We start from the raw sequence: 122,256 nt of genomic DNA on the forward strand, positions 1-122,256 counted from the left end.
ATTATCAAACAGTTATAAAGCTCCTCTGCAGGCATTATGAACATGTTCAAGATACAAAACCAGGAGAGAGGAATAGAAATTGCTGTGCCCCAAAAGACTGTTCCACTCCATCAGTCTAATTTCATCCAATCTAATTCCATCCATCAAAGGTGTGAATGCAGCAGCAGAGGGACAGACTGGATCTTTTTATATTCTGTTCGCTGCCATGTTATGAGTCAGTGTCTGCTAACCAGACAGAAGAGGACTGAACCAGTTGCAGTTGGAACATTTGCATAAAGCCCTTCTACCAGGATAGAGTTCAGCTCACATCTTGTGAGCGTGGGCAACAATCTTGCTTTAGTCAGCCACAACACAAGCAACATTTGGAGGGAACTGCAAATCACTCTGGCATTTCAGCATATATAAGGGGGGGCATATAGGAGTGATAAATAGAAAAAAGAATACAGCATATAATGATTTGCTTCCATTAGAAGGCTCTTTATTAGAATGCATCTTTCCTCCCACGTATAGAGAGTGTACTCAGCATTGGTGTGTGTGTGTATGTATAGGCATTTATGCCTTTATTCATAGGAAGCAAAGCATGAGGAACAGTGTCCAAAGTGAGGTGTAGACCACAGATCTTGAGGGCAAACAGGGAGGTGAGAGGTGAAAGTGGCAGGGAGGCAGAGGTCGCTGTGTGTGTGTGTGTGTGTGTGTGTGTGTGTGTGTGTGTGCGGGTGAGTGTATGTGGATACAGAGACAGAGGGCAGACGTTGGCCTGGTATGTCTCCGCCGATACACACTCCGTCTGGCATAATAAAGACCATGTGGAGTCAGACAAACTGTGACCGCTGTGCTCTTCGAAGGATAAAAATCCATTATGCACATAGAGGCACACACACACACACACACACACACACACATACACACACACACACACTTACACCAAACACAGATATATAGAGAGAAAAGAGACAGCGAGAGAAAGAAGCAGAGGAAGAGAGAGAGGGAGGAAGAGACATGCCTCAAAACCCGACTCATTTATAATGCATATGCCGAGCTTGGGTTTTGAACAACAAACCCAGTTCCCTCCCTCCCTCCCTCCCCCCTGCCTCCCCCTCCTCCCTCAGCAGTTAAGGGGAAAACCCACAGCCTGCCCTGACCGTCTCTTACAGGCAGGGACACGCTGGAGGAGAAGGTTTAACCATTGTGGGGTTTTGAAGTCAGCTCATATGGACCACACTGACAAGCTAATATCAGATTCTTAATTGAACGATTAGAGTGGAACACATGCAAAATCAATTTCGGTATAGTCTTTGCTGTATATAAATGCTGAAGTATGACACAGGACTAACTGTACTAGCCTAATTTAATAAATATAACGTTTGATATAAAAACAAAAATAAAGGATAATTCTGGTTTATTAACACATCATTCCACTCTGCGATATCCACATTGCACTAACCTGATAACAGTTGTAAAAAATCACTTATTTGAGTAAAGAGTATTACCAGTATTTATTGGGGTATTATGATTATCCTTTAGGATTCTATTGTGTTACTTTCATATTTTTAAAAAAAGAAAAAAAAGACAGAAAAATACTTTTTTTTTCAAGTGTATTCCAATAATTTCCCCAAGAACTCAAAACATACTTTCAACCCATTTTACTTACACAATGGACAAGTGGCACAGTAAGAGAATGAATGTGATTAATTTCTTTATAAAATTGATTTTTTGTCAAATGATTTGAAAATAAGTAAACCACACCAGTGTGAGACCTTACACAACAGAGGGCCCAGAACTGTAAGAAGAACTGTATGCGAGGGTGGTGTAGCAGGACTCTGTTTTTATTACAGTAAGAAATCATGGCTGAAAGTACAAAAGTAAGACCAAGTTGTAATAGTCAAATCCTTTAATAAGCAAATGCTAAACTAATGAGGCGGTCAATGTACCACAAAATCCTTCATCTTAGTTGTGATACAGTTAACTGTACACACAGCTGGATGTGCGACAGAAAAGTGTTTAAATGGGTGAATCACATCAAGTAAAGCTAGACTACAGAGTGGTGACAAGCAGGGAGCACAGCATGAGTAAACTATAAATATTCACTCTGCAAAGACATGTAGGAAGGTGTGTGTGTGTGTGTGTGTGTGTGTCCAAATGGAGATCCATTAAATACATAAGATGTAGGTCAAAGCGTTGAAGATGCCAGACATGCTCTGTTGTTTCTCTGCTGTTAACACAGACTGGCACACCAGACATGTTCGTCTGCAGCCAAATGCTCAGTCAAACAGAGCTTTTTAAAATATACACCATGGATGAAGAGTTATTATCAGGCCCTGTTTGAGTCTATCTAGCTGATGTCTCAAAGACCAAGCCTGTCATCGTCGCTCTACTAAAAGGAGGTAATACACACTTAAGGACAATCTACAACATTCTCAACTTCTGGGATGTTTTACCATCTGTCTCACAGAGCAGATGATAAAACATCTCTATAAGTCTGTCACTTCTCACTGACGGTGATTTTTTTTTTCTTTCTTTTGTTGGTCTTGTGAAGTGTGATGCCCACAGGCAGCCATTCAGATCGCACAAATCTTCTTTATTGTTAACTTGTGAACTACGCCTACAATGATGACCCCAGTTTCCCATTAAGCTTCAATGGAGGATATTTGTTTTGTAAGGGGCAGCTTGTAACGTATTGCCAGAATTTAAGTTTAAACTTCAAAAATGAAAAATGAGTGTGAAGAAACAACAGAGATGACATTATGTTAAAGACGTTTATGTACTGTGTTGCATCTGTCTACTGAAGTTAGCATGCTAATTAGCTAGCCCCAGCCTGTCCTCCACATAGTCTGGTATCCCCCAGTAGTTTCAGCTTGGAGATTTAAAAGCAGTGAGTTTGCTTCTAAGTCTAATAAGTCAACAAAATAAACTCACGAATTGTTTTATAATATTTTTCTTACTTAACAGAAAAATACAACCGTACACCGTCTGAATTCAAGTTTCTCTCTTTTACCAAACTAATACTTCAAGCTGAAGCTGATTGCGACTACTTCTGTCATGTCCAGGCAAACTGCACTCAGCTAAGGGCCACTAAGCTTCACAGCTAACTGAGCTAATTAATAACAGCAGCTAATCACTAAAGCCAAAGATAGCTACAGAGTACGTATAAGAGTAAAAAGAGTATAGTGAGCAGCAGTGATTTGTATGCTATGGCATTGACCTATTTATATTTATATATTTATAATACTAAAAGTATTATTAGTATTAAGTATTAAAAGTAGAGATTATATATATATATAGATCATGGGGATCTTGATTTGGTGAGCTGTTGTGTGTGATTATGCTTACACCTCCAGCCCAGCTGTGGGTCATTATGTAATTGTGGGTTGTATCGGAACACTACACTACACACTCACTTTTGTGAGTGTTATGTCTTAAGAAAGGTCTTTGTGTCTGAAACATAACCCTTTTAAATTAATATATCAATGCTGAGGTGAAAAGTGTGTGCAGGAATCTACTCTTTTTTTGCTGAAACAAATTTGCAACCTTGCCATACCTCCCATATCTCAGATTGTGATTATGTTAGAGCCCTTCAAATTTGGCACAATATCAATCAAACATTGTAATTTTAGCAGGAAATATAAAAGCATCCACATGTACTGTATTATACTTTGGAGGATGTATCAGTTGTATACCATTTTGTCTGTGCCCCGACTAAATATCATGGCTGTAAGAGTTATATATTATATTAAACCCTAAAAATGGCCTCCAACCTATGATGTTTTTTTAGGGTGCAAAAATTCCTAAATTAAAAAAACTACGCAGTTCTTAAAATACAGCAACATTTTTTTACAGAACTTTGTGTGTGTGTGAGTGTGTGTGTGTCAAATAGCACATACAAATGTGAAACCCAGGACATTCAACACATTGTTTTATGGTATTTCTCAAATGAGTTGAACTAGTAAAAACTCTGGCTGTTGTCCTTTAACTTCAATGTCAAAGAAGTAGGTGTAGATTGTTTGGCTGTTAGCTTATGCAGTTTAAGGTGTGACTGCATCAAGTGAATGGAAGGTAACAATGAGAGTCCCATGGAGTTGTTTACAGGGGTTCACATCAGAGAACTTAAGATGGCGATTGCCAGTGTTACAATTTAGGACATTGAATTTGGTGTAGTGTCAAGATGCAGTTGTATGATAGGCAGTTCTGGTGGTATGGGGGTTAAATTGTCCATAATAATGATCCATGATGCAACTAGCAATAACTGTTATCATAAATTGGCTATATACATTGAATGGTTAATTTTGGCTTGAGTCATCCATGTTTGTTGTGTTTTCAAACACTCATATATTATTTGGTGGCAGGGTGCAGCCAATATTCTAGGAATACTGAGGTCCAAGACACCACATCATTTGCTAAAGTAAGCTGCAAAATATATGAATTTTGTCTGCATTCTAGCATACAATGCAACATGTAATAATTATTTTGACCAGAGGAAGCATTGCTATGTATGTTGCTAGTTAAGGGGTTTTGGGTAAAACACTCCTTTTGAACAACAATAAATAAATTAGCTTGGTGTGGAACACCTCTACATATTGAGCTACTGCTATTTTACAATTTAAAATATAAGAACAATACACCTGCATCATGTTTCAGCTCTTCAAAAAGATAGAAGAGAGAACACCTCTGTGCAATGATAGAGCGTGAAACAAATCTATGTCATACCCCTTTCCCACTGGTCAAAAATCCCACTGAAACCCGCTAAGATCAGGCTTTTGTGTGCAATTGGAATGTGTATACTCTGCATTTACACCCGGGTCAGTTGACCCTGCAGTAGACCCGGGTTTTTATCAGCTCGGCTTGGCTCAGCTCTGCTTTGATCTAAACGTGAGACCCGGGTTAACACGCTAAATTCCACCGCGTGAAATGATGACGTGTATCAACATCTGGTGGTGGCACGTAAATAAAGAAGGAATTTGGGATGCGGTCTACTAAGGACATTTTATTACTGGACACTGTGATGGAGGTGGAGCCCCGTTCATTTCTATGAAAGCTGCTCAGTGGTGTTTTGAAGCCAACAAAGCTCCACCTCCCGGCAGTGAACATACCTGGATCGCACCTGGCTAACTTGAATGGGGAGAAAGTAATTGAATCGTGCGACTCTTCTAGACTGTCTGAATGTTATTGGGACGAATGGCTCAAATTATGACAGTGAAACGAGTCATGTCTCGGGGGTTGTGACCCCCAAAATAATTTATCCACCGTTTTGCAGACGCTTCTTTCACAATGAGTCTGTTGTTGTTTTCTCTCCTGTTGCAATATTTCCGGCACATTCGTGACGTGAAACATGCCGTCAGAGACAAATGACATAACGCTTAAGATAAAAATCACAAACGGGCTGCCTTGCCTGCAGGAAGAGGGAATGGGATCAATAGGTGATTTTTAGCAGGTTCATCCACGTTTAAAAAACCTGTGTGAACCCACTAATTTTGGTGGAAAAGCGGTATTAGTTTGTGGAATGTTGGCTCGCTGTTCTGCTGACGTGTGATTTATGCTGAGCATAAAGGTTTTAATGACTCATTAGCAAGGGTGGGAAAAAAGATGAAGATCTTCTACTAAGTTTTTTTTTAATTATTATTATTTTACATTAGATTCAGGTTGGATGCAGTTAATTCTCCCCACAGCAGTTACCTGATCTAATAATACTCCAAATCTACATAAAAACAGCAATGTGAGTCAGGTCTGTATGGATTTAATATGCATTTCCTCTCTTGGTCACGAGAAGCACAGGCCTTCTTTGAGTGAATCTTTTTTCTTTTGACCTCGGGAAACCTTATGTGAACTCCATGTGTTGTGCATTTGACTAAAAACACTTGTCAGCTCTTTTCCGCAGCGGTAAGATTGCTTCCTAATAATATGGTTTATAGGGCTAGTTTCTGCGGGCCTGTGTTGGATGTTTCCATTTTAAACTTATCATTAGAGCCGGCGCTCTCCACATTTACTACCTTGCAGCAAAGCATGTGTTTAAACGTCAGTGTTTCCAACAGGACCACATGACATGAGGCTGCACTTCAGCATAGTGAAGGAGATGGGGGAGGGGAGGAACAAGCAAAGAGCAGGAACTGTTCTGTCATGAGACAGTTCTAAGTGATGCTAGTTTTCATACTGACACATACAAACACTGTGAGTTTCTTACACATGCAGCAGATTGTAGTTATAATTAAATCAGTGTGTGTGAGACCCATATGGAGGTTTTGAAGGATTTGGTTTTCAGATACCTTTAGGCATACCTTTTACCTGCAGGTGTCAGTGCTGGGACAATGTAGTATTAAAGGGTCAATCAATATGGATTTTGAAGGCCAACGTGGACCCTATTTTCAGTCTTGTTCAGTTCCATTAGACTGCAGTTCCAAGTGTTCACTGCTTTGCTTTAGGCCTCGTCTACATTACACCATCATAGGACACAAAAACATCCCAGCCACAAGGCCAGGTCGCTGTCAGCTGACTGCCGGGTTAGGTCCGCTTTCTTTCATTCAAGAACAATTTTAAAAATTCCCCTCTTTAACTTGTGTCAAGGTGAGTCAGTGATCCATTGTTACTCTTATAGGCCTGATACTGTCAATGTTCAGTGCTGTTGCGTGAGTTATTTCTACTGTGGAATACCTGCCACAGGTTTGCTATGTCTCAGCAATGTATAACTACAAATGACACAGTTTGTCCATGAATTGGTTAGCCCATTGACAGAAAAATAATCTAAATAATACATTTTGACAGACATATTTAAGATAAAAATGCTAAACCTTCAAAACTGTGAAGATTTGCTGCCTTTTAAGGTCTTAGACTGTTATTTGGACAAAAAAAAAAGCATTGGGCTGTATAAAACTGTGGTGGACATTTTTCATAATCTGATATTGTGACACTCTACCATTTTAGTCTTTAATTATGCTTTAGGTGAGCATATTACCAAACCAATGTGTAAATAATCAAATTACCACAAAGACATTGCAATAAGAAAACCTGCGGCCTTTACCTGCTTTATAATCCAGCCTTGCCAAAATTATATTTCTACTGAAAAGCAATTTTCTTAAAGCTTTATTTAAGCTTAACAAAGTAAGACAAGTGTCTCAAATGCAGTTAAATGTTGCAAACAACAAACAACCTCAATTAAATACAGTCAAAAATAGACTAAATAAGTTTTTAAATAAGTAAATCTGATCAGAATAAGCAAGACTAGGAATCTGATGAAACACTTGCTGCCCACTTTGAGTGGGCCACAACTTACAATTATTTTCATTGCCAAAGAACCTACTGCACTTTTTCTTTCATTGATCAACTCATCCTTTAGTCTCAAACATGAAGTGACTGAAAAATCATCACAAGCTCTGCAAGCTCTTTAGTGATAGGACAGAGGAACATTTGAGGAGCTGGGACTAGAGCATGTTGGTTATTTTTACCAGCTTTTTTGTCTAATGTCATCTTTATATAGATTACTTAAACATTTAATTGATTATCTAAATTGAAATGTATACATTTTCTGCTGATCAACTAATCTATAAATTTACTAATTGCTAGCTTTACATCATCGTTTTCAATCATTTCTGACACAATGTGTGAACCAGCCATCATTACAAACCAACAGTGAATGACATCATGGTAATGAAACGCCACATTATTTCTAAATTCTCAGTATCTTGATGAATGGTTTCATTGGTCCATCACTACCCAGAAGAACCAGATTATGGTGTTTGTACCAGACCGTATAAGAATAGGTTCACACAGCGCTTCTAATTAGTGATAAGGCAGGCCAAGTCCCCCTCTGTCTGACCGCCACAGCCTACACTCAATAATTAGGCCACTGTAATAATCCTGCCGCCTCTGAGCTTCCATTAGGAAGCAGAGAGGGGTCAAATGTTCAGACAACTACTTTAACAGTCCTCACAGCCTCCCTGCTCACCTCTGTCTGCTCCAGCAGAACACACCAGGTCAAGAAGAACACGAGAAGCAGACACCTCCTGAATGTACCATTTTTATTGGACTTATATAGAAATACTTAGAAAAACATGAAGTAGCACCATTACTTAAGTTTTACTTTTTATCATGTATAACTTTTAAATGTCAGAAAAATAAAACTCTTGATACATTTTCAAATCTTGTCTCAGCAAATATAATATTAGTATTTGACCATGAGGTTAAAGGCCCTTTATCATAAAATAAAATATACTTTGTTCTTAAACTTTGCTCAATAAAGTACATTTACGCTCAAGTAACTTCACCTACATATACATAAACAAGTGGTAAACAAATGTATTAAAATAGAAATACTAAAACTATAGTGGTGCAACAGAAGCCTGTAATTCCCACTGGAATCTAATTCATACAAATTTTAGAAAGCATAAACGGTTTCTTTGTGTTCAACTTACTAAGTTTTGTACATTTCAATGTTTCATAATAATATAGAATAAAATATGCTTTATATTACTGAATAAAAAATATGCTGGGTGAAGCAGATTTAAAAGACATTTTTTGCTGAACCTATAAAAACTCCATCCCAACAGAATACTGTCAAACGCAATACACATTTTGTGGACTTGGATTTCCTCCCACAGTCATGTGATATTAAAATAATACAGTGATCAATGCCATAAGGCCATACTAAAAATAAACAATATTTCAACCCAGCTACAAAAAGTTCACTGAACTTAAATTAAAATATCTGTAAACATCTTTGCAATACGAAATATAATCTTTCAAGTCAAAAAAGAATAAAATACTTCAATCTGTATTAATGTCATTTAAAACTTTCAACTTGTGGAAATTGATTCTATACATATATATGTAGGATATGTTGTTGCTCTCCCTCACGTGGTTTCTGACCTCGCGCTGCAGTATCTTTGTAAGTCAATAGTCCTGTTTGGCTGGAAGCCCTCCATGTTTCCCAGCCATGGCCTCCCCTCATACTACATTCGATCGGCAAAACTGGAAGGCTCAGCCCGCTAACAGTCTACAGTTTGACCCACGTACCTCCGCCCTGACCCCACTGTGCCTCTTCACTTCATAAATATAGGGTACAATTTACTAGAACTATTGATTACTATGCTGTAATATTTAAAACATGCACTTAGATGTTGAAAATATTTCCCAAAGCTACAGTATATATAAACAACTACGACAGAGCCCAAAGAGGGTGTCTGTCCCTTCTTCTGGATACTGCAGCCTCTTACATACATATGTATATCTATGTACACTTTCCAAACTGATGATTGGGTGATCCCATTAAAGCAGTATGAAGAGTCTGATGTTGCTATTGTAGCCAGTCTCGCTGACGAGACAGTCAAAGAGTAACATTTCTTATGAAAATATACGTATAGCCTGAGTGACGCCGGTGTGGCAGACAGGACATTTGGGCTCGCTCCTCTCACAGATGCGATTGGCACATTCCATACAGAAGAGGTTGTGCCCACAAGGGACCAGGGCAGCAATGACCTCGCTCTCAAAGCACACGGAACAGTCGCGGCTTCCTTTTCGGCTGGTGCCCGATGAGGTTGAGGAGGAGGAAGAGGAGGAGGAAGATGAGGCGGAGGAGTCGCATGGAACCCCAGGCAAGTGAGGGCCCGGCAGGGAGGCAATAGTGCTGGAGTAACCAGGGAAACTGAGTGGGCCTCCACCTGGGTCACTACGCACCCTCCTGGCTAGCGGGTGCTCAGAGGGGCCTCCGGTGTGGCTGTGGAGGGGAGGCGACAGTCTAGGCTGTGGTGTACAACCATTAACCCTTCTCTGACTCACCACTATCCCATTGGCATTAGTGGGGGTGTTGGTGGAGAACATGGCTGAGGTGGAGGTGGGGGAGCTGCCTCTAGTGGAGGAGGGGGTCATGCGACCGTCATACTGGGACCACACGAGGCCCGGTGGGGCTGGCGTGGGGTCAAACCCCGGCGAGGAGTCATAAGTCAGATCAGTGCAGTCAGGAGAAATCACCTCACTCCCGTAAACAAACCCGTTGCCGTTGGTGTTAACATTGATGTTGTTGTTATTGTTGTTGCCGTTGTTGTTGGTGGTGGTGTAACTCAGTGCGGGGCTGGGAGGGCTATAGTCGGCCATGTGTGAGCTGTTGTTGCCAAAGTAGGAGTCTGTGGAGGCGCTGCCCAGGGAGGATGACGAGTCATTGCGGTAGTTGGAGAAGGGTTTACGCACTGATGTAGGAGTCATGCCAGCACTGGGCTTGGACCACAGGGTGGCGTGCCCATGCAGATCAAAACCCACATCAGTCCCATTTGCGTGGAAGTCATTTTCATCCTGGAGTTCAATGAGGCCCCCCGTCCTCATGGCGATGTGAGCTTCGATCTCTTCACGCGCTCTGTCCACATTCTCCGGCATACCTGTCACCTCGAACACCGGCTCTTTGTCCCGGCTGGGTGTCACGATGTAGGTGTGGGTCTGTTGCTGGATGCGCTTGATGGTGGCACCCTTGGGGCCTACAACCAGCCCCACCACGCGGTAAGGCACCCGCACCTGGATGGTGGTCTGTCCAGGCAGGTTAGGTGGTCCAGGGACTGGTGTGCCGCTCCCGTTCAGGCTGGTGTTTTTGTTCCTGGAGGCGCGAATCATGGAGAAGTGCTCAGCAGCAGAGATGATCTCCCTCCTGGCCATCGCCACATCCTCCCTCCTGCCTGTTACCACAAAAACAGGCTCCTCACCACGAACTGGGGTCTTGATGTAGGTGTTGGTCTTTGCTCGCAGCGCTTTGATCTTGCAACCTGGGACATGGAAGTAAAGGCGAAAGTGAGGGCAGGTTCCGCTATAACAACGGCTCCAACTATGTCATGTGTTAAACTATTACTTATGGACTATTCAAAGCAGCTGCTGGATGTTTATTATTGTGTCTCAACAGGCCTCAGAAAACGGGTGAAACCACCCTTTTGGAGAAGAACAAATTCAAACCACATGCTGCCCCACCATCAACATACAGCAGGACAGAAATAACTCACAAAAGAAAACTCACTACTGAACCCATAATGATCCTTGTTTCATTACCTGCTTCATTAGCTGACAACTGAATCAGCTGCTGTTACAATCTTAGTTCTTATTTTACACTAACTGCATGACGGAAAGAGGTGAGAAGCTATTTAATCACTTCATATAACTTGGCACTGGTGCTTTAAGCTGCATTCCAGCACCCTTTAGCAGATACACAGACCACTTTATGATCAAAATGGGAGCAATGGAGGAACCAGCCTCAGAAGAATGACATAATTAGCAGAGCAAAACCAGCTGAGTGGGACAGGATGATGTAATCAGAGGAGGGTAAACCCACCCAAAGTCAGTCTACACAACCAATTTCATCTTTAACATTAATTCACAGTGAGTTCACACTGATGCAGGTTAAATGGGGATAGGGTCTATTTCATAAGGTTCACTGCTTTAAAATAATAAAGAGGTCATGGTTAATCCACATTATTTAATTCCACATTTTTAACCGGACAAAGAGGGATGGGTGGAGGAGGGGGTTTCTGATGTAAATACTTCATAAATGTCCTACTGTTGCTTTAAAGTGGAGGCTGGGATTTAGTGGATCCTTACAGTTACTTGTTTTTCTGGGAACAACAGCAGCAGCAGCAGTATTGCAGGGAGGGGAAAAGATTCCGCATATGTAACCAGGCACCAGTACCGCCCTGCAGCCCTACAGCTGGAGGGCTGTGTTAGCAGGGTCTGTGCAGCTATGGGCGTCTGCTGCCTGTGTCACAGTAAGATGTGACCGTTGTCCTAATTTGATCCTGTACTGCTCATCATCATAATCATAATCGATTTGCCGGCTGTTTGTGAACAAAAAAAAGACACCCATCTGCGGTTACTGGGCGCTTACAGTCCGGTGACCTACTAATGTACCACATCATGATTCAATACCTGTTATGTCAGCAGTCACTGCTGTACTTCAGCCAAACTGTTTGGAAGTGTACTGTAATGTGAATGAAAGTCAGGGAATTCGCTTAGCCACGGTACGTGTCATTCTCCTTCCTCAAAACTAAACCCCATCTAAAATTATAAGGTTTGGATGTTCCTTTACTTGCCAAGAGAGTTATACACGCGATATAACATGACTTTGTACCTTATCAGATTTTGTTAAATGTACTCTTCAATTTGGCCTAGACAGAATCATCCCACAAGGCACTTATTTCCCTCAAATGTCAACTTCTTGAATTGGTTTGTGCCGCTCGCTGCCGCCCACCACTGTACATTTATAGAGGAGGAACAATGTGTGACTAACTGGCGAGACAGAAACTAAGTTCGTCTTTACTGTACATTACTTTGCAGATGCAGAAGTCACTTTGGGCGTCTCTATGTTTTAGACATATTTAGCCTAAAGATTAAGATATCAGATATTTCAGAGTAGTTTAAGCGCCTGTGTTCGGACAATACATGCAGTATTTGAGTGTGTACCGGCTCTCTGTTCCTTCCGCACAGAATAGTTAGGGACGAGCTCATACCTGAAGTGTTTGGCTGCATGTCCATCCCTGTTCTGCTCAGCTGCACATGAGCCGTCTATATACAATCAACACAAAGCTAAGATGTGTAAGAAACAATGAAACACACACCCTGTCTGCCCACAATCTCAGCCACATGCTCGGAGCTGGGAACCGGGACGCATTCGGTCATGTTGACGCTCTTTTTCCGGGGCTCCTGGTTGTTGTCGTACAGGGAGTTCTCGTCGTTGTCCAAGCCGAGCATGGAGAGCTGATCCAGGGCGATCTGCAGGGCTCTCTGGTCGTCCAGTGCGTCCCCCTGGACGCTGCTGTCTGCGAAGAGCGAGCTGGGCATCTTTGCGGCGGTGCGGGAATCGGATAAAAGGCAAAAGGAAGGAGGGTAAAGAAGGAGTGATGTGGGGAGAAAGAGAGGAGAGGGGAGGAGGAGGGGAGAGGCACCGGACCCGGTTCTCAAAGACAACTGGTCAGTGCAAATAAATCAGTGCGGCTGAGGGGGGAAGAAAAACAGCGCAAGGAGCTGCAAAAAAAACATCCACCCCCTCTGTTTTCCCGATAAAATGTGGATGTCCCGGTCCGAGCCGAGCCGAGCCGAGCTGTGCTGTTGCACGGAGAGACGGCGAAGAAAAAGCGTGTTTATTCCAGAGCCGGCGGTGGGGACAGTAATAATATTCCTTCCTGACAAAGGGCCCCTCCCGGCTGGCTTCCCTTAGGTCCTCTGTTGCTTCTGTCTGAGTCCTGCCCGAGCCAGACAGGGAGATGTGCGGGTGACGTCACCACCAGGGCAGGGACGATGCGGTGCTGCGAGGTCATTTGCATATCCGCTAGCCTATTGGCTGCACGGGCGACGATGGGGCGGGGCTTTACGTAAAGATACGCCCACGTCTTTGTTGTCAGTCTGTCTTTGTCTCTCGCTCGCTGTCTGTATCTGTTTGCTCTCCATTCAGATAGTGGCATCAACATACACACTGTACTGGCAAATATAGTTAGAAGTCTGAGCCGTGGATATGAGCAGCTATATGACCTCAATAAATCAACAGGCATATTTTAGTCAGGCTCATTATATTTAGATTTTAATCTTTGTGGGATTTTGGGGGGGATTTGCTAAACTACACATTTTTGGAAAGATTACTGTATAAGGTGTCAGAAAATCAATGTTTACATTTGCTCAGATGTCTATATGGCGGCCATATTGAAAATTAAAAAATGGCCGCCATAAAATTTAAAATTGTAATATCTCGACTTCTGAATGAGCTGGAATGTTGTTTTTTACTGCTAAACCCACACTGTAAGGGTCAAGGAATGAATCCAATGGTGCTAGTTACACTTTACCATATTAACCCTTCGATGCATGAGTAGGTAAAAAAGTGTGGTTGTTTTCTTGCAATATCTTTGTAATGAAAAGTTAAAAATTTTTATATCACTCACTAAAAATTTTTTTTAAAATGTATGGCCTCTGGTGTTGTGCAGATTGAACCACTGTGGCGAGCTCTAGGTAAAGAAAGAGCAAAGGCTTTACCAGCCTTCCATGCATTCACTGGGGCCGACGACACAGGAAGGTTCTCCCGCATAGGCAAGGCAACCTGGCTGCAGGTCTACCTCAAAGCAGATGAAGATATTGTCAATGCTCTGCAGATGCTTTTGGATGAAGCAGGTGTGACAGAAGGAATGCTGTCAGCCCTGGAATTCTTTATATATTTGCAGCTTACTCAACCAAGGGGATCAACATCAAGGCAATCCCTCAACTGCGATGGCATCTCTTCTGCAAACATAGGGCAGAACGTGACAAGCTCCGTCCAACACTTGGAGCTCTAAAGCAGTACATCTTGAGAGTCCATGTCCAAACAAGAGTATGGGCACAGGCAGCCATTGCTCTGCAGGATCCACAGCTGGATCCTCTGCAAAACGGATACTTCAAACACTCAGATGGCATGCTCACACCAGTGACCACAGAGGTCCTCCCAGCCCCAAAGGCCATCCTTGAGTTGGTCCAATGCAAGTGTAAATCTGACTGCTCTTCTGGGAGGTGCTCCTGCAGAGCTAAGGACTTAGCCTGTACTGACATGTGAGATATTACAAATTAAAGTTTAACGGCGGTCATTTTTATTTTCTGACTCATATAATAACCTCTCCAAAAATGTATAGTTAAGCAAATCCCCAAAAAATTCCCACAAAATTATATAGTGAACCTGGCTATTTATGGGACAGACAATCCTCCAGGATACAATCTCTCTGTCTGAGAGTGTTGTGGTGCTGGAGTACAGCATGTTCAAACATATTCTGTTTTATGTTGTTATATGTTTAAGTTTATTATACCTCCTCATTCTTTACCAAACAGGAAGTTGATATCACCTTCCAATAAGGAAGAGGTTTTTGTTGTTGTTTACTATTTACAGGCAACAATAAAACATAACATTTTGTCCACTACAGTAACTGACATGATACTTCAGCTTGGGGCTGCAGAGAAACATCATATATCAATTTGCTCTATACCTGTGATTACACAGCACCGCCAGTCCCAAACTCTAAATGCATCTATTAGGAATTGTGTTACTGAAGTTTTATTGCAGTTTGTTCATACAAGGTCTCAGAATAAGTTCAACATATCTGTGGTTTAATTTAAAGAAACAGGATGTTTGTCATTATGAATGACAACATCAAACGGGAGAAGAGAATTTGTGAGTGCGCCTTGAACCCCTCCCCTCTAAGATAGAATTAGAATTAGAATTAGATTACATAACTTTATTCATCTTCAGAGGGGAAACTAGTTTCTCTTTCCTTCTGTGACTGACAGTAAGTTGCTCAGCCCTGTGTAAAGAATGGAGTCATACCTGATATCGTATGGACAGTATTATGTCCGCATGTGTCATCACAGTATGTGGCCCACAATGACCACATACTTTAGACTAAAAAAGTCAGTACACAAAGAGCATTAGATTATACAAGCTCATCTTAAATTATATTTTATCATTAATTTGTCACATTTGAATAAAACACCATTCAACACACAGAAAAGGACAAAACAATGAAATGATATCTTATAATATGATAGAAAGAGATATGTGCTTTATAAACTTGAGCTAAATAAACCACATCAAGGAGATACAGTCTTTTCAGTACAGTTATATGTTGCTTTGGCGTCATTTAAGTTTTTTGATAGTTATTTCGAAACATTAATTTTACCATTACAATACGAAACAAAGATTAGATAAAGGTTTAAAAAATGTGCAAAAAACAAAAACAACAAAAGACAACAAACAAGAAAAATCTTGAAAAGAATTTCTCTTGATCTGCCTCTGTTCTCAGTGTAGTGTGGTATTATGAAGCCTATATGTTAAGAAAATTGCAGGGTGATGGCTTGCTGGCCTTTGTGGCTGGCCACAGAGCTAGAGAGGCAGGAGGATGGTGGAGGTGGAGGGGGGCGGGGGCCGGCACAAAGGGGATTTCAAGCCCATTCAGAACCGTTGAGACCAGAAGCACTTTGCTTTGTCACCTCACTCCTGGAGCACAATACCAATGCAAATGAGGAACCACTCAGGAATTAGAAGAGGTGATGGGATGGGACCCTCTTGTTAATATTTGACACATTGGCTCCCCATTACCACCCCCTCCCCATTCATAGCAATCCAGAACCTATTCAGTTCTAGTGTTTCCCATACCTTCTTAAATCCTGGACAACACGACCAAACACTCAACACATATTTGATAAGATTTTGGCATGCAGAATGTTTGATTATCTATTCTATGTCTAAAGTTTTATTTGTATAATTCCAAAAGAGGTCTCACGAAATTTGTTGACATAACATACTACCTGATCAATCCAATTTTAATTTCTCATGATGAGGATCTACACGTGGTTTCCAAGCCTTCTCCACAATGCTGTGAAATAAAATTCAGCAGTGTGGAGAAACCTCAATGAGTACCAATCAAAGTTAATCAAGTAAAGAAAAGTGTTGAGAGTTTGTCAGATTTCCTGATTTGAATCTGGAAACCCTTTTGTATGTGTCAAAAATTTGAAATAACACTGATGCATTAAGTAGTTGGATGTTTTTTTAAATGGAAAAAATGGTCAATTGTTTTCATGGGTTGCTTTTGGCTTATAACTCCTACAATGAAGCAATACCCTTTAACCCGTTATCAAAATACATTGCATTGTTTCATTTGTCTACCTGAAATGACCCATTCGACCAAAGAAGTAAAAATATCCATTAATCTACAAAAAAGGCAAAGAGTTGAGGAAAGTGTTCTAGATAATAAACACATTTTCTTGTAACGGTGTGTTTTTCTTTCCCAGTCATTTTTGGCCCCCCTTAGATTTATCCTGTGACCATTGATTCAGTAGATAATAGAGATATACAGTCTTTCTACATGAACATTTACGTTATAACCACAGTATTCTTCCGCACATGCTATTGTGCAGAAGGTGAAATTAAACACAGTTGACAAAATAATCTCATCTCAAGGTCCATAGCTGTTATTTCACTTTCTATCATATTACTTGATCTACATCGTCACATCAAGTCACTAAGTTGTCACAGATATGTAGATGTTCAGTTTCCATTCAACTTCAAACATTTTTTTGTCTGTTTTTGGCCTAGAGGTTGTGTTTCAAAGTGTATTCCTGACTTTGAAAAGAGCAGTTAAAAAAGCTATTTGTTTTAACAGTTTAATTCAAACTACCTCCAATTTCGCTGGCAAACCCCCCTGGAACCTACGGAAGACTATTAAAGTTCATTTGTTGTCAGAGCAGAGGCTTGCCCTAGGTTATAAATTGGGAGTTGACTAGCCTCCACAACGTACTAACCCATATCGTAATATAAGTGATAATATCTGGAATTAACCAAGGTCAGTCAGACATAAGATATAATCATTTAAATAACGTCTATTTGAATTATTTCACAAAGCCAGCAAAAGGATTTAAGATTTATCAATTGTTTCTTTTACTAGTGTGTTATTTTATTAAATCTCTTAATAATATCATTTACCGTCAGCATCACATTCGATATCCATAATCAGATGATAATGAAAGTAGCTATGATATCGAGCTAAGCTAAGCTACTTCCAGTTTGTTTGAATTAAATCCCTGTATTGCTGTTGGCTGCACGTGACCCTGATATGAAGACAATATTCCAGAAATCACACCAGTGCAGGAACATCTAGAGCTCTGCAGGACTGATTCCTTGTAGAGAAATAAACCAAGAGCAAGACTTCTTACATCTGAGTTTATCAACATCCATTTGTCTACTGTTTGTGTTCACAGTTCTGTTGGAGAGTTCTCCCTAAGCTTTGAGGGCCTGCTCAAATAAAGTGCTACTGCAATTGAATTAAGAGCCACAGGCCAAAACAGTGTGTCCCACTGCTCTTTCTTAAGCCCAGATGGACGCTCATTGCAGCATCACTGCTGATATTTGTTGTTTGGTATCAGGCGTTAGCCAGCTGCTTAGAGGCGATTACCCGTATGCCTTTTAATGAGAGGAAGAAAAGCTTAGCCTGCTCTAACCCAGAGAGCAGCGGAGACAGACAGGGCTTAGCGATTGCTCTGCCAGTCACTGTGCTGTAGCTGCAGGGCTGCAGACACAGACACTGGGTCACAGTAAACAGCAGGTCACAGGATACAGAGTAGCCTGTCTGCACACTGCTGTCACACTCTGACCTCAAATACACACTGTACATACACACATGCTACACAGGCCTCCTTCAGCATCTACAGGTAATGCAGATCACAGTACTATGTAGGTAACAGTGCCTGCTTCAATTACTGCATTCAAACAAAAGTTACTCCACAGCACTGTTAATACACTCCTTCACAGTCAGTTTCTCCTGCAGTGACTTAAAGCTGTTCTTATTAATATTTTCCTGTTAATCGATCAAATAGTTGAGCTTTATAGCCTCTTTCAGCTCATTGTATTTGTTCTGTGGTCAGTAATCTCATGTAATAGAGAGCCGAAGTCACGCCCCTTCCAGTTCCCCCATGGGACCTTCTTTCTGAAAAACTTTGTCTGGTCCTGAATGAAGAGAGATAAGTAATTTATTGATCCTGTTTGAATTGTGTCATGAATCACACATGATGCTTGTCAATTTTAAAAATATCAGACCGTGAAAATACGTCATTATAAACACGACACAATCAACAGTGTCGTTAGTGACGTTGTCTTGTAACTTAAACATTGTAGAGCTGCTCCTGTATGTTAGCAGCTCACAGAACTGACCAAATCTCCTTTCACAAAACTGCAGTTGTCAGTATGAGCAGATTTATTGATTTTCATCTTTTTTACTACCTTTTCTGTGCCGAGGCGGCAGCCATGTTGGTGTTGGTGACGTGTGTTGAGTGAGACGATGTAGTTCACTGAGTCCTTTAACAAAAAAATACATGAGATTTTACTTCAATTATGACTTAGTTGATTTGGAAAATTATCTTTTTAATTCACAAACACCACATGTGTGATTCATGGCACAATTCAAACTGGATCAAAAATGTATTTGTCTCTGTCTCCATTGACTACTGTTTAGATTTTTTCCAGAATAAAGTCGGTGGACTGGAAAGGGGCGTGACTTCAGCTCTCTATTAATTGTTTGCTGTATCTGGAGCATTTAGCAGCTAATGTGACAGATATTTGCCTCAAGAGTTGGTGGAGACCAAAACAGAGCTAAAAGGTAATAGTTTGCTAACAAATATCAACTTAACAGGGTGATCGATTCTTTTCTGGATCTCTGGTCCCCTGCCGCTACTTTAGTTGTTTAGGAGAGTGTTGCAATCCTGTAAAGTTCCAGTAAATGTTTTGTGGACTATGAAACTGCTCCTTTAAAGGTTCCATACATCTGCATTTTTTAATATAGTTTTGAGGCTATCAATACATAACAATAAAAAATAATACTTTCCTTGTATTTTTTTTCAGTGTAGAAAAGCCACAACTCTACCACAGGACAGTAAATACGCTGCATAAACCCACATAAACCAAGCTGACGAAGGTTTCTTTGTGTTACAAACTTCATCTCCTGAAGCTCTGAAGTGAAGAAAAAAAAAAGAGACCTCTGTTCTATCAGAGGTGTAGCAGACAGAGAGGAGGAACAGCAGGCAGCAGACGGAAGGATGCAGTGCACTCATGGTTTAGGGACCGGCTGGCATGTAGCCCACACATACAGTGTGCAAGCACACACACACAAACACACACACACACACACACAGAGAGAGAGAGAGAGAGAGAGAGAGAGAGAGAGAGAGAGAGAGAGAAATAAGGTGTATTTCTCTTCCTGTTGCAGGCATTTCTTCTTCTTCAAAAAGTGAGCTATTTGTTAGCAGGTTAGCAGGAGAAAACTGAACTGAGAAAGAGAAGAGAAAGAGAGAGAGAGAGTGTGTGTGTGTGTGTGTGTGTGTGTGTGTGTGTGTGTGTGTGTGTGTGTGTGTGTGTGTGTGTGTAAGCCACAGACTGTAACATGATCCAGACTCAAGGTTAGACAAAGGAAAATGGGACACATTGGATTTGGTTGTGGTGCATTTTTACTCAAAAGCTTCTTCCCTGACACTGGATGCAGTCAGCGAAGTGAAAGGTTCTTTGCTTAATCAGGGGAACCGTTTGGTGTGTAAGCATTCATTTTCCAACCACTAATCCAAACACTGCAAAAAACAAAACAAACAAAACCCTCGAAATGGTTGAGTCGAAAAGACAAACGAGTTCACTGAGGATGTCTTCAGAAGGATGAAACTGTATTTAATCAAAAACATAATTGGTGCATGTGTGTTCAACAAATACATGAAGAAGGAAGGGAAAACAGGAAGTTTCAACAAATCATTTCCTCTCTTCTTTTTGACTGCTGGAGAGGTAAAGATAAAGTTGGACAGGAGCTCATCCTGTATTTTCTTTGTGTGTGTGTGTGTTTGTGCTGAAATGAAGATTTTTATTCCACATACACTCAGAGGGGTGGTCTGCTTTGATGTGTGAGAGGGGTGCAGGCTATACGCTGGTATCTGCAGGTATGGATGAAGCACTGTCTGCCTCTCCCTCCCTTACTTCTGCCTCCTCCCATTTCCATCCCCTCCTCTCTCCCCTCTCTTCCCCATCTGCTTCTTCGATGCCTCCCCCCTTTTTCTCCTTGCTCCCTCCTCTCATCTTCCTTACATCTCTGTGTCTCCTCCCTCCCTCCCTCCCCTGTTCGCTCTGACACACTGAACTGAAGTGGCACTGCTTCCCTGCGCTGTGATTGGCTGCCTGCCAGACGCTGGGTGAGCCAAGCAGCACAGCGGCGGGGCAGCTGGAGCCGCCGGCCCACAATGCACCACAGCTCACCGCTCACCCTCCTCCTCCTCCTTCATCCCACCACCCCCCCCCTCCTCCTTTTCCTCAACAGCCAGCCACATCCAGCCACAGCCCAGCTCTTTGTCTTTGCCTCCCTCCGCCTCCTTCTCCTCTCATATTCAATAGTTGATCAGCTCATCGAGTCATGCCAAAAACCCACAATTGCAAATTTTAGCTGATTTGAGCCCTGGTGCTAACAATGACCATCGTCCCTCTGAGCAAGGGAGGAAGTAGCATGATGTTGCAACACAACACAAAGCGTCTTATATAATTTTTACATTAAAATTACCACACTTATGTAGTACTTTTAACACTGGTTAACCCGCTAAAAGTAGGCGATCAACTTCTTTCCCATTGACAGTAGAAAGGTTTGCCTTTCTATATTTATTTCTGTTGTGTCACATTGAACATCATGATTAACAATTTTCATGCCTGCGTCCTTAACTTCAATGTGCATCATAACATTGCGTGGAAAAGGTGCAAAACTTAACGTGTCCACCCAGATGTCAGGTTTCCACCAAAGCCGATCGGTGCTGGAACTGATAAACTACCAGGACTACTGCAGAGTCAATGACCTGGGAATGCATGCTGAATGAACCAATTCCTACTGAAGACAAGAGCCAGAAGTGAGTGGGTTTCTGTCCAGTATGAAAGGGACAGTAGGTCAGGCTCAATTGTTAATGGTCTTTTTAACATGATCATGACCTTAAAGGAGCACTTTGTAGTTTTAGGACAGAAATGTTAATGAGCAGAGAAAGATCTTCATTGGCTGATTTTTTTCTGCCTAAACAAACTAAATAAACAAACTGTCTTTGTTTTCATGACTAAATAAACTGAGTAAACAAACTGACCTTAAAGGACAACACAATTTATACTGTTATACTTTGTTTATATGTGGCAGACCCTGCCACCTTTCTAGCTTCAAACAGAATTCTGGAACCTTATTTTCCTCTGAGAACAGCTTGTTAATTTACTTATGAAACAAATAAATATTTCTGAGTTTGTATTATTACCTTATTAATATAGTAAATATTAAAATTTTGAGTTTGAATTTCTTCTACAAAACTACATAGTGCTCCTTTAGCTTATACCACTTTTACACCAAAACTAATGTTTATATGTGGAGTTTTTAAACACGGGTACACCCGCTAAAATAGCTGATTGACTCCTTTCCATTGCCATGCACTGAGGTTGTCTTTCTTTTTAAAATTTCTGTGTGTCACACTGGATGTCATCAATGCGCTGCAAAACAGTGAGCAGTAGAAAGCAGTAGATCATATACCTCATCTGACTAAATCCAGAAGACATAGAAACATTTTCCAAAAAGTCTTAATCAACAACATTCTGAATCAGACACATTGTTTTTCCAGAGCTGATGATGGAAGTAGCAAAGGATTGAGACAACATCTGAGTTGCTCAAAATAAACTTTAACGTGCGTCATAGCATCACGCCTGACAAGGGGGGAAAGTTAGCATGTCCATCCAGGTGTTGTATTTTCATCACGGCTGATCAGAGCTTGAGCCAATAAACACCGCACCTACTGCAGAGTCATTTGACACAGGACTGAATGCCGAGTGTACCAATTCACATTTAATCAAAAGTCAGATGTTAGTGGGTGTTGATGGGTTTTTAGTCCAGTGTGAACGTCATTTCATTTTCAAACATGAATGTGAACTTTCCCTTTGCATCAGTTATTTTTTTATCATTATTCTGATCTGTTCCTATTTTAAAAGCATGATTGTAGTATTTTTCCTTTTCTATGATTGCAACCATTTTCTAACCATAGCCTAGTATTTACTTTTGAAATAATGATTGTGATCTTTCTCTATCACAATCTTTCCTCAAAGCGATCTTTCCCTGTTTAGTCATGCTGCAATCTTTCCTTAACGTTAACGTGAAGTGTTTATTGAAGTGCATTAACTTACAATAATCACAGAGGTGGCAGGTCAGTTAATAATGTGAATCATTTTTATAATGGTCACATGGACCTTTATTAAAGACTTGACTCTGACAAACAAGCTTTTCTGTCATTTAAGTATAAGGATATAGTAGAAGCAAGACTAGAGGAACAGAGCTGTTTTTCTCAACTCCTGGAAAGTTGGAAACAAATTGATGCAGATATGAGGTTTTTCACTAAAGCAGCAGCAAAATGTTCCAGAGAGAAGCACTAATTTCCACTTTTGCAGAGCCTGATCAGTTCCCTTCCACCAGACAACCCCAACCTCACTCCCCCACCCGACACACACTGCCTGCCGGTCACTAGGCAGCCCAGCGGGAAACCCCTTCCCTTTCCTTGCCAGTTCCTCTGCCAAATGAATATACAAAGCCAGTGTATAAACAGTGACGGGTTGGGGAGCAGAAAAAGAACACTCCATCACGTCTTCTCCTTGCTCAGCAGAATTTAGTGGCATACACTTATAAATGTTTTTCTGGGCAACTAGCCCTTTGAGGTGTGTTTTCTATATGTCATTTTTCAGTTTTTCATTTTCATATCCTGGTCAGTGATGGATTAGTATTTTTATTGCTGCAGTGAGACAGATGAATGGTCTTGCATATGTATGCTGCTGATACTGGCCTCTGATTGAAAATCTGAGCTTTTGGATGGAATCTGCTATTGATATGTTGGATATATACTGCAATCTATATACTGCCAGTTTTTCTATTGAACTACTTCCAGTGAAACAGCTGGATCAGACTGCACATGTACACAAGAGCATTGCCTGCTACTTATCTTAAAGGTGCAATGAGTAAGATTTTTTTATTAAACAATTTACTAAAATGATCAACAGATTGTGAAGTAATAACAGTTTTGACATTATGTCAAAGATATCTACAGCATGTATTGTGTTACAGAGATATCGGATGTTAGCATGCTAAACAGCTAGCCCATCCTGTCTCATAACACCAGGATGTACCACTGGTAGTCTGATGGTATAGATTATTATACTATGGTATAGATTACTATCTGTAAATTCTATCCAAACTCTGAGTGTAAAATAAATGTACTATATAGTTCCGTAAAGATTCCAATGATAGAATGAAAAGTGGTGTTCATGGTATACACTGTTTTAGGCTGACAATGTGATAATTAAAGTTGCGTTGGTGTATATGTTGTGTGTACATCTGTCAGTGATGACGTAAAATATGAATAATGACGTAAAATTATGGTGATTAGTGACCATATGAAATCTCAATTTCCTGCTCACAACAAAATTAACTCTTGTGTGTCTGTTATACTGGATACTGGGAAGTGATTGATTGAGTGAGAGAGGGAGTGATTTTAGACACAGCAAATGGCTGCTTGTAGTAATTAGTCATCAGTATGTTTTTCTGGTATCTGTTCTAAGGGTACATAAAATAGCTGATAGCAAAATTGTTGCGGCCCAGATCTGGCCCACACCAGAGACGTTCATATGGCCCACATACTACATGGAATGGCACCTGGGCGGTCCACTCCTGGCCATAGCATGGTGTCAGCCAAGAGCAAAACAGATAAACCAGAGCTGTGCGGGGCTGGATCTGGCCCAGACTTGGGCTAGTTTTGGTTATTTTGTTCGCTCTTGGCTGCCATCTGGCCATGCTGTGGGCTGCTTGTGGCCTGATGAGGGTGTCTGGAAAATTTTGCTATCTGGGAAGTTTTAAAGCTACCCACTTAATTTGCCGTTGCCGAAGCCTCATATGTGGACCTTAAAGGAACTTGAGGATTGCATCCCCTCACTGGAAGTGTGGTACAACCCCCATAGGCGGCGCCAGGGTATGGCTTGGTTAGGCTATAGCCCCATCAAGAATTGTGTTAGCCCTACCATAAAACAACCAAGAAAAAAAAAACAAAAACAAAAAAAACAGAGTCCAACAGCGCCACCGCGGCGTGTCGAAACGGCATTCAGGCAGCTGCGATGACAACTGTCACTCATTGGGGTCCCTCCTGAGATCAGTGGGGTCCTGTCCATAGACATATATACATAGACGCCTCATTGAGCGCTGGACCGTATGTCGACGTCGCCGCCATATTGGAGGAGGCAGATCTGCCCTGTGAACTAATACAAGTGAATGGAGTGAACTTAAGAAAGCTCCTTCTACAAAGTGCTATAAGCTAATGTCTCTCATTTACACATTCACACACGTACAAATATATTCAGGAAACAGATAGGAACCAAAAACAACGTCTGTAACGTTCGCTGATGATTATAAACGTTAACTACTCCTTACATGTTCAGTATAAAGGTAGGCACCAAACCACCGGATGTACTTTCATAATGTTTTTATGAGTGTTTACAGCTGCCAACGTATGTAACGCTGCTACTGTGATGTTAAATGACGGTTAAATATTGAATCTGTGTCTATAATAACCAGATCCTGACATCTGTCTACCATACTGCGTTACAGTTGCTCCCATTCAAAGTCAAGAATATGCAGAAAAATAGTAATAATAACAATAACAATAATAATAATAATAATAATAATAATAATAATAATAATACCAACTATATACAGTATATAGTGCATATTTATAAAAGTAGCCTACTGCAACTTTACTTTTTTTTTTACCATGTAATGTTATTTTATACAATATCATATTTTATAATGTTCTGTCATGGAGTTTATCACTTCACTGCTAAAAGAAAAGAAAGCAGGCTCACTGCCAGTTGCAGTTTCTTATCTTGATTTGCGGACTTTTTAATTATTTGTCTCCATGATTGTTAATTTTATTACTTAGATTATCAGAAATCACTGTGTAAAAACGACGTTGGTGCTTTTTATTCCAACAGACACCACATTTACATGTCAGGATCTGGTTATTATAGACACAGATTCAATATTTAACCGTCATTTAACATCACAGTAGCAGCGTTACATACGTTGGCAGCTGTAAACACTCATAAAAACATTATAAAAGTACATCCGGTGGTTTGGTGCCTACCTGTATACTGAACATGTAAGGAGTAGTTAACGTTTATAATCATCAGAGGACGGTACAGACGTTGTTTTTGGTTCCTATCTGTTTCCTGAATATAATTGTAAGTGTGTGAATGTGTAAATGAGAGACATTAGCTTATAGCACTTTGTAGAAGGAGCTTTGTAAAGTTCACTCCATTCACTTGTATTCACGGGGCAGATCTGCCTCCTCCAATATGGCGGCGACGTCGACGTATCGCAGCAGCGGGCCAACCCGCTCAATGAGGCGTCTATGTATATATGTCTATGGTCCTGTCAGTCTATACGTCACTCATGTGAGCGCGCTTTTAGTGTATGCTCAGTAGCTACTAGTTGATTAACTAAGTTACCTGGCTCTTGTAGCGTTGGCGGCTTATAGTCACTTATAGTCACAAACTGGTCGAAATTTATCATGGACAAATTTGTTTTTAAACGCTGTTGGACGGAACAACCGATTGAGGTGGCAGGTGTGTTGGATAAAATTACGGACACACCGGACACACCTGCAGGGGAAGATGACCACTCCGGTCCCGCGTCTTCCATGTGCAAGGTTCGGCAGGATGAAGATGAGCAAGAAGAAGAGGAGATGGAGCAGCAGCAGGAGGAAGAGGATGAGGAAAGGGGCTGGCATGACCAGCCACAGCCAACCACTGTGGGCACGGACACCTGCCATTATGCTAATGCTACCACTGACATTAGCCAACTACCCGGGGATGGACTGCGGCGCCCCATCAGGAAAAGTTACCCTTCAAGGCTAATAGGTAACCAGCAGAGATATTTCAATGCTGCCTGGTTTGACACATACAGCTGGCTTGAATATTCAGTTGAGATGGACGCAACTTTCTGCTTTGCCTGCCGACATTTTTTGAGTGGTGGAGGGCACCGGTTCCATTCCGAGCCGGCCTTTTCTAATGGATATAAGAACTGGAAACACGCAACAGCAGCCTTTAAAAAACATAACGCAAGTGCGGCACACAAGTTCGCTATGGAGGCATGGGCTGAATTTAAACTGGCAACGACAGATGGCTTGAGATTAGGAAACATGATGGATGCGGGTCATTCAAAAATCGTACAGGAAAACAGAGAGTACATGAGGGCAGTGGTTTTGTCACTACGTTGTACTGCATGCCAAGGCATTGCACAGAGAGGTCACCGAGAGGATGAGCAGTCAGAAAATAAGGGCAACTTTGTGGAGCTGCTGAACATAATTGGTGAATTTAACGAGACAGTAGCAAAGAAACTGAAGGATATTCCCAGAAATGCTAAATACACACATAAAGACATTCAAAACGAGATTATTGATATTATGGCTGACATGGTCAGAAATGAAATAAGTGCAGAAATTCGAGAAGCAGAACATTTCGCCCTAATGGTTGACGAAAGCAAAGATATCAGTAAAAGTGAACAGATTTCCAGTGTTGTGTGGTATTTAAAAGGAGACAAGGTGCGTGAGGAATTCCTGCACTTCACGCATGCAGATGGCCTGGATGCCGACTCACTCCCGAGAAGCATACAACAGACTCTATCACAGTGCAATATTGACAAAAACATGTGTTGGACAGTGTTATGGTGGCGCTGCAGTTATGTCGGGCTCCAAAAGTGGCGTTCAGCAGAAATTCAAAAAGGATGTGCCACAAGCACTGTACATTCACTGTCATGCACACAGGTTAAACCTCGTTTTGGTCGATATGGTCCGCAACGTTGAAGCAGCGGCAGAGTTTTTTGAAACTGTACAAATGTTGTACAACTTTTTCTCCAACTCTGTCGCCCATGATCTGTTCATCAAGAAACAGAGAGAGATTGAATCAGCGACACAGCCCGTTGAACTAAAGAGCCTATCCGACACACGCTGGGCATGTCAATATGCGGCGTTGGTGGCAATCCGAAAATCACTGCCTGCAATACGGGCGACACTTCTGGATATCGTGTCTCAGCCTAATACGCGGAGGAAAACTGAGGCCAGGGCTGTGAATGGACTTATTGGTGAACAGTTTGTCCTGCTTCTCACGCTTTTCGAGGAGCTATTCCGGGTCACAAAATTCATGTCTGACCAGCTCCAATCTCCCACTCTTGAGCTTTCATCCACAATAGATTTATCAGAGTCAGTCATAGCGACATTGTCAGACAAACGCGCAGAAGAGTCGTGGGTTGACATTCGGGACGGAGCAGCAGACCTGTGCACCAAAGCAGGTGTGAGCCAGGACGGGACAAGCGAAAAAAGACAGACACAGCCTCCTCGAATCCTTCAGGAGTATGTTGTCGAGGCCCCAGTTGAGCGCACACCTGTTACAACTCCAGATGCTCTGCGCACACATTGTTATTACCCAGTAATTGACAGACTTGTGGGTGAAATGAGAAGACGTTTCTCAACCGAGGCCAGAGGTGTTTTAACTGGAGTCTCGGCACTCAGCCCCAAACATGCGTCTTTCCTAGACAAGAAATGTCTGCAGCCTATGGCACAGTTCTATGGAGTGACTGAGGAAAACCTGACAGCAGAGCTACACCAAGTTCAGCGCCTGCTGGAAAGAAAGAGAGCACAGGGACATGTAGTGAATGACACTGTGGGATTTCTCGCTTTAATGCGGCCTTACCGGGATGCTTTTGTGGATTTATACAAACTCATCTGTATTTCACTGACCCTGCCCGTGACCTCTGCTTCTTGTGAACGGAGTTTCTCCTGTCTCCGTCGGATTAAGAACTATCTACGGAACAGCAGCGGTGATACCCGAAACAGCAACTTGGCCCTGTTGTCCATCAACAAACAAAGGACAAAGACTTTGGATGTTCAGCGCATCATCGACATTTTTGCCTCCAATCACAACAACCAGCGGATTGTACTCATTTGAAAATCAAAGCCTGGTGAGTTTAATATTGTTTTTATTGTTTTGCTGACTTTGTTAAGCGTTTTGCGTTTTGCCTCTTTGCTGTGGTCTTGTTGCCTAATAAGCATATTTAATTTGTTGGAGATGTGTTTAGACTCTTGGCTGTTGTGTGGTAGACTATAGGCTATATGGCTTTAGAACAACTCGAGAAAATGTGTGGTGTTGAATTGGGTGATCTGTGTGTCAAAGTTTGCCTTATGGCCCCTCTAATCTTATATTGGTCTCATCACCTCCTATTTATGCCTTATTTTCACTCGGATCCACCTGCTGTGCTGTTAACATAACTATTAGCGTTTCTCTCTCTCTCTCTCTCTCTCTCTCTCTCTCTCTCTCTCTGTGCGTGCGTGCGTGCGTGCGTGCGTGTTTCTAGCTGTGGGAGGGTGTTGTTTTATTGAATATATATTCACATTGAAATTCTGGCATTTATTTGAGCCCCGCCTCCATATGGGTTAGCCCCACGGTAGTTGAACCAGAAAAAATAATCTGGGGCGCCACTGACAACCCCAGTTACATAAATGTTAAACATTAACAGAATTAAACCATTTCTAAATCATTTTCAACATATATTCAATTGAATACAGTTGAAAGCAAGTTATGTAATGTTGAAACTAATGAACCTGGGTCTTTGTAAATACACTCATTCTGACTCAGATGCCTGCAACACAAAGTGAGCACCCCAATATTTTGGCAATCCAGGTTAAAGGAATCCCTTCAGAATATGTGGACATGTCAGTACTGATTCAAGCCGGACTTCAAAAACTTAGAACTTATTCTTTAAAGGAAAATATGATATATGACAACTTGACTATTATATCTGTAGCTCTAGTCATCTGTTCTGTCAGTGGGAATGCACTTAAATAGCAAAAAACTGGTCCAAGATGGCCAATGTAAAATGAAAGCTCCAATAAACCAGTTTTTCTTTTGAACATCACCTCAGTCTGCAGAGTAGAGTGAGGGGTAAGTGGCAAGTTGTCCATGCAAAACTGAGATGAAATACAACCACTTTAAAGGAATAGTTCACTCTAGAACAAAATTCAGTCATTATCGACTCACCCTCATGCTGATGAGAAATCCGGTGTAGTTTCTTATTCCTCAAAGTGCAGCTGGAGACCCGCGGGGGTACCCTTCTGCAGCACAAATCCATATAACGGGCGTAAATGGTGTCCGAGATGAAAAGGTCCATAAAACTACACAAAAACTTTGTAATATTCCTCCATACTGCTCGTCCGCTGCAATCCAAGTGTCCTGAAGTTGCGACATCCAGACTTTACTTGAAACGATGTCATTTAGTACATTTTTCTAGCCTAAACGGTCACTATACTATATTTGCCTGGAGGCACGCTCCCGCGTGCACATGAGCTGTTCATAATATGCATAGTGCTTGCTGTCATTTCTTCAATGACAATATCGTCATCAGTACAGTTGAGGTTGATGATAATGTAATTGATTTAAAGATTTATGGTCATCAACTAAAATGTTGAATACAATGAAAATTTGATCTGACGATGTCACTTGATGAAAACTCATCAGTATCACCCAAACATGAATGTCTGTAACAAAATTTGTGCCAATTTATTTTGTAGATGTTGTAGACTGTTTTAGAAAAAGTAGTTATTTTAAGTGAAATAATGTTCTTTTCCTAAACCTAAACAGGTAGTTTTGGTGCCTTTATTTTGAAAGTGTAAGTGGGCGTTTGTTATTACTAACTTGATGAGACCGCATTGTTATCACTGATAGGCAAGGCAAGAAAGACACACTACTGTTCAAACATTTTTTTTGTTGTTGTGAACACCTTAATGAAGTTGCATTCACCTAAATTCTGCTGCATGGTAGAGGTAAATATGTTTTTTGGTTTTTATTTAGGAAAAGCGGGGCTTTAAAGAGCTGGTCACACTGTCTCATAATCATTTCAGATTTACTGTTAGATGCAAAATATGGTAAACAGTGAATTACATTTATCGTTGGTAAAATTTACACCTAAAAAACAATGCTCATTATATCAACTACCTGGCCTCCCTGCCAGCTCCAAATTCTCCTGCCCGGGTCGATGTGCTGACTGCTTGAGTCCACTATACCTGTGTCTTTACGGGGGACTTCCACCTGAACTTACTGTGGGGACCCTCGGTTGAAGTGTAAGAAGAGCCTTCCACTCCTAACTCAGAAGTAGCCTGGCCTACACTGAAACAAGCACCTAATCTTGCCATGTTTTGCTGCTGTTGAAAGTGTTTTTTTTTTTGTTTTTTAGTATTGGGAAGCTGACTGTAGCAGGTTTGGCAGCATGAATCCCGCCTTTGTCCCAGTGACTGCGCCTGGTCACTACTTTGAACTGCTTTGGAGAGTGTGTAGGTATGTGTGTGTGTGTGTGTGTGTGTGTGTGTGTGTGTGTGTGTGTGTGTGCGTGCGTGTGCGTGTGTGTGTGTGTGTGTGTGTGTGTGTGTGTGTGTGTGTGTGCGTGTGTGTGTGTGTCTGGGTCCACCGGTGCTGGTTGGATTACCCTGAAAAATGTATTCTGGATCAATTCCAAATCCAAATGAAGTGCTAATCTCCATGCTGCTTTTTCAAGATGTAGGACAATCAATCACAGACAGTGACAGGTGAGCAGGGTTAGAAAGGGGAAGAGCATATTTTACTCTAGTGAAATGTACACTATTTAAAGTGTGGAGGGGTGGGAAATATTTGTTATGATCTTAAATGTACAGTGCATTTAAAGTTTTTCTGAATTGAATTTATTCAAATTTCAGAAACCCATTACAAAGTAAAGTGCAGTAACAACAGTCATGTCAACAAATAGCCACAAACAGCTGAATAAAGATGATAATTTCTTATGGGGCTTGCTAGCCACTCACATTCATTCTCCTTTCATGTATGCATATTTTCATTCTCATATTCATGTTTTCTCCCCTTATTATACACATACATATATAATAATGTAAAGGAGCAATGTTTAAGATTTTAGTTTAAAGCATTCAAAAAATGAACTAACATTATTAACAAAATCTGAAGAAACAAGAGTGTTGATGTCATGTCAAAGTCGTTTATGTATTGTGTTGTAGAGATCTCTACTGAAGTTAGCATGCTAATCAGCTAGCCCTGGCCCATCCTGTCTCATAATGCGCGTATACTTTGTACCTCAAGAGGTGATAGTGTCTGGTGTCCAACTGTGTTCACTAGCAGGTGGCTGAACCCTGTTGAGTTGGGTCCCGTTGCCTGTGGTGACAATGGTGCCACTGAGCTCAGCGGCTAACTTGCTAACAGCAGCTAGTCGCTACAGCCAAAGATAACAACGGCAAAGAGTGTAGTGAGCAGTAGTTGGCGGTTATGCTGCCCTCAAAATTTTTCGAGCCACTTTCAAAATTTGGCCCTTTCTTACAAATTATACCTTATATATGACAAAGAGTAGATCTATGGATGATGAGAATTCAAGGAAGGGATGAAACACGAGTGCTACAGAAAGCAATGTTGATCTCTCAATAAAAAGTGAGCCACCGGTGAAAGTTTGAAAGACGTTCAGTTCATCACAGGGCTGACAAACAAATATATACAAACATATATCAAACAAAGAACCATAAATGAAGTCGTAGATCATGCTATATAATACTAAATATTGAATTACATGATAAGGTGTTGTGGGTGTTTTGGTTGCTTTTGTGCAACAAGCCAAACTTCCCCACTTTGAGAAGGTGGCCTGTACATCGTGACTGTATGTGACATAGTATAGTGGGACGTGGGAAGTGCTTCATGCTATTAGGGGTAGTTAAGGTAGTTTAGTCAGCCATAAGATGTCGGTTCACATTACAGCATAATAGTAACTGAAAGGCTGTATTGTATTCGCTGCCTGCCACAGAAGAGAAACTAGAAGGGCATCGGAGGACACAGACCTCTGCCAAGGCTAATAGTCCACTGTTCCACAATATACAAATCTGCAAGTGCTACCAGTATATATAGTACTGTATGTCGGGATACATTTCCAAAATTAGAATTATGTCAGTATAATTAGTTGCATGACATGTGTGTATTGGTAGGTGGAGTTGGTTCAGACTATGAAAAGCTTATAACCAGCAATGAGTAAGGTAAAAGTCAATGAAAATAGGCCCAGACATCAGTTTTTGCAGGTTGCACAGCATCAACAACAGCATATTAACAGAGGTTGAGGTTGACATGGATAGGAGGATTAATTGTGGAATGCTTTGTTTTCTTCAGGATTTTATTTTGTTTGCAGTTATGAGACATAATCAGCAGAAACACTGGAACCCTTCACTGCATCTGCAAGCTATTATAGGGATCACCATTCACTCACTAAAACACTGCACTGTTAGCATGAGCACTTGTAATAACAATAATAATAATAATAATAATAATACATTTAATTTATATAGCGCCTTTCAGGGTACCCAAGGACGCTTAACAAAGTGGAACATACAAAACAAAGAATAAATGGATAAACAAAAATACATATAAGATAAAGAACTAGAAAAGTTGATTGTTGGGGCTGGACCTAGAGCTGATAGGCCTTATTATTATGAATTATTATGAATTCATAATGCGTGTGTGTGTGTGTGTGTGCGTGCGTGCGTGCGTGTGCGTGCGTGTGTGTGTGTATTTTGTGTTTGTGATGTACTGCTCTGTGTTACTGAGTTATGTTTGTTAGTTGTTTTTTTATAACTATGTGAACTACCTGCCAAGGGACTACAGATGTAAATTAGCTCTAAGCTAACTCTGGAAGAATGCATCAAGCGGCCACATTTCTGTTTAATATTGCACATGGTCCCTCTACAAATAAAATGAATTAAATTAAATTAAATAATGCATTAGCACAAAGCACTGCAGGAATCCAGCCTAGTGAGTCTTTATTAGCTGCGCAAACATTCATTCATATCCAACTAAAGTCAGCAAGTACCTAAAGTAAGTAAAGCAGAAGAAAGCTAAAATGATGACACATTCAGTCTGTATGAACAGGAGTATATCATTGGCTTGACTTCCACTAATCTGGCTTCAGGGCCTGTGAACATAAACAAATATCATGTTGTATATGTTTTTATTTCATTCAGCATGGAATTGGGTCAGCCACTGAAATTAGCCAAGCCGAGCTTCTCCCCCAGATGATACACGAGCAAGCCTGTACGGAAAAAAGAGGAGAAAACCAAGAGAGAGCAGATTTGTGTTTGTTCAGTGGGGACTGGCAAGAAAAAGAGGGAGAGTCCTGAATACAAAAGGTGAAATAAGGGAACAATGGTGAATAATTTCCAAGACGGGTGTTGCATGTCCTTGCACTGCAGAGAGACAGATGGACGGACAGAAAAAAGGAGCTGCAATTCTTGTTTCCATTGACTCTAGGCTGCATTGATTGGTTGCTTGGCAGAGATCCAAGAAGAGGCAAATCTCCTGGCCTCTCAGCTCTCCCAGGAAGGCGCTGCACAGTGAGACTCACTGGAGCTCAATGCTGGGCCTGTTGTCTCCATGTGGGTCAGGCCAACCATCTGATAACCCAGCAGGTCTCAGCACACAATGGATGGCCAATACCCTCGTTCCTCTACTTGTCTCACTCTTGTCTAGAATCCTGAGTGTGTATATAAAGGAATGAAAGTCAGCTGATTTAGATGTCAGTTTATATAAAGGCATCTCTTATTCCACCTGTTTAAGAGTATTATACATTTTTTTTTATCACAATGCAATATGCTTTTAAACTGTTGTTAACTTATTCTAGGCTCACCGTTAACATCAGGTGAAGGGGCTGCCAATGAAAACTTGCCAGGCAGACAGTTTCCAGTCTCGCTGAAACAGAGATGATATCATGCTGTAGAAGGTAACTAACACATCTGGTTGATTATGACTATTTAACTGAATGCCAAGATAACTTATTATTTACCTGCAACAGTTTATATTCACAACCAGCGACACAAGCAAGTATATTGCTCACATCATGTGAAAATGAAACATCCTATCTATTATCTATATTTTTTACCGCTGGTTCTGTAGACCTGATCTGACTGCATACTCATTTGTTAAAGCTGACTGCAGGTAGAGAGTGCGAGATCGACTGCTGGATGAGCTAGATTGAGTTTGACTCAATAGAAACAGTATATAGATGATTTCAAGGCAACACAGAGACAATGAAGTTGGGCTGGAATCCTCAGCTCTACCTCCTGTCTTGCCTACATTGTTTTTTTAACTTCTTCTGGTCTACAGAAAAGTGATCCAAAGTCCACATCTAAAATTTACATCATAAAAATTTGCTATGTTGCGAGAGTGTGTGAGATCCCTCAAAAAGAAGTAGGGGAAGAACACTGATGCAGGACTACAGTCTGCAGGGTGGAGGCAAGAGGATGAGCAAGTGTGACAGCGGACAAATGTTAGTAAAGGAGAAAGTCTTGCACTGAGTGGAGTGGAATGTGGAAGCTCATTTCTTCTTCTCGGGATGTGGTTCATCCATTTCAGCAGCAAACTGAGCAAGTGACATGAGTGACACACGTCAGGCACGGGCAGGATCGTTTGTGCCACAACTGGGCTACCTGCTTGAAGGTGTGTCTTTAACTAATGACACGCTTGTCCCGATACTTTCGAAGAATCACTGCTAACAAAGTGGCTCCACGAATTAAATTACATTAATGTCTTATAACTTCTTCACAATAAAACCCCCCTGTTCATTTAAAAGCTTTTATTATGAAGCAGCATTATAGGACACGTTGTGTTTTCAGCAGCAGTAACTAAACATGACTCCTGAAACAGCTGAAAGTGAACACAATGAAACAGTAAAACACAGCAGATGTTTGAAAGAACAAACAGGATGAAAGAAACTGAAGAGATTCAGTTAGAAGCTACAAAAGTACTGAGAGCTGAACACACTGACTTTTAGAAATGTCATTCTCTCAGGTTTCCTGCACAGATATGAGTTGAGTATCGAATTGGTAACACACACTTGTTCAAGAGGGAGATGGGAGCTTGTTACTGGTTGGCCACAGTCATAAGACAAGACCGTGGCCTGCTTGAAAGCAGGGCGGGCGCGGCTTGGACCTACTCCAGAGCAGGGCCATTGCCAGCACCACTCGGCTCGGCGTGGCCAAAACTGCTGGTGGAAAAACGCCATAAGTGGTCCTGTCATGAGTGGGGGGTGTCTGTTCACCAAAGCAGCACTCAAGGGAGGCCAGAAAATCAGGACTGAATCATTGCAAAGGCTGAGACATGTGAGACCAAGGATCTAAGTCTTCAACCACTGTTGTAGCCCTGAAAACCCAAAGTAAACCCTGAAGTTACCTTGCTAAGCCCAAAAACCTGCTTCGTAGTACAGACCTATCACATACATGAAAGCACATATTCCTGCACATATTCCTGGTGGAATATTTTTTAATGAGCACATTGTATTGCTACTGTTTACATCACGATCCTTGTGATGAAAGGTAAAATACTAAGATACTAAAAAATCTTGCCTGAATATTAGAAACTGTTGTGCAGTGTTTTGACATTGATAGCCATTAGAGGCATTAATCTATCACTTCAATGGGCCCTTCATGATTATATTTCATTGTCTAAGTGCTGCCCCCTGCATGACTCAGGGCTGTTTTCAGTCTGAATCTCCACATATTAGTGACTCTTTGAGCTAAATGCAGCTATTTGGTCATAAAGTATTGAACAGATTGAAATTGCAACCTGATTATGCCACTACAGAAAAGGGGGTCAGGGGATTAAAGTTATTACAGTCCATTCTCTGAGGACTACAAATTACTGTACAAAATTTCATGGCAATCCATGTAGTAGTTAGACCAACACTGCACCCCTAGAGCACCACCACTACCATGGCTACAAAACAAAAAGTTCTTTGGCTGGATATGCAAATATGCCACGACAGATAACAAAATTGTGGCGTTATACCCTTTTAAGTTTTCAGGTCTATTTTCTTCTGACTAATAACTTACAAACTAGTAGATAGTAATGAGTTACTAGAGAACAGACAGGGAGATACTATGTTGAGAAATCATTGGGTAATGAATAGTTACTACTACTACTACTACTACTACTAGTTAAGTATTAGTACTAACAGTAGTAGTAGTAACTAATCATCAACTAATGGTTAATTAATAAAATATAATCATGAGTTGCTCTTTTTCTGCCTCCTCGAGTAAACTGATGCATCGTACTAAGTGAAACGAGCAATCTCTCTTGTGTTCATCTGACCATTACTGACTCTTTTTAATAACCATGATCATGCCATGTTCAGAACGATATTAGCATGTTTCTTCTGTTCACTTCTGTTGTTCTTGACCAACAAAATGTGGCATTCAGTTGTGATCCCACATTTTCCTTGGATGTTAACGCACTATAGCTATGCAATTTTACTAATGAAATAAAACTTATATTATAAGTATATTATATATTTTCATGTGAAAAATATCAGGCTTATGACCAAAAAAAGCTTTACATTTGACTTTGATAGCCAGAATATGCACATGAAAATCATGCAGAACTTTTACAGCAGGCAATGTTGCCTGCAACATGTCAACAATGTGATATGACTGCTGGGCTGTGTGGTATTGAGGAACTTGTGAGTCTTGACTGATCCCACAGTGACTTTAAAGCTCTTTAATCTGGTAGGGAAGCCATTAAATAAACATAGCCAGCATCACATTCAATACATGTGTGTTTGCCTGCAGTGTTTAGTCTGAGATCACAACAAATTCTGTTTAGTTTGGCCTTAAAGCACAGCTGGAAATAAAAAGAATGGTGTCTTTCTCACAGTACTGTACACACTGTAAAAAATATGAATAGTGTGTGTGTGTGTGTGTCGTTTGGGTAATTGGCTTCCCGCATATGAGTATTATATAGTGGACAATAAGCTAGATAAGCCAGACATCTCCCCTCTATCACAGATGTAGCCAAGCCCTGATCACCTGCCTTTTACTGCAACTAAACTGTGACACCAAAACTGTGTCCTTTGCAAAATGACTTAACACAGAATTTAGTCTCTGTTCTTTCAGATATCAGCCTTGTTACTGTTAACTGATGCTACAGCTGTAACATAACTATATTAACTGTGTTAAATTACAGCAAAGTGTTTTCAGGGGCCCAAGGAGCCATTTCAGAAACCCAGTAACTTTACCTCAGTTTCAGCTGGAAAACAAAATTTAAATCTACTTCCTGAATCTTCAGATGTGGTGGAAGCATGGACAATATTTAGCTCCTTGTTGAAAAGAGGCCATGAAAAGCTTTTCGCCACTGAACCAGTGCGAAGCTTTTATTGTTAAGCGTTGTTTTTTGGTGTACCTGGCTTCTCTTCTCTGTTCGAGGAGGCTCCCATAAACTAACTCCTCCATACATCCAATCAGTGGCACCTGAGCCACCTACAAAAAGCCGTTCCTCCACCTTCCACACCTTCTCTCAGCCAGCAGACTCTGCAGGGGCAGAAGTTAGTTTTATTAGTTATCTTATTCACACTTTTTTAGATTTTATAAATCTAAAATTTGGGAGCTTAATAACTTTGTTTCCTCCTTCATGTTGCTTCCCATGAGCTATGGGAATTTGGGGGCTCGTCTGGAATCGTTAACATCCGGATGAGTTTTTTTTTTCCCCCCCTACTTTGTGCATTCCTGTGTTTGTTCTGGGTGTGTATATGGTGAACTCATGGCGAAGTTGCCAGTGATCTCCCTGGTTAATTAGGGAGTGTGCCAGCTGGACAACTTAATCTGCCCTTCCATCAGTTCACTTTTTTTTATTTTCGAGATAACTCTGCGTGGAGACCTGTTTCTCTGGTGGGGGTAAGCATTTCCGATCCTTGGCCACATGGCTGAGGTTCTCTGAAGTTCTGCTTTTAAAGGTGCCCTGAAAATATCTAGACAGTAGTCAAAGTTAGGCAGGTGCCAGGAGGCCTTCTTTGATTGTCAGTGCACTCAAATGCTTGCTCCCTTTGCTCACCAGTGGATGATTTAAGTGAGTTAAAGTTGGTGCTTGTTTTGGTTGTTGTTTGGCTTTCTAGTGTGGTGTGGGGATACGTAGTCTGTCTTTCCCTTTGTTTGTGAGACAGTGGGGCAATTTATCTGAGTTTAGAAGTGTTGAAGAAATCATTCAAGTCCTGTTGAAGAGTTTGCTGTGGTGATGTGTTTAATCAGAGTCTACCGGTAGACTGGTGGACCGACAGGCACAGAGCGGATCTGAGCCGGTGAGTGAACCCAGAGCAAATGAAACAACAGCATTTTATACAGTAAGAACAAGGAAGACAAATGGCAGGTAGGAACAATAGGTAAACAAAAGACATGCAAAGGGAGGGGGGTCTGCTCTCTGGAGAGTGTGAACAGCAGGAGGTATGGAGGCACACATTTAACATAGTGATCAAACCGGGACTAAACGTCCTTTGATTAACTGGTGTTATGCAAATGTGTATCTGCAGGGTTTAGGAGACAGACAGGAATCAACATTTACGTCTGGAGGTCAGAGGGCCCTTCTCAGACGTCACTCTAAATGTGTATTTTCTTCCTCAGAAGTAAACCCTGGTAAGTTGGGTAGAGTGAGCCAGTTCAGTTGATTCTCTGTTCTTCTATCAGATTAATACTTTTTGATTTTGGAGTTCTGGGTGTAATCCTTACAGAGTTGTTAAGGACACGTGTGAGCTCTGAGTTTCAGAGTCGTTAGGGCCACTTGTGGGTCTTTGATCCAACCGGCCTTCATGTGGGTTGTTAGGGCCAGGTGAGCCCAGGTGTGAATGGTTGTTAAGCTGTCTGTGGAGGGAACTTAGTACTATGCCTGCTCACCTTCTCCCCTTTTTACTAACCTACATGCACACACATACATATTTAACATTAATGACTTAATTAATAGTCAATCATCAAATAATATTCCCCATCGATTTCAACACGCTCCACTCCCGCTTTCTCTGATTCCAACAGCAGCCAATGGGGGTGTTGCAACTCTCATATTCAACAACCCTGGAATCACATAAGTTCCTATACTAAAGGTGTCACCAGGGCTTGTTCAGAATCAGGACCGCCTGGCAACCCAATGAGGTGTCACTAAAGTGCCTCAAGGTGCTGATTCAATACATCATGGGATTCTAAAATGTGGGGGTATATTATTGTAATTTGATTATAATTTATGGTGTACTTTTTATACAATGATATCGTGTTGTAATATTTAGTATATTTGATGGATGTCTCAGTTTTGTTGTCAGAGTACTCCTCCAGTCTAGTTTTTAGAGTCTGTTGGCAGGTAAAACAACATTTTTTTCTTCTTCCATATTTAAAGCCCCGATACACCCGATACACATACTGTTCCACCCACAGGTGTTTCCACTTGTTTGCCTGATTAGACTCTTCTTAGGATTGTGTGGGGTGTACAGACTGCTTGATTGACATTTCTCATGCACTCTAATTAGTTTTGTTGCAACTGCTGGGGGGAGACAACTTCAACCCTTAATATTATAAATGCATTGGTTTAAAGTTTGGTAACCACAGCAAATTTCTATTCCAGCCATTTTCAGCCTGGGCAAAGGTGTCATCAGACAAAGTAATTGAAAACACCCATGTGGGTGTAGAGGACCTTTGATGCTGCATGTTGGCAGCTTCAGCCTTTCTTACAGCAGACATTTTGACTTGCTATGGCAGGACAAGGTGTATCCAGTTGAAACATTAGTTATGGCTTGTGAATCCCCCAACTTTATGAGCACATATTAATAAATGACTGGCTTGTTCCTTTAACTGTGCAATCCAAAAAATCTGAAGAATGTGGGTTGAACCAGGACAGGTGCTGCTTGATGTTAAACGCTCATCAGTGAGTCACTGTTCAAAGCACAAATTCAACATGTCTTATGTATCAATGCAATTAAGTAGCTGGATTTGCATTGAATGACATATATGTCAGTGGCCGAAAAAAAAGGACAATGGCAATCTATGAACTTTTAAAAATGTTTTTGATTAAATTTCAAAAAACTGTTCTGTATCAATGTATAATATGACATGGAATGACACATGGTATTACAGGAGACCTCTATGAGTACCTTTTCAGAAGCACTAAAATGGGATAGGTGGAAATATTAAGGTAGAGTTTGTAGGAGATACACTACTAATAAATGTAATTTATTAATCACTTAATAAAGCACTCGTAAATAGGGCACCACCTCCGTTCTTTTATCTCTTTGACTAATCCGGAGGAAATTAATCAAATTCGACTAGACAAGGTTAACTTGAATCAATTCTAATCAATTTCAGATCAATTTATTCAATCTCATAACTGAAGCAGTGACTTCTACACAGTTACCATTGGTTCTCCACATTAAAACAAACCTGCACAGACAACGACATACAGTTAAATATGTTTATTGACTAAATAATTCAGAGTAAATAAATGAAATAGCAAATTAAACAAATGATAAGATCAACAGGTAACAGAAAGATGCTGAGTCTGTAATGACTAATGTAATGAGTTTATGAGTGAAATATGTGCGGATGGTGAAATTACGGGTTGGGTGAAAGCATTTAAATATTACGAGAATAATTTAATGCTAATGGAGCCCTAACCACATTTCTACTAAGCTCAAAGAGGCTGAATCAAAGCCAAAGACACCAACCCATATTTCATACGTGTGAATCCAGCAGGATGATGGATGTTTAGCCTACTTTGGTTTGAAGTGTTGTCTTGTGGAGTCAGCAGGCTGCGGGTTTGTCTCCAGCGGCCTTACTGTCAAGCGACAGTAAGACCGCTGGAGACAAACCCGTCAAATCTGCAGGCTGGCAGTCTCGGTCCAATAGCCGGCGGGATGGCACAGCTCGTCCGGTACCCAGCGGGTGACAGTCTCGGTCCAATACCCAGTGGGATGGCACCGCTCGTGAGCGTTGGGGGCAGAGCCGGTTTGGCTTGGCAAAAGAGTCTTTCTTTCATTGGAAAACACTTGCACAGTTTCTTAAACAGCCGGTAGCTGTAACGTCGTGATGATGATCTTGATGAAGAGGATGGTCTTCTTCTGTCACTTTGAGTGGTGGTTCTTAGGCTCTGACTGATAAACTAATTTAACTTCTTAGCTAAAATAACTGAAGGATGCTCCGGTGGCCGATCAAATTATCCTTTGTTACTTAATAGAAGAGAATTTTAAATTAAAGTTCACTTCCTCTAAGTCAGGTTACGATACTTAACTCTATAAAACAAATTAAAACAGAACTTCGTTCTGGTAGAAACTTAAGGAAAATTTAAGTACTTAAAAGAAATCGATCGTTACGGTGAAAAATATAAAAGAAAATTAACGCATTAGCAACTCTCCTGAGAGTGCTGTCTTGAAGAGAGTAAAAGTAGAAGAGTGAGTTACAAGAGCAAAAAGAGTAAGAGAGGAAGAGAGGGGGATGCCTCTCAGTTTTATTAACACTGATAGCAGGCGTGACCCAAGTGGGCGGGCTGCCAGTGTTCGCGCTTTAGACAAAATTATAAGTCTAAAACTCACAGAAACTAACTAAACATAACACTAACATTTTTAATGTTTCAAAATCGTGTTTCACCTTTCCCAGAATGTCATCATGGCTTAATATGTGGATTTCTTATTAACACAAATCACATGGCATCACTAAATCATTAACATTCAAAAGAAAATTAAAACTTGGTCAAAACATCTAAACACACTTGATTATATCATAGAACTAATCACTTATACACATTTCTTGTTGTTCTAGCCTAATACTTATCAAACAGGGAATATTTTAAACATTGACTGGTGATATGCACAAATGAGTTTAGGAAAATTCTTTTGAAACTTGTCCAAATCATACCAGGACTCACCATTAGAGGGTACTGTGGTTCCACCAAACACAGGACATTTTCACACATGAAATTTATCTCAGTCAATTTTCATTGCATAGAAATGCGGGTAGAATCAGTTTTATGAACTTTTCTTCCTTGATAATAATATGTTAGAATCCAGAAAATTAGGTTCTGGCTTAACAGTTATTTTAGCTTTGTTGAAATCTGTAAGAGTGTAGGAGCCTTTACGACAGGAATTTAAAGATAAGGGTCGTAAACTACGGGTGTCAACCTAGGATTAGGTCAAGAAAAGGGGGAGTACATTCATTCTGGAAATGTCTTTATTCTTAAGAAAATAAAGTTACTCTGTCCAGATAGAGGAAATCGGAGACTGGATGGAGTGACGGAGAGTTTCCTGGTAGAAGGGGTCACAGGGTCAGTTAAGCTATAAAAGATGTTTACCTCCCAGAGAAACAAGGCCTCAATTAATGGTTCAGACGAGAGGCATGTGTCCCTACAAGTTTTAACTACCAAAGACAACCTGTTTCTCCACAGGAAGTGAATTTGGTGTGAGATGGTGACTGTACAGCTAAAATTAATAGCAGATCCTCCACAGTTGTGGTTGTGTTTAAGTCTGCCAGTGTTTATAGGGCACAGTCAGTGACCGAGACATTGCCACTCTGACCTCCTGCTGTGTGTCAGTGTGATGCTTTCAGGGTGAGAGGAGAAACACTGTTTGTGTCTCTTATAGGCCATATTCATTTTGATTTGGATACATTTAAAAATGGCATTCAATCAGATAGGATTCCCAGCCAAACTGGTCACATTAGCCCTTTTCACACAGCGACTCGCCGCAACGAGGGCTCTTCTTTACGCCGCCTTCATTCACACTGAACCAAGCAGCTGCAGATCCAAAAGAGACGTGACAGTACACATCATGACGTTGAGATCTGTGTGTTTTCCCCCAGTGTCCACCTGTTAATCTAAACATATATCTGCCAACTGTTTATAATCATATAGATGCATCGTGGAAAGTAACAAAGTCATGTTTTTCGCTCTAAATTACATAATAACATAGTCGCCATCAATAAACAGGACTCTGTCTGACTCTCACTCGCGGGGAGGGATGCTATTAAAAGCCTTATGAGTTTCATAATACAGTGAGTACATAATAAAGGAATTATTAACCTTAATATTAACCTTAATGAGGCACTGTTCCTGATTTAGATCCAATAGCTGCAAAAAGGATAGTTAACTGTTAAAATGTGCATAGTTAATTGATAGTTAATACATAATAGGATATTTATAAATAAGCCATTAAAACAGCTCACTGGAGGCTTAACAATTATATAATATGTAAGTTAAACTCATAAGGCTTTTATTAGTGTTGTTAAGCAGTCTATTAAGTGTTAAAAAGTTGCCAATAAGTAGTTATAAGTGTCTTACAAGACAATAATAAATGTGTTAATTATGCTATTATTAACCCTTATATAGCCTTATAAATAGTAATAAGCATCTTATTGGGTCTAATAAGTGGCTTATTAACTACTAATTAAGGCTAACTACAAGGACCTTAATATAAAGTGTCACCAGTTAATCCTGCACTAGTGGTGGTAGCACTGGAGGTGGCAGCACTTGTTGCTCGCTGACTGAGTGAGGAATGAGATTACCAGATGGCTAACAATCATGCTAACAACAACAATAAATGTTTTCAACATAGGAAATTGATCAATAATCATAGAAGACATTCAGTGTTGTATTTATCATTATGGATTTATTTTACAAAGTCTTCAAAAAGACTCTGCAGTTCAAGGCTGGATTACAAATCTGCTGAAAAGGATACGATCGTACCGAAGGGCCTCGTTAGCATGACCTTATCCTTCTGGCAGAGGGTTACAAAATAGAGCTTTCCAGGGATATTTAGTATGCCATGTACAACATGTACAAATGTGAACTAGTTCATCTTTGGGACTGTAAAATTAGTTCAAAATTCTCTTACCATGGCAGAATTCAATGTGGCCTTCGGTGTCTTTAGATACCATTTGCAAAGTGTATCCTCAACGCAGGGAGGAGCTCTCTCCTATGGCCGCTCTCTCTCCTATGAATATCACAAATCCTTCTCAGCCAAAGCTGCACGGTACATCCAAAAATTCAATCAGAGGCTAGACTGGTGTGTCATTGACCTGGCCCTAATCAGTGGACAATTTACTAACCATAAAACCCTAGCCTGCTCCATCTACGGTTCCCTCTCAAGCACGACTTCCCCTTAGTCTAAGAACTGCACTGTAAGAACTGTTCACCTTGAAATCTCTGCTCCACCATAAAAAAAAAAAAAAATACATTTAAAAAATCCAGTGTTTAACTCTGTAAGCCATCTTCCAAAGCATCTGGTACCCTTTCCTTCAAGAGACAAGTCTCCTATCTGCATTAATTTTAATGAGAATATTTGTACATTTCCTAATAGTAAATGTGTGTATGTGTGTTTTTTGGTGTTCAGTCTGTTGACTTGAGAGTACTTTTCTGCAGCTTTGTCAAAAGCCCCAGATGCAGAAGCATTGCCATTCAGCACTGACTGCACGGAAGGAAAGTGCAGTACTTTTTTTCTCTGTAAATGCATAGAGAAAACGTTCATCTTTGCTTTAATTATCATTTCAGCAACAGCCTTACTTTTGCCTTGCAGCTCACAGTTCTAATGGTTCAGTTTCCCAGTTATGTCCCTTAAAAATGCAAGGTCAAGTATCCACTCAGTGTCACCGAGTAGCGAGGCGTCTTCCCTTCTGGATTGCATGAACTCTTTGATTTCACCCAAAAGTGACAAAAAACGCTGCAAAACTCGTCCCCTGCTGAGCCATTGGATTTCTCTGTGTAGTAACAGGTCACCATATTCAGCTGAAAGCTCCTCCAATAGCACCTTGAATGTCCTGTATTGTTTGGCTTTGGAGCGGATGCCATTTATGATCTTCACGACAGCTGGTGATTGACGCAGTGGTAATGTAGAATTTTGGGAAGTCTGTGTCACCTCTGCATAACGCAATGAAGCCTTCATGTTGGCCTGTCATGGGCAGTAGCGTCAGGAGTTCTTATTTTTGTGGAGAAATCATCAAACACCATTTGGACAAACATCATCAGCTGCGATGTACTGCTGCTGTCCACGGACTCGTCGCACTGGATGCTAAACCACCTGCACTTAACCAGATTCCGGTCCAGCTGCTCTGTCAAGTTCCCGGACATAGCCAACACTCTTCTAACCATCGTACTTGTCCCCAGTTGGACATTGGAGAGAGTGGAGATGACATCGGGACCATTTTTCCTTGTTTGCAATTACCATCATTGCTCCTTTCAAGACCTCCCTGTCCGAAAAGGCTTTCTTGTTCTTTATCAAAAAATTTGCAGCTCTAAATGAAGCTTCAGTTGCTCTTTATGAGTTTTTCACCGGCCTCGTGTAAAAAAGACTGCTGTTTGCCCAAAGCTGCCTTTAACTCACGGGGTTTTTCTGCCCCTAGTGCCCTGCCAGGTGGGCAGTTAGCATGGAAGCTTTTGTGACATGTACGGAAGTGTCTCTCCACATTGTGCCGCTTTGCCGTTGCCACAGTCGCCCCGCAAATGAGACACACACACTTTTCTTTCACTGTCGTAAAAAAAAACTCTTCATCCCAATCATTTTGAAAATGATGAAGTTTTTCTTTAGTTTTTGGGGTTGAAAACCACATCTAGCTCCCCATCATAGCTGTGCCCGCTTGCTTGTCTCAGCAAAGAGTGAGATGGAGGTTTGTTTTGCACGCGAAATTGAACTTTGACCCCAGATAAGGTCAGAGTTTGTACATACATAAAACATTTTTGTTTTTAAAATTTTATATTCAATACTGTCATTTTCAAATCTACATCAATGCAAGTGTTATTGATTCAAAAAGAACAGCAACACAATTAAATACAATTTTTAGACGGAGCTCCATGGTGACTAGTGCTATTTTTAGAACATGCCCTGCCGACGACTCACGTGGTCCCTGTGGGCGACCCAGGTGCCCCCCGGCACCCTGTTGGCTACCTCTGGTCTAGAGTATTCATCCATTGTAGCATATCTGTCAGGGTGCTTACAGGAGAACTGCATTCACTGGATAGTCTACTCCCCTCGTGGCTGATATGTTACTGGGGAATGGCCACATGGCGGCTTGTGCCAGGCCCACACAATGCATTTTGACTAGACTGTATATTTTACTTGTGGCCAAGGTGCTCATGGGAAATGGCCACATGGCAGCTAGTGCCAGAGCCTACACATAGCAGATCCTCACATCAGTGGTGTCAGACTCTGAATCTCTTCAGTTTTGGGGGGTTCAAGATGTTTTGCTCATCACTCCCCAATATCTCTATGTAAACATTATCTGCGGGGAGTGATGAGGTTGGAGCCTAGACACCAAACTCTAACTATGTTTTGCTGCTCTAATAAACATTTCATATGTGAGTTGTCTGACTGAAATGGATATATTGATTAAGGAATGTAATAATCAATGACAAAAAGTGTATTGTCCAGTGGTGTTCAAACTGATCACAGAGAAAGGTGCACACTTTAAAGTTGGCTCAGCACAAATACTCAGCCGTATCCTGGGAGATCAGCAATCCACAGTGTTTTAAACGCTCAGTTTTCAGAGGCAGAACATTCTGGAAAGAGGATGGTGGGCCAAAGATATTCTCAATGTGGACCTGGACCTGTGAAATGGGTGAGTGGAGGAGGTCTGTTTTTATTCTTTGTTTCTTTTTCTCGTGCTGTCCATCTTGCTTTCTGTTATTCTATCTTGATTTTTTTGGCATGACGTGAACAGTATTCCTACTTCTCATTTACTTAACACTGCAGTCATAACTGTGAGCCACATTTTTACACACATGAGCAATGCTCAAGGCACTGCTACCCCAATCTCCCACATACTCTCTCTATTCACTTACCACCTACTCATCCACCCACACACACTCTCCCAGTAACAGTACCCAGCCTTACAGCATCCTCTCTTACTGGGAGTCAAAGCTCCATAGCTTCCCCTGAGGGTGGAGGCAATTAATCCAAGCAGCCCAGACCACAATGAACAGACCAGTGTACATGTCTCTCAGCTCAGCGCACCTTTACATCTGGAGATCAGTATATGACCCATATACAAATTGAAAAACAGAGACTGTCCTCCCATAAAGAACAACAACATGATGCGAGACACAAGGGAGGCAGACTCACTGCAAAGGCTCTGCCTACTTCCTTTGGGCCACTGAAGTTTATAGTTCATCCACCTTTATTCTAATGATGTGAGGGAGCTGCCAGACATTTATTGTTAACCCGATGCTGACGGATACTGATCTGTGGTCAGCTGAGCTTAGTTACCTTCCCTGCCATCAGGTTTGGGATTCAAACGTGCACAGGCTGATTTAAGATCGGAGCCTCAGGGCAATGACAGTTTGTTAAGCACTTGAGAGCAATATGGTTTCAGAGCAAATGAATTGGAAGCTCTAGTACTCTGGATAATTTCTAGCTCTTCAAAATGCAAATACTGCTTCCACTTTGCATACTAAAAAAGATGGATACGCAATGGTCATTTCAATAACACATTCTTTTCACTTGACAAAGAAGGCCAACACTCATATAAATGTAGTTGTGTGGGTGGATAGAGAGCTTGGGAAGAGATTAAGCCATTTCAGGAGACAAATATACAGGCTATCAGAATCCCAACAAGCAAGCTGAAGGAGATCAGGTCGTTACAGTACGAGAAAAATAGAACACCAAACACATGAAAAAATGTTCCCCGTTTTTTATTTTCAAATCAAGTAATTAAACAGGGTCAGCAAAACGTATTTACTCAGCTCTATAAGGCATTAATGTTTGCAGCCTCAGTCACACAATCACCTTTCTGAGCTCGGTGCATGCCAAACAACTTGATTACAGGAGCTCAGAGGTGTTTTAAAATGAGTGTGCAGTGTGCACTACACTGCCTGTAGCTCTTAAGATGCTAACTCAAGTGTGTTGGATGGCAGGAGGCCGGGTCTGCAGACTCGTGCTACTTTGACACACACAAACCCTGAAACAGAATAATAAGCCTCTTTGCACACACCTGTCACAAAGTCGGTATACAACCATAAGGTATTTTTCATGATTAACTCTAACACTATGGATTTTTCAGTAAAACACAGAACACAAAGTATGCAGAGTAATAAGGACCAGGTGCCAAAGACAAGGCGCCCTTGTGCAGTTTCAAAATTGGCACCTGTGAGCATCAGCCTGTTACGCTGAGAAACATTCGTCCAGATGTGTTAATCAACAACAGCTGTATCAAACTGGTTTCTATATTTCATGTGTATCAGTAATATTTCACTTTAAACATACTACAAGGAGTTTTTAACTGATTATTACTATGTCACTATTTAAAACTGATGCCCCTTAATGAGCTACTGTAAGTATCAAAGAAAAGAAAAGAAAAGAAAAGAGTTGACCAAAGAAACAAATAAAGATATAGGACAGTGATAGAGCAGGGGCTAAGACTCAAGTCAACCTTGGTTAGTCCTTCAGAGATGGCGAGAACTACAGGATTTGAAAGGAATAAAAACTGGTCGTGAATTGGCTATCTCCCTCCTTTCAACCGATACAGACAACCGATGATTACCTGCATCTTGCAACTAATAACCAATATAACCAATGATGAAAAATGTTTTTTTACATTTTTGTATTTCAAAAAGTTCCAAACGTGTTGTTTATGTGCATCTGGGGGTAAAAGGCTCCCCTTTCTGTTCGATGAAAGCCTCTATTTAAGTATAGTAATTAATACAGTTGACAGGCTTCCTGTGTCTCACCGGAATTTAAACTGTCCTGTGTTTTTTTTTTACTTTTACTGCCTGCCACTATGTGTTTTATTTATTATCAAATGAGGCTACTTTTTATTTTGTACATTTTCACAAACACAGGGAGGACTTAAGTAGGTCTGTATATATAGTTCTGTATTGCTACTCTATTTCTATTTATTGTAGGTTAGTTCTTTTATTCCATAAATGCACCAAAACACGGCATCGTTGAAATGGAAATGCAAAGTTCAAGTACCTTATACTGTAAGCATAAGTAGCCCACTGCAGAGTTGCCACATCATGTGGAATTATAAAAGAATGCTCATTGAGGCTGATTAATAATCTTGATAATTTAGACTAATTTAAGACTTTCTAGTCTAATTTAGACTTTCTAGGCTGTGTTACCTTCATTATAAGATACAAATATGTTTTGCGGCTCCAGACATATTTTTTTGGCGAGGGACGGGGGCAAAAATGGCTCTTTTAATCGTAAAGGTTGCTGACCCCTGATCTAGCAATATAGACAACTGTTTGAAACAGGTTTGACACTAGGGATGTAGCACTCGGCAGGTTGCAGGTGACTAGAGAGCCTGCTAGTGATACAGTTAGTGCTGGTATGGAGTCTACTAGCCTAGTTAACATGGCTAGTCAGGGATATAGTGCAGAATACCAGACTGATAGCTTAGTAACAAAATTGAGACTATCACCTCCCCTTGTCACTCTCTCATTCAATCATCCTCTAAATTTGTAAATCACAATAATCTAATTTTGATCTCCACCTGACCGTGGGGAAATGTCTCAGCAAGCACTTTACACAGTCTTACATAATAAAATACCAAAGCTAATCACAACTGAAAAAACCTTACTGATTAATGATTTGATTACTGAGTATAAGTTGGACATGATTGGTTTATGTCAAACATGGCTGAAACCTAATACTTTTCTGCCATTAAATGAGGCCTCCCCTCCTGACTATAACTACACCCATGTTGCTCGGGCCTCTAAACAGGGTGGAGGTGTTGCTCTAATCTACAGATCTATTTTCAGGATAACCTCCAACCAGGATATTAAATTTACTTCATTTGAGGCTCTGGTTTTAAAACCATCTTCATCAAGTACTAATGGCCTTGTCCAGGGAACTGGCTTTTACCTGGTGGTAATCTAGAAGACATCCAGGGCCTTACTCCCAATTCCTAGAAGAATTTGGTGAATTTAATTCAGATCTTGTTACCCTCTAAGTAAAGCTTTTCTGGCACTTCTTGATATTTCTGGCTTCATTCAGCTTGTTCATGAACCTACTCATTCCAGAGGTAACACTCTGGACTTGATCCTCTCCCATAGATTAGATGTGTCAGCCCTGAATGTCGCTTCTGTCTCTTCTGCTGTGTCGGACCACTTTCTTATTACATTTGAAGCGTCATTAGCCTGTCCTTGTACTGGTGACACAAATGTTTTTACTTCTCGTCATATTAGCCCAGCAATCATAGCGACACTCAGTGAAAAATTGCCTGGGGTCTTGGCTCCTTTTGCGACAGTGACAGAACCTGTGGAAAAATTCACAAATAAAGTTAACTCAGTACTTGTTTCCCTCCTTGATTCTGTGGCACCGCTCTCTACAAAAACAAGATGACCAAAGAAATCTACTCCCTGGTTTACCAATGAAACCCGAGATCTCAAGCAGGCCTGCAGGAAAATGGAACGTGCATGGTGTGATAGTGTACTTAATTATAAGCGTGCTCTTAATGCTGCTAGAACAGCATATTTCTCTGGCCTAATAAACAATAATAAACACAACCCTAGATTTCTCTTTGACGCTGTGGCTAAACTTACTCAAAAAAAACCACTCACAGTCTGTGAGATGCAAATGATTTCTTAGATTTCTTTTGCAATAAAATTGATGAGATGAGAATCAAAACAATCTCTTCATCTCTGGCTTCCTCGTCAAAGTTGATTGTAAAACATCCTTCTGCTGATTCACAGTTCGTCTCAGCTCTAAACATTTTTGAAAGTATCTACCTTGAGACATTGTCTAAACTAGTCTCAACCTCAAAACCAGCTACCTACCTCCTGGACCCCCTTCTTGCAAAACTGTTTAAGGATCTATGGCCAGCACTGGGACCTACAATGTTAAATATTGTTAATTTATCACTCATGACTGCTTCTCTAAAGTCTTGGAAAGAGTTGTGTCCCAGCAACTTCCAGGCTACTTACTTAATAATAATCTTCTGGAACCTTTTCAGTGTCATTCCACTGAAACTGCACTTACTAAACTGGTAAATGACTTACTTACTTACTTTGGACTCAAACTCTACCTCAGTGCTTTTCTTACTGGATCTCAGCGCTGCATTTGATACCATAGATCAGTGGTTCTCAAACTTTTTACACCCTGTACCACCTCAGAAAATATCCGGCCCTCCAAGTACCACCATTATGACCCATGTAAAAATATAGTAGTAGAATTAGGCAACCCAGTTCAGCTAAATGTAGTTCAAACAGGAGTCAAAGTTATTCCCAATAGGAATTGTATTTATTGTCGACTTGTCAGCCACAATCATACTGTGCAAAGGAGTAGCACTAGAACTGGCACTTAAACTATGGTGTGATATTTGTGCCACATTTGTGAAAGAGCAATTTTTGAGCACAGAAAATATATCTGGCAAGCACATAAATTATATTTTGAAGAGAAATTATTGTTATTAAATATCACGCCATATTAAACTCTTTCACACAACTATAATGCAGGGGCAACCCCTCACACACATACAGTACATACACAGAGCAAGTGAGAACATTAACAATCAATAACAACTGTATGTCCCTGTAAAGTCACATTAACAATAACAACATTAACAATAACAGCTGTTCAGTGATCATTCAAACACTGTGTTAGATCTGCCCAAGATCACAAAGTAAACAATTTGGGAAATGCAATATACCTGTGTGCAATGATCACAGCATAAACAGCGAGATGAAGCACTTATTCTCTCTCTCTCTCTCTCTCTCTCTCTCTCTCTCTCTCTCTCACACACACACACACACACACACACACACACACACACACACACACGAGAAAGGGTGTGCCTGCCTCTGTGAACACAGTCCTGCAATATCTGGCTCAATAAAGGTGAGCTTCAGTCTCAGGTCCGGCTCAGCATCCATCCTGCTTCTGTATTTAGTTTTTATGAGGGCAAGTGAAGAGAAGCCTTTCTCGCACAGATATGTGGTCACAAAAGGAAGGAGAAAGCGCACAGCCTTGTCTGAAGTGCAGGGTATTCACTGTGTTGCTGTACCCAAAAGTCCAACAAAGACTGTTTTCTGAAAGCTCAATTAATCTTTCCTGCTCACCAACAGTGAAGTCCTTGGGCATTTCAGATATTTCAATGTCGAACGGGTTTCTCATCCAGTTGTTCACTTCGGCCCTCACTGGGAAATATTCGCCGAACTGTTGTCTGAGGGAGACGAGGTGCATGCCAATGTTGTCCCTCACTCGATCATCAAGGGTCAGATCATTGTCAGACAGAAAACTCTCCAAAGTGGGGAACGCTGAGACATCACCTGCTTTGACTTTCATTTCAAACTCCATCTTTTTCAGCATTGCCTTGATTTTGTCCTGCACATCAAAAGCATTGATGGAGAGTCCCTGTAGTCCCAGATTAAGTTTGTTCGTCCTGTAAGAATATTTGGACCTCTCTGTGCAATTCAAAAAGCCTTGAAAGCACCTTGCCTCTTGACAACCACCTTACCTCTGTATGAAGCAAGAGTTGGACATGCTCGCTGCCCATCTTATCACAGAGCACATGGAATAGGCGAGAATGCATCGGTTGGGCCTTAATGAAGTTCACTGTTTTCACAGCTGAGTCCAAGACAGACTTCAGTTCTTTAGGCATTTTCTTCACCACCAGGGCCTCGCGGTGGATGCTGCAGTGAGTCCATTGCACGTCAGGTGCCACCTGGCGGATTCGAGCTGCTACTCCACTGTGGCGACCTGTCATAGCCCTCGCGCCGTCTGTGCACACCCCAACACACTTTTTCCAATCGAGCCCATTCTCTTGGACAAACGCGTTCAGGAGCTGGCATATGTCCTCGGCTGTTGTTCTGGTTTGCAGTGATTGACAGAACAAAAAATCCTCCTGAGCTGTACCATTATGTTCATATCTCACATAAACAAGCAAATTGGCCAAATCTGCGTCATCAGTCGTCTTGTCGAGCTGGATGGAAAAATAGCGACTGCTTTTAATGTGCTCAATCAGTGTGTTTTTAACATCATCCGCCATGGCTTCTATTCTCCGCGACACTGTGTCGTTTGAAAGTGGTACCAAGTTCAACTGTTTAGCAGCCTTCTCCCCGCACATGATGTGCGTCCTCTCTTTAGCTAATGGTAGACACAGTTGTTCGCCAATTGTGTGTGGCTTACCGGCTTTCGCTATGTGGAGACTGGCACGATATGAGGCTTCCTGTGCCTTAGTTACGTGTGTAACACACGAGACGGGACGAACTGAAGCACTCCAAGTCCACCATTCAAGGTGGACTTGGAGTGCTTCAGTTCGTCCCGCTTTCTTAGAAAAAAATCCACTGGTTTTTCTGTCAGCACTGTGCTTTTTCATGCTCTCATTGCTCAAAACATCACCACATACCACACACTGGGGCCTGGGCTCGTCCTCCGTCCCGCTCCAGCTGAATCCAAATTTGATGTAACCGGCATCATATTTCCTCACAGTTTTTCGCCGTTTGCAGCTTGTTGATGCTGTGGAGACTTCAGGGATGCTGCTGTGATCACTGTCATCCACTGCCGTTTCTGCCATAACATTATCCTTGTGATCACTCCCATCCAGATGCCGAGGCAAAGCGTTTGCCTGAGAAGAGGTGGTCCTTCTCTCTCCTCAGGAGGATAAGTTTGGACACATCGTCGTCAGTCCCTGATGAGATTAAAGTATGATATTTTCTCTAGTGCTGATGTGACACTCTAACTTAATTTCACTGCTAACGAATTAGAAAAAATGTAGCTCAAGTGTGTTTTCACTTAGCTCCGCTGCTAATGGCAATTACAAATTACTGTAGGGAAGACAGCAACAGTTAGCTAACAGTCAGCTAACATTAGCGAGCGTCGCTAGCATTAGCTAACAGTCAGCTAACATTAGCGAGCGTCGCTAGCTGCGAATTATGCCATAATACTACTCAGCAACTGTTAACACAAACTTCAACACATCCATATATTTTTTTTATTAAAATTACTCACATTTGTAAATCAGCTCCCTCTCCGCGACCTCCGTGCGTCCGTCCGACATTTTTCTCTCAGCGCAATGCATGATGGTTAATATTGCTTGGTTAGTGACCATCGGTTGTACACTACTTTTCGCGATGCATTGTGGGATACTTTGAGTCCACTAGCTAACGAAACAAAGCAGTGAGGCAACGCAGCGAAGCGGCGAGGCAAAGCAGCGAAGCAGCCAGGCAAAGCAGCCAGGCAAAGCAGCCAGGCAAAGCAGCCAGGCAAAGCAGCCAGGCAAAGCAGCGAAGCGGTGAGGCAAAGCAGCAGTGATTTCCTGCAGACGGGTTAGCGGGTGCTGTGGGTTACACCCCGCCTTTCCGAAACTCCGCTGTTCCAAAAATAGACTTCCATTCTTCGTAATGCCGGGGTTTCCCATTTTTTCTAAAGACCCCGCTATTCCGAAAAGGCTATTGGGGAACCCCTGACCCTAACCCTAACCCTAACCCTATTGGGAAGTAATTGGAACTTGAAAGTCGGATTCGGAACAGCAGTGTTTCGGAGTGGGGGTGTTTCGGAATGGAGGGGTTTCGCAATGGAGGTGTTTCGGAATGGAAAGGGCGTCCCGGTGCGGTGCCACTACACAGGTATCTTTACCCTACAATAAAAGAACAGATATGAACAACTTACTAATGGCTGGGGGAGAAAGCTAGGGTCACTGTGCTACATACCGGTCAGGCAATCCCGGTCGGCACGGCGTGGAGCGAAGCGCTCGGCTACACGAGGGCGACTGTAATATCCTTGCGATATTATAGAAAAATGGACGGACACAGGAGCTACGTTTGAGGTTAGTTTACTGAACACTTTTCAATATGGCGGACATGCATACAGGTCAAGAGGTCAACCAATCTAACCAGCCTACGCTGCCACCCTGAGGACAACTCCCGTCATAACATAACATTATCACTCTTCTACATTCCTCCCCCCTTAAGCTATTTTTCTCCATGCCCCACAATAACATTGTGTCATCTTACACATACTCAACTGACACTGAAACAACAATTTATAGGCACTTAAGGTTTGTTTGTCACTCAACACATTTCACAGTAACAATAACCAACAACAATCACCAAGTTACTTTTTCTTTTTTCTTTTTTTTTTTTTTTTTTTGTTTTAAACCATCAATTTAACACTCATAGTCATTCAAATAACTTGGTTTGCACACAGTCCTTTGTGACCGGCGCACAGGTGCTACCACAGGTTGTGACAGCCTTGCAGGGTCTGGAGGTGGAATGTCAGACACTGATGGAGTTGCTTTGTCTGGAGCAGGACTTAACACACTCTGAGGGTGTGTCTCCTGAACACTGCCGTTTCCTGCCAGAGTGGAAGTCTCTGACGCATCCCTTACTGCTGTGGGTGAAACAGACAGTCCCAATGGTTCTGTGACCTTTGCCTCCAAACAGTCCCCTTTCTCAGGTCTTGACAGTATCTGATCCACATGTCTGCGTACAATGTTACCATCTCCTAACATGACCTTGTAAGAGACAGGACCTGTGATCTTTGTAATGAAACCAGGAATCCACTTAGGACCATGACTGAAGTTTCTCGTGACCACAGCATCTCCTTCTTGGAATCCTCTCCCTTTTTGCTGCTTGTCATGATGTTTCTTTTGGCTGAGCTGTTTTCGCTCCACCTTTACTCTGCGATCAGGATGAAGCAGATCCAGTGTAGACCTTAACTTCCTTCCTTGCAACATTTCCGCAGGTGAGAGCCCTGTGGTGGACTGTGGTGTAATGCGATAATTAAACAGCACTCTCGACACTTTAGTGGCAATGCTGCCCTCTCCTGCCTTTTTCATCATTGACTTGAACGTCTGGACTGCGCGCTCAGCACAGCCGTTGGATGAAGCATGATATGGAGCAGATGTGATGTGCTCAATACCATTTTTCCTCAGAAAGTCTTTGAATTCCGCACTCACGAAACATGAGCCATTATCGGACACAATTGTCTCTGGTATCCCCTGATTACTGAAGCTCTTTCGCAGGCATTCAATTGTGATGGCTGAGGTGGAGGTTGTTACAGGATAAGCATCCATCCACTTTGAATGCGCGTCCATCAGGATCAGAAACATGTGTCCCATAAAAGGTCCAGCATAATCAATGTGTAATCTCTGCCACGGTTTGCTTGGCCACTCCCACGGGTGAAGTGGTGCTGGAGCAGGCAGGTTACGGTGTTCTTGGCATGTGACACAACTTTTAACTACAGTCTCTATGTCTGCGTCCAATTTTGGCCACCAGAAGTAGCTCCGTGCTAAAGCTTTCATCCTAGTGATACCAATGTGACCATGATGTAATTGCTGTAACATGGCCTCTCGCCCTGGTGGCGGCACCACAACACGTGACCCCCACAGTACACACCCATCTTGTACACTTAACTCTGTTTTTCTCACAGAATAAGGTTGGAAAGCTGGATCTAAGTCGTGCATTGGCCAGCCATGTTGTATCAACTGTGCAACTCTGGACAATACAGGGTCTCTGTTTGTCCACCTGCTCACTTCCACTGTGGACACGAGGGTTACAGTCTCCATCATGAGCACTCTTTCCTCCTGTTCCTCCTTGGCTGCAGGTTGCGGCAGAGGAAGGCGACTCATGGCATCTGCATTTCCATGATGTTTTCCAGGTTTGTAGATGATCTCATATTCATACGCTCTCAGCGTTACAGCCCATCGCTGAATACGAGGAGATGCCATGTTAGGCACAGCCTTCATCTCGTTGAAGAGGGATAGCAAGGGTTTGTGATCAGTACAAATGACAAACTTCCTTCCGTACAGGTATTTGTGGAAGCACTGAATGCCAAACATCACTGCCAAGCCCTCTTTATCTAATTGTGAGTAGTTGGATTCAGCTGATGTCAGTGTCCTTGACATAAAGCTGATTGGTCGCTCTTGTCCCTCTGGCATTCGATGCGACAACACCGCCCCCACTCCATAGGGCGAGGCATCACAGGACAGGATCAAGTCTTTTTGACTGTCATAATGAACCAATACTTCAGACGATTGCATGAGGCGCTTGGATTCCTCAAACGCTCTCTCTTGTTCTGTCTCCCATTTCCATTTTGTCTCTTTTCTCAACAGTTCGTGCAAGGGAGACAACAATGTGGACAAGTTTGGCAGGAATCTGTTGTAATAATTGAGCAAGCCAAGGTACGCACGCAGTTCAGTGACATTAGTGGGTGCTGGTGCTTTCTGTATTGCACTGACCTTGTGTGGTAGGGGATGAAGTCCCGAGGCATCCACTTTATGTCCTAAGAACTCTGCTTCCTGTTCCATGAATGCACATTTGTTGCGCTTCAGGCGAAGGCCAGCTTCCTGCAGACGTGTCAGCACCTGGTTCAACATTGCCAGATGTTCTTGGTCACTTTGGCCTGTCAACAAAATGTCATCCAAATATACTGCCACATTTGGGATGCCAGCCACCAGACTCTCCATCAGTCTCTGAAATATGGCTGGACTGGAAGAAACCCCAAATGGCAGACGGTTCACCTGGAACAGACCTTTGTGTGTGTTAATGGTGACATAGGGCTTTGATGCTTCATCTATCATCACCTGTTGATAGGCATGGCTCAAGTCCAGTTTACTAAACTTTTCACCACCGGACAACTTCTCAAACAAGTCCTCTAGTTTTGGTATTGGATACTGTTCCAACTTTGACACCAGGTTGACTGTGAGCTTGTAATCTCCACAGATGCGCACTGAGTTGTCAGGCTTCAACACAGGAACAATCGGGGCAGCCCACTCAGAGAACTTCACTGGCTCGATTATCCCTTGATTGGTGAGTCTCTCCAACTCGACCTCCACTTTCTTTCTCATAGCATAAGGGACTGGGCGGGGTTTATAGTACTTTGGAGCAACTCCTTCTTTTACGTATATTTTTGCTGGGGGGCCCCTCCAAGTTCCCAGTTCCTCTTTGAAAACGTCCCCATTCTGCCTTAACACCTCTTGCAGTGTTATCTGTTTTTGTTCTATGTTGTTAAGCAGAACACAGTTCATCCCCAGCTCTTTAATCCATGATCTGCCCAACAGGTTTGGCCCTGGCCCAGCTACGACCACCACTGGAAGCTGTTTGGTTTGATCTTTGAACTGCACAGTTACTTCTGCTGCACCTAGTGTGGGCACTCTCTCACCAGTGTATGTTTTAAGAGTCAGTGAACAATCTTGTAGCTCTGGTGTACCCCCTGCTGCTGCCCATAACTTAGCATACTCAGTCTTTGATACAATTGTCACACTGCAACCTGTATCTACTTCAAATTTTACCATGTTACCATTTAGGTTTAGCTGAGTAGTAATGGGGTCTGTTTTTGCTATTTTTGGCTCTGTTAGATTGTGCAATGTAAACACCTCTTCATCACTAGAGAGATTCACAGGGGATTCACTTATGTGGTGTGCAGACTGTTTTTTATCCCTTTTTACAAACTGCTTATGCTTCCCTCCCCCCTTAAGCTGCTGCTGGCCTGTAGGAGGCAAGGATCTGCACATCTTCTTCACATGTCCTTTTTTTCCGCAGCCATGGCACTTTTCATTGATGAACCGACAGTCCCGTGCCACATGTTCACCCCCACACCTGTAACATGTTAGCGGTGTCGTTTTTCCTTGCCACTTCTGTCCCACTTTCACATTGTGCACTGGCAGTTGTGCTGCCGCTTTACTCACATTACTGTCCATCGTTTTCGGTTGCAGTTGCAGGTCCCGCACGTCCCTGCTTGCGGTCTCGATGGCTTGTGCGACTTTCAGCGCCCGCTCAAAAGTCAGGTCGGGCTCCGCCAACAATCTCCGCTGGATGCGGTCATCCGCAATGCCGCATACGAGCCTGTCGCGCAGCATCTCTTTCAGCTTATCCCCGTAGTTACAGTGTTGAGCTAGCTCCCGTAGCACCGCTACATACTCCGTCACAGTCTCATTCACCGCCCTCGTCCTCGAGTTAAACTTGAATCTCTGGACTATCTCACTGGGCTTTGGGTTGTAGTGTGACTGAAGCAGGTTAGTCAAGTCCTCATATGACTTCTAACCAGGCTTCTCCGGGCTTAACAAGTTTCTCATTAAACTATATGTCCGGCTGCCAACTGAGCTCAACAATATAGCCCGCTTTCTTTCAGCTTCTGTGATATCGTTTGCCACAAAAAAATGTTCCATCACCTCGACGTACTCCTCCCAGGCTTGAATCTGGCTGTCAAAAGCCGCGAGTGTCCCAACCATTGCCGTAGCCATCCCGACGCTGTCTTCTCGTCGCTGCTACTAGCTCCGTCGTTAGCGTTGCTGCTAGCGTTTAGCCTCCTCGACGCTCGACATTCAACCGAGTCCCCGCGTTGCCGAACTCACAAGCTGCTTCCTCTTCTTACAACTCACAGTGAGCTCGCTGGGTCTCCTCGTCGCCAAAATGTAATATCCTTGCGATATTATAGAAAAATTGACGGACACAGGAGCTACGTTTGAGGTTAGTTTACTGAACACTTTTCAATATGGCGGACATGCATACAGGTCAAGAGGTCAACCAATCTAACCAGCCTACGCTGCCACCCTGAGGACAACTCCCGTCATAACATAACATTATCACTCTTCTACAGCGACCAGCAGCGGACAGCAAGCTATTTAAATATAGACTATGTTAGAATATACTGTATGTTAGCTAGCTTGCTAATGTTACCTAAACATGTTAAAATAAAAATTTGCTGTGAGACAGTGAAGCCAGGTGAGCGATAAAGCCTGCCGCACATTAAATTTGCAAACTTCAAAAAGTCTGCAGATATAACAGTTATCTTTCAGTTGTCACAGTTAGCTAGCTAGCATCTACAACTTATTCAAAATATAGGTATCATATTCATATCAACCATGCTTCCTGCCGTTCAGCAAACCTCCGACAGCAAAAAAAGGGATCAATAAAGCAATGAACGCTCAAATGTGGTTATCAAAAATCTCTGTCCAAACTGACATCAGTGCACAGTAAACTTCACTGGGAATTTAAAGGTCCAGTGTGTAAGATTTGGGGGCATCTATTGACAGAAATGGGAAATAATATTCAGAATTCAACCACAAATTGTATTTTGATCATCTTAGAATGCCCTTTTATGAGGAAGGAAGCAAATCTTATTCCATGGTGCCCAGACCAGACAAAACCCCACACTGGCACCTTAGGGGAGGGTGAGACAAGGGGTATTTCATTGGTAATTCTAAACAGTTCTTCTATTTCATTGGTAGCGATCTGCAACCACACCACAAGATGCCCGCTAAATCCCACAAACTGGACCCTTAACAAGTATAAATCACAACTGAGACTTAAGCTATTTTCTTGCATTATCTTTTTCTGCATTATGTTCTGTATAAATGTTTTCATATCAGATAACATTTACGTCACCAGTTTATCTCTGATATATCTGTGATAGACCAATATCAATATCAGTAGGGCTCAGTTTTCAAGGACAATACCTGTCCTTAATTTGCTTCCATTCCAGACATACTTTGGTTTTGATTAATTTCTGTGCAATAAAAAAAAAAATTGAAGGAGCAAATTGTAAAAATGTGTGAGTTGTGTAATCTGTTGCTGATTTACTGATTATTGATTGGTTTGATGACTGTGATGAATACAGATCTTAACCAAGTTTAAGTGTCTGATTTTTTGTACTGTACATAAATAAATGGGGATGATTGGCTGCCTGTGGCCACAGCCTGCATTTGAAAATGGAAAAATGCAAAATATTCATAAATTGCAGAAAAAGGGGCTCTGTGAAACTTCTGTTTTGTGATGGAAGTTTAAGTTTGCGGACTCCATTTCTGAATTAATGTTAGCCACTGTTGCTCTCCGTTAGTGGAGCGGAGAGAGGTACTGAGACAAGACACTTGAGAACATGCATAAAGTTGCATCCTTTAGACTGTCCCAGAAAATCTGACCTGCGTCCTTCACAAAGAAATCGAAAGTCCAGCAGCATTAAACAGCTTCAACACATCATCCACAGGCTTGTATAGACAACTGAGAGAGATGGGAAAGGTCTCATTTTTCACATCACATTACAATCCACTCAAAAAAGTTATGACATGTAGATTGCTACAAATTGTTAAATAGAGCAGCAGATTTTTCTTGTCTCAGAAACATTAGCATTAGCTTATCAGTCAGCTGATGAGTCACAATAATTTGCTGTACAGAAATGCCAAAGCTTTTAGGTCATTTGGACATGGTGTGGGTTGGAATAGTTTGCCCGCAAGGAGGCACTAACAGAGTTGATTTTTTACAATGCCCCACTCGACAGCTATCACGGTCACAATACCTACATAACGAAATACAGGGGGAAACCTTATCATAAATGTTGTCGTATGTGTCCAGTCTAGTCTGACTCAGCGGATGTAGACTGGTAAGCCTATTTCAGGCCCAGAATTGTTACAGCCTTGTTACAGACCTTTCTCCAGCGCTGACAAAGCGCTATGGAGATGGCTGAGAGACTACGAGATCTCTTATCATTCAGTCCACACTAAATGCTGCTTTAATGTCAGTAATATAAATTGTGCCAGAATCAGAATTTTACTAACCAAATAATGATATCAGTGCTGAGGGCTTTAGCCAGACTAGTTATGATGATTAGACGGTTTTCTCAGCAATGAGATAGGAACGACCAACACACACACACACACACACACACACACACACAGTGTATCTCTGTATCTCTCAGCAGAGGTCACAGCTCTGTTCTCTGTAGCTTTTAATAGTAGGACAAGTCATTTTACAGTCCATTACCTCAGAGCCCTGGACTTGTGCTGCAGCTCATCTGGTTCTATCTCACCAGCTCATTATGTCAGCTGCCACACAATTACCCATTACCTGGGTCATATTTCTGATTTTCTGTTTGTTTTAAGTGAGAACAGAACATAAGTGAAACACTTTCTCCTCTATATCCAGACAATCACAGAACAGCACTGTGTTTCATGGTGTAGAAACACAGTGTCAGGATGGCTGTTTTAATGGAAACTGATCCATGTTCAGTCGAGGCTGTTTGGAAAGACAGCAGTCCGCCGGCAGGCTGGGGTCTTCAGAGAGTGTGGGCGAGTTGGCCTACAGAGTTTGGCACAGTCAGTACCAGTTCAGTCCTAAAACAGGTTTTGTGAGTGAATGTGTGTGTGTGTGTGTGTGTGACTGTACTGCAGAACACAGAAAGCTCCTCACACACACCTACACATGATTTTACCTTTTGAACCAGCCTGATATTGTGAAGAAGGGTATCTGCAGGTTTCAGAATTTTTGAGGATTTAATTCCTGCTAACTGGAATTCAAACACACAGTATGTCATTTTTTCAGCTAGGGAAATAGCGTGGGATGCTGGGAGTTGCTGTCATCATTGTTCAACAACCATCAATGCTGAAAGTCAATCACTCCCTGAAGTATCATCTGATGTTTCCCAGGAAGTGACAGGCAACCAACTGAAACATGCTGTTAAAAATGAAATAAAATTACAGATTTCTCTGGTTTGAACATTGTCAGAAACATTTGGGACAGTGTAAGTCCACAACTCTATAAAATATAGAACACGGGTGTAGACATTTGAATGTGGAAAAATCATATATTCTAAGTTTAAGTCAGTTTGCCTTAATCGATACACCAGCTTTTCCACCTCAGGCAAGCCTAGATTTTTTTAAATTTTTGGTAGTCCGAAGAAAATTGCGCTTTAAACGGGTGAATGGAAATGCACCTATTAAGCCAACATGTAGTACCCTGAAACTGAAGCAGCTAACTGGGAGTCATTTATCATCTGAAGTCACAATGTCTTACATGAAAAATACCTATGATGATGTCCTAAAGGTAACTGATTCAAGAGAATGTTGTAAAATTAAAATAAATTCAGTGTGACCTTCAAGTAACATGTTGTAACTTGTATACCTTAAACTAACAGCTTCAGAGTCATGTTGATGGTACAGTGTCTTGTAACAGGGTGAATGGTGTCTCTGTCACTTGTTTCTGCCCTATGTAACTTCAGTGAGAGGGGAGGATCACAGTGTTACATACATGTTTACTTCAACATACAAGTTTTCAACACATAACAAATTGTTATGATGTACTGAGTTTGTGTTGTAGTTAGCACCTGCATTAACAAAATTGTTACAGACCTGAGATTTGTATTTACCACAGTGGTGTTGCACTCAGAAAGTGTGGGGGGCGCCAAATCGCACAAAATGTCGATTTCTACATAATTGCTTTAATTTTTTTGTATCGGCCAGCATTATAATCAGTTGAACCTTTGTAAACAGGGTATACATACATGTAAATATATGTATAAATTACTTTTACTTGTACTTTTGATTGAAGCTCATTTATTACAGGAAAATGACTTTTGATATGATTTTTAATATGAGATACTTCAGGACTTAAGTAATATTTTAACAGTACTGTACTGTGTACTGTTAAGTATGTCCTAAGGCTGTACTTTTTATTATTTACATTGCTTATTTAAACCAAACAGACAAGGAAAGCAGGGAAACAGAAGACAGAGATTAAAGATTCCTTTTACCTACAAACTTTGCAGCTATGCAACAGAACATTTCTCTAATGGATGCAGGCTGAGGCAACCAAACACAAACCAAATCCATTGAAATATCAATGTATAGGAAAGCAGAGCAGGAGCACACTGGCCATCTGCTTTTCTCGTCACTGCCTATTAGACCAACTTTTAAACCTTCTGTCAGTTTCAATCTCGCAGCAGCATCTCCGGTTTCAGCTCCCGCAGCCTGAAGCCAGTGGAACAGAGCCCATTCTACCACATCATGCAGCAATGTGATCTAATGGGAAGTACACGTTCAAATAATCATCAAGGTCTGTCTGGCTGTGGCAGCGTCCTGAGCTGATCCCAGAGCGCACACACACACACACACACACACACACACACACACACACACACACACACACACACACACACACACACAAATATGCGTAGGATATGTGTGTATATAATTCATATATTTAAATCTTTTATCAATCTTAATGTTATGTTAATGTTCATCACTGTTAATGTGTATTGTCTAGATATTTGGGCAAATTATATTTTGATGTTTTGGCAACATAATTCTGGAAACGTTAACACCAGTAAAGCCCTTTCAAATGAATTGAAATAGAGAAAATGGGATTTTGCTGACAATTATATGAAGTCTGAAAGTGCCAAATTAGAAATGACATGAGGTTCATTTGCAACTCTGATCAAACCCATTTTTTTCTTACATGTTGTACGTTAAGTGTTTTGTTTGATATTTATATTGTAAATTGGCCTGACAGATGGGATTCACAGAAGTAGAGTGATTTCTCCCCTGACTCAGTTTAACACGTATTACATGATTTTCTGACATGAAAACTGAGACACAGATGAATGTGATGTGGAAACATGAAGCCTGCAGTGCACCTACACTGTGTGAGAATGGACTTTTCAATGAACTCAGATAAATCTTGTGTCCAGCAGTTAAACTTTTGAAATGAAATATTTGCTTATTCATAGATTCTAGAGTTTTCAATGAAGGAGGAGCAGTAGATGCCATTATATGAATTCTTGACGAGATGGTTTTTATGTAGAAACCTCACCTAATGCAAATTGTTATTCAAAGCAGAGAATTGTTATTTAGGTCTTAAAACATGTCTAGATGGGATCTTTAATTAAGTAGTTATTTTAATCCACATTTTTTTGTCACACCACCATTTATATTTCCCACAGTGATTAACAGTGATGGAAGGTAAGTACATTTACTCAAGTTGTGTACTAACTACACTAATAATTAGTACTAATTTAACTTTTACTTTACCTTAGTACTTCCACTTCCTGCTACTTTATGCTTCTTCTCTCTTACATTTTGAAGACAAATATTGTACTTTACTCCACCGCATTTATTTGATAACTTTAGTGACTACTTTCTAGATTGCATGCCGCATCAACAATTGGATTAAGAAATAAGAGGCTAAATGTATTTTCTTAAATGAGTGAATAAATGGAGTGATTTTTCAAGCTTGAAGGACTCCCAATAGTATGACAAATTCCTTGCAGCATAAATTGCACAAGGCAGTGATCATGTCAACAGTTCCATCTTGATGTTTTTTTGAAGCCGGACTCCCGTGTGTTTTGGTATTTTTATGATCTTCCCTGACAATGTTTATAATTTTTGACAAATAACTTAATTTTGTTCTCAAACTTAAAAAAAAAAAAAATGAAGCTACCATAAAATGGAATGGACTACAGTAGAATCTGGGACTTTTATGTTATCCACCAAGTTTGGCCTCTGGTGTTAAAGAGTGGCATGGCTCCTTTAAGATCAGGGCAGTTTGTAGTGAGTGATTGGAGAGCGATGGTCGGTGGCTGAGCTCAGAGCAGACAGCTGTTAGCCACTGGAGCAGACGGAAAGTTTAGCAGTTAAGTTGTCTAGTGGCAGTAAATGAACAGTACAGGTTACAGTTTGATTATGAACAAACTCTGCAGCTCCTTACTACACAAGGAGACCTCATGTTTGAGTAACAGCTATCACTATCCTTGCTAACATCCATGCTATTGATGTTACTCATGCTGAAACGATGATATAACGTCTGACTATTAACCACAGTCCTCCTGGGTTTGAGAAAGAACTGTTAGACGAGAAGAAACTCTGGCTGCAGTGGGACTTTTCCACTCAGTAGGCCTCAGCAGCATTTAGTTATCTGCCTCCATCATGTTTACAAAGCTGCTGTGGAACATGACAAGAACGTGTTCAGTGACGTAAGGTCAAGGGGCGTCATAGTATTGGATTAATCTGTATTATTTTTTCTATAATTAATTAATCTAAATCCCTAAAATAGACATAAATCTGCTTTTACTTGTACTTTTGATACTTAAGTACATTTATTGCCAGAAGGTTAATTTTTATATTTAATTTCAATTAATATCAGATCCTCCACTTTTGCTCAAGTACTATTTGTATGGGTCACTTTTAGTAATATTAAGTCATATTTTGACACCATAGTTTTACTTTAAAGTATGACCCCTGGGTACTTTTTACAACACAGGTGTTTTGGAACGGTTTTGGAAGGCACAGTCAAATGATGTCATCAGAAAAAAATCAGAAAACACTTGCTCATGTCATTCTAAAGGAAAGTTCACTGTATCACTGATCACTGTAGTTCGTTCATTTCCTGTATGGGGGGCTTTTTCAAACATTACCAGAACATTAAAGTGTTGCATTTCTGAATGGGGCTTAACAGATTTAATCAAGTACATCTTTGAAAAGAAACTCATCACTGAGTCACTAGTTATGTCTCTGAAGGCATTTTTTAAGTGACCAAACTTACCATTCAGGATGAGCGCATTGCTGGTTTAAACCCAAGCTCATACTCTGAGGAACTGTAGAAGCCATATGTAGATGTAAAACATTTAAAACCAGCCCAGTTATCACATGCATAGAGCTACAAAATAGGAGAACGAACGAACACACACACACACACACACACACACACACACACACACACACACACACACACACACAGAGACACACACTTAACACTGGCCTATTGGCCTGGCACAAGCTGGCACACAGGCCGGGTAATTGGCCTCTCGACACACTCCACTCCTCTAGTCCGAGCAAATAAAGAGAGAATGAATGAAGGCAGAGTCAGCTGGCACATGAATAGAGAGCCAGCCAAAGATTTGCCTAGTAGACAATGCAGTGTACAGCGCCAGCGTGACAAAGTGTTCACTTCACCACATCACTGTCCTGGCATCAACATGAGTTTGTGAATGTGTGTGTGTGTGTGTGTGTGTGTGTGTGTGTGTGTGTGTGTGTGTGTGTGTGTGTCTATGTCAGTGCCCTGTGCTGTCTTGCCAGATGGACAGCAGTGTGTTGTGTCTGTAGGGATTTGCCAGAGAGCTCCTTCGGGGCATTTCTCCAGGAGAGAAAATCAACTCAGCTCTGCAGAACACATTAGCACAGTATTGTCTCAGCGGGGAGAGACAGAGAGAGAGATGTAGAAGAATAGTAACCTCAAGCTGCCTGCTCACTGAGAACATATATAGACAGAGAGCTCATTCCCCTGTAGCAATAGACAAAACAAGCCTTATGGAGAGCAGGACGAGGATGGAGACATTATCTGTTACTCCACTGAGTGGAGTGTGTGAAGCTTTCAGGAGATACACACACAAACACATTCCTCCTAGTCCAATATATTGATTTTACAGTATTGACATCTCATTAAAACCTGGAACTGGATGAGTAAAGCCTGCAGTAAAATGAGCCTCAGCCAGTGTAGGAGCTGGTAATAATCTAATAATAAGGATTTTAAATGCTTCAACAATTTGACGAGTAAAAAATTCTGTACGAATAAATAATTGGGCAGGTTTTTGAATATGGAAATTGTGGACAGATAATCGACTCTCACAGGATGTGTTGTTGAACTGGAAATGGACAGTCAATGGGCAGTGGCAGAGATCACACACACACACACAAACAGTTTTATGGAGTGTATGTATATGGAGTGTGTTTATACAAGGATGAGTTCAAGAGTCTCAGCGTGAGGAGTGAAGCTGCTCTGTAGTCTGGTGGTACAGCAGCAGATACGTCTGTATCTGTTGTCAGGTGGCAGCAGGGTGAACAGGCTGTGGCTGGGTGGGTGTTGTCTTTTAGTATCTTTGGGCTCTGTGCAGACATCTCACTTCACTGATGTCACTGATGCCCTGTAGATGGTACCAGCGATGTTCTGGTGGTTTTAATCAGCCGCTGTAGAGCCTTCCTGTCCTGGGCTGTGATGAACCATGCCAGTCAGAATGCTTTCTATTGCCCCTCTATAAAGTTGATAAGAATTTGGCTCCAAAATTCACCCTTCGTAAGTCTCTGTAGGAAGTAGAGCCTTTTCTGTCCTTGGCTGACGTTGAGCAGTAGATTGTTCTCTGTGCACCACTCTGTTAGACTGTTGATTTCCTCCTGATATGAACTCTCATCGTTGTTTATAATACTGCTGATGATGGTGGTGTCATCCTTATACATCACAGTAGAGTTCTCCTGATGTCTGGGAGTGCAGTCATGGGTGTACAGTGTGAACAGGAGGGGCCCCAGTGCACAGCCCTGGGGGGCTCCGGTGTTGAGCTTGCCAACCTTCTTTTTTGGTAACAATTTTCCTGTATTTTTCTTGATTTCTGACAAACCTTCTCAGCTTTTTCTCTTTTAGTTATTACAACCTGTTTCTGGCATTGTACAGTGTGTAGTCAACTGTCCTGTTGCGCATGTACATTGTAAAATCTGCTGTTTAGATTTTTCTGTCAATCACAGGGTTGCATCAACATCAATCACCATCAAGAGGTTGACAAACATAGAGCAGTGGCGTGCACAGTCTCTGTAAGGGGCAGAGGCAAAACATGAATGAATGAAAAGTGTTGTATAAGATGTATGTCAGAGGTACAAAATGTTCTGTATTCCTAGTATTAAACATAAAAATGCTGTTGTAGTGTAATCATTTTGTACTGTATGCTGCCATAGGCTTAAACTGACGGCCATTAGCCATGCAGCTAGCGGTCTTATTAGCTAGCTGACTCTGCCTGGACTAGGGGCTTGGAGCGCTGGGTGGCAAAAAACTATTAATGACTCATTCATTACTAATTACAGAATTATTAGTCTCTAACTCCCCTCTCTCATTCCATCTAACTTAGCAAAAACAAAGACTGCACCAGAGGGAAGTGAGAAAATATATATATTATATATTTAAAAAATTGGATTTAACTGACCTTTAAACTTGAAAAAGTTGTTTGCAACACAACAAAAAGTGTTGTTTGTACTGAAGAGGGGAGGGAGGGAGGGGGATGAATGAAGTAATGGCAGAGATAGCCCAGTTCGGCTCACAGGAAACAAAGGCAATTAATTTGAGAGCGGCAGCCTCCAGCCGGGCTTCGCCTTACCTCACCTCTCTGAAGACATGAGAGACAGACAGCTCCGCTGTGTTTTCTACGCATTTCTATAGTCTTTACAACCTGCTTGGATTAGGACAGGAGTATTTTTTCTTTACTGTCTATACTTGTGCTGCACAAAAAAAACTTTAGTATCCTACGGAAGAATAAACAAAGGATGTTTTATGTTTTTTATAGCAGTACTTTGATTCAGAGCACAGTCAGGTGTCCTGGACTCATCCTGGAGAGGAGACAAGACATGTGGGAAGACCAAAAACAAATCTCATTTATTACTTTTAACGGCTTGGTACATAATATGACAGCAGATCCAGAAGTCAATAAAACAGGGGACTCACCATAGATCCAAACAATAAAGTATGGAAACAGACCAATACTTTAACTTAACTTATTATTTGAATCCTACAAACCACATCTCCTGCTTTATGTAAACTGTGGCTAGTCAGACAGGACAAATTGAGTGTTGGTTGGAAGAATGCTTTTATTCTAGTATCGTTTTGTCCTCCTTGCTGTCTTTCCCATTTTCACTGGAGAAAAGTGTTCGCAAAGAATGATGTGTTTTTTTAGTACGCATACTGTATTTTTGTTGATTGCCGACAATACTATTGTGGGTGTGTTTTTTCTAGGATTATCTCTACAGTGTAGTTGTCTAGTTCAGACCGGAGACATTTAAATGCATTATCTAACATTTCACAACTACACCTACTTCTAGCAGGTTATCAAACTATCAAAGAAACAAAGTGTGTGCTGTAGATCTAGCTGAGTGTTGCTGTGGTCCTGACAGTGTAGTAGAAGATACTGTCTGAGAGGCAACACATTAGGGCTGGATGACATCATCAAGTATCTATATCATGATGTGCTGTAATCTGCTTTTACGCAAAGCAGACATTTTGACTTGTCACAGTAGGAAAAGCAATGTTACTAATAACATAATGATGGCTCTGTTCTATTCAAATGTCACAGTAACAATATCAAGACCCTGAAACTGACACAGCTAAATGGAATTCATCCATCATTCATTTGATTATTTTTATGCTTTAACTGGGTGATATCGAGCATACAGCTAGTTTGAAACTCTGAAGGTACGTGTCCACACGATCAATCGTTTTCATGCCTCCCATTTATTGTTTCTGTAGGAGCTGAGCAATGCATGCTGGTAGCGTCGTGTTATGTTTTGAAAGACAAGGCGTCGGGTTGCCTGCTCCTCGTGTACTTAAAGTTGACTTCTGGCTACCTCGTGCAAATGAGGGCCGTCCGGCATGACTTGCCACCTCTGGAAACTCCTGAAAAACTATTATAAAACTAGCAAGTTGAAATTAAGTCCGATGCAGCACCTTTCATGGTTTATTTCTCACCTAAAATGTCTTCAGAAACACATTTCACTGAGCTATTTTTGTATTATAAGGTACAAATTAAGACTGCTTAATGAGAGGTACAGCACCTCTCTGCTGCTCTGAGTTAACACATGTCTGATAAAGAGATTTTTGTGTTCTAGTGTGTACAGGGATATTTTGTAAGGTTTTGCTGAGGCCATGTGGACAGAACACCTGGACTAAACTGTGACACACAAGGCCTCCATCAATACACAACACACTCCCTGTGTGTGTGTGTGTGTGTGTGTGTGTGTGTGTGTGTGTGTGTGTGTGTGTGTGTGTGTATGTGTTGTGACAGTTTTAATGTGAGGGAGTGTTTGGTTGTTTTTTTTTTTTTTCGGGGTGCCAGTCAGGTCTCTCTCCTGACACATAAGATAGTTATTATTTGATTTTTTTAGAACCCAAACACAATTTTAAACCACACACAGCCAAACCCCACAAAAGCAATACACATCACAGTGTACAGCTCATTAATCAACCAGAAAAAACAGCACTCAATCAACATAAACCACAAAAACATTCATTTCAATGCAAAGTCAACAATTCAATAATCGAAATCCAGGGCAAAAATCAGTTCGTTAATAATCAACGTTCAGTCATTTTATTTTGAAGGGAGAAAAAAAAGACGGAAGAAGAAAAAAAAACTCTTCAAGAAAAAAACACCCTTTCCGGAACAACAACAAAAAACACAGGCCGAGAAGAAGGAGGGGGAAAAAAACGGCTCAGTACCTGGGAGATCAGTCAGTTAAGTCTGTCTGTCTGTGTATCTGTCGGGGGTGAAACCCGCTCAGGGAGGAGATGTGGGGTTCCAGGAGACAGCAGATGATGCAGGTGTTGCCGGTGGAGGAGGGGTCCGTTCGGATCGCTATCGCCAGATAATGCGGTGAGGATTTACGGCTCACTGTTAACGGGAGGAGATGCGGGGAGACAGCAGATGATGCGGGTGTTGACGGTGGAGGAGGGATCCGTTCGGGTCTCTATCGCCAGATAATGCGGTGAGGATTTACGGCTCACTGTTAACTACTGAGCATAGGAGCTCCAACGCCACCGACAGCATACCATTCTCTGTCAACCCACCAGCACAGCGGCAGAAGCGGAGATTTAAAAAACTGGCGCCATTAATGCCAGGGCGAGTCAGCGCCGCACAGCGCACCAAGGGGGCGGACAGGAGGGTGCGGACAGCCTGGCTGTCACACTCCTCCCCCCCTGAGAGAAGTCGGAACAGAGGGCTTACTTCCGACCTCCCTCGGCCTTGGTTTGCATGGGTCCAACCACATCTGGGGTGGAGAAGCCCAGGAAATCTTCTTCATCACTGTCCTGCTGAAATATTTCCAGGAGACGATGACGCTGCTTCCGGTCCACCTCTTCAGCTGTGGGATAACAGGGCTTCATCTGGACCACATTAACGACACGCAGATCTTCCCCAGTGTCCTCCAAAACCACCTCATAAGTTAAAGGTCCCACCTTCTGGGTAACACGATAGGGGCCTTTCCAACGAGGGGCCAGCTTTGCAGAAAAAGATTGGTCAGCCTTTGAATAAGGGTGAGTGCGGATCCAAATGCGGTCGTTGCATGCAAAATATCCCTGTGTTTTTGCCTTAGTCTTGCTTTTTACAAATTGTTTTTTACAAATTCTTTGAACTCTCCTAGGCGGCTTGCAGTAGCATAGGCAGGTGTGTCTGGGTCACTCAGTCGGGGATGCAACTCAGCATCCAAGGGCCCCTTTAAGGGATGACAGAGGTTGAGCTCTGCAGGTGTAACTCCCGTAGACTCATGCACCGCTGAATTCAATGCAAAGCGGAATTCAGGTAAGAATTTGTCCCAATTTTTATGCTTGTTCTGCACGTAGGAGGCGATCATGGCTTTTATGTTGCGATTGACCCGCTCCGTCAGATTGATTTGCGGATGATATGGGGTTGTTTTCCGTTGTTTCAAATTCCACCGTTTGCAGGCTTCTTCAAAGATGGCTGATACGAACTGGGGGCCTTGATCCGAAAGGATGTATGTAGGCACACCCCAGCGTGTAAGGATTTCCTTTGTCAAGGTGTGAGAGACAGTCTCAGTGGTGGCTCTGCGAAGGGGGAACATCTCCACCCACCTTGTGTAGTAGTACAAAGACGATGAGGTAAAGGTTCCCGTTACAGCTCCGAGGAAAAGGGCCCATGAGGTCAACCCCTAGAATCTCCCAGGGTCCAGCCACTACGGTCTGTTGCAGTTTCCCAGGAGGTTTGCGGGTCTTGGGTTTGTATATCTGACAAACCTGGCAACATCGCACATAATCTCTCACATCCAGACTCATCTTAGGCCAGTACACAAGGGCTTGTAACCGTTTATAGGTTTTGTATCGTCCCAGGTGGCCAGAGAGAGGGTCATTGTGGTAATGATGGAGAAGCTGGGGCCGGAGTGAAGGAGGTATGTACACCTGGTACAGAGTTTTATATGGTAACTGCACCACACGGTACACTTTATCCTCTAACACTGTATACTTTGTTGTAAGGTTCTCAGAGATTTCACCATTTTCTGTGATCTTCTCATACAGGGTACAGGTGTCAGCATCCTCCTGTTGAGCTTTCCAGATGTCAGCATCCATTACCTGGAGATTTTTGGTGGTATCCCTTTTTGACCGTAGTACAACAGCACACGTGGCGAGGGGGTTTTGGAGGTCAGTTGCCGGAGCTCTTGACAATGCGTCAGGCACCGTATTGTACTTTCCCTTCCGGTACTCTACTGTGAAGGAGAACTCCTGGAGGCGAAGCACCCACCGAATGAGCCGGGTGCTGGGTTTTTGGGTTTTGAAAACCCAGACAAGGGAAGAATGATCCATGACTACTGTAAAAGGTCTGCCCTCCAGATAATACCTCCACTTTTCCAGTGCCCATACAACAGCAAGACATTCCTGCTCGGTCGTGGAATAATTCCGCTCTGCTTGGTTTAAGGTGCGGCTGGCAAAAGCAAGGACCTGCTCTGAGCCTAGCCCCGTCTGTTGAGCCAAGACAGCCCCCAGACCATCATCACTGGCATCTGTGTACACGACAAATGGTAAGTTGAAATCAAGATGTCCGAGTATTGGTGGTGATGTTAAATGTTGTTTCAGGGCCTCAAAGGCCGCCTGACATGAGGGTGTCCAATTGAACCTTGCTCCTTTCCGTTTCAGGGCATGGAGGGGCTCCGCTAGCTGAGAGAACCCGGGCACAAAGCGATGGTACCACCCCACCATTCCAAGGAACCTTTGGAGCTCTTTCATGTTCCGAGGTACAGGGAAGTCCTGCACTGCCTTGGTCTTTTCTGCATTGACCTCCACACCAGCAGCGGAAACAACATGACCCAAGAACTTCAGTGATGTCCTAAAGAACTGGCTTTTTTCATGTTGACTGTGAGATTTGCTTCCTGTAATTTATCAAGGACAGCTTGAAGGTCGAGGTTATGCTGATCAAGGTCAGGGGAATAAATGATGATGTCATCTAAATACTCCAAGCAGGTGGGTCCACGCAACTCTCCCAATACAAGCTCCATTAGCCGCTGAAAAGTGGCAGGGGCATTTTTGAGTCCAAAGGCATCACTTTGAACTGGTAAAGGCCAAGGGGACAGATAAATGCAGTTTTCTCCCAGCTGTCAGGATCCATCGTGACCTGCCAGTAGCCACTGTTCAGGTCCAATGTAGTGATCACTCCTACCAGTGATTCCAGGATTTCCTGTATATTAGGTAGAGGATAGGCGTCGGTGTGAGTTGCAGCATTTATTTTTCTGTAGTCCACACAAAATCTCAGTTTTGGATCATTTTTCTTAGGAACCAGGACCACGGGAGCAGCATACGGAGAAGAGGATGGCTCAATGATGTTTTTTCCTAGCATTTCTTCCACATGCTCTTTAATCACTTGCAGTTTACTGGGAGACACTCAGTAAGGTTTCTGTTTGATTGGCACTTCATGAGTGAGAAAGATTTTGTGAGTAAGAACTCCAGTGCAACCCAGCTGTTTGGTGCAGACATCCGAGTTCCTCTGTAGTTGACACAACAGCTGTCTTTTACCAAAATCATCTAGGTGGGCATTGTTGGCGGCGACCTCCAAGAGATCTTGGCTTAGCGGCAGGGATAGTAGGCTGGTGGGGGCTATAGCAGAGAAGAAAGCAAGGTGGGATGGATGCTCGGCATTTGACCTTCCTGTAGATTCTCTCAGAAACTGAAACTGGCGCTTCTTATTGGACTTAAACTAGTAACAGCTCTCAGAGACATCAAATTGCAGGCCAGAGAAATAAATGAAGTTGAGACCCACCACTGCGGGGAAAACGAGGCTGTGCACAGGCAAGATGACACAGGGTAAGGTCACTGATTGAGACTGAACTGTGAGAGTCATTTCACTCCATCCTAAAGGCTGCCGTCTTTCTCCATCTGCCAGGTACAAAGGTCCCCTCGTCCAGGGCTTCATCACATCCTGCTGCTTTTTTACTCCTGACCATACACTCTCGTTGATTAGCGTGTATGATGAACCAGTGTCCAGGATGGCAGTTCCTTTCCATGGACCAATGGCACCATCAGCTGGCAGGGAAGGGTACTGTCAGGGGAAAATGTAGAGGAGCCTGCTTCAGAATGGTTGTGGGGAACAAGGGAGCCAAGGGTGGCATGACCTCCTTGGTTATAGGATGGTTTGTCTGGTTGCTGTTGCTGGGGCCTAGGTGAAGAAGAAGCTTGGTTTGAGTTGAATTGGGGGCAAGAGGCTGGTGCATGGCTTCCTTTACAGCGCCAACAGTAGACTTGGGGATTATGGCTGGGTTGGTTTTGTCTCACGGGGTTGTCTCTGGAAGAGGCCAGCACAGGAGGGTCAGATGCAGCAGGTTTAGATGGTGGTTTCTTTACAGTCTTCCTCTGTTCATATTGCAGCTGATTCTCTCGGTCCTTCTCCAGTTGCTGACCCAGGCGGACAAGCTCATCAACAGAGGTGACTTGGCTGCTCCTCAGCTGACTGGCTAGCTGTGGGTTTATGTTTTTCTAAATCAGTTTAATGATCTCCTCCTCCTCAATGTTTGATTTCCAGTGTTTGCACAGGGCCTGATACATGTACGCAAAGTCACGGACACTTTCCCCCTCTGTTTGAACTCTATTCCGCACCCTTTCTGCCAATTCATCCTCATAATCCTCAGACAAAAACGCAGCACGGAACTGTACCTGAAATTCTCTCCAGCTTTGGACTTTCAGGTGGGCCACGTCCCACCAATCTCTTGCAGTCCCGTGGAGCACATTTCTCAGGGTGGCAATGAGCTCCTCATCAGTGAGTGGGTTAAGGGCCAAGAAATCCTCACATCGTTCCAGGTACTAAAGGGGGTCTGAGGGGTCATTCACTCCTCCAAAAGTAGGAAATTGTAGCCTGACAGGACATGCTCCCATGAACCTGCTCTTTGTTTCTCCTTGAATGGCGGATCCTCCAGGTGACCCAAAATTGACTTCTTGCATGTCTGGATGTGCAGTGGAGTGTAATCTATGTCAGTTTGAGATGAACGGTGGTGCCTGTGGTTGGGTCTGAACGCTTCCATGCCCAAAGGTGGTAGAAATTTTAACTGCGCTCACCTCCTCTGACAGGGTTTCATTGTTTCTTTGCAACAGGAGAGCTCCCCCTGCAGGTGAGTTATGGCCTCTGCCACTGGGGTGAATGTAGTGAAGATCTTTGAGCAGTTCAGTGTGATGATGCTTTAACCTCCATCCAAGTGCTGCGTTAAATTGCGTTCTCATATATTCAAACTGTTGCTCCATGTGTTTGAAAACATTATTTTGTTGCTCATGTAGTTGAACAGTCAGTGTTTCAGTTACTTTGTCAGTATGGGAGGTCATTTGTTTTGTCATTTGTTTCAGATTTTCCTTGAGCTCCTGCTGGTGGCGATGTCCATCCTCCAACAGTTGTTTCAGCTGCTGCTGAATCCTAAACCCAGAGGCTTGGTCCAGAGGAGGGGAAATGGCAGGCTGAGGTTCCTCTCTCCCTGCATCTGTGTGTTCCATATTTTGAGGAATTAAGAGAGTTGTGAGGTCAGGATATATGGTGAGGTCCATGTCCAGCAATGAATGTGATGTGAGAGGCAACTCCGGTGCAACCTTGGCCTCCACTGATCCTTCCATCTCAAACAAGGTCTGAGGTTGAGCTGTCATTTTGTTTCCCTTTGTTCCTTTGTTTCCTTTGTTTCCAAAATAAACTTTTTCACAATTGCCACGGCTGCTTTGTTTCTTTGTTTTTGTTTGGTTGATCCTTTAAGCAAAAGGTTTTCCGGTTTTATTTTTTTTAGTTTTATAGTCCCACTGGGGTGCCATTTTTTATGTGACAGTTTTAATGTGAGGGAGTGTTTGGTTGTTTTTGTTTTTTTTCGGGGTGCCAGTCAGGTCTCTCTCCTGACACATAAGATAGTTATTATTTGATTTTTTTAGAACCCAAACACAATTTTAAACCACACACAGCCAATCCCCACAAAAGCAATACACATCACAGTGTACAGCTCATTAATCAACCAGAAAAAACAGCACTCAATCAACATAAACCACAAAAACACTTCATTTCAATGCAAAGTCAACAATTCAATAATTAAAGTCCAGGGCAAAATCAGTTCATTAATAATCAACGTTCAGTCATTTTATTTTGAAGGGAGAAAAAAAAGACGGAAGAAGAAAAAAAACTCTTCAAGAAAAAAAACCCTTTCCGGAACAACAACAAAAAACACAGGCCGAGAAGAAGGAGGGGGAAAAAAAACGGCTCAGTACCTGGGAGATCAGTCAGTCAAGTCTGTCTGTCTGTGTATCTGTCGGGGGGGGAAATCCACTCCGGGAGGAGATGCGGGGTTCCAGGAGACAGCAGATGATGCGGGTGTTGCCGGTGGAGGAGGGGTCCGTTCGGATCGCTATCGCCAGATAATGCGGTGAGGATTTACGGCTCACTGTTAACGGGAGGAGATGCGGGGAGACAGCAGATGATGCGGGTGTTGCCGGTGGAAGAGAGGTCCGTTCGGGTCTCTATCGCCAGATAATGCGGTGAGGATTTACGGCTCACTGTTAACTACTGAGCATAGGAGCTCCGACGCCACCGACAGCATACCACTCTCTGTCAACCCACCAGCACAGCGGCAGAGGCGGAGATTTAAAAAACTGGCGCCATTAATGCCAAGGCGAATCAGCGCCGCACAGCGCACCGAGGGGGCGGAAAAGGAGGGCGTGTCACAGTTCAGCTCTGCCTCACCACTCTGCACCTGCCTGCTTCAATCTGCCAATCAGACACACCCCTCTCATCAAGCCAACTCCACTCACCTGTGCTCTCTGCTCTGCTCTGGCTGCATTTAAGCTCCAGCTCCACTCTCACTCATTGCCAGATTGTTCTCGATGCTTGCACCAGACTCTCCAGCGCTTCTCTGCCTGATCTCCCGGTTTCAACCCTGCTTGCCTCTGACCATCCTGCCTGACCGATCCCCTGGTAATCACCTCTGCCTTCCGTCCCCGACCACGAGCCTCGCCTGTCCCTTTCTGGATTCTGCCTGTCTGCTCCCTGGGCTGTCCGGTGATTACCTGATTCAGCTCTGCAGAGTGAGTGTTACTCCTGTCTCCTCTGTGGCATCCTGCAGTTCTGTGGCCCTGATTATGCCTGCACTGAGTGAGTACAAGACTGAGCTTCACGGACGTTACTCACCAGTATCCTGGTTTGGTTCGGCTGAACCAAATCTACAATCCCCACCAGAGACTGTTAAAGGCCAGCGGCCAGAAGACAGACTGTTTTTCCTACTGCCATTAATTCCTGCACTGGTGAAAATAAAGCTTGTTACCAACAATACCCGCCTGTCGTTGTGCTGCTATTGGGTCCAAACCAAACCCCTTACAGGGCGTGGACAGCCTGGCTGTCACAGTGTGCCTTTTGTGTTCTCATGTTACTTTTCTGCTCACATCCATACACACACTGATACTGATCTTGATCTTTGCTTTTTTAAGACTGAAATTGGGGAGGAATGACAAGAGGAGGAGATTGTATATCAGAGGCAGCCTGATGTCCAGAGAAGTCCCACTGTCCTCAGGAAACTTTTGACACAGCCTGTTAAAACTGTTCCTTCTGTATTTCTGGGGGACGTTGGTCAGGTGCGAGGAAAATAACCCTGGTGCCATCTCAGTTTTGGCTTGCAGATAACAAGTTCATAATAGAAAGGTGGCATTACAAACTGGGGGTATGAAGTGTGGAAGGCATTGCGTCAGAGGAAGACTGCTTTCAATACACTCAGTGGACACTACGAGTACCTAGTAATGCCTTTGGGCCTGGATAATGCTCCCGCTGTTTTCCAGAGACTCATCAATGATGTGCTTCGAACCTGCTCAATAACTGTGTTTTTGTATCTGGATGGTATACTTATTTTCTCCCGATCCAAGTGGGAGCATGTTCAGCACATCCGCTGTGGTCTTCAAAGGCTACTGGAGAATCAACTCTTAGCCAAGGCAGAGGTTCTCACTTGTGGTGCTGAGTCACGTGACGTGTGGTCATTGGCTGCGCACCTCAGAGAGTCAGATAGGTGTCATGTCAAGTGACAGACAGGTTATGTTTTTTTATTTTGCGAGATGAAACGGCCGTCAAAGGCCTTGTGTGCGCGATACCGAAAGAGAAGAAACGAGGAGGAGAAGAAGTCCCAATATAAAGGTAACATTATGTCATCTTTTTTTAAATGCCGTTTTGTGTGAAGACGTTTCATTTGTATTAGCTTGCTAGCTAGGTTGAAATAAAGCAACGCTGGCTTACGCTAGACAATGACACTGATAGCTACTAAGAAGGATAAATGAATCATGAATCAAAGTAGAGGCCAACCCATCCGGATGCGCCACCTGTGCAGGTTGTACTCTGTGTTGTTTATTGTGAAATAGTAGTGAATCTTTTATTATAAGGTAATTATAAATGTTATTTTGAACACACCACTTATGCAAATAACTGCTGCAAGCTGCAACAGTTGTTTGTCCTATTCTGTCTGCTGTAGTTTTTTTTTTTTGTTTGTACAGTAATAAGTGAATCTACTCTATATCTGTCTAGATGCGCTCAAAAAATATTTCCAGATGCCCCTAACAGCTGCCGGAGAGGGGCCTTCTGATGCAACATCCACACCACTCTCTGAAGCATGTAAGTTTAGCCAATTGTTTGTGGTCTCTTATGCACTGCTATGTTGTTGTTGTTGTTGTTATGATTATTATTATCATTATTGTTGTTGTTGTTGTTGTTGTGACTGAATGGTACAAGCTTATTAGCAATTACAGTAAATCTAGGTTTTAGGCAAATAAAATGAAGTTTATTTGTACAGTACCTATTTTATATCAAACCTTATTAATTAATTTATTAAATGAAGTAGAATGACACAACAAACTTAACAGTATGGATGTACTCTATGTTTGAATACAGCTACAAGTCAGGCGTCATGCAGAAAGTCAGCTTGAAGCAGGTGAGTTATGTAATTGCATGTTACAGCTGCAGTCACATTACTGAACAATACTATGGTTATTCATAATTTTTGCTTCAGATGTGTTTATTGCCTGATGTGCTGTTATTTGTAAATTAGTTGAAACACATGCTGGAAAGAGTGACTTGAAAGTTCATTGTTGTTGTTCAAATAAAACTGTTGTGAGTGTTCACATGGTTCAGATGTTGTCATTCAATTGTATGATGGTGTTCTTTTTTTTGGGGGGGGGGGGGGGGGAGTAATCTCGCCTAGGGCACCAAATGGGCTAGAGCCGGCCCTGGTCAAACCAGTCAGGAACCAGTCAGCGTTTTGTATTCTGCTCCTGACCTGCCTGTTTTGAACCCCTGTCTGAATTCACGGACTCTACTCTACCTGCCTGCTCCTTGTCGGATTTGTTACCTTGATTGGATTGATTACCTGGTTTGACTCCTGCTTGTTTATGAATACCCGAATAAACTGAAGTTTACTGCATTTGACTGCTTTTGTGTCGTTCTCTTGGGTTCTATTCCGCCATTCGCCTGACACATGGGCAATTATCTTGCATTAAGGATCTAATGAAAGATTAAAAAAGGGTTCCTTAGGAAGTGCAAGATGCAGTGTTTTGGAGCTTTGGCTGGTATACCTTGTCTGGTCACAACAGAATGTAGACCTTTTTTGACCATCTAAATTAATCCGATAATGTGAAATGAGTTCAAGGGTAATTTTGGTATTTTTCAACTTAGACACTATTTTCCCTTGTTTTTGTCTAAGTGAGTATTGGGGACAACAACTTTTGAAATGAATCCATTTAACTGCGAGAGTGCTGCAGTCAGCAACCACAAAACCAGCTGCTATGGAATCCCTCCTGGCAAATGCACACAGTCAAAGTACATCCACTTTAAATGTTGATATTAGCCACTGACAGGTTCAGATTGTTATTCCAAGTACTTGACAACATTATGGAGATGATCCCTGAGATAGACCTTATTGTTAAAGTGTAAAATCCTTTTTTTTAACCAGAAACAACTGCTATCGCTAGCTTTGGAGAGAGCAAAGCTATCTGACTCTATTGTCAAAACCAGGAATTGTATCATTGTAAAACTGTTTAATTTAAACTTGACAGGGACAAAATATAACTCACCCAAATTTTCTTGGTTTGTGTTACGTGCCCAGCAGGGGCAGAGGGTTTGTTTTCTTTCTCCCTCTCTTCTCTCTCTGTCTCTCCCTCCCCTAGTTTTCCTTCAGGTGCTGACAAGGTGACGAGCTGCACCTGAGAGGCCATGAAGCCACCGCCCCCTGTTGCAGTAATTTCTGGGGTGGCCAATCACCTGACTGGAGGCCCAATAAAAGGGAGCCTGGCTGAGGAGCTCACTCTCTCATTTTTTATTTGGTCCTCACATAATACACATGCTCAGGCAGACTTGTTTTTGTTTTGGATTGGTAAAGGTATGTGGTGAGAGAAAGGAGTTAGGTAAGTTGGGGTGCCCTGTACATTTCATCACGTAGTAAACTGTCTAAAAACACTAGTTTAGCGGTGGATGGATGCCACTTGTGTATCGTTTTGAAAGTTGTTTTGAACTCTCCTTTTTTAGAGAAGACAGAGGTTTTTGTGTTGTGAATAAGAATGAGTATAGGCCTTGTTTTGTTTTATTGATTTCATTGCTTTGGCACTCCACCTCCTTCCTTTCCTCCCCCACATATTGTAAACCAAGTTGTGAGTTCACCCTCATTAGAACATTTTTTCTTTAACCATTAATGTTATCTTGTCTAAATCCTTGGTTTGTCGTGTTGCCGTTCCCTGTTCCCCCTGGACAATAAAAAGGGACGTAACAGTTTGTCTTTACGATGTGTAGTGGAATCTCAGTGTTTATGCACTCATTTTAGGGGTACCACCTCCAAGGAGGAAAATAGAAATCAAATAATTTCTCAAATATCTAAAAGTGTGACTTCTTAATTAAATTGATCTCCGTTCTCCACTTCAAAGGAATACACAGAACTACGACTGGGTCTAAATGAAAAATGTTTATTAACTAAGTAGATATTATCACAAATGATTTTAAATTAAATGATGATCAGACATGGATATTTACTGTATACAAGCAGTCAAAATGATGATAGTGAATTGAATGAGGAGAATGAGAATGGTGGAGGAAATAATCTGTTCACTACAGATTCTATTGCTAATACTGAAGGACAATGCGAAATTTGGAGGTTGAATTACTGTCAATAAGACTAATATTATTAATATTATTTTAATTTTGACATCAGCCAACTCATGAGCAGTTGAGAGGGTGGTTTATCCTACTTTAAGATGTGACCACTCCAGAGTTGAAAACTCAGAACCAAAAGCCGGAATCCTTTCACGGCGAACTCTGGGTGTTATGGTCCCAGAGACGAAGTGTGGTTCGGTTAAAAGGCTCTGCCAAGTTTCTTCTTGATGGTTTGGCATTGGAAGCAGATTAGTGTTCGTAGGCTTAGTACAGACGGGCTGTCTGTTTGGGTCTCAGCTGGTTGATGGCAAAGTATTACTGCATTTCTACTGGCTTTATTTAAAAAAAACCACAAGGCTGTAAAAAATGGTAGCAAGGTTATAAAAAAACGAAGTCAGTTTGCGTTGAAACTTGGTTATCAAATTAAGAAAAATCAAAACTAGCACGCAAAACAAAAAGGAGCAAAAAAGTAACCAAGTAACAAGAGGAAAAAGAGCATAATGACGAATGAATAAAACAGTCACTTTATACTGATTTTAAAAAGGTTGCTGCAAAGGAAGAAGCATTTAACGTTCAAATCAGTCTGGAATGCATGCAGATGTATGTCTTCAAAGTTTTATGTGTTCTGTGGCAGACAGAGATTCAGGCTAAATCGTTAAATACAATTCATTTGATGCTTATAGCCATTAGATAAACAGTTAATACCAATTCAAGATGAGGTCTGATTCATTCAACTGGAGAACAGATCTCAACTCCATCATGTGGTGTCAATTTTTTGGTCCTGGTGTCCCACCAGGCCCCTATTGTAAATCTGTCTGAAATGTTAAAAGCTCTTCTTCTTTAGAAGTGAGAAAACTCTCCCTTCTGGATTGCAATCATACTGATAGGTTTGTGGCTGCAAAGTGGGGGGAAGAAATTGTGTTTGTTTGAATGTACCCCAGATGACCTTCCTGTGGGATGCAACAGTGCTGAGGTGGATCCGCTACAGATGTGCCAACAATCACTAACTCTGGTTTTGTCAAAGAGAGTGAGGTGTGAAAAAAAAACTATTCAAGGAGGTCCAAAGTGTTAGCATAGACTGCAAAAATAATGGACATAGCCAACATGACATCACCCATGCATTTCTGAAGTGACAGAATGAAGCTCTGAGTCTTGGTAGTATTTGACTCCACCTCTGGCTACTCTGGCTAATCAAAAAATGGGCCAAAAGGTGGAACCTGTGTGGAGCTGGCGGAATGAAGCCTGGTTACCTAAACACGCAAACCAAGCTAGCTAAGGCTAAGAAACTAGCTGTGTTCACAAAGAAAAAAACAAATTAATTTGGCCTCATGTTATTCCTGTGAGTTTGATCATTATATTATTCAAGTTAATCGCATGGGTCTGACCTTGTCATGAAGCTCACTGACTCATGCTGTTGAACTCAACTGTTTATTAACATCCATGGTCATACATGAACAGACTAGCACGTAGCATCTTAGCTGTTGTGAATTAGCTTATCTCAAAATATACAACGAACCCCCAATGTCACCCAGAAGCTATTGCTGATGTAACAAATATACTGCTCACGTTCTACTCTAAATAAGCTGTAAACATGAGCAACACCAAGGGTGTTTGTGTCTGTGTGTTTGCGTTCAGTTTAGCCTCTGAGAGAAAAGTCAGCACTCAACAGAGACTACTCATCTTTCTGTTATCCACTGGTGTCTTCTTTTTCCCATCCCATGTCCATGAGGTTGCTGCTTATTGCATGTTAGGAGTGCTGAGAGCTGGAGGTGACAACAGAATCCTCATTATTTTGTGCTGAGTTCAGTGAAACTATGAGAACCATAAGTCATTTTTCAGGAAAACATCAGTACATATAGATACAAAAGTCAGCTTGACATTATTTTATTACTGTGTGAACAGCACTAGTTGCTAGCAGAGAGCTGATCGTGGTGGCCTTACCTCCCTGAAATGAAATTAGTAATTTCCCAGTTTTCACTATATTTGTATTTTCCAAATTAAAAAGCCCTCTCCAGGGGTCTGCTTAATTAAATTGAAAAAAGCAGGAGTAGGGTGTTTGGGGGGGGGGGGGGGAAGAAAAAGAGCTCTTCAATTATGCATGGCTGTAGCTGACTCTGTGATGCAAAACGAGCCTGTGCCTTGCGCTGCATTAGCCGGGGTCTCACAGGAGGAGTCAGCCATTAGCAGTCAGTGGACATGCAGGGCTGGGGCTATAAACTGGCAGCAGAGGAGCATGGGCCTGACAACAGGACAAGGCTATTTGCAGGCCTTTCAAAGGCCTAACACGTGAATACATCAGACAGTGGTGTGATGTTTGATTGCATTAAAAGAAAAATAGAGCACTGAAAAGCACACTGTGGCCATGAAAACCATTTACCTCCCCCGACATTTCAGCACATAGGCTATGCTGTTGCTAGAGTATCAGTCAGTATCAATATCACTCCAAAATACATTTATTTGGGTATTTACATCATTTGAAATCCACATGAAGTTCTCATTTTCTTTTACACTCGTTGTATTTTCAGTTCATTTGATGAAGCAATTCAGTACAAATGAGAAATGACATCAGCATCCTCTATGGTACATTACAAAGTGATGTGTCAAATCAGACACTTTTGATAGATACTCAACACATTACACTGAAAACCTGAAAGTATGGATTTTTTTAAAATCCATAATTACATTTTCTTTTGCTATATTCTAAATATTTTGAGGGTACAACTATTTTGAGAAAATGGATGTAGTGTTATTAAAATAAAGCCATGATGTGAGAAAATGTCATAATATTAATGATTTATAGGTTTTATTTTGGGAAAAGGGTATTTTAATAAAAAATTGTATTTTTACATGAAAAAGTTGCAATGAACGTGTGTGAAAATTCCATTTAGAGCCGTCTGTCAGCTTGCATGTGTGAAAGAAGTTAAAGGTTCTACTCATAAGCATCTTGTTATCACAGATCTTATGAAACTGACCCAAAATGCAAGCAAAACCCTGATTTGAGTGGTGGCTGTGGTCAAGGAGGTAAAGTGGTCGTCCACCAATCGGAGGGTTGATCCTTGGCCCCTGCAGTCTATATGTTGAAGTTTCCTTGGGCCCAAATTTGCTCCCAGTAGCTCTTCCATCTGTGAAAGTGTGTTTGTATGAGTTGTTATTGCTCCTGATGAGCAGGTGGCACCTTGTATGGTAGCCTCTGCCACAAGTAAATACTGACTCGTGTTGTAAATGACTTTAAATGGTTGATAAACTAGAAAAGTGCTATGAGTACAGTCCATTTACCATATCCAGTCATGTTTTGAAATATCTGCAGAGGCACAAGGGAGACTGGTTCCTCTAAACAGCAACCATTTTATTTATGGGTCAGAACAAACTTATGTCATGTGGTAAAAGTCAAAATGGGAATAATTTCTTTAACACTGTAAACTTTATACATTTTTTTATTTTTTATAAATTTTTTAAAACTTTTATGAATCTTATATGTTAGATTTTATACTTGCCTAGACACATTTTACATTATTACATGTTTAGCTGACCTGCTGATTAAAAAACATTATTAAGAGAAGGGCACTCGCACTCAAGTGTAGTTTCTTGGAAGTCCGTTTTCCCTATGATTAGTACCAAATTACATTCCCAAAACACTTACTAATTAATTAATTGATAATTACTAAAAATGATCAACAAATTATAGACACATAAAATAAAAATGCACCCAAAAGAGCACAGAGATCAAACCACAACGGCCCAAATTGCTTCATGTCTCTGTTGAAATGATAGTAGTCTTCAGCTCACAATATCATGACTTAGTTCTTGTAAAATTATTTCATTCTTATAACAACCCTATTCTTTCCTCAAAATTAGAACTTCAAAATCTCAATTCCTCTTCCCCACAGTGGCCATAACACATGTAAGGAGGAACCTGCGCACTGTGTTTGGGATTTGATGTTTCCGTCAATGAAAAGCATTTTGACCTGATTGTCTTATAATATATAGATAACATATCAATCAGTTAACACTGTAATATGTACAGTAATGTACCTTAATTGTGATGATAATTTCAGCCATGTCATACAATAGTATATCAGTAAATCGATGACATATAATGCCCATATCCAAATTGCAACACATTTTTCATTTACTATTAAATATGGCCATTTGATTGGCTAGAATTTACTGCACACTGTATCTTTATATGAGAATATATACTTGCATTAAAAACAATATGATCTATAAAAAAGACAGCAGACTTTATGATACTTTATTCTCAAAATGTATGTCATTTAACTAAACAAGAATCCAAATTGGTGTATTATGAAATCTATTTTGTTGCACAAGCTAATAAGCAAAGAAGTAAAGACTGCTGAATGAAAAGCCAGACTGTAGTTCATCTATCACTCTGCAAATAATCATGAATGTCACTGATGGAAGAGCACAGTCATGGTATTCAGTATATGTCTGCAGTCCTGGATAAAGGACGTCAGCCGTGTCTCACAGCCTGACAGGAGGAGCTGCTAAAGGAGGTATCTTCTATGTGTTTCCTTTTCTACTTGTTCTTGCTGAGTGTTCTTTGCTTCTCTGCATGCTCCACAATCTTCTCCTCCACATAGAGGCCTTTGCGGCGGCGGACAGCATTCATGTATTTGAGGGCCTGATTGGCGGAGTCAGCTTTCTCCCCGAAGTGCAGGTATTCTTCCTCAGTGGTGGGAACCCAGAATGGATCACTGCTGATCACCTGGGACACAGAGAGGAGGAAAGGGATAGAAATGTGATTGTATTTAATGTTATAAGACAACATTTAACATGTATGCATGGTCCTTTTGGTTGATTGTACTCAAGTTTAACCACGTGACCCACATATTTATTTTCCCTTCTAGAGCTATAATGCAAAGCTACTATCTCTATCTGTTTATATATACTGTATACACATTTTTTTTACAAAAATATCTGTGCTTGTATCATACCAAAAGTGGGCCTGGCTGACCAGAAGTTGTAAGACATTGTCCAGGCTTGTTCATTTACTGCATTATTTTATTTCATCTTTTACTGCCATTTATACTCTGTGATTTTATCTGAAAATGTAGCTGTTAACATAATTACGGTTGTCAAAATAACACATTAATTTTGATTAATTAATCATAGGAAGCTGCTCTGTAGTCTGATGGTATGGCAGCAGATACTTCTGTATCTTTTGCCAGATAGCAGTAACTGTGGCTGGGGTGGGTGTTGTCTTTTTTGTGTCCATGCATAATATTTTATGTACCTGAATTAATCAAATAATCAAACATGATTTGTATTTGAACGCCACCTTCAAAAAAAGTCTGAGTCAAAATAAAACAGTCCCTCCAGAAAAACGCGATTAGGTGATCGCATAATTCAACGCATAATCAGCCAAAGTCCGCACATTTATGCTGGGGCCGCATTTTTATCAAAGACGCTGCACTTTGGCCGCATAAATCGCCGATTTCCGCGCAAAATGCGCAAAATATGCGTGAAATATGCGGGGCTTGCATGATTTCATAATCCCTGCATTTATTTCACACAAGAGCAGCCATTTTCCTCCTGTTGCCTTGGGAACGTTATGAAGTGACTTCATCGGAAAGCTGAGAACTTAATTATTCCCAGCACTTTCTGTGATGTAGTATGCTTGCTTATCATAGGGAGTCATTAGAAATGACTCTTTACATTAAGGTAGTAGCCTAGTGAGCCTAGTAACAGAGTGTTGGGGGAATCACTTTTTTTTTTTCTTATTCATCAAACAGCAGTTTTTGCAAGTTCCCGCAATTTTTGCAAATTCCTGCAATTTCATCGCATAAAATTGTATAAATATCCCGCATATTCCATCGCATTTTTTAAGAAAACGTGCCGCATAATCAAGGATTTTTGCCCGCAACAATCACAAAAAAACTATTTTTTTCTGGAAGGACTGATAAAAGCCTTGATTGACAGTCCTGGTAGAAATCAATAGTGAAAACAGAATATGCAGTGAGGGTTGAGGGATGTTCTGTTGATCAACTTATCGATTAATTAATTAGTTTCATCAGCACTACTAAATACTAAACAAATGCACACACGCGCCAAAAACACACGCACATGCACGCGCGCACACACACACACACACACACACACACACACACACACACACACACACACACACACCAGCAAGTGGAAGAAGTCCACACATTCACACACATTAAGAACAGTTACAGTTGAGAACAGGCAGCACGGTCCTGCACCTGGCTATGGTTACACTGGGACAGATGGCAGAGAGTGAACTCCAACAATAAGCGGATTACAGGAGACAACACACACCAACCAAACACATACACCCACCACATGTGAGCAGCATATGCTGGAGCACAATGGGATCCAGTGGGGGGTTTGGAGGGATGGGGCATCCTGCAACAGTCAAATGTTTGACTGACTGGCTGACTGAATTAACGTTGGTGGATGGCAGACACCAGTTGAATAAGTAGTTATGTAACAACCAGTGTCAGAAAGAGATGTCTAACACAAAAATGTGCAAAAATCAAAATGAGAATTACAGTGTAGTGTAGGTGATTGGTAAATGGCATATGGACTTGAATTTACAGTATATAGCCCTCGTCTGGTCTACCAACCACTCAAAGCACTTCAAAACACTTGTCACATTCACCCATTTACACACACAGTCATACACCGATTGCAAAGGCTGCCATGCAAGATGCCACCTGCTCATCAGGAGCAAAACTGTACAACACTTCCTAACTAATGTGCCCCACAATATTTCAATGCTCAGCCATTTACACACACATTGATGGAACAGCCACCTGGGTCCATTTGATGTTCAATATCTTGCCGAAGGATACTTTGATTGGCAGACGACCGGCTCTTCCTCCTGAGAAAATACTATCCATGCTGATTTATTGCTCAGGCTCTACAAATAAGTAGGCCTACAAAATCAACAACACACAACTCACACAACATTTCTACACACACACAGACACATGGTAGCTTAACTGTCAGACAGATGCTTTGGCTGATCAATACAAGACTTATTCACACAATTCTCACTCTGCAGCAGAACAAAAGCTCCATTCTGATGGAAATCTAATGTAAACGTCCCAACAGGAGCCACTAGCTCTCCAGTTACACAACAATACAGCTCTCAAAATCTGCTTTCTCTGCCTCTGTGCTCATTCATATGTTAATCCAATATCCTGGCCATATCAAATCGCTGTTAGTAGGAACGTTGACATCAGCACTAAGCAGCAGGCGAGTCCTGAAGCTGAGAGGGCTTGTGGACCGTGGGGGGTTAAGGACAAACTCTTTGTGAGGAAGCGTCTGCACATAAATGGAATCAGATGGACAGCTTTTAATGAGGCAAAGACAATGGCTGCAAGACAATGTGAAATGGACTAAGGGTGGGTTTGGAGTGGGGGTGGGGTGTTGTGAGGTGCTACAAGATTGTTAAAATTTTGAAAAATAAGAAGGTCATGGTACACATGCAAAGGACTGGCGCTCAACAGACTCTATGGCAGCTACATGTTGTTTTATTGTGTTTTTGTTTTCAGTTTTAGACCAAGAACTCATTCATAGTATGTTAAGAGTGATGATACTGATAGTCTCTCATAATTGTATTGTTACAGTGAGATTTAATATGAAATAATGAGAAAATTCCCTGTCGAGTTTACACAAAAGGAGCCCCTAACAAATATTCTGTCATTGTGTTCCAAAAGCTGTTGTCCATGTTAACACTAAAATGTGAAGGCAACATTTTTAGACTTATATTCTCTGGACAATGTTCTCAAAATGCATTTATTTGATAAGCATCTTTAAAAATATCATGTTAAACACAAGTCATTCAGGCATTACACTAAACGTAATCCTTTGAACCCAAGGCAAGGTTGTTGATGTATAGTCACTATGACTTGAAAAGTACTGCTTAAGAGGTTAAAAATAAACTTTCACGGTGAACTCTATTTTATACAATGTATTTTCGCTCCAAACAAGGACTGTGGACTCTGTCTCCCATCTCAACAAAGAAATAAAGTGAAATACAACACAGCAATACGCATTGTGATATGTATTTCCATTTTATGCATGCATTCGGTAATGTAAATAGTTAATAAAAAAAACACGACAAGTCTCTACTTTTAGTGCATGAATGTGCGTGTGAATAGGTGAGATGATGAAGAGGTGTATTGAATTTCCATGTTGTCAAGCGGCATTGTCATTACTTCTCACAAGGCCTTGTTTGACCTTATACTGTATTTGTCAGGAAGAACAACTTCACTTCTGTTGTGAGGATTACATTTCCTCCAATGATTTACCAAATATGTTGTGTAAGAAGGAACATTTTGAAAACTTGTGCTAATGACACAGACTGTGTAATGAAGTACTCAGATGGAGCAAGTTAAGCTACAGAACAAATTGTAGTGCAATTGTGACAACATGGTTCTCATACCTTGTACCTAGCTGTGTGCATTCATGTGCATTTATTCATGTTTTCCTGTACAATAAGGGATTATTAGCAACATTATTGATGCACTCACTTTTGTCTCCAACTAAAGTTGTAGCTAAATTGTTAAATGTTGGCTTGTTTACAACTTGTCTGCATTCCTTGCTCGTGTTTTTTACCCTGTCCCACCTATTCAGTGCTCCAAATTCTCACCAGTTTGGAGTTTTGTGAGAGAATGTTATCATTACCAATTAAAACAATGGCATTATATATTTCGATAATCTGGCCCACACCAGACACGTTCATCCGGCCCACATACTGGGTAGAATGATGGCACTTGGGCGGTCCAGTCCTGTTTTCCAGATCTGAGCCACAAGCAGGCCATACCATGAACACATGTTAGCCAACAGCAAACCGAATAAACTAGAACTGTCCCAACTGGCAAGATCCAGCCCACCAGAATAGAAATAAACTGTAGTCAGATCTGGCAAACAGTAGTGGACCGCCCAAGTGCCATCATTCCACGCGGTATGTGGGCCGGAAGAACGTGTCTGGTACAATTTTGCTCTCTGGGTGGGAGCAGAAAACACACCCTGAATGGCTTTCAGTCATAAATGCAGCAGAAGAACAACTAGTGCAACACTTGTGTGCTTATTTATGTAAATATGTGTGGTCAAACATTAGTCCAAAACAACTGATAAAAGAGATCTGTTAAATGTTTTTACAAAGGCAGAATCTACTGCAGGGCTATTCAGACTGTACAAAGACAGTATCCTGTCATGGTGGTTTTCTCATTTCACCATCATCATTGCTGTATCAGCTTGTCTCTTTAACTATAAAGCACAAGCAGGATTTAAAATGAGAACTTAAGACATTCAAATCACAGTGAAAATATACTTGCATGTGGTTGTACAACAGTGGAGAATCTGAGAGAGGGGTTAACGTCTTGTCTGATATCTGTGATGATGGGGGTCTGAGGTTGTTTACTGATCTGCGAGCTACTTATGATATACCAGGTACATCTTTTTTCCTCTATTTGCACCTAAGATCTGCGATGCGAGCGTACGGTATGCCCTGGGGTACTCCCCTCCCCACTCACAAGTTACACACGTTGTTAGATGTAGGAGTAAGGTCGAGAGGCCTGGTTTCTGCTCTTTACTCTTTTTTACTAGCATCCTCTTGTGGACCTCTGGCTGTTCATCAAGTGTGGACCGGTGACCTTGATCTACCCAGTGGCGAAATATGTCGGTTGACTGTCTGGAACAATTTAGATGAAACATCAAAGAACCTTAATCATAAACTTATACACTTCAAACTCATACATAGAGTGTATCTAACGCCAAAAAAGAGATACTTCATGAAGCTCATACATTTGCCTGTTTGTAATCTATGCTCTCTGGGTCGTGTGGGATCATTCTTACATATGTACTGGGAATGTCCTGATGTGGCATCCTTTTGGAAATTAGTATCTTCCACTTTATCAGATCTATTGGAGGTAGACATACCGTGTTCTCCTAAAATACTGCTTCTAAATGACACCTCATCATTGAACCTGTCCTCTACTCGGACCCGCACTCTATTAGCGTAGCGACTGCAGCTAAGAGAATGCTGGCCTTGCGCTGGAAGCCCCCCCACGCACTCACACGCACCCAGTGGCTACAATCATTTTTGAGCATACTCTACATGGAGTTGTCTGGAGCAAGTGGTGGCAGTGGTTAAAGATTTACTGAGTTGAGAAATATGTCTTTATTTGTAATTTTTGTAATTTCTTGTTTATTTCTGTGCACTTACTTTGGCCTATAGGACACTGATATGACCGATGTACTATGTGCTGTATCACTATTTGTACTGTATGTAACGTAGAAGATCGTGTTGGGACACTGAGGGAGGGGGGTTGTCGCTATTCTGGGGGGGTATTCTGGAGGGGTGGGTAGAGGGAAGTGGATACTACTTGTTGTATTACTGTCTTTGAATTGTGTCATGCTCTTCTATTTTGAAAATAAAAAATAATTGATCACGAAAAAAAACAGCGGAGAATCATCTCTCTCTTTACAGACAACTTGACCCATTACCCCAACTGACACTGTCCATATGGCCCGCAGAACATTCAGAAGCGTGTGTGACTGTGTGTGTGGGTGCTGCGGCTCGAGCCAGACAAGCGGTAGGTATAATGGTCTAACACACATATTGTCTATCACAGCTTTGATCCCTACTCCCTTGAGGGAACCATCTCATTAACCAGACAGCCCCATTGACCCACAGTCCTATATAACAAGCTCAGCTGTGTGTTCAATTTGTGTTCATTTAAAATAGATATATATCTCTGAGCAAACGTTAAATAAGAAAGTAGTCATCAACAAAAGAAATAGAAAGATTAGCAACAAAATCTATCAGATTTTGTATATATATAAATTTATATATATATATATATAATGTAATTATAATTACATTAATTACAAAGCTTGTAATTGATTACAAGCTTTGTAATTGAGGTGATATTTTAAGCTTGAAGTACTACAATGGTATGAAAATTCCCTGCTGCATAAATTGCAAAACTGGTGCTCCTGTCAACAGTTCAATCTGGGCGTTTTTGAAGCCCCACTCCAGTGTGTTTTGGTATATTCATGATCTTTGCTGACCTTTGCTCACATGACCGATTTAAGATGACGTAGCAGCAAGAGGCAGCCTCGCTGAGTCTCCATTCCAACTTGTGTCGAAAGTGCAGACTTCAAACTATATATCAGTTTTTAAATGTTGTTGATAGGCCAAGTAAAAAACAGAGTTATGATAAATAATTCACGCCATGCTTTTTCCTGAATATTGTTGTCACATTTGGTGTGTGTTTGGTGCAGGAAGAAACGGTAAAAACAGGCTATTCTCAGGAAAGTGCTTGCAAGTGAAAGTGCTTGCAAGCAAAAAAACATGGCTAAGCCTATTTTTCCTATTGGTGGAAACATGCACCACATCAACCAATCAAAAAATGGCATCTGGTTGCTGAGGAACAGGGGAAAGTTGTCGGAGGGACGGCAGCGAAAGAGAGACAGCGATATCAAGCAGCTAGCGATAGCGAGTTTTGAGATTTGAGAGATTTGTGACATGTAGCGTGTTTGGAGTGTATAGTTAGTGTGTAGTGTAGTGTGTAGTGTAGTCGTTTTTTCTTTTGCGACTACTGAAAGTGGAGCGGGTAGTGCAGCTCTTCTCTGAGCTGGGAGGAGCTGAGGGAGACACAGAGCCAGTCTGAGCCAGAGAGTGAGTACTTTGACGATGAAGTGGGTGACCCATCTTTTGTTTTGGTGACACCATGGAAGTGTCAGGTCTGTGATGTGCCTCTCTGTCTTGTGGTTGACAGGCACTGTTTTTTGGAGAGGCACAAATAATTTGTGTGGCATTTTATTGTGACACCTGGTTGTTTTGTAAATGGTTGTAAATAGTTGTACAAAAAACGCCTGAGGCATTGCCTGCATTTTAATGTAAATAGTTGTATATAACTTTGTAAATTTCAAAAACGTATGTACGAATTTAGCAAACAACAATTTATATTTGCATTCTAAGTTATAAAAATGGTTTGTTAAACATGTTTGTGGTTTTCACAGTAAAAAATCAAACTTTTTCCTACTCGGATTTTATGTTTTTTGTGTGATTTTATGTCAAAATGAAAAAAATAACTGTGAAGTCACACATGTGAGGTTGTGCTGAAAAAAATGACACCAAACAAGGCAAAGTAAACAGTGTTTAAGGTTAAATATAAAGGTAAAATCAAAAGTAGTCAAAAACGGCCAATCATATCCTGGACCTCAGAGGGTTAAACTTAAAAACAATTAAGCTGTGGCTTAAATGGAATGGACTAGAGTAGAATGTGGGACTTGTATGTCATCCACCAACAAAGCATGGTTTCTGGTGTTATAATAAAGACTGATTTATGGATGCACATAGGCTCACAGAGCCGACGCCCTAACCTACAGAAGTGGCCTTCGCCATAGGGAGCATTTATACATGTGCGCTCTTGTGTCTGCATTGCTGGCGGTGGTGAGCAGATTGCCAGCTGACTTTCCCCTTTAAACACACCGACTCCTTTGGCTAACGGCTGTGTCTCTGGGCTAGAGAGAGCGGACAGGCAGAGGTCAGTCTGCGGGGAGGGCTGCTGCTCCATGCAATCCTGCTTGAGTGACTTGGTTTTGGCAAGCCAGCGTTTTCCCCCGGGCTGCTCATTGAAGGGCAGCCTGCCCTTCAGACATTCCACCTGTCCGCTCTTTCTCACCCAGAGACACTCTGGCAGCATTGAGAGGTTTCAGAGGAGGAGTATAATCCAAGTGGATTATACCAGCGGGCTGGTCAGAAGGGATTGCAACAGCCAAAGAAATCTGTGTATTTATCGGGGAAACTACAGGTCACTATCTCCGTTATGTACATATGGGTGTGTGACGTGACATGGCAATTTTGCTGTCTTCAGTGTCAAACGTGTATAAATATAAAATATTTTTGTCAAAAACCCTCTCAATATTGTGCAGAAGATTATGCTTTATGTGAACATACTCAACATTTAAACAGTTCATCACTCATTTTTTCAGAATTTTCAACCAAACACAACAAAACTCATGTCGTGTGACTGTCCGACACTCGTTCCTCAAAGTAAGAACTTGAATAAAGCTAAGAAAAATAAATGCAAAAATTCTCAAAACAATACAGAAAAATAAGACAGATGTCTATTTGTGAGCCTACTCTTTTCAAAGTCCAAGCATAATGTTTTGAGTCAGTCCTGATCAAAAAGATTTTGTCCCACAAATCACAATCACATGGTGTGACACCATTTTGGGATAATTCAACGGGCAACTGTTTTGACATCCTTGGGAATGAGAGGTCCTTCTTCAGCAAGGTTGTTCAGTACTATCAATACCAGACAATGACAGGTTTCTGAGGTGAGTTATCATTTTTATATTTTCAATAAATCAGATTTTGTTGGCACTCTGACAAAAGTCCCACTTCCGGATGTCTTTTGGTGTGACACATTTTTCATAGAAATGCAAAAGAAATTTTATATTTTTTGTCATGATTACATGTAAATCTATGTTGCTTTGTCACAGCTAGCATCTTGTCAGCATGTTAATGTGTAGCTACAAGACTCAAGGTTGTGCTAAATGCAGAAAACATACTATGGTGTGACTCTTTATCATATGGTGTGACCTGTCTGCCTGTCACGCCATATGATTAGATTGTCACACCATATGATACGAATTGTAATTTCCTGCAGATATAACAATAAATAACAAAGTCCAATGTATGTTTTGTCCTTTCAAACATTTGTTTGGGTCCATCATCACATAAAAGCTGTAATTATCCACAATAGATTGTGTTTAGTTTAGTTTAGTTTTATTCGGTGATACAGATTTCTAGTTTATCAGACAGACTCAGCAGACCCCTTCACAGAAACCTTAGAATGCTGTTTAAGTCTAAACAATGTTTTGTCTTCGTCTTAAACCATACATTCCCTTTTCTTTTGTCAGCTTGAGGCAAATAATGACACCCTGCGAGGAGAGAGGAGTTGCTGAGGCAAAGAAAAGAAAAGTAAACGACAACGGTCTGTTTCCATTCGCTGACCAATAGGAAGGTCTGAGGGAGGGTTTTAGAGGGTGCCTTCATTGTTGATTCAAAAGGCCTTGGGGCAGATTTCTTGAAGCCTGGCAATACATGATATCTAAAATATCACTGGACTAGAACACTGTAGGCAGTGCAACTAAGAGGAACGCAGTTATGAAATGCAGAGAATCTCATCTCATCTCAACCCTAATTAATATTTCCTGCCATATGAGTGATCAGTACTCACCAATAGGTAGGTTCATACATGGTTTGCATTGACACATGGCGACATGATCATATGGTGTGACGCTATATCATTTGGTGTGACATTCCAAATTGTGAAGATAACATACCTTTATTGATGATAAAACGTGAAAATGTTCATGGAATACATAGGAAATAGTATGAGCAAGAGTCACAAATATTTTTATAATTTTATAGCAAGGTTTGTCACAATGAATAGAAAAAACGTTCAAAGACTGACGACACAGGTCTCACATCGAGCAATGCTTTAGAAAATAATACACAAATTTAATTAATTTTCACAAAACTATGATGGATCACAGTTTAGTTATGATAAAGGACTTTGATAAAGTGAGTAACTTAAGAAAGGTATAATCCATTTTCATTTTATATACAATTATTTCCATGTCACACCATATGACGATTTTAGGCACTAATGCAACAAATTGTCACATAACTTCTGATTCCAATTGAAAATCTAAAAACAACATATGTTTCTATACAGATGAGAGTTAGTGGAACAAAAGTCAATCATTTTTATGCCTGTTATTTGTAGTTTTTGAAAAAACACTTTTTTCTGGTGTATATGTCACTGACCCATATATATATGTACATATAAATATATATGTACATATATAAAATTACATCACATTTGCAGCTTTTAAAACCAGAAAAGACAACACTTCTGTCATATCATAACAATATACAAAATATATTGTCAAGTATTTTGACGTGTGTGTACATGTGTGTTTGTGTGTGTGTGTGTGTGTGTGTGTGTGTGTGTGTGTGTGTTTATATCCATGATTATATACATATATAAGATAATTACCTCCCAGTGGCTGAAGACCAACTGTGGACTGGCCAATCCGCTGGTCCTCTTGCGGATCTCGTCGGCAAATCCGAAGCTCTCAGCCACAGGCAGAATGGCCTTGATAATGAACATGTCTGTCCCTTCCTTCATCTCTTCATGTAGGACGCGACCCTCTCGCTTCCCAATTACACCATATACTCGGCCTGGTGCAGGAAGAGACACAGGGTCAGAACACACCCAGGATAAGGATAATAATAATAATAATAATAATAATAATAATAATAATAATTTTCTTTATATAGCACTTATCTAAAGGTTACAAAGTGATTCACAGACGAAACGGATTAAAACAAGTTTCATAGAATACATGAATGAAACTAAATAAATTAAAATTAAGAACAGGGCAACCATACTAAATATAGTTAGAAATAATAATAAATGAAACTAAAGCACCGTTAGCCATCAAAAAAAGGCTTTCCTGTAAAAATATGTTTTAAGGTATGATATAAAAACAGGTAACGTGTTTGATTGTCTAATCTGATTTTAGATATTCCCAGAGTTTAGGGGCTCTGAAGGCAAAAGCCCAGTAGCCCTTCATCACCAGCCTTGACCTAAGAGCAACTAGCAAGGGTAGGTTGGATGATCTTAGGTATCGATCTGGAACACTGTGAGTCAGTAGCTCCATAATATAACTAGGGGCCAGACTATGCTGGGCTTTAAAAGTTTTTATATGCAGCAGAACACACAAAAGATTCCCTGGAAGACGTTTTCAAGTAATCATTTTCAAGGTGAGGACATGTTATCAAACTGGAGACTAAGTTTCAAACTATAGCCTGACTGATACTGATTCAATAAAGATTTATACGCTGACAGCGTGCTGTCTAAAATCATAATAACATGAAATAACTTGAAAAGAACATGGACATGGACAGCAGAGTGGACCGTAGACACAGTTCTGTACATACTACATCGGGTTTCTTCGTAAGGTTTCTTGTGCATGTGTGACTAACACAATGTAAATCACACAAAACCTCAGCTATGGAATTGCCCTTCAATAATACTTAACACAAGGTTTGAGAATGGGGAGAGACATAGAATTAACACATGGACATTCATTAAAAGGTCCAGTGTGTACGATTTAGTGGCTCTAGTGGTGAGGTTGTAGAATGCAACCAACTGAATACCCTTTGTTTCACCTTCCCCTATGGTGGTGGCAAAAAACATGAAAGCCCCTCTCTACAGCCAGTGTTTATTTTGTCCATTCTGGGCTACTGTAGAAACATGGTGGTGCAACATGGCGGACTCAGTAAATGAGGACCCCCTCCCTCTGTTGATATAAAAGTCTCATTCAGAAACGAAAACACAACGATTATACATAAATGCAAGCATAGATCCCCTTAAATCCTACACACTGCTTTTAGACACACTAGATACCACAGTGTGATGGTAATAACAGAAATAGGCCTTTGAACGTGAGAAATATTATCCAGGGCAAGTGTGTAACACAACACTGTAAACACTCCGTGTGGCCAAACAACACATATACTACAAGACTATTTTCTGAATGAAACTACTCACATGTGATTAAAGGACCTATATTGGTAGAGTTAGAGAAATGTCTAATTACACATCTGCAATCACATAACAATAGTTACAATAGTATCAGGTATTGTAAATAAATGCACTCAGTTGCCTCTGATGTGTGCGACTAGAGGTAAATTGATACTGATTATAGGCAAACATTAGCAGTAGCCCCTTGATAATTTTTCTAAAATTGAAACTTGCTCCCATGAGACATGAGGGACTTAAATCCAAAAGATCTGTGTTGGATAGACCATTTGAACAAGGATTGTCCATGAATGCAAACTAATGGCAGAAATCTACACAGCCCAGTAAAGTACTAATATAATTAGACACAGTTTAGAATCACCATTAGCAGAGGTATTGGTGCGTCTCAAACAGCCAGATAAAACCAAAAATCAGGAGATTTATTTTCAGTTAACACTTAATCAGCCTGCTCTGACTTGGCTGACAAAGCAATTTTTTGTGTAGCGAGCTGCAAGTGCTAGTAACAAGCCTGGAGCTATTGTTTACCAACACGTTAAATGGCATTTCAAGCCTCATTTTCATCTTAATGACTTTCAGAGGACAACAATTTAGGGAGTGTTGTGGAGCATTAGTCCATACTGAGATCTGCAGTCTGGCCTGTTCTGCTGCTGAAATTACCAACATAGAACATATGACTGTAGTAATTTATTAATTATTTATTTTTTGAGAATAATTAAGGTAAATCAGTGGGATTCTTTCCTCAGATACAAACCGTGTCTGGATATCTTAGCTGGACAAGCAAAAATAAAACAAGAAAAAAACTTGTTTACACAGGTATGAATGCATTTAGAACATTACTGGATTCCCATCATATCTTAGATCACATCTAGAGGTAGTCTGGCTCTCATTGTGATCAGATTTCAGTCAAGTGTGAATGACATCTGTACAGTGGGGCCACGGTCTTCAGAAAAGAAAAACCACCCGACATGTTGAAAGATCTAAACTGCCTCTTTGGGTGCCCTGGTGCCTAGTTGGTAAGAGGCAATCCAACTAACTGTAATTGTCTTCGGTTTGATCTCAAGCTGCCTGTCAAAAGCAAATTAAGTAGGGCACATACAGCAGCAATGCTTTAGGAGACTCAGCAGGGACTGATCAGATGCTAGAACATGCAGGACCCGGGTGAACTGACCTGAACTGATCTACTGGATCAGAGCTTTCTTGAATATTACCCATTCTCCAAACAGGAATGCTGCTAAAAATGCGAGCTTCACATTCAAAACCAAGAGATCCACAGAGGATGCCATCCCCACTGCTCTCCACTCAGTCTTTACACAACTTGAAAATAACAATGCCTATATCAACGTACTGTTTGTTGATTTCAGTTCAGCATTCAATACCAGCTCCTCACACCTTACATCTCCTCTACTTTAGTGCTTATCACCAGAGACCCCCAGGGTCGTGTGCTCAGCCCCCTCCTGTTCATGTTGTACACCCATGACTGAACTCAGTTGTAAAGTGTATGAACAGAGAACAATCTACTGCTTAATGCCAACAAAACCAAGGAGGAGGAGAAATTCAGTGGAGCTGAGCTGGAGCAAATGAACAGTTTTTAGGTTCCTGGGAATCAACATCACAGATCACGCATCTCCACCCTGGTAAAGAAAGCTCAGAAACACTTTCTTTCTGTAGGAAACTTAAGAAGGCTAAATTCTGGAAACAATTTCTCATCAACTTTTACAGAGGAGCAACAGAAAGCATCCTGACTGGAAACATCACAAATTGCCAGGGTTTGTGCACGGCCCTCGACAGAAAGGCTCTACAATGGGTGATTAAAACCGCTCACAATATCATTGGTACCCATCTACAGAGTATATGTGATATTGGTGAGTTGAGGTATCTGCAGAGCCCAAAGTATAATAAAAGACTACATCCACCCCCGCAACAGCCCGTTCACCTTGCTGGCAAGAGATACAGCAGTATCCACTGCCAACCCACCAGACTATGGAGCAGCTTCTTTCCTCAGACTGTGAGACTCCTTAACTCCTCAAAAAGTTTGTTTTTCTACAAGTGGAGCCTTGTTATACAATCTTGTGTTGTACAAAGCCAATTAAATTAAATGTATCTTTTATTTACTTTTATTTTGATATTTTGAAGGAAACTTCTTGATAAACCAGACTATACCTGTCAATTGTCGAAGAGTTTATCTGTCTACTTAGCTGTAGAACAATGCTCACTTACCCAGGACCTCAGCAGTGGCCATGATCTCACAGGTATACATGGCAGCCATGAGTCTCTGGGGCTGAGCCTGGAATGCGTGACGGCAGGCCTCCTTCATGGCAGCGATCAGCTGGCCCGAGACTGGCCCGTAGCAGTCTGTAGAGGCAGCCTCTGGCCTGCGCCTGGCCTGGCTCAGCCCTGCTACCATTCCCTCCATCTGTGCAGATGTCTTTGTGCTTCTTTCCATGTTGCTGTCTACTAAAGCCTCACTGGATATGGAGTCTTCCTCCAAGGAGTCCTGATGTTGTGACAAGGCTGAGGACTGAATGTCCCACCTCTCCACAGAAAAGCCAACTCCCATCAGGGGCTCCTCACACATGGGCCCTGACAGAGTTGCTAGCTGGAAACCACTGATAATGCTGTTATCAAAGTCCCGTATAGTCTGAGCTCCAAACTCACCAGCTTTGTCTTCCCTAGCCAGACACTGCCACACTGAGGGCCGCTGGTAGCCCTCAACACCGTTCAGCAAAATGTTGGGACCATATCTGGAAGCAAGGACAGTGACATGGTGACAACCATTTAACAAGGTACTACAAATCATTTGTGTTCATACAAAGGATAAAGGATTTTCTAAACACGACCCATAATTTTAAGTGAAAATTGGTGCGAATAATTATACTTAAAAGTTGCATTAATTAAGATTATTTGTCCACTTGGCCAACACGCACAGTCATATTATCATCATTTAAGTTCTTATAGCAAATGTTTTTGCATACCATTTCTTATTTAAAGGTCAAGCAGACACAGAGCGATGTAAGCATTAATTCGGAGTCATGTTTGTTTCAAAAGCTGCTAAATGCTTCATTAAGTTTACCGGCTAGTCTGTATTTTCTGTTTGGTGCTAGGCAGTCTGTTTATAGTGGGTGTATCGAGCCTTTTTTTTTTTGAGTGAATGCAGCTGCCTGCTGCTGGAAATTAGGTTGATGAGAGACTGAATCAAAACAGTTAACTTGTGGTCCATAAAATGGAAGCACTGAGCTGAAAGAGGCTAAAATGCTCCATAGAGCTGAGGGGAACTACAGAATTGGTGATATATCTCTGTGTGTGTGTTTGTGTTCAACGCCATGGGCAACAGCATGGTTATTAACCTTTACAATAGATCCAAGCTAATTTCTCATTTACAACCTATATATTGAGGCAGAGAACTGAATAATCATGCTTTGTTTTTTTCAGCTACTTGTTTGATTACCTACAGGGACTGTTACGATCTTACAATTGCTGAAATGGTAAACTCAGTATAATATACAAAAGTCAATCAGCAAAGGGTGGAATTACACCCCTGCAGGCTCTGGTGGGATTTATTTAATGTAGCTAAAAAAGGTCAATGTACACTGTTCTTCTTATTGTCCATATAATGTTTATTCTGAACCATGTCGATGTTACTATAAATCTATCTTAGAGGTGTATTTTCCATGTGAACCAGACCTGCGAGGCCCAAAGGACCAGATACGCTCCACAGTGTTCCTCCACTTCCTCCCCGGCAGCAGACTCTCCAGCTGGGCCTTGAGTCCAGCGATGGCTTCCAGGGTCCTAAGGCTGATGTCCAGACTCTTACCCTCCCTCAAAGACATGTTAAGCTGCTCCAGAGTCCTTATCAGCTCTGTGCTACTCTCCAACAGATTGGTCACTTCTGACAGGATAGAAACAACATTGACATGTTTTCATGGAACAGTGACATTAAGATAAAGACCCTCCACAACTCTGTACTTTCAGTGTTCATTCATTGCTCATGTAAAGAAATGTGGTTTCTCAAATCATATCTAGTATTCTGTGGATAGTTTTATTTCAGTGGTCCTGAACCTGCTCTCCCGACACAGCAAACAGGTTCTACTTCACCCTTCCTGAATGCCAGAGGCAGTGCTGACCACAGCATATTTTCCGTCTTGAGCACGCACAGGTCGAGGATTTATATCAACAAAGTCACGTCTGACCTCGGATGACCCCCGACCAGGTATAACTACTGCCGTCATCCGGGGGATCAGCCCCCTTATCACCTTGACCCAGGTCAGCTGCAGTAGCAGTACCGATTTAAATCACTTGACATTAGGTTTACTGACAGCTTGTTGCGTGTAGTCTAGTGATCACATCGGTAGGAGTTTTTGGAATGCTCACCTTCCAAAGGCTGCAACAAGCTGTCCCTTGGAGTGGTGGATTCGCCTTTCAGGCTTCGCCTTGGACAAGTGGACTCTTCTTCAACCTGAAGACGAACATGACCTTTGCCCCTCTTGTCTTGGCCTCAAGCATTTGAGGGAGGGCCTTTCAGAGGACCTGTTCATGAATCGCCGCTTCATGCCCTGCGCAGTGTGGGCTGCTAGGCTGGTCCATGTGGAGCGTCTACTGGGTGATGCAGGCCTCCCCTTCTCAGAGCAATTGATTTCAGCCCAACATTACCAACCCAGGCATCGTGCAGTGGAGGCTACAGTCTGACAAGCTGTCTTCTAAGATGGATTGGCTAACTGCTCATCGGGCCCAGATGAAGTCTGTCCTTGCATCCTGGTGCTGGTGTGGAGGGTGCTGGCTCGTCCTCTCCACCCATGCCTGAGCTGGTGCCAGAGGAAGAAATTGTGTCATTAGCAGTGTCACCTGCTTTCTTTAATGACTGTGGTGAGGAGCGGCCCTCCCATGCCGCCGAGCCTGGTTCCCGCTCCTCCTGGGTAATAAAGCCCAATTCACATTGCCTTTTCAAGGCTGGAATATTGCGCTGATATTCTGCCTCGCCGTCTGTATGAAAGTTACAGAGGTGGAATGGGGGACATTTTTGTTAGGCCTGTGATCTGCCAGCGGAGGTAGTAGCAGAGCCGTGACAGAGGTGAATCGACATTCACTCAAAATAAAAGATGTTAAAAATAAAAGAAACCCAGTAAAGCAACATTACAAGACCAAACAACAGTAATGTGATAGCAGGCAGTGTCTTTGGCATCTTATATGAGGAAAAAATGCTGAATTTATATGTGGAAAAGTCACTGTCTGCCCGGAAAAGAACAATAAACTTTAACTCGGATGTCTTTGTCGCCTTCCATTATTCTGTTGTTGTACTTACTGTCTTTTTTGTATAGAAAATAAAATCATAAAATTTAATGTGGAAAAGTCACTGCTACCCAGTCAGCCCTCCAAAACGAATCTTCACTGAACTCCACTCCCTATCTTTTTCACTTTCCACGATGCATGGTGGGTCAGAATCTCAATCACAACAATCCACATAATTATTAACAGTTTGCTGAGACATTTGTAGATGCTAAAAAAACCCCACCGATCTCAACGTTATGATGTGTACTGTCATGCCGCTTTTGGTTCCACAATTCCGGTATGATGAATAAAATGTAGCTGATTTATGCGATTGCTGCTTAGTTCAGTGTGAATAAAAAAAGGCGGTCTAGAGGCAAGCTTTCATTGCAGCGCTATAGTGGGATCTCTGTCTTTGAAGGGCTTAAGGCTCTCTCCTGCTCAGCATCCGATGCCCGAACTCTGGCGGCCATGCAGGATGTGGCAAAATTTGGCCTTGGCCGCATGCCAGCGATTGAGCCTACCATCGCTTCCCTTACAGTTTCCCCAGATGAGAATCTGAGGCCTGAGGGGGAAGCTATTTGGCTCAGCTGCTCTGCAGGTGCTGGAGTGGATGGTTCAAGCTTACCTGACCAGACAGCAGTTTTCAGGTTTGTGCAGGGACACGCCACCCCCTACTAGGCCTAGGGGTTCTGCATCTGTGCTCCCAGCCCCCAGCGCCCCCAGTCAGCCATCAGAGGCATCAGCGGCTCACAGAGAAGCCGGTCTGTTTCCATTGTAACCATGCTCACTTGCCCCCCAGGCAGCCATGGGCCTTTGAGCTTAACTGTTGCCCCCTTAAGGGCCCCCAAAGGCTGGGGGGCCAGGGACTGAGGCCTTCAGGCCAGCTGTTGTTTATTTCTCCCAGCAGCTGCTGTGTGTCCATCTTAACTCAGGGGTACAAGCTTCAATTCCAATGTCGGTCTCCAGCCTCCAGTTGGGTCAAAATGACCATCATTACCAATCAGGAAAAAATCCTAGCCCTGACCAAGCAGTTATCTGCCCTCCTGGCCAAGGGTGCAATTGAACCGGTGGACCCACTGTCACAACCCAGGTGGTTCTACTCCACCTACTTTTTTGTCAAAAAGAAAGGCAGCAGAGTTCGCCCAATACTGGACCTAAGGGAACTCAACAATTTCCTGAAGGTCTTACCATTCCACATGCTGAGGACAGTAGATGTCATGCCCTGTAGCTGAGAGGGAATGGTTTCTCAGTACAGAGGGTTTCTTCGAATGGTGAAAAAACAGATGTAACCATGGTTCTATGACCCCTGGATGACTGCCAGAGTTCTCAGTCACTTGAAATCTTGTGAGCTGCAAGAAGACTCTGTGGGAGTGATAGCGTGGATGACACCGGTAGTTATACCTGGTCAGGAGTCATCCAAGGACATTGACTGCCTGTGACTGTTCGTGTGACTCATTGTGTATTGCCCCTCACTATGATGGCAGGACCTAGTGGTGTGGTTAGTCGGAACAGCAATGCAAACTTTTACCTTTAGACATGGATGACACAACAAACAACCTTGTTTGTCTAAAGCATTCTGAGACCTTTAGCCTTTTTGATGTGTATCCAGGTCTTACCCTTTGGTAGCGGGATTGCCCGGACGCTCACGTTGGCCAATCTGTTAGGAGTGGTGAGGGTGACCAGACCGCTTGGGTCCACATGTAGAGTGTCAGACAAACGGCCCTGAGAGGCCTCTTCTTTCACCTTTTAAGACATACATATATAAACACAGACTATTTTTGAGTTTATCAGTAAATCAAACAAATGTTCTCCTTGCTCCACTGCTCCTTGTAACTGCCCAATTCTCCAAATGATTCTTCTCTTGCAATGTAAAACGCATTACTTCAAAACAAAACTGTAAAGACATCATCTCCTGTCTACCATCTCCGGGTAAAGACCTAGAAGACACAAAATGCTTGCTACAGAAAACACAGAAGCTTTCAAGAACTGCTTATATATGAAATGGACTTCAGTTAAGTTACTGTGGGGTTGACTCACCTGGTGAATGATGGCTACTTTCTGCTGCTTGCCCAGGTCTTCATTCACCATGTCCACTTTTGGAGGACGTATAACTGTTTCTCTGAATGGAATGATGGGCTTGGATGCGCTGATCTCAATTTTAGCAAACCTTTAAAAAGTGAAAATCCTGTTACTTATACCAATGACAGATGATCATGTCTGCATTATTCACAATCAGCTTCATGCCAGTTTGACATTCTTCTCCATTACATTTATATAAAAACATAAAAAACTAAAGATATAACCTTAGAAGTGACAATTACATACATTTTTAATGAAACAAGACTATGGCCTCAATCAGACCAAATCAGGTGAACCTGCGATCAACCCATCCGAATCTGCTTCTGATCTGCAGGTCATGCCTCCGGCATAGTAGAGTTTGGAATTTAGCACACTGTACATACAGTGATTGTCCACATCCACAGATGTCAATAAATAACCAGGAAGTGAGGCTTATTATTTCGCTGTGGTTTAAACTGGTGCCAGATATCAGGTTTAGTACCAAATTGATTCTGTCTCTACTTTTTGCTGCAGCGGCTGCTGTTTTTCCTGGCACTCCTTACAGTCCACACCCCTGCAGCCTGAACACACTACCCTTACACAAACGAATGGGAGGACTGGTGTTTTTGCTGCAATGCTTAATTTGGTCTGAGTGAGACCCAAGAGTCTACAAAAAAGCTAGTGGCTATGTGAGGCTGTACTTAGGTACAGCAATGCTTTGCGCTAAATGTTAACGTCGGCATGCTAATATGCTCACACTGACTCTGCAATAATGGGGATGATAAGCAGCTAATTTGAAACTGAAACAATGAATTGATAATTAATTAAAAACTATATATATATTGTCTCTCTCATGTGAGGATTTGATGCTTTTATTTGTCATATATGAGAGTAAAACAATATCTTTGGGTTTTGAATTATCAGTCATCTAAAACTAGACATTTGAAAACATCACCTTAGACAAAAGACAAAACAATGAATCCACTGATCAAGAAAATAATCAACAGATTAATCAATAATGAAAATAATAATTTGCTGCAGCTCTAAGGTAACATTTGCAAACTAGCACTAAACAAAAACTATAGTTGCTACTATTAGTTTTAGACAAATAAAGGTTTTGACCTGAAGATGGAAAGCTACGGATGACCAAATTTAGTCATCAATTCATTTTGAGGGGAACATGAATGTCTGTGGCATGGCAATCCATCCAGTATTTGTCAAACATTTCACATACAAAAAAAGAAACAGCATACATCAACACTAAATTAACTCTTTAGACTAAGACTTGTGTGTCTGCTATTTTTTTCAAAATCTTGTCAATTGTTGTTAACATATCGTGCTGACAGAACGACTAGCTGGGGCCAACACAAAACCTTCTTCACACAGGTACAAGTCAGTATTTCAGATACATGTGAGAATTTGTCTTTTTTATTCCCCAACATTAAAGGGCTGAAAGTCATACAGAGCTAAACTGAAGACATTTCACCTCTCATGATTCATGTCCTTGCTGTGTCCCTGCCTTAAATCTATCTTGACGGAGTTACAGCTTATAAACAACATAGAGCAAAGTAGGATATAATCCATGCGGGATGCTGTAAATAGTATTCTGAGCAATAACATATGATAGTGGAGGGCTTCAAAACCTCTGCTTCAAGCCACTGATACTCTGGCACTGGACTGCTCAATCCATTCACAGACTCATACAGGCTTTTGTGTCCACATCATTACATTACATTATCAGCTGTTAGCCAAGTGTCTAAAAAATTGGATTGGAAAATCGAAAGAAAATGAATGAAGATCTACTTAAATAATCGCTTCATCGTTTAATATGGATGGTTGTTGGCCCTGCTGCTCCTGCTCCTACTATCATCATCATTATCATGATTATTATTATTATACTTTTAGTATTATTAATATTCATATCTCAATTAGTAAAGCTGTTATTACTGCTGTGGCTGCTATATCCCCCTCCTGACGCCTCTCCCACAGCTTCTCTCGCCCTGCCTCCCCCCTTCACCCCACCTCCCTCCATCCCTCCTTCAGGTATCAGGTCAGTCAGGCAGGGTGATGCTTCAACCTGCTTGGTTTTATTAACCTGCATATTAACACACTTTTCTATAAGTAACTTTGACTGGTGTTTTATGTCCTCAAAACAGTTTTTCTTCTAACTCCACAGGCTGGAGTTTTCTCCTTGTCCAGTGTTTCCCACACATTGACTATTTCGTGGCGGCCAACTGCCACATATTGCATTTCGTTTTTGTTTTTTTTAACGCTATTTAAAAACGCAGCGTATTTTTGTTCAGCTGCATTTCCTTTCCTTGCTCTCCCTCCGTATCTCTGTCACTCACACATCTCACACACACACACACACACACACACAGCCCCTCCCCTCCGTGCACACCGCGTCTGTCTCCATGAAAACGAGATCATCCCTGGAAGTAAAAGCTGGAAGCTTGAAAGGTTGGTATCTCGTGAACACCTGTACACAATCACACATTAAAGTTCTGTGTTCCAATCAAATGTGCAACAACAACAACAACAACAACAACCATACATATTGGTGAGCCAGTGTTGAAGACTCAGTAGAATCAACAGGCAGGGTAGAGATGTTAGAAAGTACTTGTAGGAACACGTGCCTCGCCTCTGCTTTTAATTGAGGATTTGTTTTTGAAAGGCAAACATTCCTTTAAAGATATGAGCTTTCCTCTTCACCTGGAGAAGGAGGACATGTTGTCTTTACAATAACGCCATCAAATAGACGATTCTCAGAGATCCTCCCTGGTATCTATACCCATCTCTAGGGGGCCGTAAAACGGGATCTAACCCAAAACAAGTAACAGTCCTTTCCTTCAGGTCAGTTGAGGTCAACATGGAGGAATCCACTCTCTGAACATCAAGAGGAACAGAAAACTGTTTTGTGACAAAGATGTGTTATTATCGAATGTCTTTGCAAGTGTAAATAAGATTAACAATGGCTGATTTGCTATGTTCTCTCCTGATCCAAATTAACATACACACACACACATTCCCAGAGTGAAGGTCTGGTCCCCCCTTCTTCGTTACTGATCTTGGTCGACAGCTCAGAAATTTACGACCATGCTGGTTCTTATCTGTGGCATTCCAATGTTGAGCTCACTACACTCATCCAGATTTCAACAAGGTTCTAAATAGCTATTAAGCCAGGACCTCATCTTCTTAATTTTAACAAATTATTAAACAGGAAGAAAAGTTATTAAAACTGATTTTTCTTACATTTCTCTACGATTAAGATTGACTGAGATAAATTTAGTGCGTAAAAATGTCCTGTGTTCCGTGGAACCACAGTACCCTCCAATGGTGAGTCCTGGTATGATTGGAACAAACTTTGTAAGGACCTTCTCCATAATACGTTTTTTTATTACCAGTAAATGTTTCTGATATGTCTTCTTTTTAAACAAGTATTATGTTAGAACTAGAAGAAATATGTATAAGTGACCAATTCTACTGTATATTCAAGTGCGTTTTTTTGATCCAGTTTTAATTCCTTTTGAATGTTAAGTGCGTTTGGGGGCGGCTGTAGCTCGGTGGGTAGAGCAGGTGACCAGTGACCAGAAGGTCGCTGGTTCGAACCCCGGCTCCCCTGGGCGGAACTGAGCTACATATCCTTGAGCAAGATACTGAACCCCAAAACTGCTCCTGACGCGCAGTTGGCACCTTGTGTGGCAGCCTCTGCCGTCAGAGGGCCCTGCGATGAGCTGGCGACTCGTCCAGGGATATACCCTGGCCTCCGCCCTATGAGAACTGGATTTGGCCCCAGTAACCCCCGCAATCCCCTGAAAGGGGGGATAAAGCGGTAACATCTCCACGGAAAAGCGGTCAAGATAATGAACTGAACTGAACTGTTAAGTGATTTTAATCATGTCATATTATTTCATTGTTAGACAAAGTCCACCTATTTAGCCATTGTGAAGTTTTGGGAAAGGTGATACACGATATTGAAACATTTAAAACAATAGTTTAGTTTTAGTTAGTTCCTGTGAATTTTCACACTACTCTGAGACAAAAAGCCGGCAGCTCTGCCCCCAGGCACGCCCGCCTCGGAGTTAACAAAACTAAGAGACATCGCTCTCACTAGTCTCTTATTTCTTGAAACTCGCACTCTTACTCTTAAAAACTTGCTCTTAAAACTTACTCTTGAAAACTCTCTCTTCTTTTAATTTTTCCGCTCCTTACTTTTACTTTGAAACACGCTTCAAGACAGCGATCTCAGCAGAAGTGCTCATGCCTTGATTTTTCTCACTTTTATATTTTTCGCCGTATTGATTAAGTTCTTTTTTATTAAGTTTCTACCAGAACGAAGTTCTGTTTTAATTTGTTTATACAGTTAAGTATCGTAACCTGATTTAGAGGAAGTGAACTTAATTTAAATTATCTTGTATTGAGTAACAACGGAAGATCCGCCTGATCAACGTATCATCCTCAGTCATTTTATTCAAGAAGTTAAATTTACAAAGTCAGAGCCTGAGAGCCACTCGAAGCAACGAAGAAGAACATCTTTATTAAAATCATCATCACGACATTACAGCAACTTGCTGTGTCCGAAACCGGCTCTACCCCCAACGCTCACTAGCGGTACCATCCCACTGGGCATTGAGCCAACACCGTCACTGGCTCGGTACTGGATGAGCTGCGCTCTTCCTGCGACATTGGACCGAGGTCGTCAACCGGCGGATACCGGACAAGCAGCGACACTCGGCCATTGGACCGGGACTGCCAGCTAGAGTCGCAAATCACTGGAGACGAAACCCGCCGCCACTGACTCCACAACTCTGCTAAGAAAGTAGGCTCTGTTGTGCCATCACTCATAACAGTTGGATTCACACATGAAACAAGAGTTGGTGTCTTTTGGCGTCTGATTCATATCTTTTTAGCTTAAGAGAAATTCGGTTAGGGTTTTGTTAGTATTAAAATTACTCTCGTAATATTTGAATGCTTCACCCGACCCGCAATTTCATCATCCGCACATGTTCATATAATCCCATTACCTTAATCATTACAGTCTCCACATTTTCTGTTATCTTTTGTTGTTTGTTTAAATCACCATTTCATTTATTCACCCTGATTTTATCTAGTTAATTAACATATTTAACCGTATGTCGTTGTCTGTGCAGGTTTGTTTTTAATGTGGAGAACCGATGGAAACTGTGTATAAATCACTGCTTCATTTATGAGATTGAATACATTGATTTAAAATTGATTAGAATTGTTACAATTGTTAACCTTGTCCAGTCGGATTTGATTAATTCCCTCCGGATTATTCAAATAGCCAAAACAACGGAGGTGGTGCCCCATTTACGAGTGCTTTATTGATTGCCAGTGATTAATAAATTACATTTATTATTAGTGTATCTCCTACATACTGACAGACAAACATTCTTGGTTTTGGACTTTTCATAGGATTTCTTGACAACAACGTAATTTTAGAACATCCAACCAGCCGTATCCTCTAAATCCAAACATATTATCAACAGATATGTATTCCCCTAACAGCATTTTTACATTTTAATTGATAATAACTTGTAGAAGGAGAAACTACAAGCAAAACAACTCAGTTGTTTGTAGTCAGTGTGACTTAAGTTTATATAAAAAAGCATGTTGGCTTTCCACACAGGATGGAACAACCACAGCGATTAAGCTGTCTGTCTGCATTATAGGCTTACTGAATAACACAGACGCTTTGTGGCTGACCCAAGGGTCATTAGGTCATTCCAAAAAAGATGTCTGTGTTTATATTTGTGTTGGTGCAGACACAGGGCTGAGATGATGTAACTGACAAACATAGGCACAAAGACAGATAGACGGATACATGCTCAACTAATCTAGCAAGCAGAAAACAGACCAGAAGACAGGTAATCCCAGTCACTCACCGCCCCTGCCACCCATATGTTTTCACCCTTTCTCAATCAGTAAATGATGTTTTAAAATGAGTCCACGTTCCATGAAGATGCATGTAGCCCACTTTCCCTTAAAATGTACCCTTCTATCTATACAAATGGGTCATTCCATGCCAACTCACCCAAAATCCAGAACTTTCCCCAATTCATGATATGGATTTTCTTGACAAAATTCACGTTGAAACTTCTGTAAAAATACTCCAAATACGTTTTAAGTCATGATTTTTTGAAGTTTGTCCCACAGAGCTAAATTTCAGCATTTTTGTGATTCTCTGTATGTGTATTCTAAACCTAACCAATCACTAATTTTTCACTGGATTGGGTTGAAATTTGTCTTGAATGTCTAACACACCCTAAAGAAAGTTGGCAACATTGGCGACTTTAAATAGTTGTTGCTAAATGGTAATCAAATTAATACAAGTAAATAATTTTTTACCCAAACAAAAATTGTCATTTTCATAAATGTATATCTCCACTAGTATCTTAATGTCTTGCAACCACATTTTGGTTCTGTGTAGTATTAATGTAGTTCTGTCACATCCAGAAGTTATTTGGTCCTGCATAAAAAATTTAGTGCCCCAGACCTTGTTAAATATAGCTTCAGAGCTGAAAAACACACTTTTGGGGTTGTTTTAGGGCTGGTGCAACGTGTCAAGTTAATCAATTACGTAAATACATCAATTTAGGTAATGTGCGTCGATGCGGAGGATGTAAGCAGTACTACCGCCATGCTCGAGCACTTGAAGCGGAAGCATTCTGTGGCAGCTGGATTCACACTGGATCTGGCGGGGAGGTGAAACGCGCAGGTTGGTGCGGCGATGTGGGAGTGTCAATACACCGTCCGTCTGTGTGATGTGTTGGGGACCCCCACTGATCAGGTCACTGAAAGACGAAGCTGCTATGTTGTTATGCTACTGGCATATTTTGAGTGGATGGTGAGCGCGAGACGCCGAAATGGATGCCAATAAGATTCTGAATGGAAAGTTTACTTTTAAACAGTTGCCAAATGGTTCCATTGACAAGACCAAAGTAATCTGTGTCTTTTGTCGTTGCGAACTGAGCTATCATCGTAGCACGTCCAGTCTGAAATACCACTTGATGGCAAAGCACACAGCTGATGTGAATTCTCCGCCCCCTCGTCATAGCTTCAAAAAGAAATCAAGGGACATTTAGAATAGATACAAATGTGCGATTAATTGCGATTAATTGTGAGTTAACTAAGACATTAATGCGATTAATCATGATTAAATATTTTAATCGTTTGACAGCACTAATATATATATATATATATATATATATATATATATATATATATATATATATATGTATATATATATATATATATATATATATATATATATATATACATATATATATATACACTGTATATATAATTAAATATCTTTCATTACGCCATCCTTACTCCATGCACCGTGAATTAATCAGATGTTAATATTACACAGGCTGCTTTTCATTTGTTGGACTGCTGTAATTGGTAATTTGCTAATTTTTTATTTTTTCCAATGGCTGTGGTCTTATCTGATCTTTCATTGGGTTCTGGAAATTTGCAAGTTACAGCTTGTAATGGCTTGGTTTGTTGCACACTAGATGATGCCATCTTGTTTTGTGTGTCTGGACAAAATATTAATTTTAGTTCCTTGGCTTAACACACATAGTCTTTCACAATTTCAAACTCTCTGAACTAATTTCTGACATTAACAACTCAGAAATCAACTTCTCCATAGGCTGTCTTGTGACAGTTGGCTGCTTCTTATAGGATTTTCCAATGGAGCAGGATTCCATGATCTCACCAACTGCTTAATGATGAAATAAATTATGATAGCACAATTTAAATAATTCTGGTTATATTGCAATCCATTTTGCAGTAATCCACCCAAACCTGTTTCAGGTGGGATTTTCCAAGACTGGCTGAATGGTTCAATGCAACTTGATTATGTCAGAAATTAGTTCAGAGAAGTTTGACATTGTGAAATAATACTGAACTAATGAACTCAGATTAATATTTTGTGCAGACATGCAGAACAGGATGACATCTAGTATGCAACAGATCAAGCTATTACAAGCTATAGAGAGCTGAAATCACGCCCATTCCAGTGAGCCAACATGGGTCCTTATTTTGGAAAAAAAAAGTACTGTATGGTAGTGAATGGAGAAAGATTAATAATTTTTTTGGATCCCGTTAGAGTTGTGCCATGAATTACACAAAAGATGTTTGTCAATTTCAACTTGAGAAAGTCGCAGCCAATAGTCACGTTAGTGACGTCTCCAAAACCTGTGACTCAAACATTATAGAGCTGGGCCTGTATATTAGATTGCTCGCAGAACTGACAAACAACCATTTCACATAACTAAGGCAGAGTAGAAAGGGTCAGTAGCGGGGCATGCTATAAACACAGCTAAATGCTATAGGGGAAACACAATGGACATTTCTTTGTGTAGCGTTATGTTTCACTTGTAATAACTCAGTTTGGTCTTATGCCCCAGTAGTGCCCCCTTTTACCAAACTGAACCCCCGTCGCGGGGTTAAAGTTCACAACATGACGTCACGCAAACGGGTCATGGAATGACACTCTCACACCACCGCACAACCCTGCTGTTAATTGCCACAATGCCAGATTCTCTCTGAATGCAGCCAAACTCTGTTTTGGCAGGCAGCTATTTTCAGTGAAAAAGCCCTGAGAAAGCCCCTGTACACTACCTGTTCAAATACAACTCCAAATGAAATGTGTAAACAGGTAACTGTTTGCCAGTATGTTCACCATATCGACTTCAGCAGGTGATATGTCAACTGTTGAGGTAAAGCATTTTTACCTTGACCTGCACTGATCACATAAAGCATTGGGGATGTACAATCTGTCAGTGGTCTATATATTAACGGCCGATAAATGAGAAAGTTTAATTATTGTTGCTGTTCTAACAATGGAAATTAGGCTTCTGGAGGAAAGGCTAGGGACACCAGTGGAAATATGGCTCTGAGTAGGGAGTAGTGTTTCTATATAAGCAAAAGAATTTTTAATATTGGTTCCTTTAGCAGTATGATCAGTATTATCAACTTCAAGAAATGATAGAAACAACTGAACCAAATGCATATAACAGAGTGCACCATAGAGAGCACCAACAAATAAACAGCAGTCTTTAGTTAATCAGAAACACAATGACTACAAAGGTTAGGAAACTAGGTCAGTAGAGCTGCTTTGGACTAAGAATCGGCACATTATATCAGTCAATTACATTACATTACTCAACATGACAGCCTCTAAGTACTTGGCACCTGACCCAGTTCTAATGACAGGGAGAGAGAGACGGGGGGGGATAGTCTCTTCAGAGTATGGAGCTGTGATGTCACAGTCTCGTGCTCACTAGAGAGCTGAGCAGTGCTGACCTCATTCTGAGCGTGACACACTGCAGGTCAGGCTGCTTGCCAGCGAAATCACAAAGAGCTCAGACTGCCATCGGCCAGCCAGCATCCCAACCAGACACATAACAAGCCAATGAGCCAGCCAACCAAGCTAGTCAGTCAGGCAGCCAATCAGCCAGTTTATAAACTAGTCTACAGCTAACAACACATCTGATAGGACATCAAGTTGTATCACAAGCAAACAGGGCAACTAACCAAGCAACAAGCCAAAGTCATTCACCTAGCCACTCAGGAAGCCACTCTGTGATCTAAGTAGCCGGCAAGCAGGCCAACTCCTGTCCTCCTTTGACGTCTCTGTCCAGACCTGTCTGGCCTGGCTCCTGGAATCCTCATCCATTTAACTAATACTGACATGACAGCCAGGGGCTTACTCTCAAATCATAGCCTTAGACAGCAAAAAGAACCAATTAATTAAAGTAAACACTGCTCATCCAATTATTAATATATTATTTTTATTGATATGCTATTTTTATCACTTATACAGTATGACCAGAAAAACAAAAAAAAACAACCCTGGGAACCATAAGGCAATCCAATACAGCTGTCAAATTTATGGCATGGTGTCAGAGAGGTGTTGATTCAACACTATGGCCATTTTGGAGAGTGCAGTGTGTGCAGTTGTATTTGACTGCATTATTTAAGTAATTTGTCAAGATTATGGCCCTCCTCATGTAAAAGGTAGTCAAAATATTGAAAGCATCTTTCAATTCAATTCATACCAACACAGTGTCCAGCCTCCGAATATGCAACAGAGCAGAGTCAACTGCTCCTACTCAACTAATAGCCTCATCAATTACATCATATATAATTACATATTTGACAAAAAAGGACAAATTCATCAATAATGAAATGCTTTAAAGTCACTTATCAAGTTATTAACTAAAATGATCATGGCCCAAGACTAAGCATCCAAAAAGAGTTATTAAAATGCTCATGTTTTATATTTTTCCTTGTCATACATATACTTACTAAGACTTGGCAGCTTTATTCACAGTCTTTTTGCATGATAACATATATGTAGCTGTCATTTTTCAAGTTTCAAGGTTGAAGGTTCATTTTATTGCCATCCTACAACACAGGGTTGTGCAATAAAATGTAAGTTGTAGTTAATGTATACCTCACAAGAAAAAATGTTTTTTATGGTGGAGTGTTGAGGACAAGAGTCTCACAGCCTGAGGAAAGAAGCTGCTTCGTGGTATGGCAGTGATTACTTCTGTATCTTTTGCCAGACAGCAGCAGGGTGAATGGACTGTGTTGCAGACATCTCACTTCACTGATGCTCTGTAGATGGTACTAGTGATGTTCTGGGTGGTTTTAATCCCCCACTGTAGAGCCTTCCCAAGCCTGGGCCTGGCACAAACCATGCCGGTTTGTGATGTTTACAGTCAGGATGTTTTCTATTGCTCCACTGTAAACGTTGACGAGAACTTGGCACCAGAATTTAACCTTAATTCCTTAGGAAGTAGAGCCTTTTCTGTGCTTTAGTTTTTTTTCTACCAGGGTGGTGATATGTGATGACCATGACAGGTTCTCTGTTATGTTGATTCCCAGGAACCTAAAACTGTTCACCTGCTTCACCTCAGTGGATAGTTAAGAACATATTTAAGAACCCTTTTACAAGGTTCTCATTTTTCAGCTGGAAACAGTTCAATTTACTCATGACGCTAACATTAGCGTAATTAGCTAGCTAGCTACTGATGATACAATCTGCTCGCAACAGCAGTCATTTCAGCAGAGAAAATGGGCAATCATCAGCTAGAAATGAAAAACAGCTTTTGTCTACCTCTGTCTCTGTTAAGCTTTAATTTGAAACGTTATAGGTTTAAATGTCAGTATGAGAACACAGCCTCATAGAGTCTAACAGCAGACTTTATAGAAACATGTTTGTCTGTATGTGCAAAAGAACACAAACACCAGCCATATAGAGAGATGCGTTTGGCCTTGTTCTGCCCACACCTGTAGGATGCAGGATATCCGTCTCTTTCCATCTACTAGCACTCTTTTCCTCCTTTCTGCACTCTTCTGCTCTGCTCTTTTGGACTTTGAAGTGTTTCGGTGAGGCTGACTTTTCCTCTCTGAAATGTGTTTGATTTTAACCCAATGAAATAAGTTCTTGGTCTTCTTTTAATGCTTGATGTCATACTGCTCACAGATACAAGGCTTAATCATTGCTATGTAATAATGAACACCTTCCACAGACAAAAAATGTTTCATTGCTCTTTAGCTTTATAGGTACGTGTGCGTGTACAGTGTGGTGGCTGGTGGTGAGGCGAATCACCAAATACCAGGCAGGCACATACAGTTGTGGTGAAAAGTTTACATCCACTTGTAAAGAACATGTATATCATGGCAGTCTTCAGTTCCATTGATTTCTACAGCTCTCATTTTTCTGTGATTTAATGAGAGGAACACATACTACTACATACTACATAACACAAAAATCATTCATGAAGTTTGGTTCAGTAATGAATTTATTATAGGTCTTCTGAAAATGTGACCAAATCTGCTGGATCAGAAATATACATACAGTAATTCTAATATTTGGTTAAATGTCTTCTTGGCCATTTTCACCTCAGTTAGGTCCTTTTGATAGCCATCCACAAGCTTCTGGTCATCCTCTGGCTGAATTTTTAACCACTCCTCTTGACAGAATCAGTGACGTTCAACTACATTTGTTAGCTTCCTGGCACAGACTTGTTTCTTCAGCACAGTCCACATGTTCTCGATTGGGTTCAAGTCAGGACTTTGGGAAGACCATTCCAAAACCTAAATTCTAGCCTGATTGATCCATTCCTTTGCCACTTCTGATGTGTGTTTGGATCATTGTCCTGTTGGAACACCCAACTGCACCCAAGACCCAATCTTCTGCTGATGATTTTAGGTTTTCCTGAAGAATTTGGAGATAATCCCCCTTCTTCATTATTCCATTTACTTTCTTTAGAAAACAGCCCACAGCATAATCCTACCAGCACCATGCTTGACAGTAGGTATGGTGTTCTTGGGGTGAAAGGCCTCACCTTATCTCCTCCAGACATATTGCTGCTCATTGTGGTCAAACAACTCACTTTCATGTGACCACAGAGTTTTCCTCCAGAAGGTTTTTTTTCTGTCCATGTGATCAGCAGCAAACTTCAGTCGAGCTTTAAGGTGCCATGTCTGGAGCAAGGGCTTCTTTCTTCCACTGCAGCCTCTCAGCCCATGTTGATGCAAAACACAATGAACACTGACACTGTCTTCCAGCAGCTTCTAATCCATTGCAGACTTGCCTTTGATGATTGTTGATTGACTTTTGACCATCCTGACCAATTTTCTCTCAGCAGCAGGTGATAGTTTGCATTTTCTTCCCTATGGCAGTGGTCATAATATACAGGTGCTACTTGAAATTCCACAACAAACACACACAAAATAATTTGGCACAAGAATTTTGCCTTCTTATGTTGCAGCTGTTTCTGAATGTCGATGTAATTTAACATTTTTTTGTTTTAGAACAAAAAATTTGGAACCACACACAGATAAAGTGTTAAGATCGAGATGTACATCGTTTTTCACTGTTTGGGCAAAACCGCAATATCCACCAAGTGATGCAACAGTGCCCTGAAAAGTTGGGTGTGATGGTGGTTTACTGATTAAAACATTTCTGATTCATTGCAGAGGGGATGTCAATGCCTGGTTCACAATATTGTTGAATAAAAAAGATAAAAAGATCAATATCCTGTTGGTATGTGATTTAACAAGCAATACCTCATACCTAAATGACAAAATAGGTTGTTTGTCTGTGCCTTACAACACAACCCATGACTGCTACAAAAACAACTGATCTGTTTGTGGGTGACAGGATGACTACCACAGTCTCTTGTGTCAATGTCTCTTGTGACACTTCTGAAGCATTATAATGACACCATTGCTCCTGAGAAAGAACTGATTTATTTTTTGTATGCTAATAAAATGTTGAACCCACCAGATTTTCAAAATGTACAAGAACATGAATTTAAATTAAAAATCTTTGGTTGCCACTTGTTGCACAGCTACATCTCTACACAAGGTGTGTGACAATCTTCCTCCTGATTAATCTACTAAATTACCAAATTGACAGTATGTCATGGTGGCATAAAGTGGATAAAAGCTGTGGACATGATTGACCACGACAGTCAACAGATTAACAAAACCTTTCCATCATCCTAACTGACACAGGACAAGGGGCTTGATGCCTAGTGAATATCACTAGTACAAAAACAAGATATCTTTAAGTGTCTTCTGCCTTTCATGAAGTAAAACCAATAAGGGATCAAAGCTTCCAGTTGGCTTCCCGTGCACCGTCCATGTCATGTTTCATATTTCTAATTCATGCAACACAACAGGTTTCAGTTGGAATACACACACACAAGTAGAAACATACATAAATCCATAGTGCTAATGACTGGGGAGTGGCTGCTCTGATTTTCCTGATTTCTATTGACAGCTGAGATGAATGAAGACAGAGGCACATCTCCCAAAGATACTGTCTTGATGAATAAATAGATGGCATCAATAAACTGATGAATACATGCTTTTCACATGCCAAAATCTAGCTGTCTGGGACATTAAAAAACAGCTGATGATTCAATGTACAAGCAATCAGTGGGATAATAAGGATACTGGTTAACAACTACAAAAACGTGTTAACCTCAACCTCAAAGTCTTTGATGGATTACATAAATGACAGATGCATTCTCCTTTAATCAATACTCTGGGTTTTACAATGCTTACATATGCAGAAGAGGTTTGGATGAAGGTCAGACTGAAAGGCAGGGGAGGTCATTGATCTCTAAGGGGAATTTACAACTACCACTCCAGCCTTTAATAAAAGAACATAACAATGGAAGAAAAGGTAATTATTTGTCTCCAACGTTGCATTGTATACAGTAGGTACTGTTTGAATATTGGTGAAATGAAGAAGCTGTATATTTGGTGTATTCTGTATTCTTTGGCGTTTGGTTGATTTATCCAGGTAGCTGCAGTTTAAGGAGAAAACAAGGTGGTATAGTTGCCATCTGTCTGCATGCCTTTGTCTGGCTTAATTGTGTTGTGAACAGTACCATGGTCCAGGCTTAAAACAAAGGGGATCATGCATTTAAAAAGCTTTTTTAAAATACACAGACAAATTTGTGGTAATGTCTATTAACAGGTTTTAATACTGCTCTTTTATCTTTCAATAAGGAGAACCAAAAAAGCATATTTCTTAAACTCTCAGCTGTTTTTTTAACTAGTTCAAATGTAAAATTGTTCCTCTATACCAAACTTTAATTTGTAATTACTGGGTGATCTATTCTAAGTTACGGGAAGGGCTGGAGTTTTACAAAAGAAACAAGAAACTTGTCTCCAGACTTGGCCTAAGCGGAATCTCTATGGTCATATGAGAACACAGCCATCACATGAGGATGAAACCAAATTTTACTTCGTGGAAATTTTCTGACCATCTATCTGCCTGTCAGTGAGCCTGTGATATTGTGCTGAGGAGGCTGGCAGCACCCAGACAGAGAGAGGCAGCAGTCAATATGTAATGATAGTCAGATAATGATGGTGCTGAAATTGGAAACAGATCTGCTTCTCTCTCTCAGATCTGAGTCACTCAGTATATGAACACACACTATATTCATTCTGCACTACATAACCAGATACATGTACACAGTCATTACACGGAAGCCCAGAAAAAGACAAACACAGAGAATCAATCTGACTTCGACAGAAACACACATGGAGAATGAATTAAAGAGTGAAAATGGACTTCAAAGAAGGCAGAAACCACATAATGCGCACAATCATTAATATTGATGCACTAAGTGAGACTTTAAAAATGAACCACAGGTCACAGGACTTTACATTTTGATGACTATGCCACAGTGATAAAAGAATGCAGGCAGACACACACACAGGTGTTTGGAGACGTCACACACACACTGACCTATCTCGGAGGTCATCCAGGCAGCGCTGAAGGTGAACTTCACCAGCCGTGACCAGAACATGTTCTCCTGTTTCCTGGATCAGAACTTCAGCACAGGGATCTGCCTGATTCAACAGACGCATCCCATGCACCAGCTTTGGCATCTCACCTAAAACACAAACATATAGGGCGGAAACCACTTTATTGATTTGTCTGCATTGGCAGTTCAATGGCAATATCCACAGAGAGGAAAACTGGAACCAGTGCAACTATAATACATTGGATGGTGGCTTTTTGTGGGAAACCCTTAAAATGAACTGATCCTAATTACCTCTGACAAAGAGGTTATGTTTTCATCTGTGTCTGTGTGTTTGTTGGTTGTTTTGACAGTCAGATCAAACAAAAGCTACTACATGGATCTTCATGAAACTTGGATGGAGGATGCATCTTGTCCCAAAATAGAACTCATCAACTTCTTGTGTGGATCCAGATAAGGGGACGGTTCCAGGAATAGTTTCTCACATTCTTTAACACTGCAAGATGAATTAGAAATGCATGGAATAGACTTAGCAGAGAAGCTAAGTGGATGCTCTGTCCCGCCGATTGTTTCACTTTTCTAACAGACTTCATGAATGGGAGAAGGCAGCTTCAAGCAGCTACAGGATATATTTTGTAAGCAAAAGGGTGTGACACATAAGCAAGCGAGGCTTGTCCTACTCTTTGGCACAGTCGGTTCTACTCTTACTAGCCAATTGTGCTTCCGGTTATGTTCTCGCTCATGTCAATTTGTTTT

At 41.4% G+C, this 122,256-nt stretch overlaps 3 protein-coding genes across 3 annotated transcripts; all 3 read right to left on the reverse strand.

The window, feature by feature from the left end:
- Positions 1 to 9,290: 9,290 nt before the first annotated feature.
- mex3b (mex-3 RNA binding family member B) lies at positions 9,291 to 13,073 on the reverse strand. The gene is made up of 2 exons (XM_073465022.1): positions 12,570 to 13,073; positions 9,291 to 10,733 (listed from the first exon to the last, which is right to left on the reverse strand). Exons 1-2 carry the CDS (start codon positions 12,790 to 12,792, stop codon positions 9,328 to 9,330), a joined length of 1,629 nt encoding a protein of 542 aa, XP_073321123.1. The 5' UTR covers positions 12,793 to 13,073; the 3' UTR covers positions 9,291 to 9,327.
- A 39,661-nt stretch (positions 13,074 to 52,734) lies between these two features.
- Positions 52,735 to 53,883, reverse strand: LOC140994758 (zinc finger BED domain-containing protein 5-like). Its single transcript, XM_073464529.1, is given in 4 exon segments — positions 52,735 to 53,289; positions 53,377 to 53,584; positions 53,620 to 53,670; positions 53,672 to 53,883. Coding segments are annotated over 4 exon segments (1,026 nt in total).
- A 32,578-nt stretch (positions 53,884 to 86,461) lies between these two features.
- LOC140994621 (elongation factor-like GTPase 1) lies at positions 86,462 to 121,626 on the reverse strand. Its single transcript, XM_073464348.1, has 7 exons — positions 121,485 to 121,626; positions 106,151 to 106,280; positions 105,730 to 105,856; positions 102,533 to 102,737; positions 101,069 to 101,592; positions 97,301 to 97,485; positions 86,462 to 86,949 (listed from the first exon to the last, which is right to left on the reverse strand). Exons 1-7 carry the CDS (start codon positions 121,604 to 121,606, stop codon positions 86,761 to 86,763), a joined length of 1,482 nt encoding a protein of 493 aa, XP_073320449.1. The 5' UTR covers positions 121,607 to 121,626; the 3' UTR covers positions 86,462 to 86,760.
- Positions 121,627 to 122,256: the final 630 nt, after the last annotated feature.

This window comes from Pagrus major, chromosome 4, assembly GCF_040436345.1.
Source record: "Pagrus major chromosome 4, Pma_NU_1.0".
NCBI lineage: Eukaryota > Metazoa > Chordata > Actinopteri > Spariformes > Sparidae > Pagrus > Pagrus major.

What these genes read in the sequence shown, in the direction of transcription:
- mex3b (XM_073465022.1), bottom strand. Translation starts at nt 12,792, where the DNA reads ATGCCCAGCTCGCTCTTCGCAGACAGCAGCGTCCAGGGGGACGCACTG. An exon ending in TGAGATTGTGGGCAGACAGG is followed by an intron (nt 10,734 to 12,569) that starts GTGTGTGTTTCA and finishes TCCATGTCCCAG; the next exon opens with GTTGCAAGATCAAAGCGCTG.
- LOC140994621 (XM_073464348.1), bottom strand. Translation starts at nt 121,606, where the DNA reads ATGCGTCTGTTGAATCAGGCAGATCCCTGTGCTGAAGTTCTGATCCAG. An exon ending in GGCAATCCCGCTACCAAAGG is followed by an intron (nt 102,738 to 105,729) that starts GTAAGACCTGGA and finishes CTATCCTGTCAG; the next exon opens with AAGTGACCAATCTGTTGGAG. An exon ending in TGGTCTTCAGCCACTGGGAG is followed by an intron (nt 86,950 to 97,300) that starts GTAATTATCTTA and finishes TCTGTGTCCCAG; the next exon opens with GTGATCAGCAGTGATCCATT.